General features: G+C 45.7%; 4 protein-coding genes across 9 annotated transcripts; all 4 read left to right on the top strand.

Moving 5' to 3' along the window:
* The first annotated feature begins 5,139 nt into the window (after window positions 1-5,139).
* On the top strand, window positions 5,140-13,822 carry AMPD1 (adenosine monophosphate deaminase 1). Its single transcript, XM_064732820.1, has 14 exons — window positions 5,140-5,312; window positions 5,716-5,881; window positions 7,466-7,628; window positions 7,770-7,989; window positions 8,334-8,463; window positions 8,731-8,925; window positions 9,137-9,268; window positions 9,350-9,513; window positions 9,636-9,762; window positions 10,200-10,363; window positions 11,584-11,704; window positions 12,498-12,671; window positions 13,077-13,187; window positions 13,667-13,822. The coding sequence occupies exons 1-14, from the start codon at window positions 5,140-5,142 to the stop codon at window positions 13,820-13,822; spliced, it is 2,196 nt and encodes a 731-aa protein (XP_064588890.1).
* Window positions 13,823-14,318: 496 nt separating this feature from the next.
* DENND2C (DENN domain containing 2C) lies at window positions 14,319-46,884 on the top strand. 6 transcript variants are annotated; one of them, XR_010442856.1, is made up of 20 exons: window positions 14,319-14,376; window positions 22,880-23,806; window positions 25,195-25,343; window positions 25,861-25,973; window positions 26,328-26,495; window positions 28,980-29,076; window positions 29,760-29,804; window positions 31,799-31,980; window positions 33,886-33,995; window positions 34,783-34,852; window positions 35,181-35,258; window positions 37,588-37,737; window positions 39,159-39,307; window positions 39,660-39,837; window positions 40,137-40,178; window positions 40,709-40,725; window positions 41,070-41,175; window positions 42,700-42,939; window positions 45,291-45,377; window positions 46,369-46,884. XR_010442856.1 is itself a non-coding variant. In XM_064733087.1 (19 exons), exons 2-19 carry the CDS (start codon window positions 23,007-23,009, stop codon window positions 46,398-46,400), a joined length of 2,787 nt encoding a protein of 928 aa, XP_064589157.1. In that variant the 5' UTR covers window positions 14,319-14,376; window positions 22,880-23,006; the 3' UTR covers window positions 46,401-46,881. The 6 variants fall into 6 exon arrangements, 5 of the variants coding, with proteins under 5 accessions (XP_064589157.1, XP_064589153.1, XP_064589155.1 ...); XM_064733087.1 differs by lacking the exon at window positions 40,709-40,725 and having other exon boundaries at window positions 37,588-37,728; window positions 46,369-46,881; XM_064733083.1 differs by lacking the exon at window positions 40,709-40,725 and having other exon boundaries at window positions 46,369-46,875.
* A 259-nt stretch (window positions 46,885-47,143) lies between these two features.
* On the top strand, window positions 47,144-50,329 carry BCAS2 (BCAS2 pre-mRNA processing factor). Its single transcript, XM_064732993.1, has 7 exons — window positions 47,144-47,298; window positions 47,383-47,475; window positions 47,708-47,778; window positions 47,882-48,043; window positions 48,722-48,772; window positions 49,293-49,373; window positions 49,888-50,329. The coding sequence occupies exons 1-7, from the start codon at window positions 47,206-47,208 to the stop codon at window positions 50,015-50,017; spliced, it is 681 nt and encodes a 226-aa protein (XP_064589063.1). The 5' UTR covers window positions 47,144-47,205; the 3' UTR covers window positions 50,018-50,329.
* Window positions 50,330-51,859: 1,530 nt separating this feature from the next.
* TRIM33 (tripartite motif containing 33) lies at window positions 51,860-107,090 on the top strand. The gene is made up of 20 exons (XM_064732913.1): window positions 51,860-52,286; window positions 66,579-66,697; window positions 68,567-68,714; window positions 72,105-72,237; window positions 79,473-79,589; window positions 83,327-83,441; window positions 84,274-84,420; window positions 86,437-86,554; window positions 87,884-88,131; window positions 88,381-88,545; window positions 89,258-89,458; window positions 93,664-93,796; window positions 94,486-94,549; window positions 94,821-94,980; window positions 95,660-96,006; window positions 97,116-97,239; window positions 98,199-98,273; window positions 99,094-99,246; window positions 100,937-100,987; window positions 101,070-107,090. The coding sequence occupies exons 1-20, from the start codon at window positions 51,860-51,862 to the stop codon at window positions 101,280-101,282; spliced, it is 3,258 nt and encodes a 1,085-aa protein (XP_064588983.1). The 3' UTR covers window positions 101,283-107,090.
* The last annotated feature ends 12,710 nt before the right edge of the window (window positions 107,091-119,800 follow it).

Here is a 119,800-nt window from a genome sequence, read left to right as displayed (position 1 = left end):
TTTATTTTATTTTATTTTATTTTTGCAGCTTTCTTCTTGGACAAAAGCTTTCCATAGCTCCTCCTGCAAAACGTGGCACAGGAATCCCTTGGATGCACACAGAATTCCAAACAATGATTCTGTTCCAGGTGGTTTTTTTCTGTTCCCTTCAATGCTCTGACCAAAGCCACCCTTTAAAGCAGAGCCCAAATGCTTTGTCCTATTCCAGAGCAGCTTTTCAATGCCATCAAGAATAGAAGCACAAACAGGGAGAATTTTCTTCACCTCAAAACTCTTTCATCCTCCTGACCTGCTCAGTTTCACCACTGCCCACCAGGAATCTGAACCAGGACACACCAAACCCTGCCCTTTCCCTTCACACAGGAGGTGATTTCCTGCTGCAGGTGGGATCTGAAGGAGGTTTGGGGGCACCCCAAAGGAGGGTACAGCCCTCAAAAGGCAATTTGCTGGAAACAAACTGCTTCAGATGAAGGCAGGAGGGGCCTCCCAAGCTGCTGAGCTGTGGGATCTCAGCACCTCAGGACTGAGGTGTCACCGAGACCACCCTTGGGGGGCTCGGGAGTCCTGGAATGTTCCAGAAGTGTCTGGTGGCTGGACTTTGATCCTACACAGGAGACGACACCTGTATGAGGACAGGAGGATTTCACTGGAGTGAATGGTGAAGGGATAAGTTAATTAGAGAGGGAAACACAGGGTTTAGGATTTCTGTACAGGGGGGTTTAGAGAAGTAAGATGGAGGAATTGGGGCGTGTCCTGTCCTTCTTCTTCTTCTTCTTCTCCTCCATCTTCTGTGGTGATGGTGGCACTTTGGGATTGGTCATTACTAAAAGTGCACTGGGCAATAAGGGTGAAAGGTATTGGGGAAAAATGATAAATATTGTACACGTAACTTTGGGTATAAAGATAGGTGACCGTCCGGAGGGCAGCACAGTGTGCTCATGGCTGGCTGCTGAGCAGAGCTCTGTCGGGCCGAGAGAAAATCTTTTAGATAAACAATTAATAAACACCGAGACCGAGAAAAGAACTGAAGCCTCTTCTCGTCCTTTGAAACGCGGCTGCCCCAAGGCCACCCCGGGCCTTTCCAGGCCATCCAAACAGCCGAAAACCGGACACTGAGCCAGACCCAAGCCAAGGCAGGAGCTCCCTGACCCACCTTGGGTTGCCTGAGAGCTGCTCTCTGTCAGGTTCACCTCAGCTGGGGCTCACCACAACTGATTATCAGATCAACATTATGACACAAAGATAAGCTCAGGAACAAACTGTGGCTCCAGAATATAAATAGGAAATGAAATGAAACTCAATTTGGAGAAACTCATTGAGGAGAACCAATAGATATTTCCTTGCAAGCTGGGATTTCTTTCTCCCCATGCTAGGACAAAAGGAAGATTTCCTATAGCTGGGATGACTTTTTGTACCTTTAGAAATGAGAGATTTACAAATGAGAGATGCCACACTGGAGGAATTGCCAGTGGGGAACAAGAGTGAATCTGGGGATCTCATTTCCACTCAAAATGTAAGGCTAGCTCACCCACACTGGAAAATAGCATTATGGGGTTCAGCTGTGAAGAAGTGAGGACTTCTGGGCAGCCCTGTGGGTAAAATCCAGGCTTTCAAACAGATCCCTCCCTCAGGAAACACCTCTGTGGGAGCACATGGTTTGTACCTATCCACAGCCCCTGTTCTGATTGGGAATTTCCTTTAAACCTTTGGTTCAGCATAGAAGACATCAGTTTTCAGTCTCTCTTAGTCTCTCTTTAAAAACTGAATTCCACATTAGAAAGGAGCAGCTGCCCTGGAAATCAGAAATCTGGCCAGACACCAGTTGACACTTCACAAAATGAAAAATGCAAACCTGACTTAAAGAAAAAGATTAATTAAATTTGATTAATTAAATCAAATTTAATTAAATTTGAGCCCTGCTTTCACCTGTTTCAGTGCAAGTGCTTGTGGCTGCACTTTAAATAGTCCCACAGTTGATCTCCACTCTCCTTTTAGAGTGGGAGAGTCTGATTACAGGGAAGGGAAAGCAGTAAAATTAGTGTTGAGCTGCCAGGCAGTCACTTGGCCCCTGGTGCCCGGGGACTCTGGGGTGTCACTGAGGCTCTGCAAACGCTGCTGAGATGTCTCGGGTGAGAATTCCAGGTAGGTCTGAAAGCCAAGTGTGAGCCAAGGGGCCACAGGGCAGGTTCCAGCCCCACAGCCTCAGAGGTTTGGATGTGTGGTGTCCAGGGGACCTCTGGGCATTTTAATTCCTGCTTGGAGATGGTTTTGGACAGTGCAGTGAAGAAACTGTGTTATGGTTTAAACCTTCCTCTGCTTGTACTGAAGGAAAATCCTGTTTCTCCTGGGTGTGATGTGTCCTGAAATGACATCATTAAATGCCTGTGGAAGGGCTCAGAGGGATTTCAGGAATCTCTGGGCACCCTGGTGAGGGATTTCAGGAATCTCTGGTGCCCCTGGTGAGGCTCAGCCGTGGGGAGCCCCAAGGGGATGGGGGCAGCAGCAGGGCCAGCCAGGCTCTGCAGGCAGTGCAGGGGGACGTGTGGCCGGGGACTGCAGAGCCCTGAGTGATAACAGCCCCAAACAGCCCTGATAAGAGCATGTTTGGAATTGCAGGGCTGTGCTGTCAGAGACAGTGCCCAGCACATGGAGCTGCTGTTAAAACCTTGCCCTGCACCATCAGGGGGAGGCTCTGAACCTTCCTGAGCGTAATTTCCATCCACTAAAGAGATGAAAGGTCAAACTAAACATTTGCAGGCAGATGAATATGTGGAGTCAGGATTTTGGAGCGTGTGTTCCTCAGGCTGGGCTTTGGGAATCAGGAATCAGCAGCTGTGAGGGCAGAGCTGCAGCCTGAGCTGCTGGGTCAGAGAAAAAGGGCAAAGGCTGAGGCTCCGAGTGCTGCTGCCACCCTGTCAGGGTGGGACTGCAGTGTCCCAGCTGCCTGATCCTGCTGGGAATAACGGGAGCTGTGAGCACAGGGCCATGGAACTCGGCATCTCTGAAATGGCCACCCATGCTGGGCGCCACAGAGGAGGGCAGGCAAGGGCAAAAAATAGCAAAGCCTGGTGCTCTGAGGGTGGAATATCTGCTTGCCTGGTCAGCAGAAGGCTGGGCTGCCCTCCCGGTGTCCCTGCAGGGGCAGGAGAGCCCTTCCAGGCCAGCTTGGCTCAGCTCAGCACCGCTGCCTGCCAGGTGTGGCTGAGAGCATCTGGGTTCTGCAGGATGCTCCACCTTGGGCACTGCAGGGAAATTTTATCAGCAGGAAGGGAGACCAAAGCTGTACCATCATCCCAGCTTTGCCCTGGTGCTGCACCTCTGCAGTTGAAGGGAGGAAAATTTGTTTTTGGGGAATAACAGGGAAGGGGGGGTAAAATTCCCTAAATTCTGGAGAATTTCTCAATTGCCACCCAGCTTGTTTTGAAGCTGTGCCCGTCAAATAAAGGGAACATCTCCTGCAGAGGAGCAAAGTACAAGTTTAGCCAAATTCTTCCACTTCCAGAGAAGAGATGTTCCCAGAGCCAGGCTGGGCTGGCTGGGAGGGAGGGACCTGCACTGGGTTTGGTTCCACCCTGAGGCACCACCGAGGCTCTGGCGTGGGACAGGCAGTGCACAACGTCCCTCTGTGCTCCTCAAAGGGACAAATTCTGCTCTGCCTTTTCCTTCCAGCACCTGAAGGGGCTGCAAGAAGGCTGGAGGGACTTCTCATGAATCACAGGGCAAGGGAGAATGGTTTTAAGCCAAAAGGGGGTGGGTTTAGATGGGATATTGGGAAGGAATTCCTCCCTGTGAGGGTGGGCAGGCCCTGGCACAGCTGTGGCTGCCCCTGGATCCCTGGCAGTGCCCAAGGCCAGGCTGGACAGGGCTTGGAGCAGCAACAGTGGAAGTGTCCCTGCACATCAGATGAGCTTTAAGGTCTCTTCCAACCCAAAATCATTCTATGATTCTATGATCCTTTTATAAGTGGAAGGATTTGGTTAAACTTGTACTTTGCTAATTCCTTTTTAAAGACTGATGGTGACAAAGCTAAAGGGCTCAGATCTTGAGGGGCTGATCACAACAACTTTTATTTTGTCTCTGTTTTATCTCAAACAGCAGAACAGAAACGTGAGTATTGCTGGGTTTCTCTATGCTCTGCTGTGTTACTGCCTAGACATGATCTCTGGAACCATGCAGCAGTTACATGATCATGGAGATCATGGAGATCATGTGGAAAGATCATGGAGATCATGCAGATCATGATCATGGTGATCCTTCAGCAGCTGGGAAATGCTGTTTCCTGGCAGTGCCAGCTCTGCCCATCAGTGTTACACAGAATGGTCCCATCTTTTGGTCCTTTGATACAGCACCAAAAGATGCAATTTGTTAAATATCATTCTGCACCCTGAGTGCTGTTGAGAACCCTGTGTCTGCTCTGCTTTGGTGCTCATCTGTGTGACACTCGATGGTGAGGTCCATCCCTGGGCACTGATTTCCACCTTGCTTTGTGTCCAGCTGCCAAAACCCGCTGTCAGAGCCCCTGTGCTGCCATGCCAACACCTGCTTCTGGGAGCTGCTCTCAGCAGAACCCTTGGGTTCTTGTTTTATGGTGCTCTGTGGGCAGAGGAAGGCCTTTTACCCTTCCTTCCCTCCTCCATAAAGCTCCAGCCAGCCCTGTGGCAGTGGTGGCCCTGGCGCCTCTGCAGCACAATGCACGTGGTGGGCTGGCAGTGCCCAGCTGGGAATGCCCTGGCATGGTGGAGCTGAGTGCTTGGGCTGCCAGCTCTGCCCCATCCATGCCTCTGTGTCCCCCTGAATGCTGCAGCAAGTGGATTTTGGGCTCCCTGGAGCTCTAAGGGCTCTGCCAACTTCCCTCAGTGCATGTTCCCATAACTGCCCTTCCCAAGGACCTGCTTCTCTCTGGGCCTTTTGGCAGCACTCTTGGACTGTGTTTCCTTTTCCTGCTGTACTGGGGGTATCAGGGGATGTCTCCAGCCCACCAGGAGTGGCCCAACCTTGCTGCAAATCTGGGAGGTGGCTCAGACTCTCCTCTAGAGTGTGGAGACCACAAGGAAAGGGCAGCTGAGCACGGAGCTGCCTGCAAGGGGCGCCTGCTGGGAATCCCCTCCCTGTGGGACACTGAAACTCCTCTTTGCAGAGATGGACGAGACCCTGCGCTCCTTCGCCGAGAAGGTTTTTGCCTCCGAGGTGAAGGATGAGGAGGTCAGGGGGGAAATCTCTCATTTTGACGTGGAAGAGAGCTGCCCCATCTCCCGGCAGGAGATGACGGTGCACATGATGCTGCAGGAGGCCAGCTCCACGGTGGAGAAGCGGTGAGTGAGCTCCCAGGGATGGAGCACAGCCTGCACCTCCTGGCCACAGCAAACAGGGGGGATGGAAATCAGCCCTCACCACACCTGTGGGATAAATCCTTGATAATCCCAGGGCATCTGTCAGGTACTCCAGGATTTCCTCTCCAACTGCTTGGGCAGAAAGATGCCCTTGGCCCATTCCCTGGGTGCCAGCACAGCCATGGCCACAGAGCTGCTGGGGAGGGAGACTTGGGGACAAGCCTGTGGCGTCTTTGTGTGCTGTGGCCTGTGCTTCTGGTGCTCATAAATCACCAGTGAGCCCACCACGGTGTGCACAGCTGGAACACAGCTGGGGGAAGTGCCCTGGCCCTGCAGCTGTGTGTGACCATGGAACCGGGCTGTTTGCCCGAGCCTTTCCTCGCAGCAGGAAGAAGCTGATCCGCATGCAGACCACAGTGCTGGCCCCGCCCGTGGCCCCGGGGGCTGCCCCCAGCCTGGCTGTCACCGAGGAGGCCAGCTCCACCTGCCCCCAGTACCAGAGCGTGCCCCCCTTCCAGCGGGTGCAGATCACTGGGGACTATGCCTCTGGGGTACGTACTGCCAGGGCTGCTCCCTCTGCACTCTGGGCACCCCTCTGTACCTGCCTGCCCCTCAGCAGGGCCCATGCCCCGTTTCAGGGTCTATTACAGGAGCCTGTACCTGGGAAAGTGTCCCCACTGTGCCTCACAAGCTGCACCCCTGGGGATCCAGAGCTGAATTCCTTAGCAGGGGCTCTGGGGTGCTGCATATTCCCACAGAATTCTCCAGGGCAGAGCGGGCTGTGCTCACTCTGTCACATCCTCTCTGCTTGCACACAGCTCTGTCTGAGCTCTGTGCACACCCAGGGATCCCACAACAGCTGAGGGAAAGTCACCAAGCCCTGGTACAGGCAGGGTCACCTGGAGCCATTTGACCAGGACTGTTATCACATCCCGTGCTAATCCTGCCTCCCTCTCCTCCTCAGCCTCCTATTACATTTGTGCTGCTTCTAAGAGCCTGCTGGAAGGCTGCTCAGCCTGGAGCTGCCCAGCAGAGGGGATCTGGAAATCCCTCCCTGCACTGAGCACATTCCCCCTGCCATGACTGTCCTAGCTGGGAGTGACTGACTCCACTCCAGTCTCTCCTGACTGCCCAAAACATTTGTTAGTGCAGTAAATCAAAAATCACTGACACCCTGGGTTAGTGCATCTTGTTGTTCCTGCTTCAGTTTCAGCCTGGGCTCCAAAAATAGCTTTAATGTTTTGCCCAGGCCTGGCTTCCATTTCAGGGTCCATTACTGATTGCAGTGAGGAATGTAAGAGGGGCTGACATCAGAATTCCCTGGTTCTGCAACAGGAGCTTCCCTTTGTCATGCCTGGGTCTCTGCCTGTCATCCCTTCCTCACCCTGCTCAGGCAGAGCAGTGGGACATTGATATGATATGATTTGATACATGATATGAGATATGATGAGATATAGGATGATATGATATGATATGATATGATTATATGATATGACAAGAAATTTGGAGAGGGACTTTTTACAATACCAGGTAGTGACAGGACACAGGGAATGGCTTCCCACTGCTGGAGGGCAGGGTTAGATGGGATATTGGGAAGGAATTGTTCCATGTGGGGATGGGGAGGCCCTGACACATATGATGAGATATATGAGATATGGCACATATGATGAGATATATGAAATATATGATTATATGATGTGGTAATAATAGATTATATGATATGACAAGAAAGTTGGAGAGAGACTTTTTACAATACCATGTAGTGACAGGAAAAGTGGGAATGGCTTCCCACTGCCAGAGGGCAGGGATGGAGGGGATATTTGGAAGGAATTGTTTCCTCTGAGGATGGGGAGGCCCTGGCTCAGGGTGCCCAGAGAAGCTGTGGCTGCTCCATTTCTGGAAGTGCTCAGTGCCAGGTTGGATGGGGCTGGGAGCCCCCTGGGACAGTGGAATGTGTCCCTGCCCACAGCAGGGGCTGGAGCAAGATGAGATTTAGGATCCCTTCCAGCCCAAACCGTTTCTTGACATTTATCTTGCCATGCCCAAAATCTCCCTGCACCTGAGTGTTTCTTGGACGCATCCTGGTGTGCCCTGTTCCAGCTGTGTGGTTGCCTTCAGCCTCACCTCCCCTGCAGGTGACAGTGGAAGACTTTGAGGTGGTGTGCAGGGGCCTGTACCGGGCGCTGTGCATCCGGGAGAAGAACATGCAGCAGTCACTGCAGAGGTTCCCCAAGACGCCCTCCCAGTACCTGCGTGCCATCGAGGGAGAGCCCTGGAAACCCAGTGACGCTGGCCCAGGTACATCCAGCCACCCCAGGAGGTGCCTTCAGCACGGGGCAGCGCTCAGGAACTCGCCCAGGTCCCTCCTTGGTGTCACAGGGGTGGGGTGGGGGAGCAAGGCAGGCCTGGCAGCCTGATGGAATTCTCCTTTTGCTGCAGTGTTCACCCCGCCAGTGAAGGATGGGCAGGACCCCCTGGACAGTGGGAACCTCCCTGAGGACCTGGGGTACCACGTGCAGATGAAGGATGGGATAGTTTATGTCTATGCAGACAAGGCAGCGGCTGAGAGAAACGAGCCAAAGGACCTGCCCTACCCCAGCCTCGAGAGCTTCATTGATGACATGAACTTCCTCCTGGTCCTCATTGCACAGGGGCCTGTGTAAGTGCACAACCCACCAGATCCTGCCTCAGAGGGCCGAGGGAGGTCAGGGCAGCCCCCTCAGGAACCTGCTGGTGACACACCTGGCTGCACAAGTGTCCTCAGTGCTTGTCAGCCCTCTTGGCTTGGGTCTCAAGCAAAGCAGCACTCAGGGGCTGGAGACAGGAGCTGCAGGTTGTCTCCCAGTTGGCCAGCCTTCCTTCAGAGCTCTGGGATAGGGCCAGGGGAGGCACCTCAGGGGAGCAGGGCTGGCCAGCACGAGCTCCTCCAGCCCAGGTGGAATGTGTGTCCCTGTGCTGAGGGGTGAGGAGCCCAGTGCCTGTTCTGCCCTTTGCTCCCACCAGGAAGACCTACGCTCACCGGCGCCTCAAGTTCCTCTCATCCAAGTTCCAAGTGCATGAAATGCTCAATGAGATGGAGGAGATGAAGGAGCTGAAGAACAACCCTCACCGTGACTTCTACAACTGCAGGAAGGTAAAAGCCAAGGCTTAGAGCTCCAGGGACCCTAGAGAGGAGCTGTCATGGTGCCTGCCCCACCCTGATGGATGTTAGAGTCCATGTCTGAGCAGCAGCATTGCTCCTTGAGTGGGATGTGCTGCCTTGGCAAAGCTGTGCCCTCTGGCTGTGTTCACCTGCTGGGCTGAGCCCTGCTCACACACAATGTGCTCACCTGAGGGGTTTGTTCACCCCCCTGGGATGGTACCCGAGCATCCCAGCCTGAAGCTGTCCCTGTTTTCCCAGGTGGACACACACATCCATGCTGCAGCCTGCATGAACCAGAAGCACCTTCTGCGTTTCATCAAGAAATCCTACCGTGTGGACGCCGACCGCGTGGTCTACAACGCCAAGGGCAAACAGCTCACCCTGAAACAGCTCTTCCAGCAGCTCAAACTGCACCCCTACGACCTGACAGTGGATTCCCTGGATGTCCATGCTGTAAGTGGTAGGATATTTAATGTAAGATCACTCTTGGGCCACTCTTCCCCCATGGCTTTTGCCTTCCCTATGCAGCCACACTTGTTGTGTGCACTAATATTTGTGCCAGGGTGCAGCAGCTCCTGGTGATGCTGTTTTGGGTGGTCTGGCTCAGTCCCTGCTCCCTGCCAGGCTGAGAGGGCAGTGTTTGAGCCTGAGCTCCCTGCTGCAGGGCCGGCAGACATTCCAGCGCTTTGACAAGTTCAATGACAAGTACAACCCCGTGGGGGCCAGCGAGCTCAGGGACCTCTACCTGAAGACAGAGAACGCCATCCACGGCGAGTACTTTGCTACCATCATCAAGGTATGGAGAGAGGGCAGGAGAACGGGGTGAAGCTGTGCTGCTGCTCTGCCTTCCCTTGCCACGGTGTGCTGTGCTTTGCAGGAGGTTGGCTCTGACCTGGAGGATGCCAAGTACCAGCACACGGAGCCCCGGCTCTCCATCTACGGGCGGTCGCCTGAGGAGTGGGCCAGGCTGGCCAGCTGGTTCAACACCCACAGGGTCTATTCCCCCAACATGAAATGGATGATCCAAGTGCCCAGGATTTAGTATGTGCTGTGGGGCTGAGGGAGCACTGAGCCCTATAGATCCCTCATACCTGAAAGGGCTGTGGGGACAGTGGGGCTGTGTTGTCCCTCTGGTAGCATTTAATCCCTGTCTTTGTCCACAGTGATGTGTTCAGGTCTAAGAATTTCCTCCCCCACTTTGGGAAAATGCTGGAATGTATCTTTGTTCCTGTGTTCGAGGCAACAGTCAATCCCCAAGCCCACAAAGAGCTGAGTGTCTTTCTACGCCACGTGAGTGTCAGCCGGTGATGCTGTCAGGTGTGGGGAGAAGTCACATCCCTGTTTGTGCACCAGAAATGGGGTGCTGGCCCTGACAGGAAAATGGCATCAGTGGGGCAGAGGGCTCTGCCTCATTCTGGGGAAGGGGAGTGTGGCCAGAAGGGCAGGAGGGGTCAGACTGCTTGGGCTGGCTGCTGTGGGGCTGGGAATCGCTGGGCACCCATCTCCTGGGGAGGTGTGAGCTTTATTCCTGCTCCTGGACAGTGCTGGGGGTTGTGATAATCCTTATAAATACAGAGTGAGCTCTGCAGCCTTGCCCAACCCTGCCCTTGTGGGGCACAGGGGCACAGCCAGGCTCTGGTGAGCAGTGGTGGGGCAGAGTGAGCCCACCTGGGATTGATGAGGTGGGGAGTGTGACATGCACCTTTTTTGCTCCTTTTGCCAAGCAGATCACAGGCTTTGACAGCGTGGATGATGAATCCAAGCACAGTGGACACATGTTCAGCACTAAAAGCCCAAAGCCAGAGGAGTGGACTTCCCAGAAGAACCCATCCTACACCTACTACATCTACTACATGTATGCCAACATCCTGGTGCTCAACAACCTGCGCAGGTGAGGCCTGGGACCTGCCTCGTGCCTTGCCTCAGTTCTTTGACTGTTGGTGTGGAAGATGGGGGCTCTTCTTGCTCTGTATTTGGAGCATCACATCCCAGAGCAACCCAGACCCCCTGGGTAGGAGGGGTGATGGACTGGGGAGAAAGTTCAGGGGTGGCAGAGATGCATCTATTGCACACACAGAGGAGAGAAGAGAAGGAGTAATGTGCTCCTAGGTCAAGCTGGGTTCTTGGGGACTCATAGCAGGGGCAGAGCTGGGCCTGAAGTTGGATCCAGCCACCCACCCTGCTGTTTGCTGGGCCTGAAGTTAGCCCAGCCACCCAACCCTCTGTTTGCTGCTCTGAGTTCAGAGGTCAAGACGAATCTTGTATCATAATAGGGCAAGCTGCTGAAGTTGGGTCCAGGCACCCAACCCTCTGTTTGCTGGGCCTGAAGTTGGGTCCAGCCACCCACCCTGCTGTTTGCTGGGCCTGAAGTTGGGTCCAGCCACCCAACCCTCTCTTTGCTGGGCCTGAAGTTGGGTCCAGGCACCCAACACTGCTGTTTGCTGGGCCTGAAGTTGGGTCCAGCCACCCAACCCTCTGTTTGGCTGCTCTGAGTGCTCCTCAGAGTCAAGCTGGAATCTTGGGGACTCATAATAGGGGCAGAGCTGGGCCTGAAGTTGGGTCCAGGCACCCAACCCTCTGTTTGCTGGGCCTGAAGTTGGGTCCAGCCACCCAACCCCAGTTTGCTTGGGCCTGAAGTTGGTCCAGGCACCCAACCCTCATTTCTGGCCCGAAGTGAGGCCAGGACCCACCCCTGTGGGCTGGGCTGAAATTTGGTCCAGCCACTCCAACCCTCTGTTATGCTGGGCTGAAGTTGGGTCCCGCCCACCAACCTGGTTTGAGGGCTGAAGTTGGTTCCAGCCACCCACCCTGCTGTTTGGGGCCTGAAGTTGGGTCCAGCCACCCAACCCTGCTGTTTGCTGGGCCTGAAGTTGGGTCCAGCCACCCAGCCCTGCTGTTTGCTGCTCTGAGCATTCCTCAGAGTCAAGCTGGAATCTTGGGGACTCATAATAGGGGCAGAGCTGGGCCTGAAGTTGGGTCCAGGCACCCAACCCTCTGTTTGCTGGGCCTGAAGTTGGTTCCAGGCACCCAACCCTCTGTTTGCTGGGCCTGAAGTTGGGTCCAGGAACCCAACCTTCTGTTTGCTCTCTGAGTGCTCCTTCCCTGTGCCAGGCAGCGTGGCATGAACACGTTCCTGTTCCGCCCGCACTGCGGCGAGGCCGGGGCCCTCACGCACCTGCTGGCAGCCTTCATGACAGCTGATAACATCTCCCATGGGCTCAACCTCAAGAAGGTACGTGGGGCAGGCTGCCAGGAGCAGCCCAGCATGGCAGAGCGGGAGAAGGGCTCACAGCTGCCTCAGTTACCTGTGCCACTGCTTTACACTGACACAGCCTGGTTTGGGCAGATGTTAAATGGTTCTCCGAGCTTCTCCAGGCATGTTTGGGGATGTGGCTGAGCAGTGTATTAGATTTTGGGGTTTAGACCCATCACAGAATATGATTGTTATCACTGGAGCCAGCTGAGTTTGATATCAGACAGCTCCTTGGCTCTGGTGGTGTTTGTAGGGGTCACAGGAGGAGGGAAGAAATGAGGATCTGACTCCATGTTTCAGAAGGCTTGATTTATTATTTTATGATATATATTATATTAAAACTATACTAAAAGAATAGAAGAAAAGATTTAATCAGAAGGCTAGAAAAGAAATGGAATGATAATAAAATCTTGTGACTGACCAGAGAGTCTGAGCCAGCCAGACTGTGATTGGCCATTAATTAAAAACAACCACATGAGACCAATCACAGATGCACCTGTTGCATTCCACAGCAGCAGATAATCATTGTTTACATTTTGATCCTGAGGCCTCCCAGCTTCTAAGGAGAAAAAATCCTGCAAAAGGATTTTTCATAAAATATGTCTGTGACACTGGGCCTCTTGTGCTCCTTACCCTGAAGCACTGATTGCTGCCTGGCCCATCTCTCTCCTTGCCCACAATTCCCTGGATGGGACCAGCCTGATCTGACCCTGGAGAGGTGGAAGGTGCAGAACTTTTTCCCTAACGTGGGTACCTCTGCTCCTCTCTGCAGAGCCCAGTGCTGCAGTACCTGTACTTCCTTGCCAGAATTCCCATTGCCATGTCCCCGCTCAGCAACAACAGCCTCTTCCTGGAGTACGCCAAGAATCCCTTGCTTGACTTCCACCAGAAAGGGCTCATGGTGTCCCTTTCTACAGATGACCCCATGCAGTTCCACTACACCAAGGTACAGTGTGAGCTGGGCACTGGGGCTGGCACTGTGGGGCTGGCACTCTGTGGGCCTCGGTTTGTTTGGAAGCCAGTGGCACTTGCAGGGGGTCCAGCACATGCTGGACCATCTCCCTCTCCACCAGCAGATGTCCAGGTGGGATATTAGGAATAATTTCTTCACTGGAACAGTGGCCAAGCATCTGAGCAGGCTGCCCAGGGCAGTGGTGCCTGGAAGTTTTCAAAAAATGAGAACATGTGGCTCTTTGTGATTTGGTTTAGCGGGCATGGGGGTGTTGGTTGAAGGTTGGACTTGATCCTGGAGAACTTTTCCAGCCCCAATGATTCAGTGAGCTGTGGGACAGCCCCTGCAGAGCACAGGCTGTGCTGGCAGAGGCTGCTGACCCCTAACCCTGCGCTGCAGGAGCCCCTCATGGAGGAGTACGCCATCGCTGCCCAGGTGTTCAAGCTCAGCACCTGTGACATGTGTGAGATCGCCAGGAACAGCGTCCTGCAGTGCGGCCTGTCCCACGAGGTGGGTGTCCTGTCCCATGAGGGATGAGTCCTGCAGTGTGTCCTGCCCCATGAAGGGTGTCCTGTCCCATGAGAAGTGTGTCCTGCAGTGTGTCCTGTCCCACAAGCTGAGTGTTCTGCAGTGTCTCATATCCCATGAGGTGTCTCCTGCCATGTGTCCTGTCCCATGAGGGATGTGTCCCATCCCACAAGATGCCATTTTCTGCAGTGTCTCATATCCCACGAGTGTCTCCTGCCCCATGCAGTGGTGTCCTGCAGTGTGTCCTGTCCCATGAGGTGTGTCCCCTCCCACATCGTGGGTGTCCTGTCTCACGCAGGGGAGTCCTGCAGTGTCTCCTGTCCTACGACATGTGTGTCCTTCTGGGCTGGTCCTGCCCACAGCCTGAGAATGGCACCAGCTCCATTTGTGGGCTCAGGGCTTCTCTCGGGCGCTGCCAGCGGAGCTTCTGAGGTCGGTACTGCTGTCTTTGCCTCTGGCAGGAGAAAGTGAAGTTCCTGGGTGAAAAGTACCAGGAAGACGGGCCCGATGGCAATGACATTCGGAAGACGAACGTGGCTCAGATCCGCGTTGCCTATCGCTACGAGACCTGGTGCTACGAGCTCAACCTCATCGCCGAGGGGCTGAAGAACGAATAGGCGGGGGCCGGACCGCGGGGCCGGGGCCGTGCTGGACTGTGAGGGGGGTCGGGACCGGGGCAGTGCCGGACTGTGAGGGGAGCCAGGGTCGGGACAGGGCCGTGCCGGACTGCGCGGCCTCGGGGCAGCAGCGCAGTAAAACCCCGTCTGTGAAGCGGATCCGAGCGCCTGAGGGAAAACGGGCGGGACTGTCGCCTGAGTGACAGCCACGCCAGCCAATGGGCGGTGCATCTGTGCGCCCTGAGGCGGGGCGAGGGTGGGATCTCGGTCTGAGTGACGGCCACAGTAGCCAATGGGCGGCGGCTCCGTGAGCGCCGGGAGTGTCCTGCGGGAGCGGGCTGAGGCCGCGGAGAGACGGGACGGGGCGCGGCAGGGGCGGGACCTCCTTCTGAGTGACGGCCACGTTAACCAACAGAAAACGGCTCCGGGCGCTCCGGGGCGGGGAGAAGGCAGGATCACCACTTGAGTGATGGCTACATCAGCCAATGGGAGGTGGTTCCGTGCCCGCCGGGAGCGTCCTGCGGGAGCGGGGCCGGGAGCGGGCCGAGGCCGCGGTGAGACGGGGCGGGGGGCGGCGGGACCGGGTAGGGGCTACGCCGGGAGGGCGAGTGGGTCGCCCGGGGATTTGTGGCTTCTCGCAGTCGCGAGTCCCGGTTCGAGTCTGCGGGCCCGGCTCGGGGTCCCCGCGTCCCGGCTGCGGACAGGCGGGCAGCGGGCGGTGCAGCATCTTGCCCGTGTCTGCCGGGCCGGAGGAAGCAGGTGCTGCTCCAACTGCCCGGAGGAGACGCAGCTCACAGGGGAGCCGGGCTTGGGTGGGTTCGTCTCCCCCACTCGTGCCGATGCCTGAGGGGAGGGTGCCGGAGGAACCCAGCCGGGGGTGTCCGGTGGTGGGCACAGGCGGGCGGGCCCCGCTGGCCGTCGGGGAGCGCTTCTCCCGCGAGGGCGGTGGAGCGCGGGCTGCCCGGGGCTGTCTGCCCGCGGGGATGGCCAAAACCATCGAGCAGGGCACCGACAGCAGAACTGGCAGCTTTCTCTCCTTGGGAACGTGGTGTCAGGAAATGGAATTGTCTCGAGGCTTTGCATAGGAAATGTGTAGTGTGCTCGCTGGTTTTCAGGGCTGGAAAAAGTCAGGGCTACCTGGCACATCTGCAGAGGGTCTCTCCCATTGCCCCATTCTGTTATTCTGTACAGAGCTGTACGCGCTGCTGGGCTGTGCTGGGTTAGGGCTCGCTGGATATTTGTAATTTGTTGCACTGAGGGGCTGGATGGATACAGGGCTCCTTGGGCACGCTGGATCAGTCTCCCCTTGCCTTCCCCAGCCCCCTGCATACACACAGCCCTCTGTTCCAGTGACACAACCTGGCTGGGAGGGCGCCTGGCTGTGACAGAGCCCAGCACTGCTTGAGCAATTCCTTCTCCCAGCTGGGACTGGCATCAGTGATGGAAGGAAAGTAGAAGAGAAGCTGTAGGAAAACCAGCCCCTGGAAATGGAAATGTGTATTGGAGCACTGGTGGCTGGAGGATCTGACTTGGATGTGACCTTGCTGTCCGTTGCTGCTGGGCAAAATTTTAATCTCAGTCTTCCAGTTGTAATAATCGAATGTGGATATGACTCAGTGGGCAGCTCTGGAACACATTATCTGAATGGTGTCTGAGAGGTTTTCTGGTGCTGCCTTAGTCTGCACCCTTTGAACCTCCTGGGTGCTGCTGAGACATTCCCAAAGGAATGAGTGGTTGCTTGTGGCCCCACACAGCCTGCCTGGGGTAAAGCCACACAGGCTTTGTGACTTTCTTTGGAACCTCACCTCTGATGGTGGCACCGAGGAAGTGCTCCAGGATAAGTTGTGCCTGATTTTTAACTCCATGCCCAGCTTGTGCCTCATTTCTGGTGCTGTGCAGCTGCAGCACTCCTGGGGCTGGCAGCCTGCCCGGGGTGTAGGGGCTGAGTCAACTGCTGTTGTCAGTATTGCTGCCCTGGGCATTCAGATCCTGTGAGTCAGGTCAAAAACCCACGACTTTAAAAATAGTACATTGTGGGTTCTGTCCATGGGCACTCTGCTGTAGCAGCCTTCAGGGCTTGCATGCTGGAAGTGGTCTGGTTTGGGTATTTTTATATCTTGAGGAAAAACTTGCTTTCAGGAAGTTGAATTTCATCACTTTAGAAAAGGACAATCAGTAGAAAAGCTTTAGGACCTGTGAGGGTCAGAGTTAACCTCCTTTTGCTGTGTAATTTGGATTAGCAGCACATTTTCTGTGTCTGGGGGCTGTGGCCATTGATCTAATGAGGCAGAGCTGCTCCTCAGCAGGAGCTGCAGCAGCATGGAAGGAGTTAATACCTCGTGGTTAGAGTAGCTTTGTATCGAGATGGAAATGACTAAGCACTCTGCATTCCTGGAGAGTTACTTGTTTTGATATAAAATCTGCTTGTTTGCTACTGCCCATGTCTTTGAGGCATCAGCATGGCAGAGCTGTTCAGAGGAGCATCAGAGTTCTTCTGGAGAGGAACAGGATGGGAATAGCTGAGAGCTCTGGAAGGGCTCCCTTCCCTCCAGGAACGAGCTGCCAGCTTCCCTAGGCTCCACAAGACCAGAAGCTGCTTTTTATTTGGCTGCTAACACACAGGAGGCTTGGTGACAAAGGCTCTGGGGTGGTTTAGGACTGCACAGCTTTCACAAAAGGACTGGGATTGCCTCAGAGCTGCACCAGCTGGTCCAGGCAGTGCTTGTGTTCCCAGGACAAGGTAAGGTGCTGTGTCAGTGCCTCTGCTGCAGGGTGCTCGGGGAGCTGGGGGTTCCAGCAGCACAGGAGGGGAGGACTGACCTCAGCACTAGGCAGGGATTTATTCTGGAACAGCACAGCTGGCAGCTTTCTCTCCTTGGGAATGTGGTTTCAGGAAATGGAATTGTCTCGAGGCTTTGCATGGAAAATGTGTAGTGTGCTCGCTGGATTTCAGGGCTGGAAAAAGAGTCAGGGCTACCTGTCATGTGCTGGGAACGTGCCTTATTCTTCTGCTTTGGGAGCTTCCAAACAGCATGGATAAGAGAGGCAGGCTTTTGGCAGAAATGGGTGGTGTTTTGTCTAGAAATTATGTAATTCTCTCCCAAACTGCTGCCTCTTCCAGTGAAAAAATTCACTATTCTTAACTACACCGATCTCCTCCAAGCAGTAAGGATGATGAATTTGGCTTCTCTGGAAACTTTGGGAAGCACATTGAGGCCACTGAAGGAGTTTGGAAGGGGAGGTCGGGATGGGAGCAGTCACAAGTGTGGTTATTCTGTGACAGGAATGATTTGTGCAGTGCTTGATACAAGTGCTGGCTGCCTGACCCAGGTGGTCTCTGCCAGCTCTGTGTCCTTGAGCTGTGTTTTAGCCTGTCCTGGGCTGCATTTAGGAGTTACTTAACTTGGATCACACCACCCCACTGTGTGTGTGTGTGCTCTTTCTTCACCAAAGATCAGCCTCTGCCCTTGCCTGGGCTCACGTGATGAGCTCAGATCAAATGCCTGGGTCTTGATAGCAAGCCTGGGCAGGTGAAAAGCTGCATTCCTCCCTCCTTGGATGGAGATTTTGGGAGAGACAGTCCAAGGGAGCAGCTCTGAGCAGGGAGAACTTCAGGCTTGTGCTCAGCTCTCTGTGGATCCCATTCCTGCATGTCCAAAGCCAGGCTGGATGGTGGGACTGTGTTCACAGGGGTCAGAGGATGAGGGAAGAGATGAGGATCTGACTCCCTGTTTCAGAAGGGTTCATTTATTATTTTATGATATATATTATATTAAAACTATACTAAAAGTTTAGAAGAAAGGATTTCATCAGAAGGCTGGCTAAGAATAGAAAAAGAAGGAATGATAACAAAGGCTTGTGGCTCAGACAGAGTCTGAGCCAGCTCACTGTGATTGGCCATTAATTAGAAACAACTAACATAGGCTAATCAAAGATTTACCTGTTGCATTCCACAGCAGCAAATAACCATTGTTTACATTTTGTTCTTGAGGCTTCTCAAGAGGAAAAATCCTAAAGAAAGGATTTTCCGTAAAAGATGTCTGTGACAGGATGGGGCTTGGAGCAACCTGGGACAGTGGAAGGTGTCCCTGCCATGGCAGGGATGGAAGGAGATGAACTTTGAGGTTCCTTCCAGTCCAACCCAACCCATTCTGGGATTCTGGAGTTCCATGTCCTGGCCAAGGCTGAGCTTCTGCTCCACATTTCTCAGCTCTTGGTTGTGCCCTACCATGGGAGCAGGGACCTGGGCAGTGGGAGAGGGTGGGAGAATCAGGCCTTGACTTCAGCCATGGCTTGAGAGGAGGAAGCAGAAATGGCTCTGTCTGTCTGGCTGTGTGTCTGTGTGTCTGGCTGAGGAAGCTGCAGCACAGGCAGTTTTTGTTGCAGCCCTCCCAACATGAGCTGTGGCAGGAAGGATGTGGGGTGGGCTGGCAGCCAGCAGAGCTGCCCAGCTTGGGCACAGCGAGGGTGGACCCACCTGGAGAGCTGTGCAGGGCTCCTGAGCCTCCTGTGGGCAGCCATTTGTCCTCATGGGTGGTGGAGGGTGTCAGGGAAGGGCTCTTCCCCCAGAGGGTGCTGGGCACTGCCCAGGCTCCCCAGGGAATGCCCAGAGCTGCAGGAGTGTCCTGTGCAAGGCCAGGAGGAGTTGGACAGGGTGATCCTTGTGGTTCCCTTCCAAGTGTGTTCCATGATTCTCTGCCAGGCTGCTCCCACAGGAGCTCCCAGCTGGAGCATTCAGGAGGAATCAGCCAGTGCTGTTAGAATTAAAGCAGCTGTGGGCACAGGCTGTGTGAGTGCAGGTGCTGGGCTGGGTCAGTGCTGGGATAAACCCTGCTCCACACCATGGGATCCTTCAGGTGCTGCTCCCTGTGCCACTCCTGCATCCAGCAGTGCTGGGTTTGGAGGCTTGGCAGGCCCTGGAGGATCCTGGTGTGGAGGCTGTTGGAGCCCTGTCCCCCCGGCTGTCCCTTTGCCTGGGTCCTGAGTGGCACAGAGAGGGAAAGCTGCTTTCCTGCCTGCTAATCAGGGCTGTGCAGACACACACGGAGGAAGGATGGCTCTGCTCTGCCTCAGGATGTTTTGGCAACAATGCCTATTTATAGGAGAGGGCAGGGGCCCCTCACTGCTGTGGAAGAGGGTCTCCAGTGGCTGCAGAAGCACTGGGGACAGGCTGGAATGCTGATGAGGGACAGAGGGCTGATGATGGAGCAAATATCCTCAGCTTTGGGCTTCCCCAGATTGTCCAAGTTTATCCCATTCACTGCTGAGTTACCAGCAGCTGTGTGGGACAATGGGCTGAGCCATTCCAGCCTGCAGGAACCCACACTGGAGACAGGGAGCTGCTTCCCACAGCAACTGTGCTGCTTTGGCAGAGTGCAGCAGAGCCAGGGCTTGGTGCCATGTGTGCCCAAACCATCCCTGGCATGTCCTTGACCAGTGAGCTTTCTCACTAGTGCTATCAAAGAGATCTGCCAAGGCCAGTTCTTTGATTTTAATTGCACTGCAGATGCCTCTGCCAAGCAGATCAGCAGCTCCAGGGGTAGCCCTGAGCCCTGGAATTGGAGGAGTGGTGCCAGCAGCGGGCAGGGTGTGGGTCTGCTGTGCTGGGGGCTCTCCACACCCAGCCTGGAGAGTGGGGCATGACCCCTTGCCAGGCAGGTTTGGGCTCCTGTGCCTCCCAGCGTGGTTTGGTGCCCATCCCTGGCTCTGCCCGCTCTGCCAGCCTGTGCTGACTCAGTGCTGGCCGGGTGTGGTGGCACTGGCTGTGCAGGACACGTGCCCAGGGTGGCAGTGGCAGCTGGAGCAGAGCTTTGGTGTCACTCTGGGCCCTGGTCCCACCTGCAGATTCTGCAGGGATCCTCTGCTTTTGTGCATGTGTGGAATTCTGCTGTTTCCCTGCTTCTTGGTGCCAGGGGATGTTACCAGAGCCAGAGGGGCCCCTGAGCACTTGTCTCCTTAGCAAAGGGAGGTTGTTAAATGCAGCTGGAGGGTTGGAACTTCTGAAATGGGATAATTGCCCAGAGAAAGGGAGGAACAGGGCTTGGTAGAGCCTATGGGCTCTAACAGGTTGGATGGTGTGACCGTGTTCACAGTGGTCCGAGGATGAGGGAAGAGACGAGGGTCTGACTCCATGTTTCAGCAGGCTTGATTTATTATTTTATGATATATATTATACTAAAACTATACTAAAAGAAAAGAAGGAAGGATTTCATCAGAAGGCTAGCTAAGAGTAGAAAAGGAAAGAATGATAACAAAGGTTTGTGTCTCTGACAGAGTCTGAGCCAGCTGACTGTGATTGGCCATTAATTACAAACAACCACATGGGCTAATCAAAGATCCACCCATTGCATTCCACAGCAGCAGATAACCATTGTTTACATTTCGTTTCTGAGGCCTCTCAGCTTCTCAGGAGAAAAAAATCTTAAGGAAAGGATTTTTCAGAAAATATCATGGCTACAGCTGAGGATTCCACACATGAGATGTCTGTATTGAAACCATGCTGGCCTGCAGGTGCTGGCTCTGTGCAGCCACCCCAGTTCTCCCTGGTGGTTTCCCCTGCATTCCTTGCTGGATTTTCTGGAGGATGGGTGCTGTATCCCCTGGATTCCACGTGTGGGAAGTCTCAAAGAGCACAGCTCCTGTTTGTGCAGGCTCTGCTTGGCTAGGAGAAGCCAGAGTGTTCCTTTAGCATTCCTTCTCTGCTGATCCCAACATGGAGTGATTTTTCACTTGAAGATGAAAATTCACCCATTTCTTCTGCCTTTTGAAACTCCACAGGCTGGGCACCACTGCCCTCCAGTCTCTTGGATGGCAAATTTAGGTCAGGCATTGGCAAACAGAGCACCAGGCAGGTTTTCACTTGTGCTGTGGAGCAAGAGAGCACTCCTGGGAGGAGGATGCACTCTTCCCCAGCTCTGAAATCCTGTGTCAAGCAGCAGCTCCTCTCTGGAGAGGCAGATGTGGCTCCTTTTCCTTTTTCCTCGTGTGCTGTGTGTCTCTGCTGAATGTGGAGCTCAGGTGCCACAGGGATTTATCTCTACTGCACTCCTGTAAAAGGGCTGGCTGAGATCCACACTGCTGTGTTCCTCTGCCATTAAATAATTCCCTTCAGTTTGCATGCCTGGGATCCCTCAGGGTGTTCTGTGCCTGCTGTGTTTGTTTTTGGAGCCTCAGCTCCCTTTCCATGTGTGCACAAACAGCCCCTGTGGGGAGGCAGCTCTGGAAGCCTGTCCTGAGCATGTGGTGGGTGAGATTTGGGGAGGAATGTTCTGCAGCAATTGCCAGGAGCAGATGGGACATTGGGGACAAAGGTGGTACAGAGACTCCATCATCAGAAAACATTTAAAAATCACTTTATTATTATATATTTATTATTAGAAATCCACAGTTCTTACAGAAACAATGGTGGCTCTAAGACCTGATTGGCCTTCAGGAATCTTCTCTCACCTATTGGTCAAGAAGGGACAACTCCTCCTTGTAAACATCTTTGACAAACAGAGGTTGCCTGCCAGGTGCAGGGATTGAGATAAGAATTGTTTTAATTCTTTCTCTGAGCTTTCTCACAGCTTCCTAGGAAGATCCTGTGGCATCTCTGTCTCTCTGTTCAGAGGATGCTTTCACCATTTTCCCCATTTTTGTGATTTTTCTCCTCAGGAAGTGACATCTACACTGTGAAGGTGGAGGAGCTGGGTTTGGGATCAATTTTGGGTCATTTCTAATCTGATTTTCCTCATTTTTTCACCATTTTTAACCCAGTTTTCACAAAATTTTCCCCATTTTTATGATTTTCTTCCCAGGAAGTGCCATCTACACCGTGAAGGTGGAGGAGCTGGGTTTGGGGTCCCTTTTTTCCACTTCTAACCCCATTTTCTCCATTTCTTCACCAATTTTCTCCATTTCCCCCCAATTTTCACCATTTTTCACAGTTTTTCTCAATTTTCCCCAATTTCCCCCATTTCCCCCTGTTTTTCCCCTTTTTTCCCTGTTTTCCCCCGTTTTTCACCATTTTCCCCCGATTTTCACCATTTTTCACTGTTTTTCTCCATTTCCCCCCATTTTTCACTGCTTTTCTCCATTTTCCCCCATTTTCACTGTTTTTCTCCATTTTCCCCCAATTTTAGACGATTTTCTCCATTTTCCCCAAATTTTCCCCATTTTCACAGTTTTGCTCCATTTTCCCCCAATTTTCACCATTTTCCACAGTTTTTCTCCATTTTTTGCCAATTTTTTATCATTTTTCTCCATTTTTCCCCAATTTTCACCATTTTCACCGTTTTTCTCCACTTTCCCCCAATTTTCACAATTTTCTCCATTTCCCCCAATTTTCACCATTTTCACCATTTTTCCCCCAAATTTTCACTGTTTTTTTCCCAAATTTTCACCGTTTTTCTCCATTTTTTCACCAATTTTTACCGTTTTCTCCATTTCCCCCAATTTTCACCATTTTTTCACCGTTTTTTCCAATTTCATTTTCACTTTTTTTCCCAATTTTCACCGTTTTTCCATTTTCACCATTTTTCATTTCCCCCAATTTTCACCATTTTTTCACCAGTTTTTTCCCATTTTTTTTTTCCCAATTTTCACCTTTTTCACATTTTTCTCACCAATTTTCACCGTTTTCCCATTTCCCATTTTCACCATTTCAGTTTTTTCCCATCCCTAATTTTCCCATTTTCCGTTCCTCATTTCACCATTTTCCAGTTTCTCCATCCCCCCATTTCACCATTTTTCACTTCCCAATTTTCACCTCCCATTTTTTCACATTTTTCCACCAATTTTCATTTTCACAGTTTCTCCTTCCCCAATTTTCAACATTTTTTCACCGTTTTTTCCCAAATTTTCACCAATTTTCATTGTTTTCTCCATTTCCCCCAATTTTCACCATTTTCACAGTTTTTCTCCATTCCCCCCAATTTTCACCATTTTTTCACCGTTTTTTCCCAAATTTTCACCGTTTTTTCCCAAATTTCCCCTGTTTCTTCCCCAGTTCTCACCATTCTCCCCCATACTTTGTGCTTACCACAGCCTGCAGCTGACGGATTCCGTTTTTCCCCTCAGGTGGGAGCAGCCGGCCCGCGCTCCGTGACCCCGCCGGGCCCTTGGTGCCAGCTTGGATGCGTGCAGCGCCGGGCAGGCCGTGGCCAGGGCTGGGCATGGGCAGCGTGTGAGCCCGCCTGGCACTGCCATGCACCCCGTGGGCACCGGGGACGGCAGCTTCACCCGCGGGGCCCTGCAGGGCCAGACCCTGTCCCGCAGCCACTGCCGCAACATCAGGCAGAAGATCTCGCAGTGGGAGGGCAGGGCCAGGGGCTGCCCCAGCAAGGACAGGCAGCAGCTCAAGGACTTTGGGGTAAAATACGACCCCAGCTGCCACAATGCACTGCCCAAAGTGAAGGCAGAGTGCACTGAGAACGGCACAAGGGCTGGGGGTAAAGATCCCAAGAGCCTGGGGTTGGATTTTAGGGAAGATGCGCGGAGATGCTGGCAAACCAGAGGCTGTGGTGGCCCAGCTTGCCCAGCCAAGGAGAAAGGAGAGGCACAAACAGGCTGCCTGACCCCAGGGGTGGCACTGCCCCCAGGGAACTTCTATACCTCACAAGCTCTGTGGAGGAGAGCAGATCCCGCCCTGCCTGGCAGAACCTCTCCTGGTGCCTCGGACCTCCAGAGGAAGCGAGGCAGCGCTGGCTCCCCAGAAAGAGAAATGCAAATCAAAGGAGTGGACGCTCTCTGCAGGGCAGAGAGGAGCTTGAGGAACATTTACTCTGAGGTTGAGGGGCAGGAGGAGGAGGAGGCAGCTCCTGATCCACCTCCCAAACCCCGCAGGACTTTCCGCTACCTGGCAGAGAAGGGTGCTGGGGGTCGTAGAGCTGCCAGTGCCACCAGGGAAGGTCCCCTGCAAAAACACTGTGGAAGGGACGTGGTGTCATCCTGCAACAACCCTGAGAAGAAAATAGCCAGCAGGAGGATCAGAGGGAGAGCCCAGAGGTACATAATTCATCTCTCATGTCTGAAATATTTATTGAAATTATTTTCTAGGTGGGTTTAAGCAGCTTGCTTGGCATGATGTCCTCGTGGAGTGCTGCTAGTGGTGATGCCTCTTTTCATGGGGAGGGAATGTTCCTGGGTGAGAGTATCCTGCTTTTGCTGCTGACAGTCTTGCAAAGAGGGCTCCAGGTTCCAAACAGAAGTTCAGCCCACACCTTAGAACAGAGTGGAGGGAGAGACCTGCCTGCTCCCTGCCTGCTGCTTGCCCTCAGCTGCAATTTGGGGATGGCAGAGTGGCTTTCCCTTGGCTGCTGAGTGTTTGGCTTTTCTGGGAGTGAAAGTTTCTCTTATTGCTTAAGGCTGGAGCCTGTGGGTACTGCTCTTGCAGTAGGTTTGGCTGGTTTTCCCTTTTTCCCATACCCTTCTGAGGTGGCTTGATGCAAATCCTGCTCACAGGTGAGCTGTCTGTGCTGGACTGGTGTGCAGAGATGTTCTGAAACCTTCCACTGTGGCAAAATGTGCAGCAGCAACCCAGATTTGATGATCAGGATGGGCTAAATCCCTGCCAGCTCCTCTGTGACCTCAGTGCCCTAATTTCAAAATAGTGGCCAAGTGGATGGAAATGCCAGCCCACAAATGCATGAACACCTCGAGCACGAGTAGGAGAGGCCAGGAGGAAGCAGTGCCCTGGTTCTGAGCTGCTGCAAGAATTCAAACATGGTTTGGGTTCTTGCCTCTGACAGGATGGGGCTGGCCCTGCCTGCTTGGAGTGTGCTTGGCCATGGAGCCTCCAGCTCCTTTTCTTACTTAATGAATCTCCCAGAGTAAGTGAGCAGGATTTGCTGTGCTGGCTTTGACTGGGATGATTTTCTTCTTGGCATCTTGTGTGCTGCTGTGTTTGGGGGTTGTGATGAAAGTATTGGTGACACAGCAGTGCTCACACAGAGCTGGGAGGGGACACAGCAGGGACAGCTGACCCCAATGATGTTCCAGACCCTGTGATGTTCTGCTCAGCTGTAAAAACTGGGGAAGAAGCAGAAAGGGGGAAAATTTGGAATTTGTATTCCCAAGTCACTGTTATGCATGATGGAACCCCTGGACGTGGCCAAACACCAAGGGAAATAGGGAATGAATCCCTTGTTTTGCTTTCCTTGCTTGTGCAGCTTTTGCTTTACCTTCCAAACCGTCTTTATCTCAACCCATTTTCTCTCTTTACCCTCTGATTCTCTCCCCCATCCCACGGGCTGGGAGTGAGGGGCTGAGCTGCTGCCTTGGAAATGTGGCCCAGAGTGGAGCATCCATGTGCTGGATGGTGCCAGGGAGGGCCACACTGTGTTTGACTGCAGACAGCAGCTCCTTTAGAGGCAATCCCCCTGCTTTTCCTCTAGGAAATCTTTTGAGTTTGAGGACATCCAGGGCTTCCGCAGGCGGCCGGCGGGCGGCGGCTGCCACAGACCCCGGGAGGAGAGCAATGGCTCTGCAGGATCCAGGCTGCTCTGCACTCAGTCTCAGGACAACATCTACGAGGACATTATCTGTATGTGCCTGGGCTTCTGGGGGTGTCCTCACCATGGTTAAGGGTGGAAATTGTGCTGGGGAGGGAGGGGATGAAGGTGAGGATGGATTGAGCCCTTTCCGGCTCTGGGGTTTTTAAGGTTTTCCCCATCTGGGGTTCTTTGTTGGTGTTGGTGCCATCTGCACGTGAACAGCCTGATTTCAGATGTCATTGGAGGTCACTGGAGTTGGCCTGTGCTAAAGTGATTTCTTTATTAGCCCTTGGAATGCTTTGCTTGAGTGTTGCACAGAGATCAGTGTGAGCACTGCCAAAATGAGCTGCTTTGCAATAGAGCTGCTTGCTGTGCAGGGGAAGAAGTGTTTTGTTCTGCTGAGTCCATGTGCAGTTTGCCAAGGTGATGGCAGTGGGTTAGAAGGATCCAACTTTAAACAGGTCTCTCAGACCCTGTTATTGGCACGCTCTCCCCACTTATATCCCTGGCTGAAATTACAGGGTTTTATCTCCTTTCATAAATCCCCCATCCAATGCTTTTTTCCAGGTCCCACAAAAGAACATCCCTATGAAGATATCAGAGCACTGCCCTTGCCCCTGTGGAAGGTCCCATCTGTGTGGAAGCTGCCCCCTCCCCGGAGCATCAGCAGAGCTCCCAAGGTGGGCTGGGGACATTAAAGGGTCAGGGGTTTGCAGGACCATTCCCACAAGAGCCCTCATTTGTGCTCAGCCTCACACTCCACTCTGCAAGTCATTGGTTTGCCTTATTATTTTATTGCTTGTTATTAATGTGAATAATACATGATGTAAATAATGAACAGCCATGGCAGCTGATGAAGCTGCTAAGGAGCAACAGAGTGGGAACAAGAGAGATTTGGTGAGAGGCTTGAGTGGGGAGGTGGGATGGAGACTTGGTAGAGCAGATTTACCAGCTGTAGTGTGACTCCTCTGCCTGGGACCCTGGACCAAAGCTGGATCTCATGCTTAGCTCTCTCTTCTGCTTCTGTTTTCCAGCCTCCCCCCAAACCTCCCTTCCTCAGCCGTAAATCACTGGAGCTGAAGCCCTCCCAGACAAATTTCCAAGGGAAGGTGGGGAAGGAAACCTCCCTGCCTGTCACTCTGTCTGAGTGGAAGCTGTTCCGAGCAGTGGAGGCTGCCAGCAGGAGAAAGAACCTGCCCTGGGTGAGATTCAAATGTAAAACTTCACTTCTTGCCTGGCATTTCAAGCTCTTGCTGCTTTGTGAGAGGCCACAGGGCTGTGGGCCAGGCAGGTGATTGCTGCTTGGCACTGCTGCCCCAGCCAGTCCCTCTCCAAGTGGCAGGGCTGGTGTCTGGGGGTCTGAGTGCCAGCTCTGGCTGGGACAGTGCTGGTTTTGTTGGTCAGGAATCACAGTGGTGTTTTTGTGGGCAGACAGAGTGCTCAGAGTTGGCCTGGATGTGTGTGAGCACAAGCCCTTCCTGGTGCTTTGTCACCTAAGCCTCGTTCCCAGTGTTTCCATGGAGTGTTGGTGCTGGGTTTGTGCTCTGGGAGAGCTCCAGGAGCAGCTCTGTGTGCACATGTCCCTGCTCCCAGTGCCTTCCCAGGCTGGTCCTGGTGCTCACTGCAGTTCCTGAGTGTGGGATAGCTGTTGGAATGTTGGCCAGGAGTTCTGGGCTGGCACCAGGAGCAGCTGTTTCACAGTTTGAGGGTGCAGAGGAGCTCTCAGGGAGAAGAGCTTTTCACAAAGCCTTCATCCAGCTGTCCCTTCTGGCCTCTCCCTCCTGCCTGGCTGCAAAGACAATTATGCTGCTGAGGCCAGAGGGGTGAGGAAGGCTTTTAATCCACCTTCACACAGAGAGCTGTTCAGTTTGCTGCCTTGGGAAGGCTTCTAGATCCTTCTGTTGGTTACCAGCTCACATCCCTCTGTAACAAAAGGCACCACATGCTGTAGAAGGGCAGCTGTGGTGGCACTTTGTGCACGGGACTCAGATTGTGGTAGTGAGAAAGATTTATTTTTGCTGTGGTAAAATCATTTCACTGCAGCAGATCTTTATTTCATCTGAAAATCACGTGTGTTTGCTCAGATTGCACAAGGCTGTGAGGTAGAGTTGGACAGCTGCAAAGGACTTTTCAAACCTTTAAAGTGCTTTGGAGTATCAAGTAACTTCTGTCTGTGTTTTTAAACAAATTCTGGGTCTGGAAAATCAGGAAGGAGATGGCAAGATTATAAAAATGCTGTGATGGAGAGTATATCTCATTTGGAGAGGGGAAAATAAAATGTTCTCCAAAAGCAAACCTATTCCAAAAATCTGGTAACAATTTACATGCAGGAAGAGCACTTTACTCTCTTTGCTCATGAGGAATTGAGCCAAGATTGTTTCAAAGGTTGAGAAAAGGACTGGGGTCTAAAAAGACAAAACCTTTTGCCTAAGAAACACATGGCTGCCTTAAACACACCCAGGGTGGTGACTCAGCTGCACAAAAATCAGGACAGAAATGAAGATTTCCTAGGTAAGGCTGGGTAAAAAGGCAAAGAAGGCAAGTTTGGCAGGAGGAGCACTGCTCTCAATGCCTCAGTGCTGAGGCAGAAAATGGAGAGAAATCCATTGAAAAAGCAGAACCTAAGCCTGGATTGCTGATCTGGGGATTAAACACTTAAGCTGAACAAACAGGTTCTGTTTAATATATTTCTTTTTATGCTGTATTTGTGATGACAAATGGCTGGGCCCCACCCTCCTGTGTTCAGTTTAATGAATTCTTGAGGCAGGAATGAACTTGACCTGCTCCCTGCATTTAGGGTAAATCCCTCCTGCCATGAAGAGCCTTTGATGTGGGGAGTCAGGAGCCCCTGGGGCACTGGCAGGTGAGGGAAAAGCAGAAAGCAGGGACACAGAAAGTGTCAGGACTTTGGCTTAAGGCTGTTGTGACCAGTGGAAGGAGGATTACCAGTCAAAGTGCTGACCCTTCTTTCATGTCTGTGCTTAGTCTGCACTGGGCTGGGCTTTTACCCAGCTTTTTTCTTCCACTGGGCCAGCTGTGTGGTCCTGCAGCATTGTTCTGTCCCAGTGTCTGGCTTCATTTGTGCAAAATCCCAGAATGGTTTGGGTGGAAAGGCCCTTAAATGGCTCCTGCCATGGCCATGGACACCTTCCAGCAGAGCAGGGTGCTCTGAGTCCATCACCCTCTCATTCCAGCAAACTCCTGGGGCAGGGCCTGTGCTTTAAGCTCCTTTGTGCTTCAGGAGAGCTGACATCAACCACAGCAGCAAACCCAAAACCCAACCCCCAAGCTAGAGTGAGAGAGCTCTGCTTTTTCTGGGCTTGGATTGAGTTGGGGAGCATTTTCTGAGTCCTCTGTGCTGCAGGGCTTGAGAAGTTCTTGCAAGTACATAGAAAATGGAGATCTGATGCCTGACAGTTTGTCACTTCTATTTGGGAAGGCAAGTGTGACATTTTCCAGAGTGCCTGTACAGTCTGGTGTCAGCTTTGAGCTGTGCTGACAGGGATCTCTCTGCTGCAGCAGAAATCTGTGCTCATTCTTTATGCAGTGAGCTGGGCTAGAAGGAACCTCTGAGCCAGGGTTCCTGCAGGGTTTGGGCAGCTCCCCCAGGTTTGGTGGTGGCTGTTGGGAACCTGGAGCCTTCTCTGGACCCCCACATTAACCTCTGCTTCTGCTTTGGGTTTCAGCTGGTACTGAAAATACAGGAGATCTTTGATTCCAAGCGTGGAAAGAGGAAGGTGAAGCTGCTCAGTCCTGCTGGGAGAGAAGCAGCTCCAGTGAAAGGTACTGGGGTCTGCAGTGTCACTGTGTGTGCTCTGAACTCCTTGAGTGGCTCAATTCCTCTGCCCTGGCCTGGCACCAGCACCTCATGCTGACTCAGCAGTGCAAACCCCACACTTGTGGCTGGAATTGAACTTTCAGCTCAAGAAACACCTGCCTAACCCAAATTTACACTGCCACAAGGGGAGGATTCTGAGCCTGGGTTAAAATGCTTTTTCAAAAAAGCAGATTAAAGCAAAAATTCCTCAGAAAACCACTTGTTATGAGAGCTACCAGTGACTCCTGCACTCATTATCTGTGTGCCTTGTTCTGACTGTAGGGTCTTTATTTATATTTATATTAGGGTCTTTATTTATAGTTATAGGGGTTTTATTGTAGTTATTCTGTTCAGCAGCTCTGTTAAATTTTATAGCAGCCTCAGCCAACCTGGTTTGTGTTCTGTGCCCATGTTCAGCTGACCTGCAGGTCACTCACTGTCACCACTGGCTGGATATCAGCTCTGCTTTTTGCAATGTGCTGTTGTCACACATTTCCCAGCTGCCCTTGGCTGATGCTTTGGGCAGCATTGGTGGGCAGCCCTGAGGGATGTTGATGTGATGAGTCTCAGGTTGTGTCTCTTTCCCAACTTTGGGTGTTGCCCATCTTCCTTCTGCATGGTTAATAAGTGAAAACTGTGTGTGTTTCAGGTGAAACCAGCGGCAACGAAAGCGATACGGAAAATCAGCCCAGAAGTGAGTGAATCACAGGGCTGGTCCTGTCCCACAGCACTGCACCCTTGGCTGAGGCCCTGCTGGGATGAGCTGATGTGTGGAATCTGCTGAGACATGGCCAAGTCTGGCAGCTGCTGCTGTGACAAACCAGCCTCTGTTTCTGCCCTTTCCCTGAGCCCTTGAGGTTTAATGCCATTAATCTGGCAGTCAGCAGAAGCAGAGTCATTTTTGGGTTGTTCTTGATCACCTTTGCTGCTGCTGCTTGAGGTTATTTCCCTCCTGATTCCTTCCCTTGGTTCTGTTTTATGTAATGCTGTGAAATGTCCTTTCCTCTGGGGTGAGTTCACCTGGGTATTTGTCCTGAGCTGGATCATAGACCCAAACTCCAGACCTGAAACACCTACTTGGTTTTAGGTGCTTTTAGCTTCCATGTGAAGGAAGATTAAACAGAAAGATCTGGCACAGGGTGCCCAGAGCAGCTGTGGATGCCCCTGAATCCCTGGAATGTCCATGGCCAGGCTGGATGGGGCTTGGAGCAACCTGGGACAGTGGAAGGTGGCCCTGCCATGGCAGGGGGGTGGCACTGGATGAGCTTTGAGGTCCCTTCAACCCAAACCATTCAAGGATTCATAGAATTCTAGATAGAATTCATTGATAGAATTCTATGATTATATTCTATGATTTTATTTTAGGTATTTCATTTACGTGGAGGGAAACATTCTAAAGGCTTTAACTTAGAATGAAAAGTGAAATTCCATTTCTTTATGTTAAGGAGAGCAGTGGAGAGTGAAGGATCTCAGCAGAAATATTGAGATTTCTTCAGAAAGATTGAGTCACTGCCTGATGGAAGAGTTGTTTGAGAGTGTCAAGAATGTGTCACAGGAATTCCTGATGTCAGAGGGCTGTGCCTGTGCTTGTGAGCCTGTGCTGCCTGTCAGGACAGCCCAGCCTGGGGGTGCCTCTGCCTCTCCTGAGTGCCCCTGGTGTTTGGAGTGGCTCCCTGAGTCCTGGCAGCTCCTGACCTGGATGGAGCAGCTGCCCTTCACCCCCTGGTACCCCTTTGTGCCACTCTGAGATGTGGAAGAACATCAGGGCAGCAGGAGAAATTTCAGTATCTGTCAGGGGGGATTTGCAGAGCTGCAGATTTGCAGGATTCTGGATTTGCAGGCCAGTGCTTCCTGTCTGAATCACAGAATCCTGGAAGTGTTAAGGTTGGGAAAGACCTCTGAGGTCATCAAGTGCAGTCATCAACCCAGCAGCAGCACCATGCTCACCACTAAACCACATCCCCAAGTGCCACATTGTGACTGTTTGCAGGGGTCTGAGGATGAGAAGAGATGAGGATCTGACTCCATGTTTCAGCAGGCTGATTTATTATTTTATGATATATATTATATTAAAACTATACTAAAAGAATAGAAGAAAGGATTTTATCAGAAGGCTGGCTAAGAATAGAAAAAGAAGGAATGATAACAAAGGCTTGTGGCTTGTGGCCAGCTGACTGTGATTGGCTATTAATTAGAAATAACTGCATGAGACCAATCACAGATTTACTTGTTGCATTTTACAGCAGCAGATAATCATTGTTTACATTTTGGTTTTGAGGTCTCTTAGCTTCTTAGGAGAAAAAATCTTAAGGAAAGGATTTTTCAGAAAACACATCTGACACCACATCCACACATTTTTTAAACACCTTCAGGACTGGTGACTCCACCACTGCCCTGGGCAGCTTGCTGCAATGATAACAACCATCCCAGTGAGGAAATTGTCCCTAATATCCAATCTAAACCTCCTCCAGTGGAATCTGAGGTTATTTCCTTCCTGCCTGGGGGAAGATCAGCTCTGTGCACGAGGAGCTGACACAGGTTTTATACCCCACAGGGACCATTAGGATGTTGGGCAAATCCACCCATCCCTTTTCCCCATCTGATTGCACTGCTCAGTCCTCTCCTGTGCCCTGTAGGTGTGTGGCAGTGCCAGCCACAAGCTGCTTTGCGGTTTTTTGCTCTCCCCAGGTCGCCCCAGGTGCCTGAGGCGCTCTCCCTCCAAGAGGAACCCTCACTACCAGACCTTGGAGAGGGATCTCATCGAGCTCCAGGAGCAGAGGCTCTTCGAGCTCTTCGTGGTGGTGTCCCTGCACAAGAAGCCATCTGAGGTCACCTACACACCACACATCATCCAGCAGTTCCCCAGCAAGGTAGGAGCTCTGTGGGAATCTGCCCAGGGAGCTGCTGAGCTCTGTTTGCCCTCCTGAGCTGCACTGGTCAGGGTCTGGGTTTGCTGTGTTACATACCTGATGTGTGGTGTCAGGAGGTTGTTGAATATGTGTCTTCATAATGAGCTTATTGTCTTTTTTGAACTGCTTTTTTCCTATTTAATTCAAATTTCATGATGCCATGATGGGGTGTTTGATACCAGCTGAAGGAGAGGAAGGAGTGCAGAGCTCTGTCCTCATCCTGGCAGTCTGTCCTTTACAAACAAGGAGTGAGGCACTGATGCTGCACAGGAACTGGAATCCCAGGGTTTTTATGCTTATTTGTACTGTTTTGGAAAAGAATGATGATAAAATGGCAAAGCTGTTTGTAGAAACCCCCAAAACCAGGGGAGCTGTGGGAGTTGAAGCTAAACCAAGGCCTTTGAAATAAGCTGTTCAGCACAAAACCAGTGTGTGACTGAGTTATAGCTCAGTGAACTAAGTTGGGAAGCTGAGATGGAGCCTTGGTGTTTCTGTGGTACCAGATTGAGATGAATATTCAGTTCTCAGTGTCTGGGCTCATACCTGCTGCCTTCCACCGAAAATAACAGAGCCAGCAATTCTGGCTGTGCCTTCAGAAAGCCAGGAGTGACTGAGGAATCTGCATGGCACCCACACACAGGAGATGTCAGATCCACTCAGGGAGGTTGTGTGGGACCCCAGCAGGTCCCACAGTGTCCCAGTTCCTGCTGCCTAAAGGATTTGTGTGCAAATAACTCCAGTGCCTGAGTGTGGGAATGCCTTGGGTTCACAAGATGAATAAGGAACTACATCCAGAAAGAGTGCACAGTGTTAATTGAGTGGGTAAAACTGAACACACCCAAATAATATCTGCTAAAAATGCAAACTTTGGGGTGTTGGGAGGAAGAAAGGAGTGCAGCAGATTTGGTGCAACCTCTCAGTTTGTCCATTGCCTTTGGGTTCCCCTCCTGCTCTCTACTGGCTTTTGTAAAAGCACTGACACAAAAAATTATTTTCTCAGATTTATTTATCTTCTGCTCAAGGGAAAGTGTTTTGGTGAGTGGCTTAGATGGGACAGTGGGTCAGGTTGGGTGTCTCCATTCTAATATTAGCTTTGCTTCCAAGTAATCTGCTGTCACCCTCTGCTTTGGGCTGTGTGCCCAAGGACATCTAAGCTTTGGTACAACTGTTACTCTGTCAAAATGCTGTTCTGTTTTCCTAACACTTTGTGCTGTCACAGCTGGGACACTGGAATAGCCTGGATGTGCTGAGTGCCTAAAATCAGCTTCATGCAATAAACCTTCCACTTCCCAGGGGCATTTCCTACTTAAATGTGTAAAATTTCCTTACCTTTCTTATGGAGCCTCTTATCTGAACACCTTTCTTTTGCCCTATTTTGATCATGGAAAGTGTCCTGAATCCTTGGGGGATTTGATTTGAACCCACATGTGGTGTGGCTGGAACGTGTGATTCAGGGACAGTTTTTGCATTTCAGTTATGAGTGATCTGCTCATCAAAAGCTGAACACATTCCTGTTCCTATTAGTTTTTTTAAATCTCCCAGGGGTAGAACCAAGGCAGGCTGACCCAGCCATCATTTGGGGGCTCATTTCTACATTATTTTTCCAATTAACTTAGCCATGCTTGTAGATCCTTATGAAAGATCCATCCTTACCAAGCTGGGCCATTTCACAAAGGTCCAATCAGCAGGAAAAATGCAAGAGGGAACTGGGAATCTGCTAATAGTCAGAACATGTTTTCCTGTACCTATGCATTAGTTATGGGTTGGATCAGCCTTTGGAAGTGTCAGGAAAGTGCTTTCTGTATTTTAAATGCTGCAGCTGTGCACCAACTTGAGTGACTTCAAATGCATCTGTTACCCCTCCAGCCTGAACATCCCTTCAGACCATCAAAGGACACTGAAGAGAGGCTAAAGGTCATTCCCAAATTCTGCTTTCCAGATCCCAAAGACTGGTTCCCTTCATCAGACCTTAAAAGGTAAAGATTTGGTTTTGAATACTTGTGACTGAGAGAGGCAATGCTGAAAGCTTTGGGCTGTGCCAGAGGAGCTGCAGCCAGAGCAGGGAAAAAGGGGAAAGGATCCAGGAAATCCCTGTGGTAGGAGGGAGGATGAGGTGTGGAGCTGGGCTAGAGAGCAGCTGCTGCCTTTCCTGTAAGGAGGAAAAATCTGTCCAAGGCCAGCTGCTGGGGCTGGAAGTGCTTGTGCTGCTCCTTGGCTGAATGGGGAAGCAGCTGGGAAGGAGGAGAGCTGGAAAAGCTCACTGTGAGGAGCTGGGAAGGAGGGAGAGATGGAAAAGAGTGAGAGGAGCTGGGAAAAAGGAGAGATGGAAAAGCTCAGTGAGGAGCAGCTGGGAAGAATGAAAGCTAGAAAAGCTCAGTGAGAGGAGCTGGGAAGGAGGAGAGCTGGAAAAGCTCAGTGAGAGGCAGCTGGGAAAAAGGAGAGATGCAAAAGCTCAGTGAGAGAGCTGGAGAGGAGGAAAGCTAGAAAAGCTCAGTGAGAGGAGCTGGGAAGGAGGAGAGCTGGAAAAGCTCAGTGAGAAGCAGCTGGGAAAAAGGAGAGATGCAAAAGCTCAGTGAGAGGAGCTGGCAAGTAGGAGAGCTGGAAAAGCTCATGGGGTGCAAGTTTTTACCCTGAACAGATCTCAAAGTCCTCGTAATCATGCCTTAGCTGTTGTCAGCATGACCAGAAGGAGTGTGTGTGCTTTGTCAGTCTGTTCCCTGAGCTGTGTGGTGAATTTAACCCTGACTCTGCCTTGTTCCCCAGTGAAACCTTTTCCTTCGTGCTGACAGGGGAGGACGGCAGCCGCTGGTTCGGGTACTGCAGGAAGCTCCTGGTGAGCATCTCTGGGAGGGCTGGGGGTACAGGGAGCACTGTCAGGACACGACTCAGGGCTGCTTTCCCACGTGGGTTGCCCATCCTGTGCTGCTGTGGTGGTGCCAGCCCTTGGGATGCAGAGGGAAGAGTCACGATGGTGCCCAGAAATAGCGAAATGGGCTCTGGGATGAACCAGCTCCTGGAACTGGGTGTTCCTTGAGAACCTTCATAGTCATAAGTGTAGGGGGGGCTGCAGCAGAAGGAGATCTGCAGATCAGCTGCAGTGTGGGTGCTGGGCTGTTCCTTGCCCCCCTGTTCTCAGCAGAGCTGTTGCTGTTGCCTTTCAGCCAGAAGGGAAAGGGAAGCGCCTGCCCGAGGTGTACTGCATCGTGAGCCGCCTGGGCTGCTTCAACCTCTTCTCCAAGGTGAGCTGGCACAGCCTGTTCCTGAGCCCTGGCAGCCTGCAGGCTCCCCAGAGTGACTGGGTGCTTCTGTCAGGCTTAGTGATTGCAGCTGATCCCAGGAGAGTGGTGCTTCCTCCCTGGCTTTGCTTTGAGCAGGGAAATAAAATCCCGGTGCTGAGCCTTGTCAGTCAATGCACAAATCCTTCAGAAGTTACTGCAGGAAGCGCCTTCTAATACCTGGTGTTACTGAGGGTGCCCCTTCATCCTCTTCTTCTGTGATTTGGAAATGGAAAATCAGTTTGGGATGGGGTTGGATCTCCCCTGGCTTTTTGTAGCACCACGAGGAGAGGAGATAAGGAGGTGAGGACTGCAGATAAAGGGCAGTTATTGCAGCAGAGTACAGAGACAAGCTTTGATGAAAGATGGTTCTGATTGTTGAAGCACAGAGTTTCTAGAACAGCATTTCAGGAAGGTTTCTGAGAGGGATGGATGTTGCTCCTCCTAACCCCTCTAAATAATGAGAATTTGATTACTACATACAAGACATTTCCTTCCAGTAGCAGGAGATTGGAGAGTTGTGCTCACAGGAAGCTGTTCCTGTTTGACTGTTCAGACATTTGAGATGAATTTCACAGGGGTCCCAGGCGAGGTGGGAGAGGGCAGTGGGTCTGTGCTGGAACCTTCTCCATGGGAATGCTCTGATGGATTCTCCCCTCTGCTCAGCAGCTTTTGTATTTGCTGGGAATGCCCTGACAAAGGCAGGAATGATGAATCTGACTCCATGTTCTCAGAATGCTGATTTATTACTTTATAATACTATATTATATTAAAGAATACTATACTATACTAAAGAATATAGAAAGGATGCTTACTCAATGCTGAAAAGATAATAATGAAAACTCCTGACTCTTTCCAGAGTCTCAACACAGCTTGGAAATGTTATTTCTTTTTGGGAAGGGAAACAAAATCTTGGATTTCAGTGGGGATCAATTGGAGAAGCTTTGATCCATGTCCCTGCACTTGATGGCATCCCATGCCTTTTGATGGCTTTCCCCTTGGCAAAGATTTTTTATTTTTTTTAAGTATCCATGCCATGTCCCTCTATCTTCCTCTCAAAGTTGTGTCTTTCTCCTTGATTTTCCCTCTGCTTTTGCAACATCTGTGAGGTTAGTTTTGGCATGGTTTGTCCTTTGCACTGCATTTCATGTAATCCTGGTCCACTTTCTTGTAGTAACAAAATCTCCTGATTTTCTGGAGATTTTCTGTCCTGATTGGCCAAAGAGTCAAAACAGCTCACACCAGAATCCAAGTGAAACAATCACCTGTGGGTAAACAATGTCCAAACACATTCCAGACAAGCAAAACACAGGAGAAGCAAATGAGATAAGAATTGTTTTTATTTTCTCTGAGGTTTCTCAGCTTCCCAAGAGAAAAATCCTGGGCAAAAGCATTTTTACAGAGAATGTGAATGCTACAGGTTGGATATTAGGAAAAAGTTTTTTACTGAAAGAGTGATAAAGTTCTGGAATGGCCCTGCTGCCCCTGGCTCTGTGTCCAGTCCATGTGAGGAGGGGCAGCACTGACAGAACCAGAGGACACAGTCTCAAGCTGCACCAAGGGAAATTTAGGTTGGTGTTAGATTTGTGGGGTGTCCCATGGCAGGGAGGAATGATGGATCATCTGACTCCATGTTCTCAGAAGGCTAATTTATTGTTATGTTATGTTATGTTATGTTATGTTATGTTATGTTATGTTATGTTATGTTATGTTATGTTATAGAATGTTATATTATAGTATGTTATATTATATTATATTATATTATATTATATTATATTATGTTATATTATAGTATGTTATATTATAGTATAGTATATTATAGTATAGTATATTATATTATAGTATAATATATTATAGTATAGTATATTATAGTATATTATATTATATTATAGTATATTATATTATATTATATTATATTATATTATAGTATATTATATTATAGTATACTAAACTATACTAAACTAAACTATACTAAACTAAACTAAAGAATACAGAAAGGATACTTACAGAAGGCTAAAAGATAATAATGAAAACTCTTTCCAGAGTCTTGACATAGCTTGGCCCTGATTGGCCAAAGAGTCAAAACAATTCACATGAAATCAATGAAACAATCTCCAAACACATTCCACATGAGCAAAACACAGGAGAAGCAAATGAAATAAGAATTGTTTTCCTTTTCTCTGTGGTTTCTCAGCTTCCCAGCAGAAAAACCCTGGGTGCAGGGATTTTTTTCAGAGAGTGTGAATGCCACCAGCAGCAGCAGTGACCCGAGGCTCTGTGTGTGTCCCTGCAGATCCTGGACGAGGTGGAGAAGAGGAGGGAGATGTCCCCAGCCCTGGTGCACCCCTTCATGCGCAGCGTGATGGAGGCGCCGTTCCCCGCCCCGGGCCGCACCATCACCGTCAGGAGCTTCCTGCCAGGAGCAGGAGATGAGGTAACACAGGTCAGGCTGAGCTGCCTGCTCTCTCTGGGCTCTCTGGGGCACAGAGGCTCTTGGCAAAATGCACAGTGGTGCCTGGAAATAATTAGTGTGAAGAAAACATCCTGGAGTTAGAAGGGAGGTGTTGAAGTGAAGGGAGACGACTCATTTTGTTAGTCAGCATTTGACTCTGATTTATTGATCAACTAGGCACTTTTTATAACAGTGTTAATTCACTTTATGCATATTGCAAAATTTGAGTTCTCGATAGGCTGTAGAGAAAACTTCAGCTCTTTCTTTTGTTTACAATACCTGAAGTTTGTTTATTGAAACTAAGATCAGTGTTCTCACTATGATATGAAAAGTTCTCAAAACTTTTATATCTGTTCTCAGAACAGCTATCTGTTCTTAAAGCAGCTAAAAACAAAATATTGCCTATTTTTGAAAAAACAGTCTAAAAATCTTGTTGTTTATATAAAAAGTAGCTAAAAACTTAATTATTTACAAGATCAAACCTAAAAACTACTGCTTTACAACTGCTTTTTATTTTTCTCTTAGCTAAGTCCTTTTATAGCCTCTTTCTTTAAGCTGTGTTTAAACCAAGCTCTCCACAGGGAGGCTGTCCCAGAGATGTTTGCTGTGGAGTCACCTGCCTTAGAAGTGATTCCCTGATTCTTAATGAAGAGCTTCTGGGGCACTCTTCTGTGCTGCACTCTTCTGTGCTGCCCCTTGCCCATGGAGTCCAACTCCTGGCACCCCAAAATCCCACCCTGTGCATTCCTGAGAGTGCTGTCCAAACTCTCCTGGCAGCCTCAGGGCTGTGCCCATTCCCTGGGGAGCCTGGGCAGTGCCAGCACCTCTGGGGGAAGAACCTTTCCCTGATACCCAACCTAAACTCCCCTGGGCACAGCTCCAGCCCTTCCCTGGGTCCTGTCCCTGGTGTGAGGAAAACATCCTGGAGGTGAAAGGGAGGGTGTCCCAGAGAGGTGTTTGCTGTGGAATCATCTGCCATGGAAGTGATTCCCTGCTTCTTAATGAAGAGCTTCTGGGGCACTCTTCTGTGCTGCCCCAGCTGTCTGGGTCATGGGATTCTCTTTAAAATCATGGATTCAGAGAATATCCTGAGCTGGAAGGGATCCACAAGGGTCATTGAGCCCAACTCCTGGCACCCCAACAATCCCATCCCTGAGAGCTTTGTCCAAACTCTCCTGGAGCTCTGGCAGCCTCAGGGCCGTGCCCATTCCCTGGGGAGCCTGGGCAGTGCCAGCACCCTCTGGAGAAAGAACCTTTCCCAAAATCCAACCTAAATCTGCTCTAGCACAGTTCCAGCCCTTCCCTGGGTCCTGTCCCTGGTCCTCCCCTCAGAAGGAGCTGGTGGGCCCTGCCTCATGCTGGGGTCCCTCTCTGGGCTGCTCCCCAGCTCTCCCCATGTCTGTGTGCTCCAGGTGATGGAGCTGTGCCGTCCCTTGGACTCCAGGCTGGAGCACGTGGACTTCGAGTGCCTCTTGCAGTGTCTGAGCGTGTCCCACACCATCCGGGTGTTTGCCTCCCTCCTGCTGGAAAGGAGGGTCATCTTTGTGGCTGACAACTTAAGGTAAAGATGAGTCTGAGGGATGCTGTCAATGGATGTTATTGTTTCTTCTGTGTTTGGACCTGTCCCACGTCCAAGCTTGTCTAGTTTTGCAGTTCCAGTTGAAAACCTTCTGCACTCCCCACACAGCATGGCATGCCTAGAATTTGGATTATGCTGTTTACACAAGAGGAAATAAGGAAATGTTTCCTTTTTGCCTCTTTAGCTTGGCTTGATGGTGGTTTTAGCTCCCCATAACTGAGTTCAGAGCTGGGTGCATGGGGCTATTGCTGATGCACAGACTGTACACGAGTGACACCTGCCTGCCCTGAAGGAGACACTGACCACCCTCCCTGTGCTTCTCCCACCTCTCCAGCACTCTGTCTAAATGTGGGCACGCTGCAGTGGCAACCCTTTACCCCTTCACCTGGCAGCACACCTACATCCCTGTGCTGCCAGCTTCCATGATCGACATCGTGTGCTCTCCGACCCCGTTCCTCATTGGCATCCTCTCCTGCTCCCTGCCACAGCTCTGGGACCTGCCCATAGAGGAGGTGAGCATCTGTGAGCATCTCTCTGCAATAATCTCTGGATTCTCTCTGAGTATAAACTCTCAAAGTTCTCTGAGCCGCTTGGTGAATTTGATAAATATCAGGATGTTCCAGCACTGTCAAAAATAAATCATATTTACTGTTCTCAGAGACAGGCTGCACCCATGCAAAACTTGGGTTTTGTGTGTGACAGCCCTATTTAAAAAACATCCCACATCTAAAAAAACAAATTAAAACCTGGTTTTTTTTTTCCATACAGCAACATACCTGGTTATGAGTCAGTGTGTTTTCTGTCTCCCCAGGTTCTGATTGTTGATCTTTGTGCTGACAAGTTCTTGCAAGAGGTGAGTGAAATAACAGTACCAGTAACTTGTGGGTTTATGCCAGGAAAAAAAACTTTAAAAAAAATGAGGAGAAGCTGATGTTCATATGGAGACTCCAGTGGCTGAAGAAATACCTTGTAATCTTTTTGAACTGACAGAGAAGGGAACAGGCTCACAAATCCTTGTTGCAAGTTTGAGGTGGAGAGCTCTGCTTAGCTAAGCTGAATTTAAAAACTCTTACTTGTTTTTTTATGTGAAGGGGATCCCTAAGATTCTCTGCTGCTTTTTGTCTGTCTCTCCCTGTTCTGTACAGCACTTCCTCCGCTCTCATCCAGCTGGGGAGTGTTTGTTGGTTTGGGTTCTTGTTTTCCCCAGGAGTGACAGTCTAGGGAACAAATGATCTCAGTTCACTTGGGCTTCTCTGCTGAACTTCCCCAAAAGTGCTTCTGCATCCCCAGACAAGTTGCTATAAAAGTGCTGGGGATTTCATTACTAGCTCAGGATATTTGCTTCTCCTTTTCCTTGCCTCACTGTTCTGTTTTGCATTGCAGCCTGCAACTGGAGAAAGGTATTAAAGGAATGGGGGATTTTAAAAACCATATTATTGAGACTTGTTGTGTTTTCTCAACAAATTTTTATTGGTTTTGTGTTTTTTACTGGTGAAATAAGCCTGAGTCTGTGTGGTGGCCAGTTGTGTGTGTGACTCTAATAAAATCTACTTGGGGCATGCTGAGCAAATGTGTTTTAATTTCTGTGGCTGCAAGATAAATACATTGTCTCCCTTAAGATATATCACAGAATAACTCCTCTCTAACTGCTTTAGGCATGATATGAATATTTCTAATCTACTCCCTGGTTTTCCTGCTGATGGGAATAACACAGAAGTCCTTCCTTGGCTGTTTGTGTCTGTAGGTATCAGATGAGGATGAGATCCTGCCCCACAAACTGCAGGCTGCTCTTGTACAAATCCTGGAAGAACGCAGTGAAATCCTGTCACACGAGCAGAATGACACACAAGGTACTTTCTGTGGAAAAATTTCTGTGGAAAAAATGTTTTCCCATTAGCAGATCTCTACCATGGAGTTGATAAAAATGAGCAAGTTGAAATTAATGCTAAGAAGTGACATTTTAGCTGTTTCTCTGTGGTCTTGCTGAGAACATCTTGTGAATGTGTGAGAAGTTTGTTGTGCTGACAGTTCCTCTTTTTACAATTAGTGTGTGCAGAACTGTAGTTTCCTTTAGGCCAGCAGCATCAGTTCCTTTGTGCTTTGAATTTTATTGTATCCAGTTGAACCCTGGATGCTGAGAATTTTAAACTTTCTGTGCTGAAAGGCACAGACTCACCAGAGAACATTTGACCTGAGGCTGTGGAGAAGGTTTCCAAAATTGATAATTAGCACTGGGATTATGGGTGTGGAGATGGTTGGAAGTGTGTAATGTCACAGGGTGGAAAATGTAGAGTTTGGGGTTTTAGAATATAGTAACAAATATGAAGCAAGATGGAGGTTTTAGGGCAGAGACAGGTTGTTCTTCTTTACCTCCTTCTTCCTTCTTCTCCATGGGTTTGGGTGGTATTTTGTAATTGGACAGAACAGTGCACACTGCAGGTTCTTTGGGATCACTTACTGGGTTAAAAGGGAAAATAATTTAGGTGTTATTTCTTAATTGGATAATTCAGCCTTAAAAGACCTGGTAACAAGAGATTGTTGGCCATTTTGTGCCTTGCTAATGAAAAGTTGTGGAACTCACAGTAGTGAGACTGTTTTACTGATAAGAAATAATGAACACCTGAACCACTCTCCAAACATGAACCACTTTCTCAAGTGCCCTCAATCCAGACCCAAGGCAGCTGATAGAGAATGTCTTGGTTTGGAAAGACAGGTGCCTGCTAAGGGAGGCAGGAGCCTCCCCTGAAATGGAGAATATAACCCCCCCCAAATTGCTATAAATTTTAAATTAAGGAGCTCTCAGGTAAAAAATATGGGAGCGGGAATAACAGTTCTTTAATAGGGAAGAAAATAAAAATATAAAATAAACAATGCAGTGAACCAAACCAACACTGCCAGAGTCAGAACCCAACCTGACACCCTGTGGGTCAGGCTGCTGGCAGCAGTCCCATTGGAATTGTGGCTCAGCCCTCCTGCAGTGTCAGGGCTGGCTCTGCTGGAGCAGGATCCTGGAGAAAGGTGCAGTCTCTGCCTCTGGAGATCCAGGGGAAGGAGAGGCAGCTGCTGTTCCTCTGGGCAATCCAGTGGAGAAGCTGTGCTGGTGTTCCAGAATCTCCAGATTATATCCGGGTAGGAATGCTTGGCTCCTCCCTCTGGGCTCCCATCTCCCAATGGGATGCTATAGTTCTTATCAGCCATGCAGGGACATTCAATAGCTGCTATCAGCAGATGTCTCCCCGGAGGGAGGAGTGGAAGAGATAAGGAAAACTGCCCAGTTGACAAAAGACAGATGGCAAACAGAATACATCTTGACATCTTGCCTTGCAATCTGGGACAGAGAGCAATGACCAACGTGCCAAATGTCCTCCCCGCAGGTGCCACGAGCCTGAACTCCCTGGTCTCGGAGGCTTTTGTGCAGTTCTTCGTGGAGATTGTGGGGCACTACTCGCTGCACATGAGCGTGACGGAGCAGGGCCAGCGCGTGTTCCAGCGCGAGCCCTTCCGCAAGAGCCACGGCTCGCGCACCGTGCGCCACTTCCTGCACTGCTTCATGGAGACACAGATGTTTGCTGGATTCATCCAGGACCGCGAGCTCAGCAAGAGCCTGGCCAAAGGTGAGGCCTTGTGGAGCCTTCTTGTGGCCTTCTGTGGGTTTGGGGGTGTCCCCAGCAGGGTGCAGGGGTCACAGATAGCACAGTCCTGTTTGGGACAGGCTGTCCGAGCTCCCAAGCGGTTCTCGGCCATACACAACCTTCCTTGCTCCTGTCACCATCTGTCCTCACTCCTGCCACCATCCAGCCTCATTCCCTGCCTCCATCCAGCTTCATTTCCTTCCACCATCCAGCCTCATTCCCTGCCACCATCCAGCCTCACTCCCTGCCACCATCCAGCCTCACTCCTGCCACATCCAGCCTGTCTGCCACCATCCAGCCTCATTCCCTGCCACCATCCAGCCTCATTCCTGCCACCATCCAGCTTCATTCCCTGCCACCATCCAGCCTCACTCCCTGCCACCATCCAGCCTCATTCCCTGCCACCATCCAGCCTCATTCCCTGCCACCATCTGTCCTCACTCCTGCCACCATCCAGCCTCACTCCCTGCATGTCAGAGCCACCTCGCCCCCCAGCTGCTGCTCTGGAGCTTTTTCCCTGCTCCAGCCTGGCTTTGGAGCTCTGGACAGGCCCTGGAAGGGCTCCCTGTGCTGAATCAAACCAAGTCCACACTGAAAAGCAGCACTGCCTGCACAGAACATCCCAGTCCTGGGGGATTTTCCAGCTTGGGATGGTGGAAGGAGCAGGCAGGGCTGGAAGGGGGGCTCTTTAGTGATTATCAGCTCTTTAGTGATTATCAGCTCATTGTTGTAGTGTGTTTTTCTACTTTGTAATACTTTGTAATAGTTTGGTTTTGTACCCCCATATTTTTCCCAAATGGTTTATTCCAGATTGTACCCCCTCCCTTTACCTGTGTAATCCTTTTCCTTGGCTGAGATCATCCCCAAATCCCCACCCTGGCTCTCTGTCAATCTCTCAGCATCCCATCCCCTCCATCTAGAAGTTTCAGTCCAGAACATTGAGTGATCAGCCAGAGGCCAGGGGTCAACCCTTCAAGCTGTCCTAAATGTCCATTCCCCAGTATCCATCCCTTAGGGTCACTTTTTGGTCAGTAAATGTTCTCTACTTTGGGTTTCCACCTCCCTTTAAATGTAACCTTGGCACATCTTCCAGGCTCTCATCAGGAGCCCCCTGAGGTGTAGGGGCTCCTTTGGGACTCCTGGAATAAAACCTTGGATTAACCCCTGCTAAGAGTCAGCCCTTTTATCTTCTGCCAATGTCTCTGGTGTCCCTTCTGCTGCAAAGGTGACCAGCCTAGGTGCCCTCAGGACCAGAGAGTGTCTCCCCACTGCACATTGTGATTTCAGCCCTCCAGCTTGCTAGGTGCCTTAGATAGACCCAAGGAGAGACAGAAGGCTGTGTGAGGTTCCACAGGAGCATCTTTGTTGATTCTGCTGTGAAGGTTCCCAGTGACAGCTCTTCTGCCTGAGCTGGGCAAAAGCAGCTCTTTATAGAGGGTACAGGGGGATCAGAAATTGTCCAAAAGCAAGGGTTAAAGGAAAGTGACCTGTAGGGTTACAGAGAGATAAGCAGAGGTCCAGAGGTGGAAGAGAGGGGCTTCTAGCCCATTCACCATGACTTGGTATTTCCTGTCTTAGGCTGCTGAGCACCACGGAGGCATTGCAGGACCTGGGCCTGCTACAAAGCCTCACCTAGAACAAGTCTAGATGTGATAATCACATATCCTCTGAACAAATGTGATAATCACATATCCTCTGAACAGATGTGGTAACCACATATCCTCTGAACAGAGAGAGCTGTCTCCCAGGGTTTTCCTGATGTTGGGGAAGATGAAACAGGAAAGCCTTATAAATATGATTGTCTGGCAAAAGATTTTGAGAATATGGAAACTATAAGCGAGATTGAAATGAAAGCAAGCTTTGAGATCCCTCAGTTACTGAACAACTGGAAAACAATGGCATGGCCAGCTGAAGGTGATCCCCTTTTGATGGAACAACACCCTCTGCTTGCAGACAGGCCCAAGGGTCAGAGCAGACCCTACAGCTTGGCAGAAGGGGCCCAAAGAGGAGTTTTTAGGGTTTAAAATGTAACTCAGTATGGTAATGTAATGATTCTTATAGGCTGTGTGTAAATGCTATAGGATTTGTATCTTGTACTAGATTGGTTAGTGAGAATGTCACATGCCCTGTGCCCTTGTAATTAATCAAAATAATTCAGTTTATAAAGCAAAGAATTTGTGCATCTCTCTCCTTTCTCCTTCATCATGCAGCTTACACACACTGCATACAGGATTTCCTTTTGTGGCCTTGTTAATCATGATGCCACATGCTAAAAGATGGAGTAACTCATTTGGTGAGCGATTTTTAATTTTTCATTTTGTTTTTCTCTTTAGGCCTTTTTGAGATTCGTGCCTTGGAGTATTTGGAGCGTATTCCAGAGACGGAGCGAACTGGAATGAACAAAATCCTTCGAAGTCTTGGTAAAGGAACAACCCTTTTGTTCATTGTTAATTTTTTTTTACTAATTGTAGCTATTGAATAATTAATTTGTTACAAAGGAGGGGAAGGAAGGCTCTTTCTCTCCTTCTGCACCTGGGTTCCCTTGTTTACATTTACTCCTTCAGGGGACACTGAACACTGCATAAGATTTGTTGGAGATTTTTTCAGAAATGGCTTGGAAGGCAGCTGTGGGGGACAGGTTCTCACAGCCTGTTTCTGTAAACAGCAGAGGTTCTCAGGTTGTTTTTAATTACAAGTAAAAGTGACAAACATGAAGGCCTTGAGAACCTTGCATACCAGAGTTCTCAGACAGCTTTCTCATAACAAGTAGATATTCTGTCTTTGGCTGTTTTGGGAAAGCAAAAATAATTTTGAGAACCCAAATCTTGGTATTGGAAACATAAGGAGGAGTTGGTGTGTTATCTCTGACCTATTGTGAGCTCGGGTTTGCAATATGCATGAACTTAATTAACACAGTTATAAAAAGTGATTGATTGATTGATTGATTGAATAAACCGGAGTCAGATGCTGAACAAGGAAGTTGGGTCTCTCCCTCCATCTTCAATAAAGATTTTTCTTTTCTTTTTAAGCTTTTGAATCTTTAGATAAAATTTGTGGGAGTTGCTGCTCTGAGAGCTTGTTCCTTAACTTTGGTCCTGGCTGAGGATGTGCCCAGGAGACAGAAGTTGTGTCTGCTGGCAGAGGTGCCCATGTGTGGCTTTCCTTAAGCTCCTCAGCCTGATGAGTCCTGGAGTGTCTGCAGCTCACAGAATCCCACAATGATTTGGGTGGGAAGGGACCAGTTCTGCCATGGCAGGGACACCTCCCACTGTCCCAGGCTGCTCCCAGCCCTGTCCAGCCTGGCCTTGGGCACTGCCAGGGATCCAGGGGCAGCCCCAGCTGCTCTGGGCACCCTGTGCTAGGGCGTCCCTACCCTCACCTAAAGTTCCTAATGCTGTTTTTTCTCTGCAGGCAGTAAAATGAAATTCCTCCAGAAGAAGTGACTGGGTGCTGCTGCGGGACAGCGGCGGAGCGGGGAACGGCTGGAGGACTGAGCTGGGCCCCAGGAGGGCCAGGCTGGGCCGGGGGCTCCAAGTGTGCTGTGGGAATAACAACCCATGGATCCATAACAGCTCATGGATCCATGAGTTCCATGGATTGATAACAGCTCGTGGATCGATAAAGAGTTCCATGGATGGATAACAGCCCATGGATTGATAACAGCTCGTGGATCAATAACCTGTTCCATGGATCGATAACAGCTCATGAATCGATAAAGAGTTCCACGGATCGATAACAGCTCACGGACTGATAATGGGTTCCATTGATCGATAGCAGCCCATGGATCCATCACCAGTTCCATGGACTGATAACAGCTCATGGATCAATAATGAGTTTCATGGACTGATAACAGCTCATGGATCGATAACCAGTTCCATAGGCCGATAAGCAGTTCCATGGATCAATAACAGCTCATCGATCCAACCCTTCATGTGTCTCAGTTCCTTAAGGGGGCGTGGCCTGGCGGGGAGGGGCGGGACCAGGGGTGGAGTCGCTCCGGGAGAGGCGGAACCGGGCAGGGAGGGGCAGGGCCAGGGTCGGAATTACACCGGTAGGGGCGGGGCAGGGCTGGAAACGCTCCGGGAGCGGCGGGACGGGGGCTGGAGTCACCGGGAGGGGCGGGGCCTGGGCTGAGGGGCGGGCCGGGCAGGGGCGGGGTTTGATCGTTGGGGGCGGGGTTTGCGCCCGAGCCGTGTGCGGTCCCACCGGGCGTGACGTGAGTGCGCACGCGCAGTGGCCGCAGCCAAGATGTCGGGCCCGGGGCTGGTGGCCGGCGATGTCGTGGTGGACGCGCTGCCCTACTTCGACCAGGGCTACGAGGCGCCGGGCGTGCGGGAGGCGGTGCGTGCGGGGCCGGGGCGGCGGCGGGGAGGGGCCGGGGCGGCGGGCGGGCTGCCCGCTTGCCTGACGGCCCGTGTGCGTTAGGCCGCGGCGCTGGTGGAGGAGGAGACGCGGCGGTACCGACCGACCAAGAACTACCTGAGCTACCTGCCCGCGCACGACTACAGCGCCTTCGAGGTGAGCTGAGGCGGCTCCAGAGCTCCCCGTACCCCCATAGCGCCCTTGTCCCCCTTGGTAACCTGGCTGGGACTGACCCTGCCTGTCCCCGTCCTTCCCCTGTGCCAACCGCCGTACCCCTCCTGTGTCTCTCTCCCGTTACCGTTTGTGTCCTGTCCCCGTTCTCCCCACCATACCCCGCTTGTGTCGCTCCCCGTTCCTCCCATGTCCCTCACCGCTGCCTTCCCCACAGACCGAGATCATGCGGAACGAGTTCGAGCGCCTGGCGGCCCGGCAGCCCCTGGAGCTGCTCAGTATGAAGAGGTGAGTGGGGCCGGCAGGGCAGTGCCCGGTGCCCCGGGTGAACCGTGCCCGGTGCCCCAGATGAGCTGTGCCGGTGCCCCGGGTGAGCCCGTGCCCTTTTTAGGTACGAGCTGCCCGCCCCCTCCTCGGGGCAGAAGAACGACATCACGGCGTGGCAGGAGTGTGTGAACAATTCCATGGCACAGCTGGAGCACCAGGCCGTGCGCATCGAGAACCTGGAGCTCATGTCCCAGCACGGCTGCAATGCCTGGAAGGTGTACAACGAGTAAGGCCTCAGCTGCTCTGCTGAGCAACCAGTTCTGGTGTTTGTATTTATTGGTGTAATATTTAATTATGGTGATTAAAATACTAAGTGGGGGTTTCTTTAGAATGTAGTACCTGGAGGAAATAGGTATGAACCCCTTGTAAGAGAAAGAGAAGTAGGATGATCTACAAAAGGTCCCCTCTGTGGCCAAGAAACAGCGTGTGTTTTAATACATCCCTGCCTTGAGTGTTGTGGGTTATTGTTGATGATAGTGGGTGTTAATTAAACTTAGTGATAGCCTGTGAAGGAATAACTCAGTAGTGGAAATGAAGATGAGTTACTACAGATCCTGGGCTTAGCCTGGAGCTGTAATAAAGCTGCTGCAAAAGCCAAGAAAAGGTTGTAGAGTGTGGCTGCAGGAAGCACTGGGGCTATTCCAGACAGAGAATTTTAATGCTCACTTTTGAGAAGGGTTGGCTGAGCCTTAGATAAAAGAGTAGGCTAAAGGAATTCCAAACTGAGAGAAGGCAGGGGGCTCCTGAGCTCAGGAGAAGGGAAGCAGGTAAAGGATCTGCTGGCTGGGCCAAGGTGCTGCAGGGACTTGTTGGATCCTGAACTCTGAGAAGTTCAATGTCAGGTGAAATGGGGCTGATTTACCATTTGTGTGTTTTTAATGCTTTGCTTGCATTCTGTCATCAGGCACCTGGTTCATATGATAGAACAAGCCCAGAAAGAGCTTCAGAAATTGAGGTGGGTCATTCTTAGTTAGATTTTTGTACTGAAATTGGAAGTGAACCTTTCCCTCCCATCCATGCTATACAGAGGAAGGTGTATGTGCTGGCTGCTGCCATGGTCACAGGGAAAAAGACCCAGTAAAAACAATAATTAAGAAATGTGACCCTGCTCTCATCATGCCTGTTCTACTCAAAATTCTGTGTTTGCTTTGTTTGAACCTCTGCTCTGGATTTGTGGAATCCTCCCTGAAATTACCAATAGTAAAATTTCATTTTACTACTGATAATTTAATGTGTAGTTGTCTCTGTAAGAACATCTTCCCTGATGTTTGGTTTAACCTTTTATTTTTATTTATCTCAGGGTTCTCTGTGAGCCCTGTACTGAGATTTGTCCATCTGGATGTTGTCATTACAGTCCTGGCTACACAAATATTTTCTGGCAGTACTTCTAGGGATTGAGTGTACTTGGAAATTAGCAACAGGTACTGCAAATGCCAAAGAAATGAGGAAATAAAAATACAGCTTTTTCTCCCCAGGAAAAACATTCAAGACCTGAACTGGCAGAGGAAGAACATGCAGCTCACAGCTGGGGCTAAGCTGAGAGAGATGGAATCCACGTGAGTGTTGACATTTCTCTGTTAACCCTTCCACAGCTTTCTCCATTGCTTCAAATTTACTTGAAATTATTCTTCCAGTTGAAATTCAGTGATTCTTTGGAGCTGCTGTAGGATACTGCTGCTTTGCAGGAAGTGTTTTAAAGTATTTGTAGTTTGGTTCCATATTGTATTTACTGAGGTTGAGTGAATCAACAGGTGGGAAGAGGGTATATTTATTAGCTGCTTCAAATTTCCTAAATTGTCTTAAACTCTTTTTATCTCAATATTGGCAGTTGGTGGATGAGTCTAGTCATGAATATTTTTGTGTTTTCAGGTTCAACAGGGTTAATAATTACTCATTGTCAGTTTGGTTGTTCCAATGACCATTGATGTCAACTAAGGATTGTCATGTGTTAGGAAGAATACTGCTTTATTTGGTGTTTCTGCTTGCTTTGGAGCAATGGTGTCTTTGATTTTTTTCCAGAGGAGTGTTACATAAAACCTAAAGGCTCTTTTTATTTCTTTTCCCTTCCAGGTGGGTCTCTCTTGTCAGTAAAAATTATGAGATTGAACGAACCATTGTGCAGCTGGAAAATGAAATTTCACAAATCAAACAGCAGCATGGGGAGGCAAACAAGGAGAATATCCAGCAAGACTTTCAGTGAATTAATCCTGACTTACCTTAGTGCTGCATGTGTTAAAAACTACAAACCAGACACTTTGGAGATGCTGTGTCTGTAGACACCTCTAGCTGCAGGTGTGTGAGGTGGTAAAAGGATATTTCCATCATTTATTTTCCTTGTTTTAAATTCTAGGAGGAGGTAGAGTGGACTCTAAACATCCTGTTTAAATGTATCACAGCCACCACTAAATGTACTGTGAATTGTTTCACTTTTTATATACTTAAAGCAGGAGCTCTTAAAGCAGGAGCTTGTGTTGTGTTTTCCCCTACACCTTTAATAAATCCTGTTTTGCTATTTCTCTGGTTTCTGCTTCATGTCTAAAGCCCAGAGCTGTGGAGGAGATGGCTGGGCCAGGTGGATCCCGAGAATCCCCTGCAAGGGAAATGGGGGGAAACTGGAATTTGGGGTGGGGAGGTGTCTCTGCAGCACTGGGGCTGTGCAGTGCCCACAGGGGAGACTCCACTGCAGCAGGCCCAGCTGGGTAACAATTAGCATTGACTCCATGATTCGAAGAAGGCTGATCAATCTCCTTATTATATCATTATTAAGAAATCCATTGCTTTTATAGACTGATAATATACAAATATAATATACAAATATTGTATATGTCCTCACAGCCTTCCCCAGAAAGGGCTGGGAAAGTTGTGTATTGCTGTCTGTGGCCACCTCCTGCCCTGTTCCTCATCCCAGGGCACAATTCCTGATCTTCCTGCTCCCACTGCCCTGTCCTCTGTCCCCATCTCTGACTCCCATCCTGATGCACTGCTCCATGTCCTGGTGCCCTTTTCCCTATGCCAATGTGCCATTCCCCATCACCATCCCAATGGGATATTCCCAATCCAGGTCTGCTATTTCCTATCCTGGTGCCCTGTTCTCCATCCTGGTCCATCATCCCCATCCCAGTGCATTATTCCCCATCCTGGTGTCCTATTCCCCTTCCCCATGTGTGTTCCCCATCCCAGAACTTTGTTCCCTATCCCAATGGGTTATTCCCTGTCCCAGTGCCCCATTGCCCCGTCCCAGTGCATTATTCCCGGTCCCAGTGGGTTATTCCCCTTTCCATGACGTTATTCCACATCCCGGTGGGTTATTCTCCACCTCAATGGGTATTCCCCATGCCGATGGATATTCCCCGTCCTCACGGGTTATTCCCGGGACGTTATTCCCCCTCCTAATGGGTATTCCCCACCCCGATGGGTATTCCCCGTCTTCACGCGTTATTCCCCGTCCCCCGTGGGTTATTCCCCTCCCCCGTGGGTTATTTCCCAGCCCGTGTGTGTCATTTCCCGTCCGAAAGGGTTATTCCCCACCTCGGTGCGGTATTCCCCCTCCCGATGGGGCATTCCGCAGCCCAGTGCGTTATTTCCCAGCCCGGTGCGGTGTTCCCCGTGCGTTATTCCCCCTCCCGGTACCAGCCCAGTGCGTTATTCCCCAGCCTGGTGCGCTGTTCCCGCTGCATTATTCCCCCTCCCGACGGGGCATTCCCCAGCCCACTGCGTTATTCCCAGGCCAGTGCGTTATTCCCAGCCCGGTGCGCTATTGCCGATGCGTTATTCCCGGTGCGCTATTCCCTATTCCCGGTGATCCGTTCCCGGGGGCGTTCCCGAGGGGGCGTGGCCACGCCCCTGCCGCCGCCACCGCCCAATAGAATCTCAGCCCTGGGCCCAGAACCCCGCCTCCCCGTGACGTCACGAGCCGCCCTCCCGGCCGCGCCGTTGCCGCGGGAGCGCGCGCGCGTGCGCGGCGCCGGTCCCGCCCGGTCCCGCCCGGTGACGCGGTGACGCGGAGCGTGCGCGGAGCGGGGTCGGGTTCAAAGGAGGAAACATGGCGGAAAACAAAGGAGGCGGCGGCGGCGGGGACGCGGCCGCCGAGGCCGCGCCGGGCGGCGGCGGCTCCCTGGAGCCTCCCGCCGGCTCGCCGTCCGCCGCCGCGCCTCCCGAGGAGCGCGAGAGCCCCGGGGCGGCGGCGGCGGAGCGCGGCGGCGGCGAGGCCGAGGCCGAGGCGGCGGCGGGGCCCGGTGCGGCGGCGGGGCCCGGCCCCAGCCCGGTGCCGCCGCTGACGCCCGCGGCGCCGGGGCCGTTCTCGCTGCTGGACACGTGCGCGGTGTGCGCGCAGAGCCTGCAGAGCCGGCGGGAGGCCGAGCCCAAGCTGCTGCCCTGCCTGCACTCCTTCTGCCGCCGCTGCCTGCCCGAGCCCGAGCGCCAGCTCACCGTGCCCGTGCCCGGCGGCGCCAACGGCGACGTGCAGCAAGGTGAGCGCGGGGCTCCTCCGGGACATCCCGCACGCAGCGCGGGGATCCCTGGGAGCGCGGGGGGCTGCGATCGGCGGGGATCGGGAGCTCTTGGGAGCGGGAGCGCGGATCGCGGCCGGGGCTTTCCGTCCCGGACCTGTTGGAGCGGGCAGAGTTGGTGGGAGGGTGGAGCAGCCCTGCTCTGAGGGCATTGGGATGTTCTGGAGAAGGGAAGCTCCACGGAGACCCCTCAGCCCCTTCCCGTGCCTAAAGGGAGTCGGTGATAAAAATAAGGACAGAGTTTTTAGCGGCACCTGTTGCGATAGGACTGGGGGCGATGGTTTTAAACTGGGGCAGGATCGGTTTAGATGAAGTGTAAGGAAGAAATGTTTACCATGAGGGTGTTAAAACATCGGAACAAATTGCTCAGGGAGGTGGTGGAAACATTTCAGTGTCAGGCTGGACCAGGCTCCGAGCAACCTGCTCGAATGTGAGATGTCCCTGCCTGTGACAGGGGGGCTGCACTAATGACATTTAAAGGCTTTTTCCAACCCCAAATATTCTGTCATTCTCTCCCGCTGTGTGTTTTGGGTTGGTGACACAGCGAGGGTGGGCAGCTGCTGGGGTGAAACGTGTCTGGGTAAATTGAGATTCACTCGTGTTGCAGTGTTACCTGCCCAGGTGGGAACGCCGTGTGCGCTGCCCCTGCTTTGCTGAGCACTGAGATAAAACCTCCAGAGCTGTTTGTCAGCTCTGCCTCTACAGAATTTGTACCAGGGAACAGGAGTACACTGCTCCTTCCACCTGCTCTTAGCAGAACCACAGCTTGGGTTTGATTTTTCTTTTCTAATATAAGTTCAGGGATGGAATTGAAAAGCTTTGGGAGCTTTAGATGGGGTGAGTCACGGGCTGTGTGTACAGAGCAAAGTAGGGCCCTGGTAAGTGGTTTTGCAGGTCCTAAATGGGCTCTCTGGTCAGGGAGACCTTGTTTGGTGACATCTTTACACTCAAGCCCTTCCTGTGTTCCCCAGTGAAGGAATTAACCTGGCTTGGTAGAGATTTTTTCATCCAGACTCTTCAGAAGTCCATCTAGGATGTGATCTTAGGAAGTTCATTGGTGTTAAAAGGATGATGTATTAAATACAGTTTGCCAGCACACTCAGATGGTTTTGGGATCCATGTTTTTAAATCCAGATTTTACATTTTGTGTTATATCATAGAGTGACAGAGTGATTTGATTTGGAGAGGATTTCAGAGCCCATCCATTCCACCCCTGCCATGGCCGGGACACTTTCCACTGTCCCAGGCTGCTCCAAACCCCATCCAACCTGGTCTTGGACATTTCCAGGGATCCAGGGGCAGCCCCAGCTCTCTGGGCACCCTGTGCCAGGGCAGTGATCTGCCAGTGGCATACACAGAACTTGGGAGCAGGGTTTATTTTGTCAGCAGTTAGCAGGATTATCTGAGTCCTGCTGTGTCTGTGGGAGGTGCCTTCCCCACAGGTGCGGGAACCACTGGGTGCGAACTGGAATATCACTTCTTGTTGTACACGTTGTAAGAATTCTTGTTGTGTGTGCTTCTGTGTTGTGTGTTCTTCTTGGTGTGCTTTGGTGTAGAAAGAGTTCAATAAAAAGTTTTAGGTGATGTGAGCAAGGTGCAGGAGCATCTTTGGTGTGAGGAGGGACTGCAGGGCTGGGCCTGGTTAGTCTGGAGAAGGGGAGACTGAAGAAATCCCATCAATGTGTGGGAATATTTCCAGGCTGGGTCAGGGGATGGTGTCAGGCTCTTTTCAGTGGTGCCCAGGGCAGGCCAAGCAGCAATGGCCATCAATTATAACACAAGGAGTTCCACCTGAATGAGAGAGAAATTCTTGCTGTGGAGGGTGGCAGAGCCCTGGAGCAGCTGCCCAGGGAAGGGGTGGAGCCTCCTTTTCTGGACACGCTCCAAACCCACCTGGACACATTCCTGAGTCACCTGCTCCAGGTGACTGGGTGATCTGCACGGGTGCCTTCCAACCCCAGCTGTTGTAGGGCTGTGCATCCAGCTGTGCATCCAGCTGTGCTGCCACCTCAGCCTGCACGAGCACGGGAACTGGCAGCTACATCCTGATGTCTCTGGGTATTTAGCTTTAATCTCTGTTTCCTTAGGAAATGCTCTTGGGCCAAAATTTGGCTGGAGTCAAATATTTCCAATTTCTAGAGGGAATCTCCTCGAGGACTTATGAGGAGAAATTTGTTTCTTTTATATTTGGTACTTTTCCAGTTGGGATTAAAAGTACACCCTGAAATATGGTAGGATTGGCTCATCCTCAGCTAAGGATGGGCCATGGACCAGCAGAGGCATTTTTGTGGGCAGCTCTGTGCACCTTGAGCGTGGAATCAGTTGAGTGGCACAGGAGATGGGTTACCAGTAAATCAGACAGAAAATGGACATTTTTGAGCCTCCTGAGAGGCACCACAGTGCTTAGTCACACAGGTTCCTTCCCTCTTGTGGCAGTCACAAAGTGTGAAGTGTTACTTCCACTTCTGCTGATTCTCAAGTCTCCTTCATGACGAGCAGGTGCTTTTTCATGAGGGAAGAATTAAAGAGAAGTGGCACCTGTAGCTGTACCTGAGGCAGGTTGCACTTTGCTGCAGCCTCTCGCTGCTGGATTGTGTCCCTGATATTTTTCTGCATCTCTTCTCATAAACCAGAAAAGTACAAATGATATTTTCCTGGTTGCTTTCTTAGTTTGAGAGTTTGCTCAGTGGGAGCTGTCAGGATTTAAAACGGTAGATATGTGTATTTATTGGGTAAAAACTGTGGAAAAACTGCTCTGGGTGACAGCACCTCCTGGAGAGTTGGGTCTGGATCAGCATCTCTGCCCCTGCCAGGCTCCCACTCCCTTCAGAGCCACTGCTAAAGAAGGCAGAGGAATCATCTCAATTTCTAAAAGTTAGAGAGCCTCTGACTAAAGCTTGAAATAATTATCTGAAGTTGTGGTTTGCTGCATTACAAACAAGTTCTTGGCGGGTCATACCTGTTTTTCTGGTGAAAAAGGTTTATTTTGGTGTTGATTATATTTATGTAGGGAAAAAAATAGTATTATTACATATATTTAAAACAGATGCATTTGTTTAACATGAGAAGTAGCATCTCATATTCAGTTTAATTTCTAAATTGATTATGCAAATGTGCATTTTATTTGGTGGATGGATGTTAATTACATTTATGTAGAGAAAAAATAGATTCTTGTTTCATCTATTTAAAAAATATGCATTTGTTTAACATGAAAATTATCATATATTCAGTTTAATTTCTAAATTGGTTATGGGAATGTGCATTTTATTTGGTGGATGGATGATTTTGTAGTGGTGTTTCAGCTGTCCTCTGGACTCCTCCTTTTAGGCTGAGTAGTTTATTTAAAGAAATGCCTGCATTTGTATCACAGTATTCTGAAAAAAACCCAGATTTCAGACTGTAACAGAAACTGCAAAACAACTTTTCCTGCACCCACTGCTGCTCCTGGAGGTGAGGTTGTTTTGTGGTTTCACTGCGTGGATGAGATATTCCCAATCTCTCTAAAGAAGATTATCTCAGCAGAGAGAGCGTGGGGCTCTCCCAGCTCCTTGGGAATGCCACAATTCCAATTAGGCCGAAAAACCTCCACAAATGAGCTGCAAAACCTCCACAGTTGGTTGTGTGTGTGTGTAAACTGAGGAACAACACATTTACTACCCAGAAATGGGTTTGATGTGCTGAATTCAGCTCCTGTACCCAGTGGTGCTGTGTTGTATTAATCACACACGAAGTTTTTTGCTTTTTTAATTTGCTGTGAAAGGAGCAAATGAAAAAATGTGTCTAATGTGTATGAGGATGTGGCATGTCATTACACTGAGTTTGGTGGTGGTTATTGTATTTTCAGTCCAAAAGAATGAAAATTCCTGCATCAAATAAGGCTCTTTAAGCTGTGTAAATGCAGCACCTTCAGTTTTATTAAACTGGATGTGAGTAGACATCACCTGAACTCCTTTGATTCTTTACTTTTCTCCTGTGCTCATAAGTGAGGCTCAAGAATATATGTTGAGTCCTGGAAAATATTCAGTTCATATTCTGGACTTAGTAAAAATCTTGCTGTGAAACTTAAATTTCAGTCTAAATTAATAGTGTATTGTAAAATATTTCCATCAGACAACATTAAGGTATGTGTTATTTTTATACGAATATCTGTGGCAGCTGTAATTTTAAAAATTATTGTTAAATATGATGTATTGTCAGTTCAGTGTGTGATAATTGCAGTATAGTCAAGGATTGTTCAAAAAACAAAAAGCTGAGCTAGGAGCAGACCTTGAATGCAGGTAATTTTTTAAAATGTATTTTTACTCTGACAGATTTCAATCTGATTGTATCACTCCCTTGACCTGTGAGGGTTTGTTTCAAGGTCTAACCACTGAAATTAGAGCAGGGTTTTGATGTATGGCTGTGCAGAAACATGCTTGGACCCTTGCAGTGCTAAGAGAAATAAATATTATGGACAATATTATGGAGTAACTACTATTGGAGTTGTCACCCAATCAATGGGACCTGGCAGAGATTCATTCCTGAGAGGGTGATTCCTGCCCAGCCTGAGCCCCTGCAGTTACTGGGTTGCACAAGTGCTTGCAAATATTTCCTCAACTGGGAAGTTTCGTTGTCATTGTGATGCCTTGAGCAGGCTGAGCTGGAACAGAGACCCGACAGAGCTAAAGAATAAAGCTGGGATTTATTAAAATCCTCAGTGGATCCACCTTGGGCAGCACCAGAGCCCAGCCTGGGCTGCACCCAAGATGAAACAAAATGGTCACAAAATGAACCCAAATGGTCACAAAATGAACCCAAAATGAACCAAAATGGTCACAAAATGGACAACTGGTCACGGGGCCTCTCACTTTTATCAATTCTGCTCTATTTGCATCTTGGAGTTCATTGTCCAATTACATCTCCATCCCATGCAGTCCCATCCTTGTTTTTCTCTCTCCAGCCCATGTTGTTTGTGCTCCTGGGCTGAGATTTGGATCATTTGTCCTTGGTCCCCAGCTGGAGCAGGAATTGTTTTGTCTCCCCACTCTGTGCACAGAGCTCACCATCCCCTCATAAAAAACCCAAACCCACACACTAAAGCAGCACAGAACCTGAAAAATACAAAAGCCAAACGTGAGGCATCAGTTGTAACAGTGTAAACATCTGACAGACAGGACTTTAATTATCTGTCAGCCACTCAGTCCTTCTGTGGGGGAATCATTGTGGTGCTGCCCCCAGCCCAGGGCTGTGTGTGGAACCAGGTGTGTCTCAGATGGTGCTGCTGCTCAGCAGAATTTGGGTTTTGGGAGGTTGATTGTCAGGGGATGATGTGATGGTTTCATGCCTTTGCTCATTGTGTCTCCCATGTTTCAGCAGAATTTGAAGCCATTCTGTGGCACAGACTGGTTGGAGTGTGTGGGATCTCAGCACCTCAGGACTGAGGTGTCACCGAGACCACCCTTGGGGGGCTCGGGAGTCCTGGAATGTTCCAGAAGTGTCTGGTGGCTGCACTTTGATCCTACATGGGAGACGACACCTGTATGAGGATAGGAGGATTTCACCGGGGTGAATGGTGAAGGGATTGGTTAATTAGAGGGGAACACAGGGTTTAGGATTTCTGTACAGGGGGGTTTAGAGAAGTAAGATGGAGGAATTGGGGCGTGTTGTCCTTCTTCTTCTTCTTCTCTTCTTTCTTCTCCTCCATCTTCCGTGGTGATGGTGGCACTTTGGGATTGGTCTTACTAAAAGTGCACTGGTCAATAAGGGTGAAAGGTATTGGGGAAAAATGATAAATATTGTACACGTAACTTTGGGTATAAAGATAGGTGACCGCCCGGAGGACAGCACAGTGTGCTCATGGCTGGCTGCTGAGCAGAGCTCTGTCGGGCCGAGAGAAAATCTTTTAGATAAACAATTAATAAACACCGAGACCGAGAAAAGAACTGAAGCCTCTTCTCGTCCTTTGATACGCGGGCTGCCCCAAGGCCACCCCGGGCCTTTCCAGGCCCTCCAAACAGCCGAAAACCGGACAGGAGTGGGCATCTCGTGGGGTGGCAGGGCCGGGTGTGCCCAGCCCTGCCCGGAGCTGCTCTGGTGACAGCGGTGACAGGAGGTCCCTCCAGCTGCTCCAGCTGTGCAGGGTGAGCAGTGCTGAGCATCCTCCTTGGCGAGCAGAAATCCCTTCGTTCCTGCTGCCACTGGCCTGGGGGAATCCGAAATACAGAAACTTCCACAGACACTGAAGGGTTTGATCTGCAGCCTTGGGAGAAGCTCGGATTGATGTAAAATTAAAATACACAGATATTTAGCTGAACTGGGAGCCCTGTGCTGGCCCAGTGTGGTCTCCTGAAGTGCTGAGCAGGAGGAGGCATCATTGACCATTAAAAATGAAGGGATGGCACTATTTTCAAACTATTTTCAAACTATTTGCAAACTATTTTCAAATAAGCCATAGCTAAAGAGCAGTCATGAGATTTTTTTTTTTTTTTGCTATAAGATAATATAGAACTTTTTAACCCAATAAACAGGGTTTGTTTTGCTTTCCTGACCTATCACCTGCAGATATTTTTATCTAATGGGCTTTTTACTCACAGGCCCACCTGTGTTTCTGTTAGAACTTCTGAACTCTCAGTTAATTCTGTACAACCACACCCCTACACTATAAACACTTCACAATTTTATCCATAAATTTTCTCATTTACTTAAGGCATGTTCTTACTTACAACTATAGAAACAGAAATTTATGATTTTTCTGCTAAATACATGTGTATTTTATTTTTACATCAATCCAGGCTTCTCCCAAGGCTGCAGATCAAACCCTTGAGTGGAGGTTTCTGTTTTTCTGGTTCCCACAAGGAGGGATGGCTGTCCTTGTCCTGCTGGTGCAGCCTGGGACACATTGCTGTCCTTTGAAGGATCTGCTCCTGGCTCCTGTTCAATTTGTTGTCCATAATACTTCAAACATTTTATTTTAGGGTATTGAGGTCAAACTTACTTATTTATCTTCTTTTTTTTATAGTTTCAGTACTCCAAGTGTTATGAAGCATCTAAAAAATTGATAAAGATTTTTGTGCTACACATCAGAGCTGAATCTTGCAGGAATTCTAGTGTGTAAGTAGAGGTGTTTAGGAACACAAGTGTTTGGGGTCAATGTTAGAATAAACTTTGAATTTATTAATTTGAACTGCTGGAAAGACTCACTGTGATGTCCCAGTGATGGAGAGGATCCATTGGGTGCTGCTGAGGTGCAAAGGGATTTTTGGATTTCATACATCTTGTGCATGACCTGCCCTCCCTTGTTCATGTCCATGATCTCATCAGATCCACGCCATCATTCAGATCAATAACTCTCTTAATTATTCCATTATTGCTTTTTGTTCTCTCGAAATCTCTTTCTCTTTGAAATCTTTGTGAGGTTTCAGTGGGGTTAGGTTGGGCTGTGATGTGTTTATTTTAAGTTGATTGAAGTCAGCGTGGACTTGAAAGCCAACAAGTGAATTTGGAGCTCTCAGTGTGGTGCTTGTTCTAAAAGTTCCTTATTTTGCTTTGGGTTTAGGCAGTAGATGAATTTCCTTGGCTCCATGTGTGTGTTCCCCTTTCCTTTCACCTCTCCCTTCTCTCTCAGGGCTGGAGGCTTCTGTAATGTTTGTAAAGAAAATCTAAAAATCCAGATCAGAGGGTGGCTGTAGGTGGGTTTGGTGGGGGAACAGGTTAATTCTTAGTGGCTCAGGGAATCTTGTAGAGCTGGTCCCAAACATCTGAGGGAATTCCAGAAGGAAATTCCCAGAAGGGTGGGTGGGGAGCAAAGAAGACTCAGAAAATTCCAGTTTTTTTCTGGTGCTAAATCAATGGGTATCAATGGGTTGAACACACATCGAATTCCTGAATATCAAGCTGGAGTGGGGACAGTAGGCAGAGTTGACATGAGTGTCTCTGTTTTGATCCTACAACACTGGAAATACAGAAAAATCAACCGTCCTTGAAATTTAGCAGTGTTTTAGTATTGTTGGTATTGATATGTCAGCCTGGAGAAAGCAATTCTAAGCAGGTTTTTAATACTTGTTTTATTGAAACTAATTCAAGATGAAACTGTTGAAAAAATTACCTGTTTTGAGATGCATTCAGAGGAATATACTTACCCTTGGGAAGTGCTGAGCTTAAATATATAAAAAGGTATAATAAAGATATTAACAGAATTCTGAGTTACAATTAAGAAAAATACTTGTGTTGCAGCTTTAGGTGTGAGTTGGGACTGGTAGATTAAAAGCAGCTTCCCCTTGAAATCTGAAGGTTTTTGCAGTGTTCCACAGTGATTTGCTGCTGGATTTTTGGCAGGGTTTTTAGCAGCCTTTCTGTTTTTAGGAAAACAAAATCAACTTTCCTCCTGAGTTTTCCTCAGTTTGGTGCTTTCTGACGTGCTTTGATGTCTGTGCTCTGGCTCGGTGTGCTTTATCTCCACCATAAGCACTTGAAAGGATTACAGAGATGCTGCTCTCATTAGTGTTCTTAAAGTCTTGGGCAGATCAGGAGATCTCATTTGCAGTTTAAGGAGATGTGCCTGCAGTTGTGTAACTGTCAGTGAAATAAATCCGTGTGCTGCTGGGACAGAACCCTCTCCTGGGCTCCTGGGCTGGGAAGGGCAGGTCCTGGAGCTCCAGGAACGTTCTTGTTCTGTTTTTGGTTTCGTTCCTCCCGACCTGGGCTCCCAGTGGGCCAAGGAGCATTGCTGGGATGTCCCAAAATTCCCATTTACAGCAGTGTGGGCTGTGCTCCTCAGCATGCCTCCCATGCATCTGGAGCTAGTCTCCCATTTCCCATGTGGCAGGTTCCTGGAGCTCTCAACAGATCACATCGGCTTCTTCCGGAGGCGGCAATTCCTGGGTTTCTCTCAGTGCTCTGTGCTGCTCCCATCCCATGGGCAGGTTCCTGGAGCTCCTGCAGATCCATCCTGAGCACATTCCTGGGTTTCTCTCAGTGCTTTGTGCTGCTCCCATGGGCAGGTTCTGGGCTCTGCAGTCCATCCCTGAGCACATCCTGTTTCTCTCAGTGACTCTGCGGGCCCAGGGCAGTACTGGACTCCACAGATCATGCTGACGAATCCTGTATCTCTCGCTTGTGCGGGCTCCTCAGCTCCTGAAGGGCTCAGGAGCCCCCATGGGAGTCTCCTCTTTCCTCCCTGAATCTCCTGGCAGGGGGAAATGGCTCAGGTGAGGAGGTGAAACCCATCTCCCCTGGAGCAGGGCTGGCAGTGCCAGGCTTTCCTGCCCGCCCCGCTGGAGACTGGCAATCCAAATTTCCTGACAGGAAAACTGGAAAAAAAACCCCAAAATTGGATAGGAAACTATTCCTGTTTCTCCCTTTAGGCAGGGTGAAAGGAAAAAACCAAACTCCATTTGGGCTGAGTGCTGTGTGTGGCAGCAGTGGGGGACAGGGAATGTGTGTGATTGGAAATATTTTGGCTGTTCTGCAGAAATGTGGGACCAAAAGCAGAATCTGATCTGAACTTTGCATCATTAATTAGGAATAGGATGTAAGGGAAGGGAAATGTGGTGCAGAGAGTTGTGGAAGAAAAGTAATGACTATTTTTGGTGGTTATTATTATTATTATTATTATTATTATTATTGGTGGTGGTGGTGGTGTTACTTTTGGTTGGAGCTCATGGTTGTTACAGGTCTTGTGATAGAAACAAATGGAAAAATGAGCAATATTCGTCCTCTAAAGTACAACTAAAGAAGATTGAAACCCCATTCCTGTCATCTGCAGCTCCTGTAAAATAATTCCTGTGGCCTTTAAAGTCCAGAGGATGATTCTCCCTGAATTTCTTCATTCTGAGCAGCACCTGGGGGTGGCTGGTGCTGTTTGCAGGGTGCTGAGTTGTTGTTTTTCAGGCCGTGGGGCAGAGCTGTGCTGCTGCAGTTGATGCTGAGGGCAGGGTTTGGTGACAGCTCTGTGAGGCACAAAGGAACTGCTGCACCAAGGGCTTCACGTGGTGTGGTCACAACTTCCTGAGAGAAACTTCCCCTTTTCTCAGTTCTCTGCTTCAGTTCTTTGCTGCTCTTGGCCTCTGCAGCAACAATTCACAGCTCAAAAATCAAACGAAGCCATCTCTGAGGCCATTGGAAATCTTCATGGTAATGGTTAGGCTTGAGGGAGATCATAAACCAGTCTGACCATCAGAATTTGTGTGAATGTGTCTTGTTTTAATTCACCTGGGAGCTGAAAAATAAAATTGATCTTTAAACAGTTTTTACTATGCTTTTGGAAGGCAGAGGTACAGTGGGAATGTTTGTACCAACACTAATGTGTTTGTTGTTGTTCTCCATCAAACAAATCGTAGTGAGTTCTGCTGGAGTATAAATAGGATGATGCTTCTGTTTTTACTTTTATTTTCTTCTATAAGATTATTTTTTTAAATTGAAACCGACAGTGAAAACTTGTTTTTCACAGAGGTTACATAAACATTTGAATCTTAGTTTGTCCTAAAATACATTCTCAAGAAACTTTTTGCAGTAAACTTTGTTAGCTCCCAAATTATCTCAAGTTTTGGCAGCTAAGAATCTTTTTTTCTACGTAAATGCTATTTCAGTGTGATTTTCTCCACTTTTCCCTCCTGCCTTAGAAAATTAGCCACATCTGTATCTTTTCAGTACATTCATTTCTAGTACAAATGCTGCTGCAGTAATTTGGTTTTTATTAGATTAAAAGACCAGGATATGAGATGTTTAGTGGCTCATGTATTATTGGAAAGCTGCTGTTGGAAATAAAGGGTGTTGAGATGTGAAAAAGGAGTGTAATGTGCTAAATGAGGATGGCAGAGCCTTGAATTTGAGTTTTGAGTTTTGATCTCTTGAGGTTTGTGCAGAACTCTTGGGGCATTTTGTGCAGGTTTTATTTGAATGTGGAGGTGCAGAAATTGGGTGTTGGGTTACCCCTGGCCAGAATCAACCTGTGGGCTCTCACTTGGATTAAAACCTTGATTTTTTAAGCTTTCATTGGTTTGGCTACTTTAAAACCAACCCAAAAGTTGCCTTACAGGAAGGGATTTTCATCTGTAGAATTTGAATTTTCTGATGTCTAGAGATTACAGATCTTGAGCTTCTTCTGTTTTGTTGTTTTCCTGAAATATTTTGTTTGTTTGACCCAAGACAGCGCTAAAAATCAAATTTTAGGTTTGGTTTTGATGGAGTAGTTTTAATGGTAAATATCAGAAATTTTTGTTTTGTAAGTTTATACACATCAGCTGCTGCATGGCTTTCAGCTGGTATTCCCTAGAGAATTTTGTCTCTCAGTTGTCAGAAAACCTCAAAATTCTGCATATGGGGAGGGTTTCACTGTGTGTGAAAGCTCTTGGATGTGTTGCTGCTGCAGAACTTGTTATTTTTCATACCCTGCTTTTGAGATGAGACAGGGAATTTTTGGTTGGATTGTTGCTGCTCTGCAGTGAATCTCCTGTGGTCTGAAGCCGTCATTAATTTTAGCACTTGAAAAAATTAATGCTACTCCACTACTAATGTAATTAATCTCCCTGAAATAAGTCCTGCTGTCCTAATTGAATACCCACAAAGGGGCTGAGCATCATTTAATTACACTTCTCAACGTTGTTTTAGTGTGGGAAAATACCCAATGGCTTGGAAAGCTTCTTGAAGATTATATTCTCAATAAATTGTATAGAAATTTGATTTAAGATCCAATGACACTTCTGTGAAGTGTGAGCCACTACCTAAGTTATAAATAGGTTTTCAAACCTTTATGGGGGCTGTTCATAGACATCTTTAAATGTCAATTTTGCTTCATGTGGTAACTCCTTTGCAGCTCTGCTGAGGATTTAAAACTAATTTAGTGATTACAGAGGATAACAAAGCAGGATGGTGGTGTTTTATTGCTTCATCTGCCTCCCTGACCTCATGGAAATAAATTATATTTAAAATCTACCTGGGAGAACACTGAGACATCCCTGAAGTCACCCCAGCTATCTGGGCACAGCCCTCTTAATGCTTGAGACAGGCTGGACCATAGACCGTTCTAAAAAATAATCTAAAAACCACAAATATCTTGAATTTTTTTTATCTAAAATCAACAGGGAAAAAATTAAATATTTATTTAGGGACAACAAATTACTTTGCTGAAAAGATAGGATTTTTTGGGGGAAGGAATAAGTAGGAAAAACTTGAGTTTGATGTAGAAATTAGGAAAATTAGGGAAATCCCCAGCTAGGTGGGGATTTTTCTGTAGAGATCTGTGAGTATTTTGGGATTAGTTGAGGGAGTGTATTTTGGGGTGAAAGCTGTTCCACACCTGTAATGGCTGGTTTTTAATGGCAATGCCAAGCTGGAATCCTTTGCCCAGGTGAGAGGAGGAGTTTGCTTTGTGTTGGTGTTTCTGGGCGGGCTGGGTGTGCTGTGTTTCTGTGCTTAGATGTGTTTGGTGCTTCTGGGCAGGCTGATTTGGGAGTTTTGCTGCCCTAGGGCCTGTGGGGGACTGCAGTTCTGTGAGTGTCCCTACAAAGGGCAGAGAAAATCATGCATCTGACTCCATGGATATCAGAATTACTTTTATAATTAATTATTAATAATTAATAATTAATTACTTTATTATACTATATTATTCTAGGCTAATTAATTACTTTATTTTACTATATTTATTTATATTTATTATACTATATTTATGTTATTATATGATAATATTGTTTACTTTATTGAACTTATTTACTTTATTATACTATATTATTCTAGGCTAATTAATTACTTTATTATACTGTATTTACTTATTTATTTTATTATACTATATTCTAGGCTAATTAATAACTTTAATATACTGTATTTATTTATTTATATTTACTACACTATATTTACTATATTATACTATAATATTATTTACTTATTTACTTTATTATGCTATCTTATTCTAGGCTAATTAATTACTTTATTATACTTTATTTATATTTACTATACTATATTTACTATATTATACTATAATACTATTTACTTTACTTGTTTACTTTATTATACTATATTATTCTAGGCGAATTAATTACTTTATTATACTATATTTATTTATTTATATTTATTATACTATATTTACTTTATTATACTATAATATTATTTACTTTATTTATTTACTTTATTGTACTATATTATTCTAGGCTAATTAATTACTTTATTATACCATATTTATTTATTTATATTTATTATACTATATTTACCTTATTATACTATATTATTCTAGGCTAATTAATTACTTTATTGTACTGTATTTATTTATTTATATTTATTATACTATATTTACTTTATTATACTATAATATTATTTACTTTACTCATTTACTTTATTATACTATATTATTCTAGGCTAATTAATTACTTTATTATACTGTATTTACTTATTTACTTTATTATACTATTTTATTCTAGGCTAATTAATTACTTTATTATACTGTATTTATTTATTTATATTTATTATACTATATTTATCTTATTATACTATAATATTATTTACTTATTTACTTTATTATACTATATTATTCTAGGCTAATTAATTACTTTATTATACTATATTTATTTATATTTATTATACTATATTTATCTTATTATACTATAATATTATTTACTTATTTACTTTATTATACTCCGTTATTCTAGGCTAATTAATTACTTTATTATACTATATTGTTCTGTACATCTAAAACTGAATCTGCCAAGCACTCAACCCTGCACTCACTGCCCAGAATCTCATGATTTTCACCCTCAGTCCTGACACACACACACACCTGGCCCTGACAGGCCAAGGAAACAAAACACCCTCACTGTGGGTAAACAATCTCCATATTGCATTCTACTTTTGCACAAACACAGGCACAGCAAATGATAAGAATTGTGGTTTTTTTCTCTCTGATGTTCTGAGAATGTGAAACCCAGAAATAATCCTGGGAAGAATTGTGCCTTGCTTTTCTCTGTGAGGAGAAACGTGGGGCTCCAGTGGGGTGCTGTGTTTTGCTGCCCTCAGAGCCTGTTTGTGCTGTGTTTTTCTGTGTTTTGCTGCCCTCAGAGCCTGTGTTTTGCTGTGTTTTTCTGTGTTTTGCTGCCCTCAGAGCCTGTGTTTTGCTGTGTTTTTCTGTGTTTTGCTGCCCTCAGAGCCTGTATTTTGCTGTGATTTTCTGTGTTTTGCTGCCCTCAGAGCCTGTGTTTTGCTGTGTTTTGCTGCCCTCAGAGCCTGTGTTTTGCTGTGTTTTTCTGTGTTTTGCTGCCCTCAGAGCCTGTGTTTTGCTGTGTTTTGCAGTGGGGGTGATCAGGTGCCCCATCTGCCGCCAGGAGTGCCGGCAGATCGACCTGGTGGACAATTACTTTGTGAAGGACACCTCGGAGAGCCCCAGCAGCTCCGACGAGAAGTCAGAGCAGGTGAGGACTGTCCTGGCCCGGCCTCTGCCCTCTGGGGCTGCCAGGGCTCCCCACAGTGATTCTGGTGCCTTTTCCCCAACCCTGCTCCGATCTCTGGTGCTGAGAGTGCTCCCCAGGACAATTCTGTGCCTTTTCCCCTCCCCTTTCTGCTCTCTGGGGCTGTCAGTTCTCCCTAGAGCAATTCTGGTGCCTTTTCCCCACCCCTGCTCTGATCTCTGGGTCTTCCATTGCACCCCAGGAAAATTTTGGTACCTTTTGCTCCCAACCCTTTCTGCTCTCTGGGTCTGTCAGCTCTCCCCAGAACAATTCTGGTGCCTTTTCCCCATCCCTCCTCTGATCTCTGGTCCTGTCAGTGTTCCCCAGAACAATCCTGGTTCCTTTTTCCCCCAACCCTTTCTGCTCTCTGGGTCTGTCAGCTCTCCCTAGAACAATTCTGGTGCCTTTTTCCCTCCCATTTCTGCTCTCTGGATCTGTCAGCTCTCCCTAAAACAATTCTGGTGCCTTTCCCCCAACCTTCCTCTGAAGTCTGGTCCTGTCAACTCTCCTTAGAACAATCCTGGTGCCTTTTCCCCTCCCCTTTCTGCTCTCTGGGTCTGTCAGCTCTCCCTAAAACAATTCTGGTGCCTTTTCCCCACCCTTCCTCTGCTCTCTGGGGCTGGCAGAGCTCCCCAGATGATTCTGGTACTTCTCCCCCACCCCTCCTCTGATCTCTGGTCCTGTCAGCTCTCCCTAGAACAATTCTGGTGCCTTTTCCCCCTAACTCTTTCTGCTGTCTCGGGCTGTCAGTGCTCCCCAGGATGATGCTGATGGCTTTTCCCCAACCCTGCTCTGTTCTCTGTGTCTGTCAGCTCTCCCCAGAACAATTCTGGTGCTTTTTCCCCCTCCCCTTTCTGCTCTCTGGTCATGTCAGTGCTCTCTAGAACAATTCTGGTGCCTTTTCCACCTACCCTTTCTGCTTTCTGGGGCTGTCAGCTCTCCCTAGAACAATTCTGGTGCTTTTCCCCCTCCTCTTTCTGCTCTCTGGGTCTGTCAGTGCTCCCCAGAGTAATTCTGGTCCCTTTTCCCCACCCCTCCTCTGCCTTTTTCCCTCCCCTTTCTTCTCTCTGGTCCTGTCAGTGCTCCTCAGGATGATTCTGGTGCCTTTTCCCCACCCCTCCTCTGATTTCTGGTTCTGTCAGTTCTCCTTAGGACAATGCTGGTGCCTTTTCCCAAACCCTTTCTGCTCCCTGGGGCTGTCAGTTCTCCCTAGAACAATTCTGGTGCCTTTTTCCCACCCCTCCTGTGCTCCCTGGTCCTGTCAGTGCTTCCAGGACAGTTTTCATGGCTGTCCCCACTCCTGCTCTGCTCTTTGGGTCTGTCAGCTCTCCTTAGAACAATTCTGGTACCTTTTTTCCCCTCCCCTTTCTGCTCTCTGCTCCTGTCAGCTCTCTTTAGAGCAATTCTGGTGCCTTTTTCCCACCCCTCCTCTGATCTCTGGGTCTTCCATTGCACCCCAGGAAAATTTTGGTACCTTTTGCTCCCAACCCTTTCTGCTCTCTGTGTCTGTCAGCTCTCCCTAAAACAATTCTGGTGCCTTTTCCCCATCCCTCCTCTGCTCTCTGGGTCTGTCAGCTCTCCCTAGAACAATCCTGGTGCCTTTTTCCCTCCCCTTTCTGCTCTCTGGATCTGTCAGCTCTCCCCAGAACAATTCTGATGGCTTTTCCCCCAACCCTTTCTGCTCTCTGGGTCTGTCAGCTCTCCCTAAAACAGTTCTGGTGCCTTTTCCCCATCCCTGCTCTGCTCTCTGGGTTTATCAGTGCTCCCCAGACCAATCCTGCTGCCTTTTCCCCCAAACCTTTCTAGGATAACCGTGGTTTCTGTTGCCCCCAGGTGTGCACCAGCTGTGAGGACAATGCCAGTGCTGTGGGGTTCTGTGTGGAGTGTGGGGAGTGGCTGTGCAAGACCTGCATCGAGGCTCACCAGCGGGTCAAGTTCACCAAGGACCACATGATCCGGAAAAAAGAGGATGTGTCCTCAGGTGGGTGTTGGTGTCCCTTTGTCCTGCCTGCTCCAAAAGCCTCTTCTATTTTATTTTAAAAAAAAGGGGGAGGATGATGGTAACAACCAGCTCTGTGGGTTTCCTTTCCCCCAGGATTTGGGAAAAGTGCAGTAAAAAAGTTACCCGTGCAAAATTAGAAGCTGTAAAAATAGAGGAAGAATTAAATTTATAACAGTGATACTTTGTGCATTTGGAAAGGATTTAGATCTAGATAATAGAATTCTAGATTAATAAATTAGTAGAATTAGATTGTTTAGTAGAACAAGTATCTAAATGGAGGGGCTGGAATATGGAGAACAGTGACATATTATAAATCTTATCCATTGTTCAAGGAAATTAAATTACCCATTTTGTTGTATTTTGTTAGGAGAAGCAATTATAGTTCTCCCTGTAGAAACATGTATATAAGTTTATATAGTTATATAATTTATATAGTTAAATAGTTATATTGATACAGTTAATATAGTTAAATAGTTATAAAATTTATATAGTTAAATAGTTATATAATTTATATAGTTATAACTATATATTTTATATAGTTACATAGTTATATAGTTTATAAAGTTATATGGTTATATAATGTATACAGTTATATAATTTATATAGTTGTTATAACTATATATTTTATATAGTTACATAGTTATAGTTATATAGTTTATAAAGTTGTATGGTTATATATTTTATATTGTTATATAATTTATAGTTAGTTATAACTATATATTTTATGTAGTTACATAGTTATATAGTTTATAAAGTTATATGGTTATATATTTTATATTGTTATATAATTTATAGTTAGTTATAACTATATATTTTATATAGTTACATAGTTATAGTTATATAGTTTTTAAAGTTATATGGTTATATAATTTATATAGTTACATAATTTATATAGTTGTTATAACTATATATTTTATATAGTTAATAGTTTAGTTTAGTAAATCTTATATATTTTATGTAGTTACATAGTTATAGTTATATAGTTTTTAAAGTTATATAGTTATATAATTTATATAGTTACATAATTTATATAGTTATATAATTTATATAGTTAAATAGTTATAACTATATATTTTATGTAGTTACATAGTTATAGTTATATAGTTTATATAGTTATAACTATATATTTTATATAGTTACCTTCATATAGTTACCTTAGTACCTTTATATATTTACCTTATATAATTTATATAGTTAAATAGTTAGAACTATATATTTTATGTAATTACCTAGTTATAGTTATATAGTTTATATAGTTATAACTATATCTTTTATATAGTTACCTTCAATATATTCTGTTATTTTGTACTGATATTACTGAGTAAATGTAGAATTTGAATCTGTTTTAGGTTTAATCTCTCAGTGAGCAAAATTGAATACGTGAATTTTGTGTAGGTTTTTCAGGTGTGCAGCCTTATTAGAAATAAATTCTTGAGCTGTTGTTTGATCATATATCATGTGTAGCCTATTGAGGTCATGTGGAAAATCATCTCACAGCAGGTCCAGCCTATCTGGATTTTATCATCTGTGCCTGTTGAGGTCATGTGGAAAATGTTCTCCAAACAGGTCCGGGGTATCTGGATTTTAGATTAGAAAATTCTGTCTGTACATGGGTTAAAAGTTCTGATTTAAAGATTTGTAGGTTCTCCACAATCTGGATGTGTCTGAAAATGATAACGTTGAGGAAGAGAGATCTCAACACTTTGCTGTCTTCATTTAAATGTATTTAAAATTAATTAAGATCTCCATAATTGTCTTGTTGTATCCTTTCAAAGGACCAAACACGACTTTTCTTTTTAAAAATTGTTTAATAGTTAAAAAGTTTGCTGTTGAGCTTAGTTCCTTTAGATAGGGATTTTATTTCATTTGCTCTATCAAATAAACCTCATTTTGGAGAGGCTTCTCTTTATGTCTTAATGAATATTTTTAATAAGAAATATTATCCATTTAAGATTAAATATATTAAGCTTTATAGGTGAGAAACCCTTAAATTCAATCAAATTATAAGGCCCAAGAAAGAATTATTGATGTTTTTACAAGGAAAGCTAAATGTGATATTACAGCTCAGCTTTCCTTTTGATACCTGCTGGGAGGGGGCTGAAAAGGGACTGTTCCAAAACCAGAAAGTTTATAAAAATATAAAATTTTAAATTATAATATATATTAATATAATAATAACATAATAATATTATTATACAATTCTATAATATTGTAATAATATCAATATTATAATGATAATATACAATATATATCTATATATATATACTATCTATATATATATAGTATAGTATATATATATAGATAATATACTATATTATCTATATATATATATACTATACTATATACTATATAATATAATGATAATATACAATATATATTTATATTTAAATATAAGTTAATTAAATTATAAAATATTTTATAACTATAAAGTTTATAAAATAACTGTTTTAAAATAAAGTTTATAAAATAAACTTTCCATCAGAAATTGTATTTATTGTGATTGTGGGGAAGGGCTGGTGATTGTTTTTTTTTTCTTCTTAGACTCAAAGATGTTAAATTTTGGAGATTTTAAATTTCTCTCAGTGAGTGGCAGCTGTAGGTTCATCAGCTCTTTCTTTACAATAACTTGCAGGATATAACCAGCTTCAGAAACACTGGAGAGTGAAGGAAATTCATTTAAACTCCTGTACCTTCCAAAGGCTGCTTTCCTCTTTGCTGAGCTCAAAACATCTTCACAACACTGTACAGATTTCTATTTAGAAAACCCAGAGTTATTTTTTGCCATTATTTGTTATTTGGGGGTTTAATTAACTTTTAACACAGGCAACATTTGCTTTGCAGTTGCCACTTCAAAGTTGTGTTTGATTAAATGAGGTGTTTGAAGGGATAAGTTGGAAAATCCATGAGGTAAAAAGGGTTTTAAAAAACCTTAAAAAAAGGTTAAAAAGGTTTGAAAGGGTTGAGCCATCCTTCAGTGTGTCAGAGTTGAAATTATATGGAATTAAATCTTTATAAAGATGAAATAAATCTTTATAACCACACGTACACTGCGCTGGTGTTTGTGTGCAGTCTTACGGGGCCTTTTGGGTGCTCATGAGAAAAAATGAATAAATAAATAAAGCAAAATGAACGAGTAAAGAATGGAAACAGCTCTAAAGCACTGGCACTGTAAATCCCAGAGCCCTGGAGGTTGGGAAAGAGCTCTGAGCTCATCAAATCCAAGTTCTCACAGGAGCCTCAGCCTGAGAGCACATCTGGAGGTGCCTTTGCAAGTTCTTGGTTGTTGCTGGAAGTTAGTTGGGTTGTTTTGCTCTTCACATTGTCTCCATTTAATTTTAAAATGCACAAATGGTTTCTTTTTAAAAACAGAAGCCGTGGGAGCATCTGGTCAACGTCCTGTTTTCTGCCCTGTCCACAAACAAGAGCAGTTAAAGCTTTTCTGTGAAACCTGCGACAGGCTGACGTGCAGAGACTGTCAGCTACTGGAGCACAAAGAACACAGGTACAGATACACAAATATTCTGAATATTTCTGAACTCCTGTGCTGTCTCAGAGGGTGAAGTGGCTTTGATGGGAGCTGCTTGTGTTGGAAATTCTGCTGCATTTACTCCTGGTTGGAATGAAGCCATGCCTTGCAGAAAACTGTGGTGTTTTTTGGGAGGAATGATGAATCTGACTCTGTGTTCTTAGAAGGCTAATTTATTATTTTGTGATCTGTAATATATTAAAGAATACTGTAATAAACTATACTAAAGAATACAGAAATATGCAGACAGAAGGCTTAAAGATAATAATGAAAAACTTGTGATTCCTTCCAGAGTCCCAACACAGCTTGACCATAATTGGCCAATAAATCAAAACAACTCACATGAAACCAATCAAACAATCACCTGCTGGTAAACAATGTCCAAACCACATTCCAAAAGAGAAACAAATCAGATAATTATTATTTTCATTTTTCTCTGAGGCTTCTCAGCTTCCCAGGAGAAGAAATCCTGGGCAAAGAGATTTTTCAAAAAATGAGAAGGTGACAGAGAAACCTGTGTGAATGATGGAAACTTGAGCTTTGTCAAGTCCCCTAAAATGAGATTTAAGCCCAGATGGGCTGAGGAGGTTTTTGTGATTCAGGTGCTCATTTGCCTGGCAGCTCCCAGTGCAATCTCTGTGGTCAGGACTGGGTTGGAAATTCCTGCAGCCCTGAACACCTGGTGCTGTGAAAGAAGCAAAAGTGATAGAGGGAGTCATGGCTGGGGTCATGAATTTTCTGAAAGGGCTTTTTTGGTTGTGCAGCAGTCCTTAGGGGGATTTTGTAAAGGAAAATCTAAATTTTGCCTTTTATATTCGTGTATTCTTCTGGTGCAGAGGGGAAAAGTTTGGGTTTAGTTGGGTAAAAGTTGCCTCATTCCAGGTAAAAGGAAATGCTGGGTTTGCTTCTGCTAGAAAAGGAGTTGGAATCCCTTAATTCACATTCCAACTTCTGCTCTTTAGCAGCTCTGTCATGGAGTTGTTTGAATGTCTGAACAAATATTTTGCAGTGTTATAACAGAGAATCTGGGGATAATTCATATTTATCAACACCTGCACCACTGCTTTTCCTTAACTCATCTCTCTAAAGGTGTAGTGCAGCAGTCCTTAGGGGAATTTTGTCTAAATTTTGCCTTTTATATTCGTGTATTCTTCTGGTGCAGAGGGGGAAAATTTGGGTTTAGTTGGGTAAAAGTTCCAGGTTTTACCTCATTAAAAGGAAATGTTGGGTTTGCTTCTGCTAGAAAAGGAGTTGGAATCCCTTAATTCACATTCCAACTTCTGCTCTTTAGCAGCTCTGTCATGGAGTTGTTTGAATGTCTGAACAAATATTTTGCAGTGTTATAAAAGAGAATCTGGGGATAATTCATATTTATCAACCCCTGCACCACTGCTTTTCCTTAACTCATCTCTCTAAAGGTGTAATATTGAATTGTGTTCTGCTTTTCTTTTTTTTTTCTTGTTTTTTTTTAGAAAAATGACTCTGTTTTTCTCAGAATAGTGATTATTCTCAGACTGCTACAGCAGCCTGTGGAAAACTTTTACTTTGAAATAATAATGATAATGATAATAATAACAATTATTGTTATTATTTAATAATAATAAAAACCTTTACTTTGAAATGCCAATAATAATAATTATTATTATATTAACACCCTCAAAACTTTTACTTTGAAATAACAACAATAATAATAACACCCTCAAAACTGTTACTTTGAATTATTATTATTATTATTATTATTATTATTATTATTATTATTATTATTATTATTATTATAATTTTATTATTATAATAATTTTATTATTAGGTTTTTATTATTATTATAGTTTTATTATTATTATAGTTTTATTATTATTATAGTTTTATTACTATTATAATTTTATTATTATTATAATTTTATTATTAGGTTTTTATTATTATATTTTTATTTATTATTATTATTATTATATTTTTCATTACTATTATAATTTTATTATTATCATAATTTTATTATTAGGTTTTTATTATTATATTTTTATTACTATTATAATTTTATTATTATCATAATTTTATTATTAGGTTTTTATTATTATTATAGTTTTATTATTATTATAGTTTTATTATTATTATAGTTTTATTACTATTATAATTTATTATTATTATTATTTTATTATTAGGTTTTTATTATTATTATATTTTTATTTATTATTATTATTATATTTTTATTACTATTATAATTTTATTATTATCATAATTTTATTATTAGGTTTTTATTATTATTATATTTTTATTATTATTATTATTATTATTATTATTATTACTTCATTATATTTTATATTATTATTATAATATTATTTTTATTATTTTATTATTATTTTATTTATTTTATTATTATATTTTATATTTTATATTTATTATTTTTATTTATTTTATTTATTATTCTTTAACACCCTCAAATGTTCCTGCTCTGTTCTTTCATATCCTGGGTGACTCCCTTGTCACAGGGGTGCTCTCCTGGGATTTATTCACTGTTGGTTTCTTTGCCTCTGTTCTCTGCATTAACAGCTGGATCTTGCCCTGCTTACCTGTGCTCTTCCAGAAGGAGAATTTATTGTGATTAATGTGCTTTTTTTGCAGAATGTTCTTTCCATATGGTTCTGAGTGCAGGTGTGAATTACATTGATTAAGGCACTGCCTGAAGTGCAGCTGAGATTTCAGGGAGAATCATGGCAAATGGCAAAAAAATTGATTTTAATCCCCTGTTTTCTTCTTAATATCCTAATATTTTACCCCAAAGGAGGGTGAATCACCATTTCTGTACCTCCAGTTCAGAATCTCAATTTTAGGATTCCAGAATGGTTTGGGGTTGGAAGGACCTTAAAGATCACCCAGTTCCCCTGTCAGGGCAGGGATTGCTGGGCTTCTGTGGAAAGCTGGCAATAATTCCAGCACCTGATGCTGTGAGATTCCTGAATTTGGGCACTTGGGACTTTTTCAGTGCAATACTGAAAAAAAGAAAAGGATTTTGGCTGTAAAAAGAGTTACAGATAAATTTTAGCAGTACAAGCTGCAAGTAGGTTTTTCACTTCTCCTTCAAGTGGAAATATAATTTTGAACTTAATGAAAATAATTTCAGAAAATCAGCAGCTCCCAAACATTTCAAGTTTTTCTCTCTGGGCTTTAGGAATGCTGCATTTTTGTGTTTCAGTGTCTAAAATCTTGTGCTGCTGTCTGTCTGTCTGTCTGTCTGTCTGCAAGAACTTTAACCTGTTCTTAGAAAAAGCAAAATTCCACCACTGAGAATGAAGAATCTCAACTCTTGGAGTTCAGATTTGTCTGGTACAAACTGAATTAACAGGAGTGGAGTTGTTTTTGTTGTCAATGATGTTCTTTGTCTGTTCTCATGCTTGTGAGTCATTTAAATAAAAAACTGAGTTTGCTGACAATCCAGACAATCTTTTATTTTGGGTTGTAATGTTCTACACTGTGACTGAAGACAACACTGATTTCTTCTTAATTTTCTTTGGAAGATGCTGTAAATTGTTTCTAAAGCACCTTATAGAATGCTTCATTAATTGCAGCAATTTTTTGGTAATTTGAATATTGGCAATTTTCTGCCAATTTGAATTTTGGCAAAACATTGCCAAGGTGTTCTGGGACATTAAGTTTTCCCTATTGTTAATAAATTACATTTCAGAAGCAGGATTATTTATTTATTGCCTAGACAAAACTTATTTATTTAAAAAATATATAAAATAATTTATAAAAATTATTTCTTTCCAAGACAAAACTTAGCAAGTCAGGAATCTTGGATTTTGAGCAGTTGATCAGAAATCCATGGAGCTGCTTTAATTTTAATTCCCCTTGGCCATTTTTCTGTAAAAGCATTTTGCTTCTGTGACATTCTTAATTGCAATATTTTAGGAAAAGGCACCAAATTTTGTTATTTTCCCTCAGTGTTGGTAGTTACCCTCTTTTCAGATGCAGTAATGGAAAGTACCTTTGATAGCAGCTTCAGCTGAAGAGCTTGGAAGGGAAAATTCAAATTCCTCACTTGGAAGCAGCAGAGGTGGAAAAAACTCGAAGTTTATTTAATAGGGAAAATTTTCTTCAGATTAAACGAATTCAGTCCAACATGAGCTGAAAAACTGGGGAATTTGGGATAATTTAGGGGTTTTTTTCCTCATCAAAAAAAGGAGGCACCGCATCCCTGTGTGGTTGGAATTGATCATTTCCCACAGAGATTCAATCTCCTGGCCAACACCAAAATTCTTTTTTCAACATTTTACACACTGATCAGAATTAGATTAGAATTTTTAAAATTCAACTGTAACAGTTGAAATATTTCATTGTAAGGCCTCTGATAACTGTGTAACAAGTTGAAATATTAAAATATTTTTTAATATTCAACTGTAACAATTGAAATATTAAAATGTTTTTATGTTTCATAGTAAGGCCCCTGATATCTGTGTAACAAGTTGAAATATTAAAATATTTTTATGTTTCATAGTAAGGCCTCTGTGTAACAAGTTGAAATATTAAAATATTATTTAATATTCAACTGTAACAATTGAAATATTAAAATGTTTTTATGTTTCATAGTAAAACCTCTAACTGTGTAACATGCTGAAATATTAAAATTTTTAACAATTCAACTGTAACAGTTAAAATATTTCATATGAAGGCCTCTGATAACTGTGTAACAAGTTGAAATATTAAAATATTTTTATGTTTCATAGTAAGGCCTCGGATAACTGTGTAACAAGTTGGAATATTAGAATTTTTAAAATTCAACTGTAACAGTTGAAATATTTCATTGTAAGGCCTCTGATAGCTGTGTAACAAGTTGAAATATTGAAATATTTTTTAATATTTAACTGTAACAGTTGAAATATTAAAATATTTTTCTTTTCATAGTAAGGCCCCTGATATCTGTGTAACAAGTTGAAATATTAAAATATTTTTATGTTTCATAGTAAGGCCTCTGTGTAACAAGTTGAAATATTAAAATATTTTTAATATTGAACTGTAACAGTTGAAATATTAAAAAATATTTGTATGTTTCATAGTAAGGCCTCTGTGTAACAAGTTGAAATATTAAAATTTTTAATAATTCAACTGTAACAGTTGAAATTTTTCATTGTAAGGCCTCTGATAACTTTGTAACAAGTTGAAATATTAAAATATTTTAATATTGAACTGCAACAATTGAAATATTAAAATATTTTTATGTTTCATAGTAAGGCCCCTGATATCTGTGTAACAAGTTGAAATAATAAAATATTTTTATGTTTCATAGTAAGACCTCTGTAACAAGTTGAAATATTTTAATATTTTTAATATTCAACTGTAACAGTTAAAATATTAAAATATTTTTATGCTTCATAGTTAAGGCTCTGATAACTTTGTAACAAGTTGAAATATTAAAATATTTTTTAATATTCAACTGTTACAGTTGAAATATTAAAATGTTTTTATCCTTCATAGTAAGACCTCTGATAGCTGTGTAACAAGTTGAAATATTAAAATATCTTTAATATTGAACTGTAACAGTTGAAATATTAAAATATTTTTCTTTTCATAGTAAGGCCCCTGATATCTGTGTAACAAGTTGAAATATTAAAATATTATTTAATATTCAACTGTAACAATTGAAATATTAAAATGTTTTTATGTTTCATAGTAAAACCTCTAACTGTGTAACATGCTGAAATATTAAAATTTTTAACAATTCAACTGTAACAGTTAAAATATTTCATATGAAGGCCTCTGATAACTGTGTAACAAGTTGAAATATTAAAATATTTTTATGTTTCATAGTAAGGCCTCTGTGTAACAAGTTGAAATATTTTAATATTTTTAATATTCAGCTGTAACAGTTAAAATATTAAAATATTTTTATGCTTCATAGTTAAGGCTCTGATAACTTTGTAACAAGTTGAAATATTAAAATATTTTTTAATATTCAACTGTTACAGTTGAAATATTAAAATGTTTTTATCCTTCATAGTAAGACCTCTGATAGCTGTGTAACAAGTTGAAATATTAAAATATCTTTAATATTGAACTGTAACAGTTGAAATATTAAAATATTTTTCTTTTCATAGTAAGGCCCCTGATATCTGTGTAACAAGTTGAAATATTAAAATATTTTTATGTTTCATAGTAAGGCCTCTGTGTAACAAGTTGAAATATTAAAATATTATTTAATATTCAACTGTAACAATTGAAATATTAAAATGTTTTTATGTTTCATAGTAAAACCTCTAACTGTGTAACATGCTGAAATATTAAAATTTTTAACAATTCAACTGTAACAGTTGAAATATTTCATTGTAAGGCCTCTGATAGCTGTGTAACAAGTTGAAATATTAAAATATCTTTAATATTGAACTGTAACAGTTGAAATATTTCATATGAAGGCCTCTGATAACTGTGTAACAAGTTGAAATATTAAATTGTTTTTTAATATTCAACTGTAACAGTTGAAATATTAAAATATTTTTCTTTTCATAGTAAGGCCCCTGATATCTGTGTAACAAGTTGAAATATTAAAATATTTTTATGTTTCATAGTAAGGCCTCTGTGTAACAAGTTGAAATATTTTAATATTTTTAATATCCAGCTGTAACAGTTAAAATATTAAAATATTTTTATGCTTCATAGTTAAGGCTCTGATAACTTTGTAACAAGTTGAAATATTAAATTTTTTTTAATATTCAACTGTAACAGTTGAAATATTAAAATGTTTTTATCCTTCATAGTAAGACCTCTGATAGCTGTGTAACAAGTTGAAATATTAAAATATCTTTAATATTGAACTGTAACAGTTGAAATATTAAAAAATATTTGTATGTTTCATAGTAAGGCCTCTGTGTAACAAGTTGAAATATTAAAATTTTTAATATTCAACTGTAACAATTGAAATATTAAAATATTTTTATGTTTCATAGTAAGGCCCCTGATATCTGTGTAACAAGTTGAAATATTAAAATATTTTTATGTTTCATAGTAAGGCCTCTGTGTAACAAGTTGAAATATTTTAATATTTTTAATATTCAACTGTAACAGTTAAAATTTAAAATTTAAAAAAAAATCACAGTCTGATTTTTCTTAGTGTTTTCTTTCTCTGTGGTTTTTTATTTTTTTTCTCTGTCATATTTTTTCCAAATTTCACGGTTTTGCACCTGAGTTTCAGCCCTTTAATCAGTTTTTTTTTGCCTCTTGAAAAGGTACCAGTTCCTGGAAGAAGCTTTTCAGAACCAGAAGGGTGCAATCGAGAACCTCTTGGCCAAACTCCTGGAGAAAAAGAATTATGTAAATTTTGCAGCTGCCCAAGTTCAAAATAGGTGAGTTCCTCAAAATAATCAGCTGTTACATTGGTTTTTTAATGAGACACAGCAAAATGAATGGTGGGATTAAAATAACACAGTAGGGTTAATTCTGTATCTTAATTACTTTTTGTAATTTTTATGAACAAGACTCTGCATCTCTTATAAGTTCTTATAAGAAATAAATATTAAAGGTTGTGGTTTTTGTGACAGCTTTGTGTCACACCTTTGGTTCTATTAATTCATTACACTTTGGGGGTGGGGGAGAAAAAGATGAATAAAAAAGACAAGAAAAACCCATCCTGTAATTTCTTTTAAGTTAGCTTTAGGTGACAGAATTGTTGAAATAATAAAATATTTATATGTTTTATAGTTAGGCCTCTGATAACTGTGTAACAAGTTGAAATATTAAAATATTCTTTAATATCCAACTGTAACAGTTAAAGTATTAAAACATTTTTATGTTTCATATGAAGGCCTCTGATAACTGTGTAACAAGTTGAACTATTAAAATATTTTTTAATATTCAACTCTAGCAGTTGAAATATTAAAATATTTTTATGTTTCATAGAAAGGCCTCTGATAACTGTGTAACAAGTTGAACTATTAAAATATTTTTAATATTGAACTGTAACAATTGAAATATTAAAGTGTTTTTATGTTTCATAGTAAGACCTCTGTGTAACAAGTTGAAATATTTTAATATTTTTAATATTCAGCTGTAACAGTGAAAATATTAAAACATTTTTATGTTTCATATGAAGGCCTCTGATAACTGTGTAACAAGTTGAACTATTAAAATATTTTTTAATATTCCACTGTAGCAGTTGAAATATTAAAATATTTTTATGTTTCATAGTAAGGCCTCTGATAATTGTGTAACAAGTTGAAATACTAAAATATTTTTTAATATTCACCTGCAACAATTGAAATATTAAAATATTTTTATGTTTCATAGTAAGGCCTCTGATAACTGTGTAACAAGTTGGAATATTAGAATTTTTAAAATTCAACTGTAACAGTTGAAATATTTCATTGTAAGGCCTCTGATAACTGTGTAACAAGTTGAAATATTTTTTAATATTCAACTGTAACAAATATTAAAATATTTTTATCCTTCATAGTAAGGCCCCTGATATCTGTGTAACAAGTTGAAATATTAAAATATTTTTATGTTTCATAGTAAAGCCTCTGTGTAACAAGTTGAAATATTAAAATATTTTTATGTTTCATAGTAAGGCCTCTGATAACTGTGTAACAAGTTGAAATAATAAAATATTTTTTAATATTCAACTGTAACAGTTGAAATATTAAAATATTTTTTAATATTCAACTGTAACAAGTTGAAATATTAATATATTTTTGTTTCATATGAAGGCCTCTGATAACTGTGCAACAAAAACTTAGCGTGAATTTGAATAGGAAACTGTGGTTGGTTGTGGGGTTTTGGTTGGGGTTTTTTTTAGGTGGCTTCAGTTCAGATTTCCAGGGTTTGCTGAAATTCAGCGTCTCATTGAGCACCAAGGCAGAGGCAGCTCAGGGAATTCCACCCCGATTCTCTGGGTTTGCTGAGGTCACCTCACAATGACACAGCAGCTGGGCTGGAAAGTACAGGGCACCGAGATAGAAAGAGAAGTTCTGATGTAAATTTTTAACTCCTTGTGGTGCCATCTGTATTTAAAAAAAAAAAAAAAGCATTGTAAGGGATGAAGAACATAGAGCATGACTGAGGTAAATGTGTGGAGAGGGAAGCAATGAAAATTGGTATTTTAGGGGCTGATTTTCCATGGAAGTCTTTGAAAAGACACAAACACAAACAGACACAAACACCAAAACACACCTCCACAGTGAAGCATGGAAATATTGCACATTTGAAGAGACAATCACATAGGGAATTTAAAAAAAAAAAGAATTGTAAGGGAGGACCATAGAGCATGACCGAGGCAAATGTGTGAAGAGGGAAGCAATGAAAATTGGTATTTTAGGGGCTGATTTTCCATGGAAGTCTTTGAAAAGACACAAACACAAAAACAAAAGACACAAAACCAAAAAACACAAACACAAAAAGACACAAACACCAAAACACAACACCACAGTGAAACATGGAAATATTGCACATTTGAAGAGACAATCACATAGGGAATTTAAAAAAAAAAGCATTGTAAGGGATGAAGAACACAGAGCATGACCGAGGCAAATGTGTGAAGAGGGAAGCAATGAAAATTGGTATTTTAGGGGCTGATTTTCCATGGAAGTCTTTGAAAAGACACAAACACAAAACCAAAAAGACACAAACACAAAAAGACACAAACACCAAAACACACCCCCACATGAAACATTTCTTATTTTTCCTCTCATCAGAGCTCCTTCAGTTTTGTGTCTGTGCCTCATATTCAAAATTGGGCTCATTGTGCAGGAGTGGCTGAAAATCCACTTTCCATATTCTGTTTGCCATATTTCTGTATTATAATGCTAAGGTGTATATGATTTAATAATTCCCTCAAATTGCACACTTGAAGAGAAAATCACATAGGGAATAATGAAAATGAGAGCTCAAGAAATGCCACAAATATTCTCTGATAGGAATTCCAGGCCAGGAATGGGGGATGGCATTAACACATTGTAATGGTGGGGTTTTTGCCCAAGAATTTCTGAGCTGGGATTGTGTCAAGATCTCAATTTCTGCTGAGATCTCAATTTCTGTTGAGTGGAATGAATTGTGTCACCTGCACCTCAATTGGTGCAGGTGACACAATTCATTCCACTGCTTTGCTGGTGTGTGGGACACAAAATCCATCATCCCAAAAACCTCAGGGAATGGGAAAAATCAAGGTATTACAATTTTGTTGTCAGTGTTGGCACAAAATCACCATCATGTGTGGTGGTGGAGCATGAAAGTGTGGAAGGAACAGCTCTGCTGGAATAATTGTTGGGTGCCAAAGCCAAGGGTGGATGCCAGGGAGTTAATGAGGGGTTGGTTGGGTGTTTTTTGGAGTTGTGGTGTCACAAAAACCTCGTGTGTCCCTGGTGCCTTCAAGGGCTCTGACTCCAGCACTCACTGTTGGTCCTGTGGCTGGGTGACATCAAATCCTTAACCTGGCAGCAAAAAAAAAATCTTTAAAAAATGACAATTTAAGCCTTCACATTGGCTCATGGCAAAGAATTGTGCTGCAGTTGATCTTGTTAGATTAAGGCAGTGTAGGATCAAATAAATGCAGAATTTCCAGGAGTTTAAGAAATGCTGTATTTCAAATTCTGTGGCCAGAGCTCAGGATGATTTGCTTGAATCTGAAGAAGCTGCAAATGCACTAAAACTGAGGAGAAATGGCAGTGATGAAGAGAGATAAAAATCTGACAGCCTGTAGTATTAAAGCACAGGAGAATAACCTAAACTAATATCAGGCACATCATTAGTGAAATGTTTATCTCTTTATTAATTACAGGTCTGTAATAATTTGTTTTTGTTACAAGGGAGGAATTAATTTGAAATTCAGGGTTGATTTCTGGTTAATATAAATGTTCTTAAAAGTTTAAAGCATCAGGTATAAATTTTTCATAGTGACACGATTTGGATATAAATTTATAAATGTCCATACAGACACATGTGGTTGTGGCTGGTTATTTCTCTGTATAAAGTGTGTAAACTACAAGGACTTTCATATTATTTGTAGTAAAACAAGTTGTAAATTTGTATTTGGCAGTGAAGTGTAAAGTGACTGAGAATCCATTGCTTTTTTTTTGTTGTTGTTTTTTAGGATAAAAGAAGTAAATGAAACCAACAAACGAGTAGAACAGGAAATCAAAGTGGCCATATTCACCCTCATCAATGAAATCAATAAAAAGGGAAAATCTCTGCTACAGCACCTTGAGGTACACTTGAAATAAAAAGCAATGATGGTGTTGAGGGGAAATATTTGCCAATGGTTTGTTTGGTGTGACTGCAGGTGGTGCAGCACTGAAACTGCCCCTGAGGGATGTGCTGCAGTTAAATTTCTTATTTCTCCTCTCATCAGAGCTCCTTCAGTTTTGTGTCTGTGCCTCATATTCAAAATTGGGCTCATTGTGCAGGAGTGGCTGAAAATCCACTTTCCATATTCTGTTTGCCATATTTCTGTATTATAATGCTAAGGTGTGTATGATTTAATAATTCCCTCAAATAGCTTTTTAATGTTCATGTAAGAACAGTCAGAGCAGTGTTTGTACATGGAGGTGTAATGCTGGTATTTAAAGTTGTGTAATACAATTTAGAGACCATGAGTTCAAGCATCTTTTCCAGATGGCATGTTCTGAATAATTGCATTGTGACTTTTATTAAAATCCATGAAAATTTTGTCTGAAAGAGGAAATCATTTGTAAGAAGTTGGTTCAGTGCATATGGCCATGCCATGAAAAATTTAAGATCAGATGAATCACAATAGATTTTTCCTGGTTAAGGAACATTAATTTGGCAAGGAAATCCAATGTTCCTGGAAGAATAGAGTAACTTGATCATTAGTAAAAGAAATAATGCAAAATTGCATGAACTTTGGCTTTTCTTATTTACTTAGCATTAATTAAAATTTCCTTGGGACATTTCCCTTTTGATCCAAGGCCTGCCAGCAATTTGCATTTTCCTCCTACATCTAAAAGTCTCGTTGTAACGAATTACTTTATTTACAATTTACAGTTAATTTCTTGCAACAAAGCCTGTGTTCCTTTGCAGAACGTGACCAAGGAGAGGCAGATGAAGTTGCTGCAGCAGCAGAACGACATCACTGGGCTGTCCCGACAAGTGAAGCACGTGATGAACTTCACCAACTGGGCCATTGCCAGCGGCAGCAGCACTGCCCTGCTCTACAGCAAGCGCCTGGTGAGGCCTCAGCACTGACCAGTGTGGGGGTGCCAGTTCTGGGCTTCCCTGGGTCTGCACTGAAGGCATTTGAGATGGTAGTTCATGTCCAGACTCAGATATTCATTATTTCTTATCACTAGAACAGTCTCACTGCTGTGAGCTCAGCAGCTTTTCATTAGAAGGCACAAAATGGCCAATTTCTTGGTACAAGGTCTTTTAAAACTAAACCATCCAATTAAGAACTGACACCTGGATTATTTCCCTTTTAACCCAATAACTGATCCCACAGAGCTGCAACGCTGACTTTTCCACCCAATTACAAAATGCCACCCAAACCCATGGAGAAGGAGGAAGAAGAGGAAACCCAGGATGACACCCTGTGCCCTCCATCCTGCTTCCATCCACCACATACTAAAAATCCTAAAACCTCAATTTCTCAGCAAGTGACACACCTACACTACTCTGTATAATCTATTTCACACTTTTGTGGATTCCAGTCTATCTTGAAGCGTAGGAAACTTTCTCCATGGATGAGGGTGAAAGTCAGTGCTCCCCTGGGGTCAGGGCACCCCAGAGCAGACAGAGAAATATTCCCTGTGTGCCCTGGGTTTCCACAATCAGGGAATAATTACAGAAGGCTGATCAATCACTTTATTGTACTATATTATATTTCTCAAGAAGCTCATCCCATTCCAGACAGTCCAGTACAGCTTTTACATAATTGGTCAATCAATCCAAACACCATCCACTGTCCAGTTAAGAAGTTTGGTAAACAAATGTCCATGACACATTCCACATGTGCACAACAACAGGTGCAGCAAGTGGAGATAAGAATTGTTTCTCATTCTTTTCTCTTTCTCACAGCTTCCCAGGAAAATCCTGGGAGAGAGTTATGTCTGTCTCTGTTGAGGGGATGTGTGATTTCCACAGGGATCATCCAGTGCAGCCCCTGCCCTGCCAGACACCCCAAAATCCCACCCTGGGCATCCAAATGCTCCTGGAGCTCTGGCAGCCTTGAGGCAGCGCCCAGAACCCTCTGAGGGAGGAATCTTTCCCTAAAATCCAACCTAAACTCCTCTGGAACAGCCCCAGCCCTTCCCTGGGTCCTGTCCCTGCTCACAGATCAGAGCTGTCCCTTTGAGGAAGAAGCTGCAGCCCCCCAGTGAGGCTCCCAAAACACAACCTTGTGAAGCTTAGAAATGTTACACACTTGAAGAGACAGTCACATAGGTAATAATTAAACTGAGAGCTCAAAAAATGTCACAAAGCATTCTCTGATAGGAATCCAAGTCAGGAATTCCACGGGTTCCTCTTCTCCAGCGGAACAAAGTGCCCTCAGCCATTCCTTGTGTGACTGCACAGACCTGGCTGTGCAATTCTGTCCCAGTCTCTGTGTCCAGAGAGGGAAAAAGCTCCAATATACCCAGACTGGGATATAACACAAAGTCAAGTGTTGGTAACCAGCAGGATAATTCACTTTTATTGACATGAATACACCCAGTTCTGCACCTGCAGGCCCAGGGATGTGCTCACCATAACTTTGCCAGTCTGGGAACGTGTCCTGAGCCACAAACACAGAGGAGCAGGGAAATCAAATATATCCATAGTGAGATTAGGACACAAATGAGGTCAAATGTTGGTAATCCAAAGGATACACCCAGTTCTGCCATGTGGGTCCATCATGGCACCCTATCTTCAGATCTTAGAGCAGAGCCAAGCCATTGTGCAACAATGCACTCTTTACCAGAAGGGTTTAGGGAGTGTTGGTGTGGAAGGAATGGGGTCAGCTCTTTGAAGGCACCTTGGTGTTTCCCTGGACTCATTTCAATAATGTTGTGGTGTAACAGTGCTGCTCTGCAATCCTCAGAGTAAAGAAATTGTCCAATGTGGGATTTTCCTGACAAACTGAGAATTTCCCAGGCTGTGAACCAAACTTGCTGCTGCCAGTCCTTGTTGGTGTTCCATGGCCTAAACACAGAGTTGTTTCTCATTCCTGGTTTCCCTGTCAGCAGCAGTGTTTTTGTGTTCTCCCAGATCACCTTCCAGCTGAGGCACATCCTGAAGGCTCGCTGTGACCCCGTCCCTGCTGCCAACGGCGCCATCCGCTTCCACTGTGACCCCACCTTCTGGGCCAAGAACGTGGTCAATCTGGGTGAGCAGCCCTGCTTGTTTCATCTCTGATAGTGGGAAAACTCCCTTGAATTGAGGATATTCATCCAACAGGAGTGAGTGCAGTGTCTCTGAATGCAGGAGGCAAAAACTCAACCATAAAGTCTCATAACCCATCCAGCCCTGATTATTCTCCTTATCTGCTCTGTTCTTTCTTTTAGCAGAGCTTTCTCTAAATGGATGTTGTGTTCCAGGATGCAGTGGATATTGTACTGGGATTGGTTCTAGGAATGGCCCTAATCACAGAATCACAGAGTGGTTTGGGTTGAAAAGGACCTTAAAAGTCATCTCACTGCACCCCCTGCCATGGCCAGGGACACCTTCCACTGTCCCAGCTGCTCCAAACCCTGTCCCAGCTGTCCTTGGACGCTTCCAGGGATTGGGGCATCCACAGCATCTCTGGATTTCACACTGGTTCCGTGCCATTTCCACTTAGAGTTTGCAAAGTACAAGTTTGGAATGAGAGAAGAAGACGGAGCACAGTGACACAAAGATACCTGTTAGCACCTGCTTGTGAGCTTCTCAGTTGAATAAAAAATTCATAAAAAATCTGATCAAAATATCAGTTTTTGTGTGCGCTCACTCCTTGCTCTGTGTCCACCATCCAGGTTGGGGTGTTCCTGTCTTCAGCCAAGAGTGTTTATTCTCTAGGGCAGAAAGGAAACTGCCAACCTGCATAAAAAGGGACATTCAGATTCTACTGAGTGCACATTCACAAATTGATTTAAAAACCAACATTTTGCCTTTCCATATAAAAATAGGACAGGAGTTACCTGAAGAGGCAGCCTGGTCCATGACACTGGAGCCAGACAGGACTTGCCTGTAACAGTTTTGGTGTTGTGTTTGTAGAACCTGTTTGAGGTCACTCAGTGGTGGGACACTCAGATATCTCTTCCCAGGCTCTGCTTCTTTATACATAGAAACTTTGTGCTCAAAATGTTTGTTTTCTGTTTTATTTCTCATCTTGTCCATTTCTTGTGAAAGCAGAGAAGTCATTACTGTCTGTTATGGCTTTTTGGCTGTGCAGTTCCAGTTCTTTAACTCTTCCCTCACAGATCATATTTTTAATTTTGCTGTCTGTTCTTGTAGTCCGAGTTCTCTTTTTGCTTTTATCGTGTCTGGTTATTGAAGACACAAAGAACTTAAATTTTAATTTTTTAAAATGATATTTAATTTTTAAATTTAAATTTTTAAGCTTTCAAGCTTAAATTGCTCTGAGAAAACTGCATAGAAACATCAGAATCTTCCACATATGTCAGCCTGTGAAGGATGATGAGATCTAACTGTTGATTGCTTCTTTGGCTTTTTGTAGGTAACCTGGTCATAGAAAATAAACCAACCCCTAGTTACACTCCCAATGTAGTGGTTGGGCAAACTCCTCCAGGAACAAACCACGTCAACAAAGCTCCAGGACAGATCAACCTGGCGCAGCTTCGCCTGCAGCACATGCAGCAGCAGGTGTATGCCCAGAAGCACCAGCAGCTGCAGCAGATGAGGATGGCCCAGCCTTCCTCTGCCTCTGTGCCCAGGCAGAGCAGCCCCCAGGTCCTGCAGCAGCAGGTGAGTCCTTTGTGTGTTCTTATTTCACCTTCTTGCGCTTTATTTCATCCTAACGCCGAGATTTAAAATTGCCCTGTCAGATCTAAACTTACAAAGCAATTTGTAGACTAAAATCTTCTGAGATTTGAGATATTTTAATGTGACAGCTCTTTGCTTTGCTTGATGTTATGTTGCTGCTGCTGTGGAAAGAGATGGGCTTCTTTTCTCCATGATAAAAGCACAAATTTTAAAAAACCCAAACCCTTGCAGCCTCCCAGGTTGATCAGCATGCAGACCATGCAGAGGGGTAACATGAACTGTGGGGCTTTCCAAGCACACCAGATGAGAATGGCTCAGAATGCTGCTCGTATTCCAGGAATCCCACGCCACAATGGACCTCAGTACTCCATGATGCAACCTCACCTTCAAAGACAAGTATATCCTGTGTACATGCTTCATTGTGCCATTGTGCCAGCCTTTCATTCCAGCTCTAAATGTGTTTATCTGTCCCCTGTAGCTCACAGCTCCACTCATTTATATGCTTCTTTGCCATGTTGCATTACTGTGCTGTGACAGTTTTGCTGAATGTAAGGAAATTCAAACCTTAGGGGTGGAAATGAAATTAAATGCAATGTTTGTGTTGCAGCTTAGTTCTGGGAAGTAAAATGTTTCTTTTTTTCACTTTTCAGCTGAAAAGAACATTCAGAGGTTTATTAGGGAATAGTGAGGAGTAGTGGAGTTCAGAGTGATGGAGTTGAGGGGTTTTGATTAAATCAGCTGCTGAAGTGGTTTTAAATTCACACCTGAAGCAGGGATGCAGAGCTCTGCATGCCATTAAGAATAAAAATGCTTGACAATGCATGTTAATGTGACTGAAATACCAAAAGTGAAACAGTTAAAGAAAAAATCAGATGTGAACTCTCAAGCTATCTTTGGAGGAAGTAACTGCTTTAAGAAAACACCACTGTATACTTGGTGGGAGAAGTGCTGTGTGTTTAAAATGGAGCCACATCAGGCATCTTTGCTGTCCAAGTGAGGAAGAGGAGCAGTTTCCCTGCCCTCGGTGCTGTGCTCGGGTTCAGGTCTGTGTGAGGGCAGTGGGAGCTGCGGTGGCCCCGTGCCCAGCGCGGTGTCTGTGTCTCCCCAGCACTCCAACCCCGGCCACGCCGGGCCCTTCCCGGTGGTCTCAGTGCACAACACCACCATCAACCCCACCAGCCCCACCACGGCCACCATGGCCAGCGCCAACCGCGGCCCCACCAGCCCGTCCGTGTCGGCCATCGAGCTCATCCCGTCCGTCACCAACCCGGAGAACCTGCCCTCGCTGCCAGACATCCCCCCCATCCAGGTCAGTGCTGCTCCTCCTGCTCTGCTTTTGTGGTTGGGTACCAGGATTTGGCCATGCAATGGTGTAATTAGCATTTAAAGGTGTAGAATTCAAACTCATTTCACCTCTAAAATATTCCAAAAGCATGTTCTCCATCACCAACCCGGAGAACCTGCCCTCGCTGCCAGACATCCCCCCCATCCAGGTCAGTGCTGCTCCTCTGCTCTGCTTTTGCGCTTGGGTACCATGGAATGGTGTAAAGGTGTAGATTTTGAACTCATTTAATCTCTAAAGTAGTGCAAAAATTCTCCATCACCAACCTGGAGAACCTGCGCTCCCTGCAGGACATCTCCCTCATCCAGGTCAGTGCTGCTCCTCCTGCTCTGCTTTTGTAGTTGGGTGCCAGGATTTGGTCATGGAATGGTGTAAAGTTGTAGAATTGAAACTCATTTCACCTCTAAAATATTGAAAAAAATTGTTCTCTGTCACCAACCTGGAGAACCTGCGCTCCCTGCAGGACATCCCCCCCATCCAGGTCAGTGCTGCTCCTCCTGCTCTGCTTTTGTAATTGGGTATCAGGATTTGGCCATGGAATGATGTAGTTAGCATTTAAAATTGTAGAATTCAAACTCATTTCACCTCTAAAATATTGCAAAAATTCTCCATCACCAGCCCAGAGAACCCTGCCCTAGACATCCCCCCATCCAGGTCAGTGCTGCTCCTCCTGCTCTGGTTCTATAGTTGTGTACCAGGATTTGGCCATGCAATGGTGTAAAGGTGTAGAATTCAAGCTCATTTAATCTCTAAAGTATTGCAAAAATTCTCCATCACCAATCCAGAGAACCTGCCCTCCCTGCAGGACATCCCCCCCATCCAGGTCAGTGCTGCTCCTCCTGCTCTGCTTTTGTGGTTAGGTGCCAGGATTTGGTCATGGAATGGTGTAAAGTTGTAGATTTTGAACTCATTTAATCTCTAAAGTAGTGCAAAAAGTTCTCCATCACCAACCTGGAGAACCTGCGCTCCCTGCAGGACATCTCCCCCATCCAGGTCAGTGCTGCTCCTCCTGCTCTGCTGGTTAGGTGCCAGGATTTGGCCATGGAATGATGTAAAGGTGTAGAATTCAAACTCATTTCACCTCTAAAATATTGCAAAAATTCTCCATCACCAACCCGGAGAACCTGCCCTAGACATCCCCCTCATCCAGGTCAGTGCTGCTGCTCCTGCTCTGGTTCTATAGTTGGGTACCAGGACTTGGCCATGGAATGGTATAATAAGCATTTAAAATTGTAGAATTCAAACTGATTTTTCATCTCTAAAATATTCCAAAAACTTGTTCTCCATCACCAACCCGGAGAACCTGCCCTCCCTGCCAGACATTCCCTCCATCCAGGTCAGTGCTGCTCCTCCTCCTCTGCTTTTGTAATTGGGTATCAGGATTTGGCCATGGAATGATGTAGTTAGCATTTAAAATTGTAGAATTCAAACTCATTTCACCTCTAAAATATTGCAAAAAATTGTTCTCTATCACCAACCCGGAGAACCTGCCCTGGACATCCCCCCCATTCAGGTCAGTGCTGCTCCTCCTGCTCTGCTTTTGTGGTTAGGTGCCAGGACTTTAATAATTAATGTAATTAGCATTCAAAGGTGTAGAATCCAAAATTATTTCACCTCTAAAATACTGCAGAAAGTTCTCCATCACCAACCCAGAGAACCTACCCCTCCCTGCAGGACATCTCCCCCATCCAGGTCAGTGCTGCTCCTCCTGCTCTGGTTCTATAGTTGGGTACCAGGATTTGGCCATGGAATGGTGTCATTAGAATTTAAATTTGGCCAATAGTAGTTGGCCATGGAATGGTGTAATTAGCCTTTAAAGGTGTAGAATTCAAACTCATTTCACCTCTAAAATAGTGCAAAAAGTTCTCCAATATTGCAAAAAGTTCTCCATCACCAACCTGGTGAACCTGCCCTCCCTGCAGGACATCTCCCCCATCCAGGTCAGTGCTGCTGCTCCTGCTCTGGTTTGTGGTGCCAGGATTTGGTCATGGAATACTGTAATTAGCATTTAAAGTTGTAGAATTAAAATCTTCAGCCTTTCCTTTAGGCATGCATGTAGGGCTGACCTGCTCCACCTGGTAAGTTTTAGATTAATCAATATTTAATGAGTCCTGTAGTCCTGCTCCACTCAGCTGCTCTGGTTTTATAGTTGGGTATCAGGATTTGGCCATGGAATGATGGAGTTAGCATTTAAAGTTGTAGAATTCAAACTCATTTCATCTCTAAAATATTGCAAAAAGTTCTCCATCACCAGTCCAGAGAATCTGCCCTCCCTGAAGGACATCTCTCCCATCCAGGTCAATGCTGCTCCTCCTTCTCTGGTTTTGTGGTACCAGGATTTGGTCATGGAATTCTGTAATTAGCATTTAAAGCTGTAGAATTAAAATCTTCAGCCTTTCTCTTAGGCATGCAGCTGGTTTATCCATGTAGGGCTGACCTGCTCTACCTGGTAACCTTTAAATTAATCAATATTTAATGTATCCTGTAGTCCTGCAGTGCTGCTCCCCTCAGCTGCTCTGGTTCTATAGTTGGGTTCCAGGATATGGTTATGGAATTGTGTAATTAGCATTTAAAATTGTACAATTCAAACTCAGTTCACCTCTTAAAATATTGCAAAAAGTTGTCCAAGCCCTGGGAGTAAAATGGGAATTTTACTCCATGGCATCCACAGATGGTTGTGTGGAGAGGATGAATCAAACTCTTCAAAGAGCTTTAGTTAAGCTGATGGTTGAAACCCAGATGTGATGGATCAAATGTCTCCCTTTAGGCTTGTTAAGAATCAGAACCCAGCTCTGGGGTCTCACCCAGGAATATTTGGGTTACCCCTCCTGACCTTGCCCCAGAAGTTTTCCACCTATGAGGAAGTAGAAGCCAATGCCAAAAATATTTTATGTCTATAGCACAAAGCTTAGAAGGACCTGATCCACCTGGTAACCTTTAGATTAATCATTTTTTAATGTGTCCTGTAGTAAAATTTACACTTTAATTAATCCCAAATCTGTGTTCACTTCCTTTCTTCCACGAGACCATCTTGTGGGAAGATGGAATAATTAATGGTGATGTATTTTGAGTGCCCTGAATGGTGATTTATTCAGGATTAAAGGTGTCTGGAGTTTCTCTTGGATGTTCCTAGAAGGAAGCACAGAGGGGACATGTCCCATTGTCCCACAGAGAGGGGAAAAGCACAATTTAATGTACATGTGGAGGCAAATAAAATAAAAGTAATGTGTTTTCTGCAGGGAGGGGAGGAGGATGATGCCTTCATCCTGAGAACAGGACCTTGGCATTGAAATGCCCCTGTAAAACCCAGGAGATTTGGTCACCATACAGGAAACAAAATAAATTTCATCCAAGATGATCTGCTGGAATATCAGCTGCAACTTTGCAACTCTTAAATGTTCAGGGCTGGTGTGTTCAGTGTTCTCAGGAGGCTGCAGGTCATTTTTAATGTGAGAATGGTGGGAAGGAGGAATCCCATCTCAGTGTGAGCAGCCTGCAGTGCTGAGGCTTTAGGACAAAACATTACCATGCAACTTCCAGGTGCACTGAAAATGCAGAATTCTCCTGAGATATTCTTCTTTTTATACCTGTTCCTGCAATAGCTGTTATGGATTTTAGCTGGGTTCAGTGGATAGGAGGTGTTAGTCCTTCAGGCTGCTGGCACAGTCATTAAAACCCCCTTGGAATGCAGTGTGTTTCCAACACATTCTTGAATTTAACACATTTAAGCAGTTACAGCAACAAGGTCCCTGTTTCCTTGGGTTTAACAAGTGCAAAAATCTGTTTGAAAAGTGAGTGGGAGATTTCCCATCGTGATAAGGAAAGACAAGATTATGGCCTCCCTTAATATCTTAATTATGGAATAACTTCTGCAGCCTCAGAAATCTGGTATTTCATGACTAACACAGCTCCATGTGTGTGACTGACACACTGAGCAGAAAGTTTGCAGTGACCCTGTGTAAGTACAGCCCAGGATCATACTGGAAAAAAACCTCAAATTTAGGAGCTTTTGAAAAATATCACTTGTTTGAAAGCCTGATTTCTGCATGAAACTGATAAAAATATTTGCTGATTTCCTGAATCCTTGAAGGGAGAGGGAACAATTTCAATAATCACAATTTAAAGGTGTGAATGAGACCTCTCTGATTGAGGTTTTTGTTTTTCCTCCTCAGCTGGAAGATGCTGGTTCCAGTAGTTTAGATAATCTGCTCAGTAGGTACATCACAGGCAGCCACCTGCCCCCACAGCCCACCAGCACCATGAACCCCTCCCCAGGACCTTCAGCTCTGTCTCCAGGGTCATCAGGTAAATCTGATGGGTTTTTCTAGTTATTCCAGAATGTGATGGTTATTTCTGGGTGTTTAAGTTGAAAATAATTGCCTAGCATTTCCTGCCCAGAAGGGAAGCAATGTTCTATTTCAAATTTGTTTTGCTCAGAAATAGATTCTTCCAGAAATTTAAATTTTACCTTCCTTTAGAGATGTCTTTATAGTAACAAACTGCCAGCACATGGATGCAGTATTCCATATATATATATATATATATATGTATATATATATATATATATATATATATATATATGTATATATATATATATTTGGTTTTTTTGTATATATTTTTGTATATTTATATGTATCCATATAGAGACACTGTCAGGGGGCTTTCTGTGTTTCTCCAAACCTGCATGCAAACCATGCAGAGGCTGCTTTTTTGACATTATTAGTGGCTCTCAGTGCATAAAATTTGAGGATGTAATGGTCTGAAGGCTTTAGCACTGTTTGGATTAGGTGAAATAATTATTGGGCTCTAAGAACTGGGTGTTGTCACTTTTTATTGAATGTGATGTGCTGGATTTGTTGTGATCACAAGACTGAGAACAGCTGGCTTAGGTGACGTGGGAAATGGGGATATTCCTGCAGCATTTCTGGGGTTACCCAGCACCTGTCAGTGAATGTAAATTTGTGCCAAATCAGTTCTGTGCTGCTTCTCTGCAGGTTTGTCCAACTCCCACACTCCTGTGAGGCCCCCCAGCACCTCCAGCACAGGCAGCAGAGGAAGGTGAGTGTCACACTAACAATGTCAGCCTAAAAAAATCAGACATGAATAATTCCAAAAAAGACTTGGCAGTTGGCAAATTGTGCTTTGTCATAACTGTGACTGAGGAATAGAAAAATACTTACATGAAAATTTATATTTTTAATTTTTTTTCCTGCACTTCTTTAAATGTGCTGCCACCCTTTGCCTTTCTTTTGGGAAACAGTTACCTGAATTTCTTTGCCCTGTTGATTTATCCTGTTATTTATCTGGTGATGTGCTGATGTCTCTGCAGCTGTGGCTCCTCAGGCAGGACTGCTGACAAAACTGGCATTGGCTTCAAGGCTGACCAGGTGAAAGTAAAGCAAGAGCCAGGCACAGAGGAAGAGATCTGCAGCTTCTCAGGAACAGTAAAGCAGGAAAAAACAGAGGATGGCAGAAGGAGTGCTTGCATGGTAAAGTTAGTTTGTGCTCAGTGTTTTCCTGGCAGCAGTTTAAGAATTTAGAAAGGAAAAAAAGAAAAAAAAGGCATTTTTACTCTGAAGCTTTATTCTAAGAGGTATTTTCTCCTTGGTAATGCTCTGCCAGGCACAGAGTGGCCTGTAATGTAAATATTATCTTTAATGATTGAAATGAAGTGTAATAGAGTGTATTTCCTGCTTTTAATCCCTAATTATTAAAAGCTGTGAGTCACCCACTGATAGTAGACATTCCCATATAAGTCATTGCATTCAGGAAACCTCCAGTCAATCAGAAGTTCTTAAAGTATAAATCAAATAATTAGCAAATAATCTTTTTCAGTGTTTCCCAGCTATGCTTGATTGAACAGGATTGTGTACAGGGAGCAGGGTGGTGGAGTTGAGGATTTTTCCTAATGACAATCAAGTTGTCATTAACAGCTTTTAATGACTCAGTGTGTTTGGCTTGTTATAGCATTTCTCTTGTTATGTATCAGAAGAAATGAGTGTTCTACAAAGAAAGGACATGTGGAAAAGCAAATTTCAATACTGTGTGCAGCTCAGCTCTTCCTCGTGGTTTTTGGGATGTGAGCATGGTGCCTTTGAATGGTGGGAGGATTTTGAATATCCTGCAATAAAATCAACTCTGATTTCCCACGTGCCGCTTTCATTGCAGCTCAGCAGCCCCGAGAGCAGCTTGACACCACCACTATCCACTAACCTCCACCTGGAGAGTGAGCTGGAGGCTTTGGGCAGCCTGGAGAACCACGTGAAGACAGAGCCAGCAGATGTGGGCGAGAGCTGCAAGCAGCCTGGGCACGGCCTGGTGAACGGGAAGTCGCCGGCGCGCAGCCTCATGCACCGCTCGGCCCGCGCGCCCGGGGAGGGCAGCAACAAGGACGACGACCCCAACGAGGACTGGTGTGCCGTGTGCCAGAACGGGGGCGACCTGCTGTGCTGTGAGAAGTGCCCCAAGGTGTTCCACCTCACCTGCCACGTGCCCACGCTGCTCAGCTTCCCCAGGTACCCGCGGCAGCGTCACGGGGTGGGCACGGAACCCAAAGGGGTGTTGCCTCCAAAACCACCCAAAGTGGTTTCTTATACTACAACAATATCATATCCTTATACTACAAAAATATGATATTTCCAAGGCCTTGCCTGAGTTATTTATGTGTAGCTGATTGTCAGGAGCCAGCACATCCCTCTGGCTGTCCTGAGCAGCCAAGAGCCCTGCCAGGGATCTCACAAGTCCTGAGCCCAAAATGCCCCTGTGGGTTTGGTTATGACCCATGGAGCAAATTACCAACCTTAGATGAAGATCTGCAAGCCATGACAAATTAAGTAGAATAATAGTGAAGTTATCACAAGGTGAAAAAGTAAAATTTTGGGGTTTTTAGAATGGGGATTCAGGAGGCAAGATGGAGGGATCTGGGCATGTCCAGCCTTTCTCCTTCTTCTTGGCCTCCATCTTCTGCTGTGATGGTGGCACTTTTGGATTGGTTTAGAGTAGAAGCTCACTGTCTAACATAGGTGATAGGTATTGGGAAGTAATTGTAAATATTGTACATGTAGTTTTTAGTATAAAAAGATAACACTGCCCTGGGGGCAGGCAGAGTGCCTGGACTGTCTTGCTGAGCACACCTTGGCTGGACAGGAGAAAGAATTTTATAGATAAAACACAATAAACAACATTGAGACTGAGAAATTAAGGGCTCTGACTCTTTCTTCAAGCACCAGGCTGGGAAAAGAGACTTTCCAACATTTCTCTGACCTGCTAGAGATCCCCACAGCTGATCAGTGTTTATCTGATAACAGAATCCTGTTCTGTTTATCTGTTTGTGTAAAGTCCCACAATGCGATTTTGGTGTGTAAAGTTCATTTTAAGGCAAGGTGAGAAGGGTGTACTGTAAAGTTAATACTTTATAAAGTGTTAAAGCATCATATGAGGGCAGGAAAAATGGCCTTGACTGGCAGAATTATTGTGAGCATTAAGGGTCAGTCCTTGGTTTTGGGTATCCAAGTCTTCACTGCAGTAGAATGTGAATCTTTAAGAGTGAATTAAAACTATTTGTAGTCATCACTGATGAGAATTTATCCCTGGATGTGTGCAATAATTGTGTTTTTCTCTTTAGTGGAGAGTGGATCTGTACATTCTGCAGAGACCTGAGCAAACCTGAAGTGGAATATGATTGTGACAATTCCCAGCACAGCAAGAAGGGCAAGACAGCACAAGGCCTGAGTCCTGTGGACCAAAGGGTGGGTGTCAGACCTGCAGGAATCTGCTTCCCAGGAAAAAGCTCTCTCACATCAGCTCCCCCTCACTGACTGGAGATGGTTTTCCTTTGGCTGAAGCAAATTAAATGTTGTTAAGGCTTTGCAAAAGAACCCAAATGAGATTTTTCCTGCTGTGGCCACATCTCCAGGTGTTGGTGACTGTGGGAGTGCCCCAGTGCCGTGGGACTGTAATCACTGAGGAGCTAAAATCCAGCATGAACACAGATTCTGTATTTAAATGCATCATTGAACATGCACTTGATTAAAAGTCCTTTGCATTTAGCATTGGTGTCATCTCCATAAAATATTTCTGGGAGCTTGGTGTGTTAAGTGCATTCTGTGAGAGGTGCTGGGAGTGTTCAGGTGCATTCTTGGGGAATTTTAATGATTTTGACAATCACAATTATTTTGAGCTTTATTAATCAGCCTCTGTGTAGTGTTAGGAGTATCATCAAATCAAATTCCTCTAAAGGAATTACAAGCAAAGCAAGGAAAAATATTTCAACAGGGAATTTATAGAAACACTGGCTCTGCTTTCAGATTGTTCAGTTTTGTCTTGTGGGGAAAAGTCTGCAGCTCAGTCCTTTCCTGTTACATGTGGTTGTCATTGGACAAAAGCAGTAAAAGTGGTTGTAGTTGGTATTTTATATTAAAATTTGCAGTATATTAGCATGTCTCTCCATGCTTGTCTTCAGCCCTAAACTTTTGGTTAGGAAGGAGAAAACAAAGAGGAAATTTGTGAAAAGTGAATGGGGTTCTGCCTCTCAACTCTGCCCTAAGAACTTTATCATTTCTAATTAAGTTGAGGGGGTTACATTTAAATTTTCTACTATGCTGTTAAATTAGAAGCCTGTTAAGCCTGTTTAAAGTATGGATGTATGAATTTCTGGGCTAGAGATAAATGAAGAATATTAATCTGACCCTGTTTGTTTCTTTCTCAGAAATGTGAACGCCTCCTGCTTTACCTGTACTGCCACGAGCTGAGCATTGAGTTCCAGGAGCCAGTCCCAGCCTCGGTGAGTGTCCTGCAGAACCCCTGGGGAATTCTGTGTGGGGTAACAGAAATGAGAGTCTGGAGCTGGATTTGGGATCAGTCTGAAAGTTCTGGCAGCCATCCAGCATTTTGTGGGGCTGAGAGGGAGAGCAGCTGATTCTGGAGCTGCTCCAGGCAGATGCTTCACTGCCAGTCTCAAACCCAGATATTTAAAAAATACTTGCAATTAGCAGTTATTGAATTGGAACAAGTTGTCTCAGGCTACCCATGAAACTCAAAATGTTTTAGGAGGGCTTTTTGGACAAATTTGTGAAGGAGAGGAGGGAATAAACTGCTTTGACTCTTGTGTCTTCAGCTGTAAAATAAGTAAGTAATGAAAAGCTTTGTGGTGCTGTGAGAGACACTGAAGGTTAGAGAGAATCCCAGAGTGGTTTGGGTTGGGAAGGACCTTAAAGCTCCTCCAATCCCACCCCTGCCATGGCAGGGACACTTCCACTGTCCCAGGGTGCTCCCAGCCCTGCCCAGCCTGGCCTTGGGCACTGCCAGGGATCAGGGGCAGCCACAGCTGTGCCAGGGCCTCAGAACCCTCACAGGGAAGGATTTTACCCCAATATCCAATCTAAATCTACCCCCCTTCAATTTAAAACCAGTCCCCCTTGTCCTGTCACTCCATACTCTTATAAATAACTTTTAAAAGTTCAGTTTGAGGAAAGAAAATTAGGAAATTGTTCTGCTTTGCTGAATGTGCCTGAAATGAGATAAGGGATTGACACCTTCAGTGTGGAAATTCAGCTGTGAGCTCTGCAGCCATTCAGTGCTAAATCACTGTTGGTTTTTTCCAGATACCAAACTATTACAAAATCATAAAGAAACCCATGGATTTATCCACGGTGAAGAAGAAACTGCAGAAGAAACATTCCCAACACTACCAGACCCCCGAGGACTTCGTGGCCGACGTGCGGCTGATCTTCAAGAACTGTGAAAGGTTTAATGAAGTATGTTAACTTCCAATCTGAGCACCATCTGTCCTTTAAATGGAAATTTATTTCAACCTGGTTGTGCAGCTTCTCCCATGAAAAGCTCTGCTTCCAGCTGTAACTTCTGCTTTTGGAGCAGATGCTGAATCAGATACTTGAAAACCAAACCAAACTCAAGGCAATTGCAGAGTAACTTCTCATTTTTAATGAAATTGGGAGAGCAGAGGGAACTATTGAAATGCATTCAGTGGTCTCTGTGAATGAGGAGCAGGGTGACCTGGTTACTGTGCAGCAGATTGATTGTAGAAGTGCTTAGGAAGTGCCATAAAGACAACCAAAGAGTCTTTAAAAATGTCTCAAGCTGCCCAGGTAATTGGTTTACACTCATGGAACAGTGGATAATCCACTGAGAAACTTCCTCTACTGGGGAGAAATCTGCCTTTCTGAAGTTATTCTGGTTTTAGTACCTCACGTAAATGAATCCAACAAAGCTTTGTGGCCCTTATGGCTCTTATTAACCTTCCTGCTTGAACCCCTTAGTGGTTGGGCTCTCACAAAAATCAGTTTTCAGTGAATAATTTGGGTATGGGGTCATATTTTTTACTAATTTTGCAATGATCCCATCTGATAATGAAATATCCCTTACACCTGAAATGTGACTTGGGGAGATAAATGACCTGAATGTTACTGAGCAATGGGAAAATAATCTGAATATAAATTAAAAAAAGGTGATATTGGGCTGAAACTGAGTAGGAGCTAAGGGGGTTCCCAATTTTTGAGATGCTTTAAAGCAAGCATGACAAAAGGCATCACAGGGAATGGCTTTATTCTGACTTAAAATGCAGAAAGCAGCCAGTATTTCTTATTTCTCTGCAAAATGTAGCCAATATTTCTTATTTCTCTGCAAAATGTAACCTGGACTTGCAGTGTTTGGGCTCCATTTCTGCCCTGTGCAGAAGGAAACTGAAGGAACTGCACAAAGCTGCAATTAAAACCTCCCTAGGAAAAATCAGGGTCAATGATGTGATGCTGGAACTGCTCACAAGCATTTGGGATTTTGACAGCCCTGACTCCTTTATGTCCCTGCATTAGAGGAGGTTTATTAGGTAATTTAATTATGTGAACTTCTCAATCAGGGGAATTAATGAAGCATCCACTCTAGAGGAAAACATGCTGCAGCTCTTAGAGACCAGAGTACAACAAGGGAGGAAGGACTGAAGGATGTGGTGATTTTTTTAACTTTTTTTAAAAAAGAAAAATAAATGTGTTTCAGCTTGCCTGGCTCATGGCAAAAGTTGGGTCACTCTGACCTCTCACAGCAGCATCATGTCGAGTGCCTCTAAGCCAAAAGCTTTTCCAAAGCAGAAATCCCAGTGGGGTAATCGCCAGGAAATCTCCTGGAGCTCCTCCCTGCCAAGGAGAATTCCCCACAACCATGCCCAGGCATTTCCAGTTTATTGTGAGGAAAGCAGTGATGAGTGGAAAATGGCTGGGAGCCACTTGTACAAAAGTTGTGTGTTCTGTTGAAGGTTTATTTAGCACCTAAGACTGTTTTAAACCTGCTGCCTAAGTTTGGGAACTAAAGCTAACAAACCATAACAAACTGTCTCGTTGTTATGGCTGACTTTAGTCATCCAATCCTGTGCGATCTCGTAACTTTTAGAAAGGATTATAATTTCATTTTTTTTGACTCTGGTATCCTTTTTAGATGATGAAAGTTGTTCAAGTTTATGCAGAAACACAAGAGATTAATTTGAAGGTAAGCGTTTCAGACCATGCACACTTGGTGAAGGGATGTGCATTTCCAACAGGTGAATATTCCTGTCTTCTTTCGTCCACAGGCTGATTCAGAAGTAGCACAGGCAGGGAAGGCAGTTGCATTGTACTTTGAAGATAAACTTACAGAGATCTACTCAGACAGGACCTTCCAGCCTTTGCCTGAATTTGAGCAGGAAGAGGATGATGGTGAAATAACTGAGGACTCCGATGAAGATTTTATACAACCACGTAGAAAACGCCTAAAATCAGATGAGAGACCAGTGCATATAAAGTAATCTAATGATATGGACCTAAAATTTATTGTAAAAACTGTTATTTAAGTGTTCCTGGAATATTATCATGCCTACAGTGGCCATCTTGCAGAAGCTGATAGCTTTTTAAACAGTATTAGATAACAAAAAACACTTGTACAGAAAAACATTCGCATCAAAAGGGGAAAAAAAACCTGTATTGTAAATTTTTGGTGGTTTGTATTTTTTTTTTTTCCTTGATTACTTGCTATATTCTTTCTTTTCCTGCTGGAGGGGACACACTCATGCTGGTCTCACAGACAGAGGTGGAGGAATGTTGAAGAGAAGCAGATTTGATAGGAGATGTTCCATGTACAGATAAGCCTGTAGTGACACTGGACCCACTCAGTGACTGTGTCTTGCATTCCACTGCAGTGTAAACTGTGAGCAGAGCTCCTGAAATCCCCTCTGTGTCCACCCAAGTGTGTGTTGGTCGTTGCTTTGATCATCTCATTGAAGCAGGACTGTGAATAACTGATCTTCTGTGTCCATCCAAGTGTTGACATTTTTGCTTTCTTTACTCCATTTCATGTATAGCGAAAGGAAGAAGAAAGAAAAATCATTAAACTGTTCTGAATGGGCGAGTGCAGGAATGGGAGGCAGATGAAAGGCTAAGCTGGTGGCTCCAACCCCTCTGAGTAGGACAAGGTGTATTTATTAAACTCCTGTACCCAGAACATTTTAATGGCATCCATGGCAGAAGTCTCAGCGTTGTCATCTGTCCCTGACCCCCTGACGAGGCAGAATGTTCTCTCCAGTGTTCATTCTCTACTTTTCTGTACTTAAAATATAGACTGAAGAGGTAATAACTGGTTGGGGTGTTTTTCCAGTCTTCCTAAATATCAGTTTCTAATAGACCACTCGGCAAACAATAACCTATTAACTACCAAATGTGTAAAATTTCCTGTATTCACTTTGTCTTATTTGTAAATAGTGAATTGAGATTTCTTGCAGCTCAGCAACATTTGCTGAACTGTTTTTAAGCTAATATGTATTCTTATTGATTGTTCCTATCAAGAAAAGATTTGTAATATATGCTATTTCTAACATTGCATTCATTTTGAGGTTCTGTCTTATTTTTCTTAGAGTACTTCTCAGAACTTTCTTCAGAAGCAGCTTGTGAGGGAAATGTGCAGGAAGATTGGAATCAGTCTGAGTTTGGGTTGCCTGTCCATCCATTGAACAAAGCACTTGCACAGGGTTTGGCCTTGAGTGGTTTTTGGTCAAAAAGTGAGAACTGAACAATTTCCCAATTCCTCAGTAACCCCTGGGGCACCTCTGCAGTGCCTTCCCTTGCATTGCCTCCATCCCAGCATTCCTGGTTAGAAATCATGGAATCACAAGGAGTTACAGCTCCAGGAGTTGTTTTCTTTGCTGACACAAGTCAGTCCTAGAAATAAATACAATTTCTGGCCTTCAGATTGATCTTGTTAAAGGAAGTTGAAGAATTCGTGGAACCAATGAGCTCAAGATGGCAGACTCTGAGTTTGCCATGGTTTGTGTGGATCCAGCAATTCTGTGGGAGATCCCTGGGGGTTTGGTGTGCTCAGCACAACAATTCCTGTGACATTGTCCACGCTTTACCATCATGGTAAAGAGAAATATTTTAGCACAATATCAAATGGAGAAATGCTCTCAGCAGTTTTTATGCAAATCACTGCAGATTTGGTTTCTTTTGTAAGAACCAGGTCTGTGTACCTTGGGATTCTCCCTCTTGCAATAAATGAGGGGACTGAAGGTTTTTTAACTTCCAGCTCACTTCTTCACTCAAATGTTACACTTCAAACTCAAACTGGTTGTTTTTTTTAAATTTCTTAGACATGAACAGTGCTGTTTTAAGTTTATTTTTTACCAGTTTGTATGTGAAAGGAAAAGGAATTCCACTTCAACATATTAAATTGACAAAGAGCAACAACTTTGCCTGTGGAAAAGCTGATGTGTGAATAGGACACTGGTAGTGACAAGGGATCATTTCATGGCTCTGTGTATTGCCTATTTATGCATTTCTAGTTTCTCAGCTTCATTTTGCAAAAGGAATATTATTAAAATTATCATGAAAATAAGATTCTGTGAGCTCTCTTCACTCGGGCCTCCTGTTTTTTTTGTGGCACTTTGGTACCTTCAGGCCTCACCTTTTGAGCTTTTCCCTGGGCAGCAGCTGGGGATTGGATCCTGCAGAGACCCTGGGGATGAGCCAGAGTGTGGGGTGGGCATGGGGGATCCCAGATGGAGTCAGGGGGTCCCAGCATAGGACAGGGGCATCCCAGGTGGAGTTCAGGGGGTCCCAGCAGAGTTCAGGGGATCCCCAGATGGAGTTCAGGAATTCCCAGCATAGGACAGGGGGATCCCAGCAGAGCTCAGGGGATTCCAGATGGAGTTCAGGGGGTCCCAGCAGAGCTCAAGGGATCCTGTCATAGGACAGGGGGATCCCAGCTGGAGTTAAGGGGATCCCATATGGAGTTCAGGGGATCCCAGCATAGGACAGGGGGATCCCCAGATGGAGTTAGGAATTCCCAGCATAGGACAGGGGGATCCCAGCAGAGCTCAGGGGATCCCAGATGGAGTTCAGGGGATCCCAGCATAGGACAGAGGGATCCCAGATGGAGTTCAGGGGATTCCAGATGGAGCCCAGGGGATCCCAGCAGAGCTCAAGGGATCCTATAATAGGACAGGGGGATCCCAGGTGGTGCTCAGGGGATCCCAGCTGGAGTTAAGGGCATCCCATATGGAGTTCAGGGGATCCCAGGTGCAGCCCAGGGGATCCCAGAAGAGCTCAGGACATCCCAGCAGAGCACAGGGGGATCCCAGATGGAACCCAGGGGATCCCAGTGGAGCTCAAGGGATCCTGTCATAGGACAGGGGGATTCCAGGTGCATCCCAGGGGATCCCATATGGAGTTCAGGGGCTCCCAGATGGCGTTCAGGGGATCCCAGCAGAGTTCAGGGGATCCCAGGTGCAGCCCAAGGGATCCCAGCAGAGCTCAGGGGAGCTCAGCATAGGACAGGGGGATCTCAGATGGAGCCCAGGGTATCCCAGTGGAGCTCAAGGGATCCTATAATAGGACAGGGGGATCCCAGGTGCAGCCCAGGGGATCCCATATGGAGTTCAGGGGATCCCAGCAGAGTTTAGGGGATCCTGGGTGCAGCCCAAGGGATCCCAGCAGAGCTCAGGGGAGCTCAGCATAGGACAGGGGGATCTCAGATGGAGCCCAGGGTATCCCAGTGGAGCTCAAGGGATCCTATAATAGGACAGGGGGATCCCAGGTGCAGCCCAAGGAATCCCAGCAGAGCTCAGGACATCCCAGCAGAGCACAGGGAGATCCCAGATGGAGCCCAGCTGGAGTTCAGGGGATCCCAAATGGAGCACAGTGGGAAGGACCCCAAACCCTCCAGAGAAACTCAGTGTCCCCCTGGCTGCTGCAGGAGCTCTGCTCCCCACCCAGAGCCCAGAGCAGTTCCCAGTGTTCTGGGACAGCCTTTCCTTTGAGGTGGCCTCTCCAACACTTCACTGCAGGTGGAGAACTTGGCCAGCTCGTGCTCAGCATCTTCTGCACGCCAGGGGTGCAGCTGGGCTGGGCCTTGCTGGGCCTGAGCTCTTCCCTTGCACCCTCCAGAGCTGCTCCTCCCGCCCATCCCCAGTGCTCAGCAGGATTATGTGGAATTTTGAATGTGTGCAAGGAATCTCAAGTGTTTCCTTTATACAAGGAAACAAAACATTCTCTCCTCCTCCTTCTTCTTCTTCCCCTTCATTTTTGAACTCCCAAAGCAGCAATTCAGTGATTGTTTTGAAAGCAGCAAAGTTCTATTAGAAATTATTTCAATGATAAACTCTGCTAATCCCTTCCCTGGTCCTGTAGGCTGGGTGTTCATCACAGAACTGGGAAGGGTTTGCTCAGTGGGAATAATTTTTGGTGTAACTCATTAGTGGGTTTGTATTAATGAGCCACATTAATTCTCTGGGCATCTTCTCCATGCCAGCTGCTGGGTGTGCAGTGTGTGAGTGGGAAATCAGAGCACAGATTACATCAGGAAATCTGTAAAATTGGGGTGGCAGGAGGAATCTGGCACTTGGTGCAACTCTGCCCTCATTTAAAATACTCCCAAAAATTTATGTCTCCGTTTTGGCTGAGAATTTTTGTTGTCCCTCAAGTTTTAAGTGAATCCAAAGAAGGAAAAGGCAGTTTGAAATGAGAGTGCAAAGTGCCCAGTGTGAGCAGCTGTCCTGCCATGGATTCCTGGTGATGAGGGGAAATTCAACAGCTCAGTGGGCTCAGGGCTTTTATTTTGCTGTGCCCTGGAATGAAGTGGCCTAGAGCACAATAAGGCAGAGCTGTAATTGATAAAAAGGGGATTTCTCCAACTTGTGCAAACAAAAATGCTCAGTTCAGTGTGGAGAGGTTGTTCCTCAGTGGGGGATGTCACTGTGACACTCTTCATGCTGGATCAAACATCTCAAGTCACTGGAAAAGTCCCTAAAATGAGCCCAAATTTCTGGTTTATCCCCTGGTTTTGGCTGACATGGAATAGTTTAGGTTATTGCAGCAGTATTTTCAATCCGTTTGTGTGGTGTACTGGGAATTGGCTTTTCCCAGTTGGCTTTTCCTTGTTTTTCTCACTCTCTTCCTCAGAAAAAAGCAATAAAACTGCTTTGTCGTTTGCCTGTCAGCATGACAGGAATCCTCTCCTTAGGATAACGATTTTATAGGGAAGTTTGTATGCAAATCACCAAGCCTAGCTTTTAAAAACAAAGTCTGCAGCAGTTCCTGACAATATAGAGTGTGGCATTTTATTTTAAAAAGTTGGGGAAAGTTCCATATTTTTTTAAGAAGTAGCTGTTTGAACAAATAATGGAGGTACTTTTTTAAAATAAAAATGTAAATGCCACAGTTTACACAGATGGCACGTATGGATTGTATCTTTGGGTATGGTGATTTATTTTGTCTTCTCAAAGTGTGTGTGCAGTAACTCTTCCATCTACTTCCACTTGGCTTATGGGGATCCTTTTTGCTGCTTTCTGATGCATCAGGATTGAAGCAGCTTTCCAAAACTGCAGTTAATTTGGGAATCTATTATAAGTGGACTGTGAGATGGATGAAATGCAGGTTGGGCCTTTTCTGTTGGGTGAAATCACAGCTGGAATAGAATTTAGAATAGAATTTAGAATAGAATTTAGAATAGAATTTAGAATTGATGGGATTTCTACAAAGAGAGGCACTGGAATGTTTTGTAAGCTGGACTTTGGCAGGATTCAGCCTGGAGTGAGCTCCCTGCACACCTGTGCTCACCTGCACTGGGGGAATTTCAGGCTCAGAGCACCAGGACATGTGTAAATAATCCTGTACAGATCTGTGCAGTGCAAAGCTTGTTTCACATGTAAGCATCCTCCTGGAAGGGTTCAATCATGGCATTCTTTGATTCTTCAATTATTTCCTGCTTCCAGTACTGGAGTTGGCTCATTTTGCACATAATAAACTTGCCTCATCTTTTAATATGATTCTTCAAAAAAACCCCAAAAGCTGTTTCTGTGATATTGTATTATCTGAATCATCCTATTTAACTTTTTTTTTTTTTAAAGTTATTGTTTCAAATTGTTCTGTTCTTGTGTTTTTTTGCTGGTGTGTAATTAAAATCAAATTTTTCTTTCCCTGGTTATTTAATACTTTAGCTGCCTGTAAATATTTCTTGTTAAGTGCTCTGGAATGTGCTGTAGAAGTTGTATTAGCTCAGTTTAAAGCATTGTTTGGAACCCATTTTGGTTGGTTATTTCTATTAAATTAGAAAAATCATTCTTTCAGTTGGAGTTTCTTTCTTGCACATCATCAGATACAGATCCTTACCTGGCACAAGATTTTCCTGAAAACACCTGCAGTGTGGAAATAGGGGGAAAATTGGGCTGCAGGAGCCCAGGTGAGCCCAGCTGAGGCTGCAAAAAATAATTTGTCACTTTTATCTACACCTGGGCATGGGACACAAGTTATTAAAATAAAGAATTTTTTAAAAGTTTAATAATGGATACAATAAGAGACAAAAATCCAGTGTTGAATTATATCCTTTTCTGACCCCAACTGAGAGGTATTTTAAAAACTTTAATTCTATTTTTAAACCATCAAAGAAGTTTTTTCTGTTCAAGAGAGAGGGGGAAATGGATTTGTAGAAAATTCTCCAAACCTGACAGAAGGCTGACACAGTGTGCATCTGTATGCAAACACTGAGATAAGAAATGCTGGCTTAGAAATGCCATGGGATGAGACAAGACTTTATCGAGAGAGAAATGGAACAAGTTTCAAAAATTTTCTACAAATCAATTTCCAGCAGCCAGAGAACACACAGGTCCATTCAGACAGTGTTACCTTTATAACATCACATGCAGATTCATGTGTTTCATGAATTATTGTTTGAATTTCAAACATTCTTGTGAATTTTCTGATGTTTTGGGAACTCCTCTGTTTGACTTCTTCACACTGCATGATGTCCAGGGTGTTAGGTCAATATATTTTATTTTTTCTTGTGTCTCCATTCTGCTGTTTCACATCCTCTGATAAGGATTTAGTGTCTCCTTAAATTTACCATGGTTTTCTCTAATTGTCCTCAAATTTAACTTGGTATTCTCTAATTGTCCTCCAGTGCTCTGCTTTGTGTCACAGTTATCACTTGGACAGTGGATGGCCTTACACTGGTTTTAGTTTCACAAAAACCTTTTTTTTTTTTAAATCTTATATTTTGCTAAGGTCTATATACAATACCCTCATCCCACTATTATTTCCATAAGCAATACATAGATATTATATTCATTACACTACTATTTCTGTGGGCAACACAGTGCACACTTGAGCTGAAATTTCATTATATTATATTATATTATATTATATTATATTATATTATATTATATTATATTATATTATATTTACATTACATCATATTATATCATATATTGTATTTTTAACTGCTACTATTTCTAAATATTTATAATCACGAACAACAAGCAAAATCTAATACATAAGCGTGAAAGGCAATATTATCCGGCCATTTTTCACACATCTCACCTGAAGTTCCCTTGGAATAATTTTTCTCAGCCGGGTGCCTTAAGAGGCTGTGGTAGCCAGTAAAAGCCCTAAAGTTCAGTAATGTTGCACAAAATTAACTTAGCTCCAGACATAACAAAAACATTTCAGAACATTGCTTGCATTTTTAGATGGAACAGATAGAAACATGTGAATGAACAGACAGAACAATTTGAATGAGCAGATAGAACAATTTGAATGAGCAGATAGAACCATTTGAATGAACAGATAGAACCATTTGTGCAGATTTTGGGTAAGAACAGACACTGCTTTCTCACATTGGAATTAAGCTCAGATAGCTGTAAGAAGAATGTTGTAGAATCATGTTTTTAGCTGAATGGATGATTTATGAATAAAATCCCTCTGTGTTGGGTAAAAAAAAAGAAAAAAAGGTGGTAGTGGATTCTGCTGCTTCTGCTCAGGACATCAGGACTCCAGGGCAGAAAACTTTTAGGTTTTTTTAGCCCAGACTTTAATAATCTGAACCCCTCTCCTTCGAGGCTGGTGTATTCATGCAATAAACAACTTCACACCAACCAACTACTGCTCCTGTCTCTTTGCAGGACTCAGGCAAAACTTAGGTGGTTTGCACCTGAACCGTGGCACTTTCAGCCCAAACCTGGCAGCACAGCTGGTGCTGGCTCTGTGTGGGCACAAGGGATGCTGAGTGCCCTGCTCCGCCTCCCTGGAGCTGCCAGAGCAGCAATGAGGATCCTGATGCCTTGTGAATGCTGAGCTAAAACTGAGACCAGACAGAGCTAAAGAATAAAACAGGGATTTATTAAAAGGATCTCCTCAATGCATCCACCTTGGGGAGCACCAGAGCCCAGCCAGGGCTACACCCAAGATGAACCTAAATGGTCACAAGATGAACCCAAGATGAACCCAAATATTCACAAAATGCTCGACCGGTCACGGAGTCTCTCACTTTGATAAGTTCTGCTCCATTTACATATTGCAGTTAATTGTCCAATTACAGCTCCAGCCCATAAAGTCCCATCCTTGTTTTTCTCTCTTCAGCCCACATTGTTTGTGCTCTTGGTGCTGAGATTTGGATCATTTGTCCTTGGTGCCCAGCTAGAGCAGGAATTGTTTTGCCTCCCTACTCTGTGCACAGAGCTCACCATCCTCTAATACAAAGCCCAGACCCACACACTAAAGCAGCCCAGAATCTGAAAAATACAAAAACCTGAGGCATCAATGTCTCAGGAGGGGGTTTGTTTCTCTTTGCCAGGTGCTGCCTGGCTGTGTCCAGAGCACTCCCAGCTCCACCAGCCCATCTGCTGCAGCTCCACCAGCCCATCTGCTGCAGCTCTTTGGGTGCCTGCAGTTGGCCTTTGTGGCTGGGTTGGCATCTGGCATTTGCAGCTCCTCTGTTTGAGTCCGCTCAGGCTTGCTTGGATTTTCTTCCTCTCAATGCCCTGGGTTTAATTCTCCTGGCTTTAATTAATTCTCCTGGCTTGCTCCAGTGACACTGAGCTGTTCACCCCATCACATAAGTCGCCAATTTTCATTTCAACCCAGGGTGAAAAATCCCATCCCAAAATCCTACCAAGGATTAGAAACGGCTGCTAAACTGTTCAACCCCTTGCTGCTATTGTAGAATTCACATCTGTTACAGAATCCCACAATGGTTTGGGTTGGAAAACGCTTTAAACTCATCCAGTTCTGTCCTGCCATGGCAGGGACACCTTCCACTGTCCCATCTTGCTTCAAGCCCCGTCCAATCTGGCCTTGGACACTTCCAGGGTGAGGATATCTCTGTAGACACAGATGATTTTGGAGTTACTGCTGTCTGAGGGTTGAGATTATGAGTCTGGATCTCCTCCAGAGCACTGGCCTTCCTTCCCCTGATTAATCTCCCTCCCCATGTGAGCTCTGCATCACTCCAGTGCCTAAACAGGCTCACAGGGGCTGAACTGCACTCCTGACTGTTCCTGTGTCCTTTGCTCAGTGTTTGTGGAGCAGATGGAGCAGAACAAAGCACTTAGGGCTGAGCAAACAGCTCTTGGCCAAATTACCTTTTCCTGCTTCCCATGGGCTGCAGCACAGTGCTGGCTGATCTCCACCTGGGTTAATGCTTAGGAACCAGGATAATGTCTGCTAAATTAGCAGGGTTTAAAACCAGGGATATAAATTCCTGCTCCTCTCATTGACACACCAGATGAGCACATTCAGCACAGAACCTCAGATGGCACAAGGCTGGGTCACAGTGGCTGGGGGTGCTGGGGGACCCCTCAACAAGGAGCAGACAGAGTGTGCTGGGCTGTATCTGCTGCTTCATCCTGGCACTGATATTTATCTTCCATCCCTGTGAGTGTCCAAGGCCAGGCTAGAAAGGGCTTGGAGCAGCCTGGGATAGTGGAAGGTGTCCCTGCCCATGGCGGGAAGGGGATGAACTTTAGGATTCCTTAAAAACCAAACTATTTTGGGATTCTGGGATCTGCTGACTGGCCCTTTTTGCACCCCCAGCACTGCCAGGGGCAGAACTTGCTGCTGTTCGTGCAGCTCAGCCCCTGCCCTCCCTCAGACACAACCTCTGGGGCTGGGCAGGATGAGCCACCCCAACTAAACCTGTCCAGCAGCTGCCTGGCTCACAGCACCTTTAATTTTTTATCTTGTGTATCAGAGACAAACCCAAAAGACTTTGTAGTGGAAGAATTGCTCTGAAGTGTTTGGAAATCTCGTCTTCTGAAGATTTCCATCCCTGTGGGAATATGGAGCTGGGATACACCTTTGGGCTGTGCTGTGGACAATAGGATTTGTATTGCAGTGTGCATCTGTTTCAGATCACCTTCCTGTCAGGAAAGAGAGAATTCTGAAAGCGCCTGGAACCCAAACTCATTTGGATTTTTCTTTTTGAGCCACGTTTGGTGCAGTTCTGCAGCTGATACCAAGCACAGCAACATCTGTGCCCTGCATCTGACAGGGGTTTGCTGCTGACTGCAGAATGAGGTGCAAAATTCCAAACTGAGTCGTTTCCTTTCTGAGTTTGTGTCTCCAGGCAATCTCAAATATAAGTTCTTCATCCTCTCCATTTTCACTAAATGTTTCCAGAGGAAGGAGATGTTGCAACCAGCAGGGCCCAGGCTCAGGGTGAAATCTTCCTAAATCAGAGATTTGGAGCCAGATTTGGGGTTTGGTCAGCTCAGGAGCTCAGGAAAGATGCTGCTACTTCAGAGATGGGGTGGGAAGCGCGGGGAGCTCTGGATAACCATGAAGGCAGGCACCACGGTGTGTAATTCGTGCACCATCCTGCTAAGAATCCCCAAATTAGCTGCTCATTCCTTAAAATCCGCTGCCCCGATGGCGGCAGCAGATGGTGCTGTGAGCACAGCGCTCTGCACGCCGGGCTCCGGGGAGCAGGAGCTGTAATGGGGCAGAAACTCTCGGCTTTGCGTTCTGCAGGTGGGGAGAGCCCTGCTGAGGGAACCTGTGGCCAAAGATCTCCCAGAGTGGCCCAGAGAATGGCTGGGAAGGAAAGGGAGCTTTGGAAAGAGAGATTTGCTTGGAGTGAAGGGCTGTGCCCTGCTCCATCTGTCCCCCTGTGGGGTGACCCCCAGTGATCCCCCAGTGTGGCCCAGGGAATGGCTGGGAAGGAAAGGGAGGTTTGGAAAAGGAGATTCACTCGGAGGGAAGGGCTTGGCTCTGCTCAGTCTGTCCTCTCTCACAGGGCCCTGAGGGAACCTGTGGGGTGACCCCAGAGATCCCCCAGTGTGGCCCAGGGAATGGTTGGGAAGGGGCTTTGGCACAGAGATTCACTCAGAGTGAAGGGCTCAGCTCCATCTGCCTCCCTCACAAGGCCTTGCTGAGCTGGTGACCCCAGAGATCCCCCAGTGTGGCCCAGGGAATGGCTGGGAAAGAAAGGGAGATTTGGAAAGGGAGATTCGCTCAGAGTGAAGGGCTCGGGCCTGCTGAGGGAACCTGTGGGGTGACCCCCAGAGATCCCCCAGTGTGGCCCAGGGAATGATAGGGAAGGAACTTTGGAAAGGGAGATTCTCAGAGTGAAGGGCTCTGCTCTCCTCCATTTGCCCCCCTCAGAGGGCCCTGCTGAGCTGGTGACCCCCAGAGAACCCCCAGTGTTGTCTTTGGAATGTCTGGGAAGGAGCTTTGGAAAGAGAGATTTGCTCGGAGTGAAGGGCTCGGGTCTGCTGACGGAACCTGTGGGGTGACCCCAAAGATCCCCCAGTGTGGCCCAGGGAATGGCTGGAAAGGAAAGGCAGATTTGGAAAGGGAGATTCTCAAGAGTGAAGAGCTCTGCCCTGCTCCATCTGCCCCCTTCACAGGCCATGCTGAGCTGGGGACCCCAGGGATCCTCCAGTGTGGCCCAGGGAATGGCTGGGAAGGAAAGGGAGCTTTGGAAAGGGATATTCACTCAGAGTGAAGGGCCCAGCCCTGCTCCATCTGACCCCCTCACAGGGCCCTGCTGAGGGAACCTGTGGGGTGACTCCAGAGATCCCCCAGTGTGGCCCGGGGAATGGCTGGGAAAGAGTTTTGGAACAGAGATTCACTCAAAGGGAATGACTGGGCCCTGCTTCATCTGCCGCCCCCTCACAGGGCCCTGATAAGCTGGTGACCCCAGAGATCCTCCAGTGTGGCCCAGGAATGACTGGGAAGGAAAGGGAGATTTGGACAGGAAGATTTGCTTGGAATGAAGGGCTTGAGCCTGCTGAGGGAACCTGTGGGGTGACCCCAAAGATCCCCCAGTGTGGCCCAGGGAATGGCTGGGAAGAAAAGGGAGCTTTGGAAAGGGAGATTCTCAGAGTGAAGAGCTCGGCCCTGCTCCATCTGCCCCCCTCACAGGGATCACAGAGATCCCCCAGTGTGGCCCAGGGAATGGCTGGAAACTGAAACATTTTGGCTCTTCCTTTATTACCCACTGGGAGAGCTGATGGGGCTGTGGGTTCCTGTGTGTGGTTTGGGTCTCCTGATGAAGTTGCAGCTTGTTTCTGGCTTTTCCAGCCTTGTGCCATGCTCTCCTGCCCTCTGGAAAACCTGATTAATCAGAGTGTGTAGTCAGCATTCAATCCTCTGCTGTGCTGTCTGGGAATCGTCTTTTCCAGTTAGGTGTCCAGAAAAACCTCAGTCTGCTCTTTGTTAACTCCTCCACTTCCCTGTTCCCTTTCCCAGCAGGAGATCTGGTGCTGCTGGTTCAGGGGTGACTGTGGACATGTCAAACCAGTTTAATCTCCTGCCCAATTATAAACAGCCTAATTCTCCTGCAGATACAGACACAGGGTCCTTCTAGTGGCTGAGCAGAACATCAGTGTGCCAGGCCACCTTATTTGCTGCTGGCTGTTGAAAACTGAATTCTGTGGAAAGTAATTTAGTTATGCTGCTGGGTCTGGAGACTCTGTCCTGCCCTGTGGTTCCAAGGAACTCTCTCCTTCTTGCCTTTCCTGGGTGATGGGCACAGCAAGTGGCTTCACAGGAAGGATTTCTGTCTGCAGAATCATGGCTGAAATGTGATTTATTGGGGCCATATTTGTAAGATGGCAGAGCTTCATCCAAATCAAGACCTGTATCCTCAGTTACCTGATGAGTTACTTCTTCCTTTTGACTCAAAAATGTTCTTTCCTGTTTGCTCCTGAGTTCTCAGAGCCCCAGAATCACAGAGTGGTGTGGGTTGAAGGGACCTTAGAGTCCATCCCTTTGCAGCCCTGCCCTGGTGCTGGGCTCTGAGGCAGTGCTGGGAGGATGTCTGACTGTCAGACAGCAGATGAACTCAGCACACAACTCCCTGCCAAAGCTAACAGCAGGGTGCCCTTGTCTCTTGTCATTTAAGGCCTTGGGAAATAATGTTATCAGTAAGAAAAGACACTTAAACAAAAATTCCCAGTGAACTCTTTTGGCCCTGGGATCTGATGCTGGCAGGAGCTGCCAACACCCCACAGAGAATTCTCCTGCACCATCCCCTCACCCACCATCCCAGCCTTTCTCCAGGGTGAGAACCTTTGTGTTTGGGAAGACAACCTGTAAATTTTCTTCTGGGAGTGCCCCAGGCCAGGCTGGACAGGGCTTGGACACCCTGGGGTAGAGGAAATTGTCCCTGCCATGGCATGGGGGGCTCTGGGTGAGCTTTAAGGGCCCTTCCCTCCCAAACCATCCCAACTCTCCTGCTCTGCCTGTGGGCAGCTGGCAAGGACAGCCTTATTCCAGCCTGGTGCCCCTCTTTTGGGGAATTTGGAGCTCTGGGAAAGCAGATGCAGCAGGAACCAAAGCTGGGAAAGGCCCACGTGCTGCATGGCTCAGCTGAACCCGGTTATTTCTCCACGAGGGTCCTTGGGGACATGATTGCCAGCACATCTGTCATTTAGGATTCTGTCTGTTGTCACCTGTAGAAGGAGATTATTAAGTAGTGAAGTGATTGACAAGGGCTTTCTCTTTTTTCTTTTTATTAATAGGAGTATTGCAAATGCTGCTCTGGGCTCCCAGGGGAGCTCCCTGCAGAGGAGGCTCTGAGGGTGAGCTGGATGTGTAAACAGCTCCTCCACACACATCCACATGCCTCTGATCAGGAAAAAACACTGGGATTGCTGGCTGTGGGTCTGTGAAAGAGGTTTGAGATGGTTGGGTGGGATGAGCTGGGAATGGCTGTGACCCACACCACTCTCTGGGAGAGCAGGAGAGACAGGGGTAAAGAGGTTTGGTCAGAGACTTGGCTCCTTGAAAGTGTTGGTGGGAAGCATCAGCCCAGGAAAAGCAGCTCCTGCACATCCAAGCTCCTCTCTGGAGGCTGCTGGAGCAGGTTAATCAAGGAGCTCTCAGGTTTCTTTTCACATGTTAATATTCTCCTGAAATAAAAACATTACAGCGTTTTCTCTCCGAGGCACAATTGTGCACCATAGGTTTTGTTTTCCCTGTTATAAAATACTGCTATTTTTATTACTTGTATTTCCACTGGGAGAGATAAAAATAACCAGAATACAGCAAATACTTTGTTAGCACACTGGGGAAAAAAACCAGCTTATAACTCCTTACTTCTCATTACAGACAGCAACTTAGAGTGGTTCTTCCAGAGTGTTGAGATTAAGGATATCCTGCTTTGCTTTTTGGTTTCCATGAAAACACTCATGGTTTAAAACCTGGGTTAATTCCAAGGAATGTGGGGCTTGGGACCTCCTGCCCTCCCTGCCAGGTGTTACTGGAAGGTGGCTGCAGATGGATGTGTTCAATCTCTGACTGTGCAGACACATGGAATTTATCCAGGGCCTTTTATCCAATGCCCTCTTCTTTCCTGCTGGAAATGGTGCTGAGATAAAGCCATATGCTGTGTGGACTGGGGATGTTTCAAACCTAAAAATCCTTCATTTCATGGCTGCTGGAGCTGGGGATCAATGGCCAAAGCCTTGTCCTGCTCTGGAAACCCTGGATGTCACCTGGGGCCTGCAGGGATTAAATGTCAGAGGGCTCTTCCTGCTCCCCTGAGCTGCAGTGGCTGAGCAGGATGTGAGAGCAAAGGCTTCCCAGGAATCTTTAGCACTTTATAACCAAGGACAAATTTTAATCTCTCTTCTGGGTTCTGACACCAGCACTTTATTGGCCTTCAAAGAAAGTGCAGTCTTTTAAAAATAAATTATGCAGTGATACTGATAGAGGTGTCCATGGCACAGAAGGCTGAAATGAGACCCTAAAAGCAGCAGTTTTTCATCTGCTCTCAGAGAAAGGACGTGTTAATATTGATCATTAACATTTAGGCAAAGGCCAGCCCTGGACCAACAGCAGCCACTCTGACCTGGGAGAGGTAGGATTAACTGTTTGGGTCAGGGAGAGGAACTGAAATGGGTCTAATCCCAGCCTAATGCTCGTTCCAGGGATTTGCTGCCATAATCTTCCTGAAATTTATGTCCTAAATCAGCCCAGCTTGCCAGGCTGACAGAGGCTGCTGACAGGGTGGCACCAGGCTGCCAAGTCATGGAACCATGGAGCACCCTGAGCTGGAAGGATCCACCAGGACCATCCAGCCCAGCTCCTGGCCCTGCACAGACACCCCCAAATCCCACCCTTGGCATCCCTGGAGTGCTGTCCAAACTCTCCTGGAGCTCTGCAGCTGGGGAGCCTGGGCAGTGCCCAGCACCCTCTGGGGGATGAACCTTTCCCAAAATCCAACCTAAACCTGCCCTGGCACAGCTCCAGCCCTTCCGTGGCTCCCTGGTACTTCAGGCAGGCCAGGCTTTCACTTCATTCATTTTATTGAGGCTGTTAAAGGCAGCTGTGGAAGGTCAGAGCTCCCTGAGCTCTCTGGACAATGGCTTTGAGCACAGCTCATCGTCTGCCTCCTGAGCCCAGCTCAGCTGATAGCATCAGCCATCTGATGCTGCTGGAGCAGAAATGGCTTTTTAGAGCTTCCAGCCCTGCCAAGTCAGGCTCTGACTCTTAACCTTGAGGATATGCAAAGATTCCAGGTCAATAAAATGTATTTCAGAAGCCTCACCACCAGGAAAGAGCTTTTGGTGGTAGTCCTGCCTCTGGAACTCTTCCTGCCTGGATGCACACAGCTCCAAATCCCCCAGGCCCTGGCTCCAGCTTTGTGTACAACACAGCATATTCCAAGATGCCTCTTGGAATCAGAGCTTTTCAGGACACAGAGCCACATTTCCTTGCCCTGAATGCAATGAAGCCAGCCCTGCCCAGAATGCCTCGCTGGCACTGCAGGACAGGAGCTGGCAGCAGGGACTGCCACCCCCTGCCACGGTGGCCTTTGGGCTGAGCAGTTTCCTCCCAGGCTGTGCCCAGGAGGGAAATGTGTTATTTATCTTTAAACTCCTCATCTCAGAGAGTGCTCGTGCTGCAGTCCAGGGATTTTCATTTTAGGCTACAAATTCAGCATCTTCCTTCCTTCCTTCCTTCCTTCCTTCCTTCCTTCCTTCCTTCCTTCCTTCCTTCCTTCCTTCCTTCCTTCCTTCCTTCCTTCCTTCCTTCCTTCCTTCCTTCCTTCCTTCCTTCCTTCCTTCCTTCCTTCTCTTCCTTCCTTCCTTCCTTCCTTCCTTCCTTCCTTCCTTCCTTCCTTCCTTCCTTCCTTCCTTCCTTCCTTCTTCCTTCCTTCCTTCCTTCCTCTTCCTTCCTTCCTTCCTTCCTTCCTTCCTTCCTTCCTTCCTTCCTTTCCTTCCTTCCTTCCTTCCTTCCTTCCTTCCTTCCTTCCTTCTTCCTTCCTTCCTTCCTTCCTTCCTTCCTTCCTTCCTTCCTTCCTTCCTTCCTCTTCCTCCTTCCTCTCTCCTCCCTCCCTCCTCCCTCCCTCCCTCCTCCCTCCCTCCCTCCCTCCATCCCTCCCTCCTCCCTCCTCCCTCCTCTTCCCCTTCTCTTTTCCTTCCTCTTTTCCTCCCTCCCTCTTTCCTTCCCTCTTTCCCTCCCTTTCTCCCTTCCTTCCTGGATATTCAAGGAGTGTCTATAATCAAATAACTCTTCCCAACCCCCAAATTTCCACAGGGAATGAACAGCCAAGAGAGACTCAGAACACACAAGGAGGGAACCTTTATATTTCCTTTATATTTCTGCTGTTCCTCTGTGCTGCAGATTTGATACTTAGCACAAAGTAATTGTTTTTTAAACTAATTGTATTGAACTTCAACTAAATCTCCCTCACGGTCTCCATAGGATAAGGTGCTCTCCTCCTCTGTGCAGGCAGGAATGAGGTGAAGATTTTGGGTTTCTCTCTGTTCACACACCTCCAGCACCCTGGAGCAGTGTGTGGAGGGGCACAGCAATCCCAAATGTTGTGTTTATCCACAGATGACTCGGCGCCGTTGCCAAAGGATCCAGATCCGCGTCATTTTTCCTGGCAAGAAGCTCTGGATCCTTTGTGAGCTGTTTCCAATTATTATATTAACTGGGAAAGTAAACAATGCCATGCTATTAGATAGAGCTGGCACAAATAAATGCTGCTGCTCCCTCTCCAGACTTGGTTATTATTAAGAAATAAAAATATCAGCTTCAAATAGATCCTAATGCGGATTAAATGAACAGCATGTTCTGTCTCAGCTGGAGAAATATATCTGGGATTCCAGCTTAGTGGCACACTCATGGAATCATGGAATGGTTTGGGTTGGATCTCAGAGCTCATCCCCTTCCAGCCCTGTTATGGGCAGGGACTCCTCCCCCTAACCCAGGTTTTCCAGGCCTGAAATAAATCCCTTCCAGTGGATATGTCTGGAGCACAGCACCCTCATTAATCCAATTGCAGCGTGCTATGAAACCTCCCAGTTCCTCAAATGCTTGTGCAATGCTGTCTCTGGTGCCTGGCTTCTGCTGTTCTGCAGGGAAAATGATGCTCTTTCGTGCCTCTCAGATTTTAGGAATTTTCCCACTCTCTGCCTTGCTCACTGAGCAGCCTGGAGCTGCCACAAGCTGCAGTTTTCCATCTTTCCTTGCAGTTTTCATTCATTTTGTGCTCCTGTCCTCAGGGGTAGTTTCAGAGGTAATTCAAGAGCTGCTGTGTTGCCTGTAACTCATTTCTTTGTCGGGTCTGTTGAGCCACTTTCTCCCAAAGTTTACTCCTCTCCCAGCCCTTCAGGGGCAGCTGCTGCTGTGTTTAACTGCTGGCTCTGCCTCTCCAAGTGTGACACCAGGACAGGAGCAGGGGGGAGGTAAATGCTGCCCTGTGAGGGAGAGGCATCCACACTTCCCTTCATGCCAAGGGCAGGCAGCTGCAAGGAAAGCTCTGCCAGACGCAGGAAACCCAAAATGCCAGGGGGATGTGGATGAGACAACACCATTGAGCCCCTGCAGAGAATCAGCTCTGCCAGCTCCCTGGGATTTGGGGAATTGTCTCTCCTTCGCACGCTGGGAGGTGGAAACACAGCTTGGGGAGCAGTTTGGTCTCCAAATGCCAGCTGGAAAAAGGAGTTTCTGGCCAGCCCTGAGGAGTGGAGGGAGCTGCAGGGTCTGGGGATGGGATCTGACTTCTCCAGGGCTGCTCCATGGGGCAAAGTGGGAGCTTCTCATCAGGACATGAGAGGGAAAATCTGCGCCCCAACTGCTGAGTGTGTGTGGGTGTGGGAGAGGAGAATTGGGAACCAGAGCTCCTGCTTGGGAAAAGCAGCATTTGGATTTTCAGCTGCCACCAGGCTCTTTCCCAGCCTTCTGTGCTGGACAATGAAGAGTGTGTGTGACATAAATTCAAAGGTACAAGGTGCAAAAATATCTGGGTTTTGTTCTGAAGGAATATTTGTTGAGAGTATGGGTGCAGGACCTTCTGTTATTGCTATCCAGCGAGCCTGGAATCCTCTGATATGTAAATCAAGGTGAATATTTGACCCAAGGTGACTTTAAATTTAAAAGTAAAAGTTCTTGGTATTACCTTTGTAATAAAATTACCCTTTTTCCCCCCAAATAATTGAATTTTATTATTGATTTCTGTGTTACAAGCTCTCAATTGGGCATTAACCTTTTTCAAAGAGTTTAACTGCGGTGGTTTTTTTTTTTGTCTGTTGAAATCCCTTCAAGA

Source organism: Zonotrichia leucophrys, chromosome 26 (genome assembly GCF_028769735.1).
Source record: "Zonotrichia leucophrys gambelii isolate GWCS_2022_RI chromosome 26, RI_Zleu_2.0, whole genome shotgun sequence".
Classification (NCBI taxonomy): Eukaryota; Metazoa; Chordata; class Aves; order Passeriformes; family Passerellidae; genus Zonotrichia; species Zonotrichia leucophrys.
The sequence above is the reverse complement of the archived record's forward strand: the minus strand, read 5'-3'. Positions and strand labels throughout refer to the sequence as shown.

What these genes read in the sequence shown, in the direction of transcription:
- AMPD1 (XM_064732820.1), top strand. Translation starts at nt 5,140, where the DNA reads ATGGACGAGACCCTGCGCTCCTTCGCCGAGAAGGTTTTTGCCTCCGAG. An exon ending in ACTTCTACAACTGCAGGAAG is followed by an intron (nt 8,464 to 8,730) that starts GTAAAAGCCAAG and finishes CTGTTTTCCCAG; the next exon opens with GTGGACACACACATCCATGC. An exon ending in ACTTTGCTACCATCATCAAG is followed by an intron (nt 9,269 to 9,349) that starts GTATGGAGAGAG and finishes TGTGCTTTGCAG; the next exon opens with GAGGTTGGCTCTGACCTGGA.
- DENND2C (XM_064733083.1), top strand. Translation starts at nt 23,007, where the DNA reads ATGCACCCCGTGGGCACCGGGGACGGCAGCTTCACCCGCGGGGCCCTG. An exon ending in GCTTCAACCTCTTCTCCAAG is followed by an intron (nt 35,259 to 37,587) that starts GTGAGCTGGCAC and finishes GTGTCCCTGCAG; the next exon opens with ATCCTGGACGAGGTGGAGAA. An exon ending in CTGACAAGTTCTTGCAAGAG is followed by an intron (nt 40,179 to 41,069) that starts GTGAGTGAAATA and finishes TTGTGTCTGTAG; the next exon opens with GTATCAGATGAGGATGAGAT.
- BCAS2 (XM_064732993.1), top strand. Translation starts at nt 47,206, where the DNA reads ATGTCGGGCCCGGGGCTGGTGGCCGGCGATGTCGTGGTGGACGCGCTG. An exon ending in CGCCGGGCGTGCGGGAGGCG is followed by an intron (nt 47,299 to 47,382) that starts GTGCGTGCGGGG and finishes CGTGTGCGTTAG; the next exon opens with GCCGCGGCGCTGGTGGAGGA. An exon ending in ACGACTACAGCGCCTTCGAG is followed by an intron (nt 47,476 to 47,707) that starts GTGAGCTGAGGC and finishes CCTTCCCCACAG; the next exon opens with ACCGAGATCATGCGGAACGA.
- TRIM33 (XM_064732913.1), top strand. Translation starts at nt 51,860, where the DNA reads ATGGCGGAAAACAAAGGAGGCGGCGGCGGCGGGGACGCGGCCGCCGAG. An exon ending in CCGACGAGAAGTCAGAGCAG is followed by an intron (nt 66,698 to 68,566) that starts GTGAGGACTGTC and finishes TGTTGCCCCCAG; the next exon opens with GTGTGCACCAGCTGTGAGGA. An exon ending in GCAGAAGGAGTGCTTGCATG is followed by an intron (nt 94,981 to 95,659) that starts GTAAAGTTAGTT and finishes CTTTCATTGCAG; the next exon opens with CTCAGCAGCCCCGAGAGCAG.